This window comes from Pristiophorus japonicus, chromosome 1 (genome assembly GCF_044704955.1).
Source record: "Pristiophorus japonicus isolate sPriJap1 chromosome 1, sPriJap1.hap1, whole genome shotgun sequence".
Taxonomy (NCBI): Eukaryota; Metazoa; Chordata; class Chondrichthyes; family Pristiophoridae; genus Pristiophorus; species Pristiophorus japonicus.
Window position 1 is genome coordinate 330,635,959 of NC_091977.1, and position 144,179 is coordinate 330,780,137.

Consider the following 144,179-nt stretch of genomic DNA (forward strand, 5'->3'; position numbering starts at 1 on the left):
TGGCAAGTGTTAGACTCTAAACACACCGACCTTTGTTATAACCATGCATCAGTTGTGGACACAACCCCTATTAGCATATACATTTGAAACTTTTGTGTATAAATGACATAACCTGGTCAAGTAACATGCCATGCTCTATTCACTTTTTCAGCGGAAGATATCTCATAATCGGGCACAGCAGAGGTGCACCGGGGAAGGCCCTGCTGTAATACAGCCACTGACTGAGGAACATGCTGCAGCACTAGTGGGGGCCCACAGTCGAGCGGTCACCACCCGTGGTGTTGCTGGACCATCGCATGCGCCACGTGAGTAATGTGTCAAGCAGTGTAAGAGCTATGTGACATCATTTCATTATCATATCATAGTCGAATGATGTCATGTTATGCATGCAGCCTCTGTGCGACTCTCTGCCATGCTCAGGTTGACAACATAAGAACATAAGGACATAAGAGCAGGCCATCTGGCCATGTGTCTGCACCCCATAAACCCTCGCTCCCTTATCATTTGGTCTATCTGCGACTGGTCCAGCCTCCACAGTTCTCTGGCGCAGTGAATTCCACATAGATGTACTGCCGTAGATACCACCATATGATGCATTAATATGTAACTTTTCTCGGACACATTTATGGGATTAGTGCTGCTCCTCCTACGTATGCCAGTGCGGCGCAACAATGCTTTCTGCTCCAATAATCTCAATTGTGTTTTGCAGCTTTACCAGCTCCAGAGCTGCAACTGGAAGACAGACGCTCACATGGACCTGACCCACTGCATGTGTCATTCACCACGGGTGTTGAAGAGGAGGAGACCACTGAGCCCGAGGAAGAGGAGGAATACCTGGAGACAGAGGAGGTTGCCCCTTGCATCCCTCTGTCTGGGGAATCTGAGGCCCCCGATGGGGATCCCAACTGAGGAGGTACCGGCACCAAGCGGCATGCAGTTGGTGACGACAAGGCGCACATTGGTGCTGTCTCAGACCCCATGTAGGCCGGGTCAGCGGCTTGAACAAAGGCCTACCCTGGACCATCGCATGGAAAGTCTGGCATGATTGTGCGAGGAGGCTGTCGCGATCCAGCGCGAGCAGCTCCAGGTGTTTGTGGGGTTCACGCTAGAATTCTCCCGGGTGTCTGCTCCCCAAGCGGAGGCGACGCAGCAGATGATCTTGGAGTTGCGTGAAATCTCTGCCTCCAACCACGCCATGTGGCATGCGTCCTTGGCAGCACACAGCGCTGCACCCCGAGCTCCCGTGGCCACAAGCACCGGCACACAGGCGGGTCAGGAGGATGCACCACCTCCAAACTCGGAAGGCGATCCCCCTGTTTTGTCTTCCCCTCCAACAGCCCCCCAACAGGCAATCGTCCCAGCATGTCCCCCGCCATGGCAGGAAGTCTTGCCATCGCCCACAGCACGCCAGCTTCGCAGCAGTACCCGGGGACCAAAATGGATGGGTGAGGTAATGACACGGGGGGGGGTCCAGGATCTGGAGAGAAACCTGGCCGCAGGTAGGGAGGGGGTGCAATCTTTTTTACTATTGTTCCTATTGTTCGCATTTATTGTTGGTGGTGTAGTTTCACTATTGGGGTGTGGGTGGGGGGGGATGGTAGGTGTCATGTATTCAACCAGCATTGTAACCCATGTATAAACTGACCTAAGTTGTACACCGTGAGAACACTGACCACGAGGTGGGAGACACTCCTAACCTGGACCTTCATGTATAAAAGGGGAAGCTCCACCCACCTTCATCACTTGAGTGCTAAGGAATAAAGGACAGGTCACAGACTGACCTTCTCTCAAGGATGGGCCTCGTGTGTATTTATACTTTGTAGTAAGGACGTATCAGTAGGGGTGGGGGGGAGGGGTTGTTTTGGTGGTTTGTAATTGAAAAATAACGTTCAAAAGTTGTCATTTTATTAAAACCATTTTATTTCCCTTTACAATTGTTGTGCAGTGTTTGCTAATAACATACGTTAAAATAGAATATTAGTGCAACTGTTGTTAAACAATGTCCAGGCCAGACCAAGTAAGTATGAAACATCACATTTATATAAATATAATAAAACGTCCAATTGTGAGTGTATCTATCTTTAAAGGCCCTTAAATAATTCACAAACTATCTAAGCCCCTGTTTAAGAGGCCTCCTCTCTTTCTCCGACGTTCAAAATGGCGTTCGTAGTGCCGAGGTCTGTCAGGAAGGCCAGGCAATAGCAACTATTCTCCAGTGATGTTCTTGGCGAGCAATCAGCCCGGCGATGTGCCGATGATATTCCGAAAGTTGGACTGGGCGATGTGTGGGCGATCACCTCAGCGATCACATTGGCAATGTGAGCTGAAAGTTGGGCCGGGCGATCAACTCAGCAATAAGCTCGGCGATGTGTCCAACTTTCCACCTTTGGGCGATTATCAGCCCTTTTTGGGCGATATATGGGCACTAGCCCAACGATGTGAACTGTAAAGTCTAGCCCAAAATCTTTATCTAGACCTGGCCACCATAAGTAACTGTGTGCAAAACTCTTGGTCAAGCACATTCCCAGGTGCTGGTCATGAAGATCTAATAATTTGGACCTGAATTTATTTGATATAAACAGTCTTGCACCCCACATGATACAATCTGTATCGACTGATAATTCATTCCTACAAATGAAGAATGGATGAAGAATGTCTGTTACCTGGTTTGGCCAGCTATTTGCGATGTAATCATACACCTTTGACATAACTGGATCACGTTTGGTTGCTCTACCAATCTCTTCAGCTGTGACTGGCAGTTCATCAATGTATGAAAAATAGAACACTTCTTCCCTATCGGGTGTAACTTGTGATGGGGAAGGCAATCTAGACATAGCATCAGCATTACTGTGATCAGCTGATCATCTGTATTCCATATCATATGTATATGCTGACAAAATCAAAGCCCATCTCTGCATTCGGGCTGCAGCTATGTTGGAACTGGGGACTTTGGATGGAGGATTATTGTCAGGGGCTTATGGTCCGTAACAATGGTAAACTTATGACCATACAAGTATTTATGGAACTTCTTGACCCCAAAAATTAATGCCAAAGTTTCCCTTTCGACTGGCGCATAATTACTCTCACTGGCACTGAGAGTGCGTGAAGCAAAAGCAATTGGTCTCTCCTCCCCACTATGTGATACCTGAGAGATCACTGCCCCAACTCAATACGGAGAGGTGTCACATGCTAGCTTGATCTCCTTAGATACGTCATAGTGAACTAACATGCTGCTCTCTACCAATTTGCTTTTACACTCCTTGAATGCTATGTCGCATTCTTCTGGCCACTTCCAATGGACCTGTTTTTTAATAGTTCATTCAGTGGATATAACACTGTAGCCAAATTTGGTAGGAACATCCCATAATAGTTCAAAAGACCCAAAAATGATCGAAGTTCAGTGACATTCTTGGGAGTGGGTGCATTTCTGATTGCATCCAGCTTTCCCTTGGTTGGATGCAAACCATCTTTGTCTACTCCGTATCCTAAGTACTCCACTGAGTTTTGAAATAACTCGTCCTTGCGAGCAGTCATACGTACTCTGTGCTTCTCCAGCTGTTGAGCACTTAATTCAATATGTTGTTATGAATTTGCCTGTTTGGTGCTGAAATTAGTATGTCATCTAAATAACATACTACCCCTTCAATACCTTGCAAAATCTGGTTCATTACCCCTTGGAATATGGCGGGGTGGAAGACACTCTAAACGGTAGCCTATTAAATTGATATAGGCCTAGATGAGTATTTATAGTCAAGCATGACTTGGACTCCTCATCTAGTTCAAGTTGTAAGTCGGCATTCGTAAGATCCAACTTTGAGAAGATCTGACCACCTGTCAGTGTTGTTAACAAATCTTCTATATTTGGCAATGTATTGGGGCGATTACCCTCGAGAACCTGGTTTACGGTTACTGTTGTGTATAGAAGAACTCCACAAGGCTGAGTACTGTGAGCTAAACTTAGTGTGACCTTAGTCTTCTTTATTACAACTCCAGAGTGCCTAAACATGGCAGCCAACCTTTTATATTGGCCCTGCAAGTGTGTGCAGGTGACCATTAGGACTCCAACAGTCACGCCCTCTGGTGGCAAGTATGACATAGTTACATACATAACATCACTCCGCACCCCCCCAAGTCTTTGGTACAAGTTATTTACAAGTTGAGGCGATCCGGAGCCCTTCGCTCCCTGGTTGATCAGGTCTAAGTTCAAACCCTGGTGTGTGTGAGTTGGTCGAACCATTGCTGCACCGCGGCTGGTCTGACCAGACTGTCAGGAACAGTGGGTTCATCCTCGTGATTGACAGCCAGGTCAATTGCTGGTTGGGTGTGTGTTGGTGGATCGTCGATGGTGACGTCCTCTTCAAGTCGTTCCTGGTTGTCAGTAAATTGTAATTTGGTCTGATCTAAATGCTTTCTGCACGCTTGGCCATTTAACAGTTTGATTATAAACACCCTATTCCCTTCCTTGGCCAAAACAGTGCCAGCAACCCACTTGGGACCATGACCATAAGTCAGGACAAACACAGGGTTGTTAACATCAATGTCACGTGAAACAGCCGCGCGATCGTGGTACATGTTCTGCCGGTGTCGCCGGGTTTCCACGTGGTCATTAAGATCCAGGTGGACTAGGGAGAGCCTGGTTTTGAGGGCTCCCTTCATTAACAATTCTGCCGGGGCAACCCCGGTGAGCGAGTGGGGTCGCGTCCGATAACTGAGCAGAATGCGAGACAAGCGGGTCTGTAGGGAACCATCCGTCAAGCGTTTCATGCTCTGCTTGATTATTTGGACTGCCCGCTCCAATTGACCGTTAGACGCGGGCTTAAACGGAGCAGACCTGACATGCTTGATGCCATTGCAGGTCATAAACTCGTTGAATTCTGAGTTGGTGAAACACGGTCCATTGTCGTTGACAAGGACGTCGGGCAAGTCATGGGTGGCGATCATGGCCCGGAGGCTTTCAATGCTGGCTGTGGACATGCTGGGTGACATGATTATGCATTCAATCCATTTGGAGTAAGCAGCCACAACTACTAAAAACATCTTTCCTAGAAAGGGGCCGGCAAAATCTACGTGGATCCTGGACCACGGTTTGGAGGGCCATGACCACAGATTCAGTGGAGCCGCCCTTGGTGCATTGTTCAGTTGCACCGATGCACGCATGACTCCAAGTCTGAGTCAATGCCGGGCCACCAAACATGCGACCTGGCAATTGCCTTCATCATGACAATGCCTGGGTGGGTACTGTGTAGGTTGCGTATAAATGTTTTGCTGCTTTTTGTTGACAAAACCACGTGATTACCCCATAAGAGACAATCCGACTGGATGAACATTTCATCTTTGCGCTGGTGAAACGGCTTAATTTCATCCTGCATTTCCTTGGGAATGGTCGGCCAGTTCCCATTTAAGATGCAACTCTTTACTAATGATAGCACAGGATCCTGGCTTGTCCAGGTCCTGATCTGGCGAGCTGTGATGGGTGACCCCTCGCTCTCAAAAGCATCCATGACCAGTAGCAAGTCTGCGGGCTGCGCCATTTCAACCCCAGTGGTGGGTAATGGTAGCCGACTGAGAGCATCGGCACAGTTTTCAGTGCCTGGTCTGTGGCGGATAACATAGTCATAAGCGGATAATGTTAGTGCCCATCTTTGGATGCGGGACGAAGCATTGGTGTTTATACCTTTGTTCTCTGAAAACAACGAAATGAGCGGCTTGTGGTCAGTTTCAAGCTCAAACCGAAGTCCAAATAGGTATTGGTGCATTTTCTTAACCCCATATACACATGCTAACACCTCTTTCTCGACCATACTGTAAGCTCTCTCAGCCTTAGACAGACTTCGAGATGCGTATGCAACTGGTTGGAGTTTACCCAATACATTGGCTTGCTGTAATGCACAGCCGACCCCATACGATGAGGCGTCACAAGCTAGCGCTAAACGTTTACATGGGTCATAGTGTACAAGTAACTTATTTGAACATAGAAGGTTCCTGGCCTTCTCAAAGGATGTGTCTTGAGATTTGCCTCAAACCCAGTTATCACCCTTACGTAGCAACATGTGCAAAAGTTCGAACAACGTGCTCAACCCGGGTAGAAAGTTACCGAAATAGTTGAGGATTCCCAGGAGCGAACGCAGCTCCGACACATTCTGTGGTCTGGGTGCATTCTTGATGGCCTCTGTCTTTGAGTCCGTGGGTCTGATGCCGTCTGCTACAATCTTTCTCCCCAAAAATTCGATTTCTGGCACCAGGAAAACACACTGAGAGCATTTCAGCCCGAGTCCCACTCTGTCTAGGCGACTTAGAACCTCTTCCAGGTTGTGCAGATGGTTTTCATGACCAGTGATCAGTATGTCGTCTTGAAACACAACGGTGTGCGGAACAGATTTCAGCAAACTCTCCATGTTTCTCTGGAAAATGGCTGCAGCCGAGCGAAAGATGCGTTGGCAAGTACTGTACACAAAGTAATGTCGTTTTCAGGCAGGAATGCATATGGCAGAACATATACACCTGCAGCTGCACGACCTCATATGACTCAGAGTCCGCCATCAAGTGTGAATGCGAGGCGCTGTGGAGGTCATCATTGAGCCCATCAATGCCGCTTCAAACACTATGCGTGCAAAAGCTGTGAAACAAGGGGACACCTCCAGCGAATGTGCAGACGAGCTGCAAACCCTGCAAACCACCACGTTGCAGAGGAACACCAATCCATGGCAGATCAAACTGAACTAGAGACGCGAACCGAGGAGGCAGAAGTGTACGGGGTACATACCTTCACCACGAAATGTCCACCGATCATGTTAAAAGTTGAACTGAATGGAATTCCAGTCTCCATGGAATTGGGCACGGGTGCAAGTCAGTCGATCATGAGCAAAAAGGCCTTTGCGAGGCTGTGGTGCAACCTTCTCTTCTATATCAGTGAGTAACTTTTAGCATTGTTGTTGCCAATTTAAGTTAATCTAAGGGTTAAATCATGGCAGGACAGCTCGGACACGTGTTATGCTCCTCCTGTACTATATGGGAAATCAGGGACGCCTCCGGTGTCCCTGACGACTACGTGTGCGGGAAGTGTATCCGCCTCCAGCTCCTGACGGACAGCGTTGCGGAATTGGAGCTGAAGGTGGATTCACTCTGGAGCATCCACGATGCTGAGAATGACGTGAATAGCACGTTTAGTGAGTTGGTCTTACCGCAGGTAAAGGGTCCACAGCCAGATAGGGAATGGGTGACCAACAGGAAGAGCAGTGCAAGGAAGGTAGTGCAGGGATCCCCTGCGGTCATCCCCCTGCAAAACAGATACACCGCTTTGAGTACTGTTGAGGGGGTGACTCATCAGGGGAGGGCAGCAGCAGCCAAGTCCATGGCACCGTGGCTGGCTCTGCTGCACAGGAGGGCAGGGAAAAGAGTGGGAGAGCGATAGTGATAGGGGATTCAATTGTAAGGGGAATAGATAGACGTTTCTGCGGCCGCAACCGAGACTCCAGGATGGTATGTTGCCTCCCTAGTGCAAGGGTCAAGGATGTCTCTGAGCGGGTGCAGGACATTCTGAAAAGGGAGGGTGAACAGCCAGTTGTCGTGGTGCACATTGGTACCAACGATATAGGTAAAAAACGGGATGAGGTCCTACGGGACGAATTTAAGGAGCTAGGAGCTAAATTAAAAAGTAGAACCTCAAAAGTAGTAATCTCGGGATTGCTACCAGTGCCACGTGCTAGTCAGAGTAGGAATCGCAGGATAGCTCAGATGAATACGTGGCTTGAGCAGTGGTGCAGCAGGGAGGGATTCAAATTCCTGGGGCATTGGAACCAGTTCTGGGGGAGGTGGGACCAGTACAAACTGAACGGTCTGCACCTGGGCAGGACTGGAACCAATGTCCTCAGGGGAGTGTTTGCTAGTGCTGTTGGGGAGCAGTTAAACTAATATGGCAGGGGAATGGGAACCAATGCAGGGAGACAGAGGGAAACAAAATGGAGACAGAAGCAAAAGACAGAAAAGAGATGAGTAAAAGTGGAGGGCAGAGAAACCCAAGGCAAAAAACAAAAAGGGCCACTTTGCAGCAAAATTCTAAAGGGTCTAAGTGTGTTAAAAAGGCAAGCCTGAAGGCTCTGTGCCTCAATGCGAGAAGTATGCGGAATAAGATGGACGAATTAACTGTGCAGATAGCAGTTAATGGATATGATGTGGTTGGCATCACGGAGACATGGCTCCAGGGTGCCCAAGGCTGGGAACTCAACATCCAGGGGTATTCAACATTTAGGAAGGATAGACAGAAAGGAAAAGGAGGCGGGGTGGCGTTGCTGGTTAAAGAGGAAATTAATGCAATTGTAAGGAAAGACATTAGCTTGGATGATGTGGAATCGGTATGGGTGGAGTTACGGAATACCATGGGGCAGAAAACGCTAGTGGGAGTTGTGTACAGACCTCCAAACAGTAGTAGTGATGTTGGGGAGGGCATCAAACAGGAAATTAGGGGTGCATGCAATAAAGGTGCAGCAGTTATCATGGGTGACTTTAATATGCATATAGATTGGGCTAACCAAACTGGAAACAATACGGTGGAGGAGGATTTCCTGGAGTGCATAAGGAATGGTTTTCTAGACCAATATGTCGAGGAACCAACTAGGGGGGAGGCCATCTTACACTGGGTGTTGTGTAATGAGACAGGATTAATTAGCAATCTCGTTGTGCGAGGCCCCTTGGGGAAGAGTGATCATAATATGGTGGAATTCTACATTAGGATGGAGAATGAAACAGTTAATTCAGAGACCATGGTCCAGAACTTAAAGAAGGGTAACTTTGAAGGTATGAGGCGTGAATTGGCTAGGATAGTTAAGGAGTTGACAGTGGATGGGCAATGGCAGACATTTGGAGACCGCATGGATGAACTACAACAATTGTACATCCCTGTCTGGCGTAAAAAGTAAAAAAGGGAAGGTGGCTCAACCGTGGCTATCAAGGGAAATCAGGGATAGTATTAAAGCCAAGGAAGTGGCATACACATTGGCCAGAAATAGCAGCGAACCCGGGGACTAGGAGAAATTTAGAACTCAGCAGAGGAGGACAAAGGGTTTGATTAGGGCAGGGAAAATAGAGTACGAGAGGAAGCTTGCAGGGAAAATTAAAATGGATTGCAAAAGCTTCTATCGATATGTAAAGAGAAAAAGGTTAGTAAAGACAAACGTAGGTCCCCTGCAGTCAGAATCAGGGGAAGTCATAACTGGGAACAAAGAAATGGCAGACCAATTGAACAAGAGGGGCTAGATGGTCTACTCCTGTTCCTAATTCTTATTATGTTCTTATTAAGTACTTTGGTTCCGTATTCACTAAGGAGGACACAAACAACCTTCCGGATATAAAAGGAGTCAGAGGGTCTAGTAAGAAGGAGGAACTGAGGAAAATCCTTACTAGTCGGGAAATTGTGTTGGGGAAATTGATGGGACTGAAGGCCGATAAATCCCCAGGGCCTGATGGTCTGCATCCCAGAGTACTTAAGGAGGTGGCCTTGGAAATAGCAGATGCATTGACAGTCATTTTCCAACATTCCATAGACTCTGGATTAGTTCCTATGGAGTGGAGGGTAGCCAATGTAACCCCACTTTTTAAAAAAGGAGGGAGAGAGAAAACAGGGAATTATAGACCGGTCAGCCTGACATCAGTAGTGGTTAAAATGATGGAATCAATTATTAAGGATGTCATAGCAGCGCATTTGGAAAGAGGTGACATGATAGGTCCAAGTCAGCATGGATTTGTGAAAGGGAAATCATGCTTGACAAATTTTCTGGAATTTTTTGAGGATGTTTCCAGTAGAGTGGACAAGGGGGAACCAGTTGATGTGGTGTATTTGGACTTTCAGAAGGCTTTCGACAAGGTCCCACACAAGAGATTAATGTGCAAAGTTAAAGCACATGGGATTGGGGGTAGTGTGCTGACGTGGATTGAGAACTGGTTGACAGATAGGAAGCAAAGAGTAGGAGTAAATGGGTACTTTTCAGAATGGCAGGCAGTGACTAATGGGGTACCGCAAGGTTCTGTGCTGGGACCCCAGCTGTTTACATTGTACATTAATGATTTAGACGAGGGGATTAAATGTAGTATCTCCAAATTTGTGGATGACACTAAGTTGGGTGGCAGTGTGAGCTGCGAGGAGGTTGCTATGAGGCTGCAGAGTGACTTGGATAGGTTAGGTGAGTGGGCAAATGCATGGCAGATGAAGTATAATGTGGATAAATGTGAGGTTATCCACTTTGGTGGTAAAAACAGAGCGACAGACTATTATCAGATTAGGAAAAGGGGAGGTGCAACGAGACCTGGGTGTCATGGTACATCAGTCATTGAAGGTTGGCATGCAGGTACAGCAGGCGGTTAAGAAAGCAATGGCATGTTGGCCTTCATAGCAAGGGGATTTGAGTACAGGGGCAGGGAGGTGTTACTACAGTTGTACAGGGCCTTGGTGAGGCCACACCTGGAGTATTGTGTACAGTTTTGGTCTCCTAACTTGAGGAAGGACATTCTTGCTATTGAGGGAGTGCAGCGAAGGTTCACCAGACTGATTCCCGGGATGGCGGGACTGACATATCAAGAAAGACTGGATCAACTGGGCTTGTATTCACTGGAGTTCAGAAGAATGAGAGGGGACCTCATAGAAACGTTTAAAATTCTGATGGGTTCAGACAGGTTAGATGCAGGAAGAATGTTCCCAATGTTGGGGAAGTCCAGAACCAGGGGTCACAGTCTAAGGATAAGGGGTAAGCCATTTAGGACCGAGATGAGGAGAAACTTCTTCACCCAGAGAGTGCTGAACCTGTGGAATTCTCTACCACAGAAAGTTGTTGAGGCCAATTCACTAAATATATTCAAAAAGGAGTTAGATGTAGTCCTCACTATTAGGGGGATAAAGGGGTATGGCGAGAAAGCAGGAATGGGGTACTGAAGTTGCATGTTCAGCCATGAACTCATTGAATGGCGGTGCAGGCTCGAAGGGCCGAATGGCCTACTCCTGCACCTATTTTCTATGTTTCTATGTTTCTCAGGCACGAAGGCCCAAGCTGAGCCCTATTCACACCAAGCTGAGAACTTACACTAAGGAACTGATCCCTGTAATTGGCAGTGCAGCAGTAAAAGTCTCCTCTGATGGAGCGGTGCATGAACTACCACTATGGATAGTACCAGGAGATGGCCCCACACTGTTCAGCAGAAGCTGGCTGGGAAAAATCCGCTGGAACTGGGACGACATCCGAGCGCTTTCGTCTGTCGATGACGCCTCATGTGCCCAGATTCTGAGCAAGTTCCCGTCGTTGTTTGAGCGAGGCATCGGAAATTTCTCCGGGGCGAAGGTGCAGATCCATTTGGTTCCCGGTACACGACCCATCCACCACAAGGCACGTGCGGTGCCATACATGATGTGAGAGAAAGTGGAGATCGAGCTGGACAGGCTGCAATAAAAAGGCATCATCGTGCCGGTTGAGTTCAATGAGTGGGCCAGTCCGATTGTGCTGGTTCTCAAGGGCAATGGCACGGTCAGAATTTGTGGGGACTATAAACTAACGATTAACTGTTTTTTGCTGCAGGACCAGTACCCACTACCCAAGGCAGGCGACGCTGACAGGAGGGAAGACGTTCACCAAGTTGGACCTGAACTCGGCTTACATGACACAGGAGCTGGCTGAATCTTCGAAAGGCCTCATCTGCATCAACACGCAAAGGTCTGTTCATTTACAATAGATGCCCGATCGGCCGCGGATATTTTTCAAAGGAACATGGAGAGTCTGCTAAAGTCGGTTCCGCGCACTGTGGTTTTCCAGGATGACATATTGATCACAGGTCGGGACACCATCGAACACTTGCAGAACGTGGAAGAGGTTCTAAGTCGGCTAGATCGTATGGGACTCAGGTTGAAACACTCAAAGTGTGTTTTCCTGGCGTCAGAGATCGAGTTCTTAGGGAGAAGAATCGCGGCAGATGGCATCAGACCCAAGACGGAGGCCATCAAGAACGCGCCGAGACCACAGAACGTGACGAGCTGCAGTCGTTCCTGGGACTCCTCAATTATTTTGGTAATTTCCTACCCGGGTTAAGCACCTTGCTTGAACCCCTACATGTTGCTACACAAGGGAGATGACTGGGTATGGGGGAATTCACAAAAGATTGCTTTTGAGAAAGCCAGAAATCTGTTATTTTCCAACAAACTGCTTGTTCTGTATGACCCATAGAAATATTTAGTGCTAGCTTGTGATGCGTCTTCGTACGGGGTCGGGTGTGTGTTACAACAAACAAATGAATCGGGAACATTGCAACCGGTCGCTTATGCATCCAGGAGTTTGTCCAAGGCCGAAAGGGCCTACAGCATGATTGAAAAAGAAGCTCTGGCATGCGTTTATGGGGTAAAAAAAATGCACCAGTATCTGTTTGGGCTTAAGTTCGAGTTAGAAACTGACCATAAGCCGCTCATATCGCTATTCTCAGAGAGCAAAGGTATTAATACCAATGCCTCTGCTCGCATCCAAAGATGGGTGCTCACACCGTCTGCATATAACTATGTAATTCGCCACAGGCCAGGCACAGTGAACTGCGCTGATGCCCTCAGTCGGCTACCATTGCCCACCACCGGGGTGGAAATGGCACAGCCTGCAGCCTTGTTCTTGGTGATGGATGCATTTGAAAACAAAAAGTCACCTGTTACGGCCCTCCAGATCAGGACTTGGACCAGCCAGGATCCTTTACTGTCCCTTGTAAAAAACTCTGTCCTCCATGGGAGCTGGTCCAGCGTCCCAGCGGAGATGCATGAAGAGATCAAGCCATTCTGGCAGCGCAAAGATGAAATGTCCATACAGGTGGACTGTCTTTTGTGGGGTAATTGCGTGGTTTTGCCTAAGAAAGGCAGGGAAACGTTCATATGCGACCTACACAGTACCCACCCAGGCATATAATGATGAAAGCTATAGCCAGATCCCATGTGTGGTGGCCCGGCATCGACTCAGATTTGGAGTCTTGCGTGCACCAATGCAACACTTGCTCTCAACTGAGCAATGTACCCAGGGAGGCACCGCTAAGTTTGTGGTCATGGCCCTCCAAACCGTGGTCTAGGATCCACGTTGACTTCGCTGGCCCATTTCTAGGCAAAATGTTTTTAGTTGTTGTGGATGCTTATTCAAAATGAATTGAGTGTGTAATAATGTCTGTAAGTACATCCACTGCCACCATCGAGAGCCTACGAGCCATGTTTGCCACGCACAGCCTGCCTGATGTCCTTGTCAGTGACAATGGGCCGTGCTTCACCTGCGCTGAATTCAAGGAATTCATGACCCGCAATGGGATCAAGCACGTCACATCTGCCCCGTTCAAGCCCGCATCTAATGGCCAGGCAGATCTGGCAGTCCAAACCATCAAGCAAAGCTTGAAATGCGTGTCGGAAGGCTCCCTGCAGACCCGCCTGTCCCGAGTCCTGCTCAACTACCGCACAAGACCCCACTCGCTCACTGGAGGTCCCCCTGCCGAACTGCTCATGAAAAAGGGCACTCAAAACAAGTCTCCTATCAACACCACCTCCAGTGTGCCAGTGCAGCCTTCGGCCGCCTGAGGAAAAGAGTATTTGAAGACCAGGCCCTCAAAACTGTCACCAAGCTCATGGTCTAGAGGGCTGCAGTAATACCTGGTTTCCTGTATGGCTCAGAAACATGGACCATGTACAGTAGGCACCTCAACTCGCTGGAAAAATACGACCAATGATGTCTCGGCAAGATCCTACTAGGACAGATGCACCAACATTAGCGTCCTTGACCAGGCCAACATACCCAGCCTTGAAGCGCTGGCCATACTTGATCAGCTCCGCTGGTCAGGCCACATAGTTCGCATGCCAGACACGAGACTCACAAAGCAAGCGCTCTACTCGGAACTCCTTCACGGCAAACGAGCTAAAGGTGGGCAGCGGAAACATTACAAGGACACCCTCAAAGCCTCCCTGATAAAGTGCAACATCCCCACTGACACCTCGGAGTCCCTGGACAAAGACCACCCTAAGTGGAGGAAGTGCATCCGAGAGGATGCTGCGCACCTCGAGTCTTGTCGCCGAGAGCATACAGAAATCAAGCTGAAACCAATCCCACCCACCCCATCCCTCAACGACTATCACCTGTGACAGAGACTGTGGTTCTCGTATTGGACTGTACAGCCACCTAAGAACTCATGTTAAGAGTAGAAGCAAGTCTTCCTCGATTCCGAGGGACTGCCTATGATGTTCTTTATCAACCTCACGGCCAATTTTTGTATCATCTGCAAACTTCTTAATCATACCTCCTACATTCAAGTCCAAATCATTGATATATACTAGAAAAAGCAAGGGACCGAGCACTTAACAAATCAATGTAACTGTCCTTGATTAATCCGTATCTTCCTAAATGAAGATTTATCCTGTTCCTCAGAATTTTTTCCAAAACATTTCCCACCACCTGACTGACCTGTAATTACTCGGTCTATCCCTTTCTCCCTTTTTAAACAATGATTACAACTGAATGTCTGTGACTGCGCTTTGCACCTATGAAAAGCACGGAGTTAAAAGCTCACACTATTTGACCCTGACAATAAGCTTTTCATTATTTTCGGGGCAGGAGAAAGTGAAAATATCGAAAATCAGGCCTCACAAATAAAGGAATAGGAGGGGATGTTACTGCACAATCCGAGAGAAAATGAAGCATACACAAACTGGTATAGAGCAACGAGTTCATTGAGTGACTTTACAAACATTGTCGTTTACAAATACTCAATTTTAATCTTAGGTTTCAAATATTACATTACATTGATATATCAGTTCCTGCAGAAATAAATATATTGCACTTTTAGAAAACAATTCTTAATAGATGTAACTCCACGATTTCTTTTGAATATAATCTAGTACAGGAGGGAAAACACAGTATGTTTTTTTCTAATACTTTTTTTTAAAACAGAGTGAACATGCTCACAAAAATGGTACGACGTTAAATGATGAATAGAGCAGAGTGCGAGTCATTCTCCTGGCGCACACACTTGTGGTGTATCCGAGGTCTGACCGCTGAGAGTCTGCAGTTTGTCAGGTGCACACTGCAGGGAGCTCACTATCACAGGACACCATGGATGCTGTCGCTGTTGCAGGAGGGTCCTGTAAGAACTGAAGCTGGATCACCGGGGCTTGGTACACGTGTCCGACGGTAAATCAATCTGGTTTAGTGCTCACAAACAGTATAGTGTTTGCGGTTCACTGTGACAGGCCGTGGAATATACTGGGAGGAGAGGGGCAGCTACACCATCGGATTCCACCTGATGATAATACATTGTCGTCGCTGCAACGGTGCATTCTGGGCATTGTAGTCCGGCTGTGGCAAAGCATTCTGGGAGTTGTAGTCCTGTAAACCGCGGTGCATGGTGCGAGTTGTAGGCTTGTTGCGCTGCAATGCATTGTGGGAGTTGTAGGCCTGTCGCGCCGCGATGCGTTATGGGGGTTGAAGTCATGTGGCAATGCATTCTGGGCTTCCCAGGCCTGTTGCGGCAGTGCACCTCTCCGCCATTGTTGAGGGGTTTATCTGTAACCTTCAGGCTGCTGACCGAGGCCCGGCACCGCGCTGTAAATGGCTCTGTTTCTATGTTGAGCTCTGTTTGCTGCAGCTGGTCTGTGCCCTTTGAGTTATTGTTGTTCGGCTTGTCCCAGGTGCTCTGCATCTTTCACATCCCACAGCCCCCTGTGTGAAATGCATTTCTGTTCAGTCAATCATACAAAGTGAGTCATTACAGCGGAGGAGTGTCGCAGTCCCTGAATAGCAGCGTACGGCCCTTGCTGGAAATAGTGGTGGTATCTGGGCATGTGAAATGTGGGGAAGGTGGGCCCACTTGCTTGCATGGAGCTGGCAATCGCCGATGGTGTCAGAGGCATTCCAATGCGACTGTAGGGTGGCAGGGAGCCCGGGATGGGTGGCGCGAGTGACGCCGTGCTCGTAGCAATTGCAGTCAGGGACTGAGGGTGCTGGAAACCCGAGAAACTGGAGGAAGACGCTACCCAGGTGCTCAGCGATAAGTTATCTGAAGTTGTAAATGCCGATCCTGCCGGAGAAAAAACGCAGACACATAAAGCAGTGACGCTGATGGTGTGTGAAGTAGTTCGTTCAAAACAGCAATCTGCTCATTTAGCGGAATATTTAACTCCTTGTGTAAAAGGTAATTTACCAGTGGGAATATTTAATAAAATAATAATGACAAACACATTATTACACGATTAGTTCAGTAACGTGCTATTCTGTGCTTGATGTATAATTATCAGTATTGATTATTAAACATGTCATTTTTGCTGCAATCTTTTGCGCATGTTGAATTTTATAAGGATGCTGCATTGCTCAGCCTGTGCGCTCAATTTCCCATGTGGAGAGTAATTGGGGACTGTAATTAATGCTAAAGCGGAACGAGTAGGAGGATGAGATGGTCCTTCACTCTGGCCAGCGTGCTCCAGTTTTCAGGTCCTTTCTCAGATCTTATGCAGCCATTTTTATCTTTTCCCCACCCTAAGCCTAGACCCCACTGCTCTTTCAGTTTGTTGAATTGGAAGCTGATCCAATTCAATGGAGTCAGTATTTGCTAGGTCAAGAACTCCTACACACAGGATTTATGATTAATTTATAACTTCCTCAGTTTATCATCAGATCTTCCTCTGCCTTCACCTTATCAGCTTCATTAGTTTGGAGACTTGGATCATGTTAGCTTGACTCAATTAGCAGCAGCACTCTCCCAAGTCAGAAAGTTTGAACCTCACTCCAGGATTTGAAGCCAGATCTAGGCTGACCTTTCAGTGCAGTACCGAGGGAAGAACTGCCCTTTGACAAAACTGTCTTTCTTAGATCCATAATGGAGGACCTCATACTTCCCCACGTTGAACTTCATCTGCCACAATTTTTCAAATGGATAGATGGTGTCAGGTGCCCATTTAAAAAAAAATAGTGCTTTCATTGCAGAAGGCATTGATGTTATTGATGTACAGCAACTGAAAGAATGTGCTAAATCAGGAAATGTAAAGAAATACCAAAATCCTAACAGATGGATAGATATGTGATGACCTTGTGATCTTCTGGGATTCCCTCGTTGGACTGAAGACCCTAGTTTGACGCTAGCATTGTAACTGCTAACAATTGCCCTAATTTCTGAGTGCAAATAGACTTTCCATGGTTCCAGAAGAAATACTGCCCCAAGACGGAATGACCAGTAGGACAGAATCATAGGGAAAGAGGCCTATCTGGATAGCTTCAATGGGGAAAATGGCTGCAAATGCAATATCCACCGTCTTTGTTGCCAGGTTTTATGTACTTTATGATTACTGACCTGGTCCATTGGAAGTGGTACAGTGATATAGGTCAGATTGCCAAATCTACTCTATTGGAGTAAATTTTGGAACTGCATGGGTGAGTTTCCAGGTCTTCCCAGGACATTCTCTTCTGTTGGGAAGGTCTGATAACTCAGTATAGGTGGGACAAGACACCAGCCTGACTGCAGCCAGGCCCCAAAATAGGACACAAAGGAGTGGCACAGACTATACTTAACGCAGCCAGTAATTAGATGAAAGACACTCTGAAACGTATATCCCAGGAGGGTTAACATTCGCAACTGTCGGGGCCATCAAGCCTGTGCCAGACCATGATGGCTATAGCATCAGGACAAAACGCTTCCGTACCCGGCCAGTTATCGTTTATTTGAGAGCCATGCAGTACTGTATAAAGGAGAGTATAACAGCACTGTTACTATCATACAAGTTCAATAAATAACTAATCTGACAATATTTTTTAATAATTCATTTGGAATGCAAAAATATTGCAAATCTAAAATGATTATCAACAAAATTAAAGAACTTTCATTCCAGTGGAAGGTTCTGCTAATTATTAGAGAGCAAATTTTGTTATAAATAGCTTTCCTTAAATACTTTCTGGACGCACTGAGGATTTTGATGAAATCTGGAGCCCAATATAGAAAATTGGACAATACATTTTTTATGCCTTAACGAATTGCTGGATTGAAATTCTTCGTGATGTTTGGGCTAATGTAATCACTTCGCTACCTTGCACAAATTCAGTATTATTAATAATGAATCTCTAATTAGAGGGGTTTGACTAGAAACTATGAAAATATTTCTTTAAATGTAACAGCACAAAGTTGGGTATTTTGCTTTGGTGCTGTCATTTGGACACATTTCAATTCTCCCAGTCTGAGACCCGAGGGATTCGAGGGGAATCATTAGACAATGATGTCTGGGGTATCATGTTTCAGCTTTGCAAGCTGTGTAGTGTTATTCAGTAAATGGTGTGACACCTCACACTCGCTATAGTGTAATTGTAACCATGCTAACCATGGATTGCCGGGCAGCTTTTAAAACCTTTTAACATTAGTCTTGTCAATTTTATTAACATTAGAATTTAACCAACATTCAGAAGCCGGTGAGCGGAGCTCTGGATTACACGTATATGAGGGATTCTGTTTTCCATGATCAGAGAACGGTGCGGGACTGGCAGTATAACTGGGATCTGCATGCTCTGCAGCAGGTACCATACTCAAACATGTGCCTGCAGTATAACTGTACCCTCACATGTTGGTCTCTCGGACCTCAAGATTTAAATTATTAACAGATTATTGTAATTATAGCACAGCACTGACAAACTATCGCAAATAGTTAGAACTTAATTGTACGTACTTGCATGTTTCAATTTTCTTTTTGAAAATTCTGCATGTTTAAAGAGCATCAGTTGTGAACCTACATAACCCAATTTTAATTGTCGGTATTTCAGACATAAAACAAAACTGAAACAATCAATGTCTAGATTTTTAAAAGTGTGACTGTGGATATACATAACTGTTCCATTCACACTCACATATCACACCTATCTCACACTGTCTAAAGCAGTAAGCAGCATAATCTGAAAAGTAATGTTGAAAATAGTTGACTACTGAACACAATTCTTTGCTTACAAAAGCAAAATACTGCGGATGCTGGAATCTGAAATAAAAACAGAAAATGCTGGAAATCTCAGTGGGTCAGGCAGCATCTGTGGAGAGAAACAGAGTTAATGGGCCCAAGTTTCCACAAGAAAAAAAACGGGCGCCCCTCCGAGCTGGGCGCCCGTTTTTCGCGCCTAAAACGGCGCCTAAAAAAATCCTCAGTATTCTCCACCGAATTACAGGTCCTGTGGCCCTCGGCGCTGCCAGCATGAGCTGTGGGGGGGGCGGAGCCAGGTCCCTGCGCTGAAAACAGTGCCGGGACCTCTGCACATGCGCGCTACAGTCGGCACGCAAGTGCAGTAGCTCCAGGCGCCGAACTGTGTGGGAGGGGCCCGAAGCACGCAGCCCCTAGCCCTGGCCCAATGGCCTCACTGGGGCTGCGTGAATGAGGCTCCTCCCACGGCCAGCTCCTGCTCCCCGCCCGACCAGACCCGACACTCGCTCCCCACCACCCCCCCCCCCCGCCGACCAGACCTGACCCGACACCCGCTCCCCCCGCCCCGACCCGACACCCGCTCCCCCCCCCCCGCCCCGAGACCCGCTCCCCCCGCCCCACCCGAGACCCGACCCGACACCCGCTCCCCCCCGACCCGACACCCGCTCCCCCCCCGACCCGACACCCGCTCCCCCCCCGACCCGACACCCGCTCCTGTTCCCCGACCCCCCCCTCCTCTTCCCCCCCCCTTTCTCCCCCCCTCCCCTCTCCCCCTCCCCTCTCCCCTCTCCCCCTCCCCTCTCCCCCTCCCCTCTCCCCTCTCCCTCCCTCCCCTCTCCGTCCCTCCCTCTCTCTCTCCCTCCCTCTCTCGCTCAGCGGCACGAACAGCTGCAGAATTCTCCCTGGCTGAAGCACTTTCACACAGGTAGGAGGATGGTTTATTTAATCTTTTCTTGGCTTATAAATGTTTATTCAGGTTGGATTTATTTGTATAATATTTGTAGAAGTATAAATAAGGATTTATTGTCGAATTTAATGAGTTCCCTTCCCCCCCACCTCGTTCTGGACGCCTAATTTGTAACCTGCGCCTGATTTTTTAATGTGTAGAACAGGTTTTTTCAGTTCTACAAAAATCTTCACTCACGCCATTCTACTTTAGTTTGGAGTACATTTTCACTGTGGAAACTTTGAAATCAGGCGTCAGTGGCCGGACACACCCCCTTTTGAAGAAAAAATTCTGTTCTAAACTAGAACTGTTCTACCTGACTAGAACGGCAGAAAAAAAAATGTGGAGAATTGCGATTTCTAAAATAGTCCGTTCTCCACCAGTTGCTCCTAAAAATCAGGCGCGAATCATGTGGAAACTTGGGCCCAATGTTTCAGGTCGATGAACCTTCATCAGAATCCTGAAACGGTTCTGACGAAGGGTCATCGACCTGAAACGTTAACTCTGTTTCTCTCCACAGATGTTGCCTGACCTCCTGAGATTTCCAGCATTTACAATTCTTTGCTGTTTAAGCTTTCTCTCAGTCTGTGACAGATTAACAGAAATTAGCTACAAGTGCCTTCCTAGGTCATTGCACCAAGACTGTTTGCCTCTTAAATGCCGATAGCTATTATTATAATTATATTATCTGCTAAGATACGTTTCAAGAAGTTGAAATCATATTCAAGAAATCAAATTAAAACTGGCCTCACTTAGCATTTTTACAGAAACATTTAGTGACATAATACTCACAGTTGCTAGCCTCTCAAATATAAAAGATATAATACCTTTCACATCCCCAGGACATCCCAAAGCACTTCAACTAATTACTTTTGACGTTGGCCAAGACCTTTCTTCCTGCTCTTCTTCAAATAGTGCCATGGGACTTCTTCCGCCCACCTGAACAAGTAGACAGGACCTCCGTGTAACATCTTGCCCAAGAGACGGCACCTCTGACAGTGCAGCGAAAAGCTTCCTCAATATGGCACTGAAGTGTTGGGCCAGTCCCTGGAGTGGGGCTTGAACCCATGAAGTGCTGAGAGCACTGAGCCAAGCTAACACTGCCATACGTTGGCATGGGATATGGGAAGGCTGTTACTAAAAGCATCCATTGACATCCAGTTCCAGCTCTGAAAGAATGGTACCCCAGGAATTTAAAGCGATGTATTGCTATTTTGATGACTACAATTAATGTATTTATTTTTCAAATTGCACCCAAAAAAAACTGGCATCTGGTGCATTGGAGACAAAAATACATTTCATTATTTGCCTTCTGCTTATATTTGAATGATTTTGCACGAAGTTACCAAAAGTGTTGATTTCCCCAGGTATTCAATGGAGAATGAGAATGCAGGTTGACTGTTCAGGTGTTGTTAGATTAGATCAAATGTTGTATGGTGCATTGTGGTGAGCAATGTTCGCTCTAATTTTTTGGGGGTGCGTGGTCCCTTTAAGTGGCTGTGCGGCCCATTCAAATTTTCATGCATGCGCAATTTCTTTCATTTAAAAGCCGGTGAGCGGCTTGCGCAGGACCTCCAGACCGCTGCGCGGCTGCGCACCATAGCGGGAACTTTGATACTGAGGCACAGTGTAGCGCTGTGGGTTCAACACTGGGACTGGCTTTGGGGTTAAATTGGGCTTTGGCAGTAGAGTTAAGGCGGGGGAAAGCAAATCAGCAGTCAATGGGAAAGACACGCGGGTGGGTGTAAAACAGCCTGACGATTCTTTATCACCCATTTTGTGCTGTCAAAGACCAATTTCACCCCATTAGTATCTAAACTACACTCATGGATGAAAATTTCCACCCTCTGCCTGGTTCTACATGAAATTATTTGAGTCGCCTCATTCCTAGAAGGCTGAGTCTAGAGCACAGGATGCCCCAAGGAGAGCTGGGTGTGGGAAATGGAGGGATTGGTTGTAAAACACATTGGAGCAGAAATTCTTCACTCCATTTATAATTCCATCATGAATGTATTCCTGTAGGTTTCCATTGCTGGGTAATTATAGTGAAATCAGGAACAGGATTGGTGCCATGGTGGGATTTGAACTCATCTCCGGATCATTAGTCCAGGCCTCTGGATTACTAGTCCAGTAACTTCACTACTATTATTTCCTAATAATTGCATTTCTCACTCTGATCTGAGTTCAAAGATTCACCCAAAAATGACATAAGGTAGCACAGAACTTAAAGTAATAGTCCCAGGAATGAGAGCTCCATTTGGTTCACATGCATAGTTCTAAACTCTGTACAGTGGTTCAGTGGGTAGCATGCTTGCCCCTGAGTCAGAAAGTTGTGGGTTCAAGTCACACTCCAGAGACCTCAGCACAAAACCTAGGCTGACACTCCAGTGCAGTACTGGGGGAGTGCTGCACTGTTGGGAGGTATTGTTTTCCAGATGAGATGTTAACCAAGGCCCCATCTACAATCTCAGGTGGAAGTAAAAGATCCCATGGCATATTTCAAAGAAGAGCAAGGGAGTTCTCCCTGACGTCCTGGTCAATATTTATCCCTCAACCAATATCAGTAAAACAGATTATCTGGTCATCACATTGCTGTTTGTGGGAGCTTCCTTTGCAGAAATTGGCTGCTTTGTTTCTTACATTACAACAGTGACTACACTCCAAAAGTACTTCATTGGCTGTGAAGCTCTTTGGGATGTTCTGAGATTGTGAAAGGCGCCATAGAAATGCAAGATTTTCTTTTTACCTCTGGTCTGTGCTGCTTGGCTCTCGTCTCCCAGACCATCATCGTCTCCTCCGTATGTCCGGATTGGTGACCGTGCGTAGGTGTGTTTCTGGATTAAATTCTCCACACTTTCTCTGCGGTACAGGAGATGGTGTTAACGTGTGAAATACGACAGATACCCTGTATCAGTAGATGTCCGATAAATACCTGGCCAACACTGGATTACCTTATCGATTTTCACTTCATGACTGGCGAGATTGTATTACGCATGAGTTGTACGGGCCACACTGAGTTATCCTGCCTTGCTCAGTGAGTAAAAATCAATCAGCAATGTGAAGTCAACTGCTGTACAGTTTGAGCAGAATGTCTGGTGATTTCTACTCACTGTTTTGGTTATTTATTCAACATTCTGTTTTCTCGGTCTATTACTGCTTTGCATTCCTTCCAATGTATATGCAATATTCTACCTGCCACTCTTCACTCCCTTTACATATTTTGTCATTTTGAACTCCCCCAGAGCTGCCTCCTCACAATCGGCTGTTCCCCCTTGTTTGGTATCTTCTGCAAACTTGACCAGTTTCCATTTGGCAAGTTGTCAGTGTAAAGTGAGAGGGAGCAGACATTCCAACACTTTCCCTGAACAGCACTGGCTCAAATAGTTTACAAAACTTTATATTAAAAATAATATTGATGTCTACTTACAGATCAGTGAATTGGTTATGAATATAATAACAATTGAAGATTAAATATCTGTTTTGCTAACCGCAGCAATGATTTCACAGGCAACAAAATTAATATATTCAAGACCTTAGAATAAACAGATTAAAAATAATATATTTTCCCATTTTAAATCCTCTGGTGATAATTCATAGAATCAGCACAGAAGGAGGCCATTCAGTCCATCATGCCTCTTTTGATTTTTTTTTCCTTTTCATGTATATATCCAATTTCTTTTTGAAAGTTACGGCTTGACGGGCCAAATGGCCTTGTGTGCTGTAACCATTCTATGATTCCATGATTCACCGCCCTTTCAGGCAGTGCATTCCAGATCACAACAAATCGCTGCTTAAAAACAATTCTCCTCACCTCCCCTCTAGTTCTTTTGCCAATTACCATACAAATTCACTCAAATTGAACCCTTTTTCTGGGAAATCCACAGTTATTTTTTTTACATTGTTTTTTAGATTTTCAGGCTGAAACCTCACTCTTAAACATACAGTAGTACCTGTATTACAATGTCACCACATCTCTGCACATCTCTAAATACTCCAAACGCTGCAGTATTGGGATTATTAATTAGTATTTAATCACATTTGTTACATATTCTATCAGCCTGACCGACTGTTTAAACCTAGCTCATAATTAAACCCGTGTCGCCGAATACCTTCAGGAAAAAGAAAAACTGAAATACAGACACAAATATCGACAAATATCAAAACACAGACCTCGGGCTAAGATATGGGAATACTTGGGACAAATCTGTTCTGCATCTGGCAATGATTTTTTTGATATGTCCACATTAATGGTGACTATTCTTGTTTTACACCGGAGTTATTCCATTTCTACACCAGTTAGTCCATATTTACACCGGAGTTATTCTGTGTTTACCCCAGAGTTATTCTGTATTTACACCTGTTGTTCCGTATTGACATTGAGTTATTCTGTGTTTACACCGGAGAACAAAAGAACGTAAGAAATAGGAGCAGGAGTAGGCTATTCGGCCCCTCAAGCCTGCTTCGTCATTCAGTAAGATCCTGGCTGATCTTCAACCTTAACTCCACTTTTCCACCCTATCCCCATACCCCTTGATTCCCTTAATATCCAAAAATCTATTGCCCCCTGTCTTGAATATACTCAAAGTCTGAGTCTCCACAGCCCTCTAGGGTAGAGAATTTCAAAGATTTACCACCCTCTGAGTGAAGAAATTTCTCCTCATCTCAGTCCTAAATGGCCGACCCCTTATTCTGAGACTGTGACCCCTGGTTCTAGACTCCCCAATCAGGGGAAACATCCTCCCTGCATCTACCCTGTCAAGCCCTGTAAAAATGTGTGTTTCAATGAGATCACCTCTCATTCTTCTAAACTCTAGAGAATATAGGCCTAGTCTACTCAATCTCTCCTCATAGGACAATCCCCCCAACCTTTGTTGCACTCACCATATGGCAAGGTAAGGAGACCAAAACTGTACACAATACTCCAGGTGTGGTCTCAACAGGGCCCTATATAATTGCAGTAAGATGTCTTTACTCATACTCAAATCCTCTTGTAATAAAGGCCAACATACCATTTGACTTCCTAATTGCTTGCTGTACCTGCATGTTAACTTTCAATGATGTGTGTATAAGGACACCCAGGGCCCTCTGAACACCAACATTTCCCAATCTCTCACCATTTAAAAAAATACTCTGCTTTTCTATTTTTCCTACCAAAGTGGATAATTTCACATTTCTCCACATTATATTCCATTTGCCATTTTCTGGCCCATTCACTTAGCCTGTCTATTTCCCCTTGAAGCCTCTTTGCATCCTCCTCACAACTTACATTCCCACCTAGTTTCGTATCATTAGCAAATTTGGATATATTACACTTGGTCCCCTCATCCAAATCATTGATATAGATTGTGAATAGCTGAGGCCCAAGCACTGATCCGTGTGGCACCCCACTAGTTACAATCTGCCAAACTGAAAATTACCCGTTTATTCCAACTCTCACTTTTCTGTCCGTTAACCAATCCTCAATCCATGCAAGTATATTACCCCTAATCCCATGAGCCCTAATTTTGTTTAATAACCTCTTGAGGGGCACCTTATCAAATGCCTTCTGAAAATCCAAATACACCACATCCACTGGTTCCCCCCCTTATCCATTCTATTAGTTACAACCTCAAAAAACTCAACAGATTTGTCAAACATGATTTCCCTTTCATAAATCCGTGTTGCCACTGACCAATCCTATTATTATTTTCTAAGTGCCCTGTTACCACATCCTTAATAATAGATTCTAGCATTTTCCCTACTACTGATGTCAGGCTAACTGCTCTATAGTTCCCCATTTTCTCTCTTCCTCCTTTCTTAAATAGTGGGGCTATCTTCCAATCCGTTCTAGAATCTATGGAATTTTGGAAGATGACAACCAATGCTTCTTCTCTTAGGCAGTCTCTCGAATCGAGGATGACTTGCTTCCACACCAAAAAGGGATGAGTTCACAGATGTTTCAATGAAGGACCTAATATTCCAGGTCCCGAACTGCATATTGAAGGGTGGAAGATGCCTGTGCTTGGATCTTTTTTAATGTGTGGTGACCGTTGCACACCAGGCACGGGCTTGACAGAGCTAGGCCTTGGCCCAGTGGCAAGGGTTAACCAAGATGACTGGAGACCAGCTCTGCTGCACTGACCTAGTGCGCACACATATCGCAGTGTGGGCTGGCCCGTACTGCCCCTGGGCCCCGAACTCATGCCTCTCCTGGGCCCCGATCACAACCAATGCATCCACTAGCTCTATAGCCACCTCTTTCAAAACCCTAGGATGTAGGCCATCGGGTCCAGGGGATTTTTAGTCTTTCAGTCCCATTAATTTTTCCAGTACTGTTTATTCCCTGTTTGCACCAGAGTTATTCCCTGTTTGCACGCAGTGTCCGATCAATTACAGTCCCGGGAGAACTCTTGAGAAAGCCATATTTAACACCAGCATATGTTGGCATTGATTTAGCAGTGTGCACTTCCCGGTTACATGAGTAGGTCATTATTCGAATGGTGTAAATCAAATGATTGGGGCGCTAATGGGATTGAATGATCATAATTCATCAACTCAAACCTGTGTTTAAAAACATTGGGCTAGACTTTCCATTATTGTACAGATCGTCCAAAAATGGGCGTGATTTCCAGCGTTAGCGTTAATTATGGGTTTCGAGATTGCTGGATTATCGCCTATTTTCAAAACCCCAACTTTCCACTGCGAGCGATGTGAAATGAGCGTTAGCGGTAAATTTTTTGTCCTTCTGCCGTAAAATGTCGGTGTCCATAGCAACGCCATGGCAACGGTCATTTCCGCGTTTCAAGAGGTCAGGGGTCATCACTACATGCGCAGAAGAGGGGGAGAGAAGGACCAGAGAGGAACTGAAAGTATGTGTGGGTGTGTTGTGTGCTTGTTTGGCTGTTGTGGGAGGTAGGAAAGAGATTTAGCAGCAGTAAAAAGAATTGAGAGCACAAATAACATTGTTTGCACAGAGATTTTGGGAAAAAATATATAATTAAAATGGAAGGCATGGAGGAGACGACACAGCACGCTGTGGAGGGTGAGGACGCTGGCGAGAGCAGTGAGGTGGGAGAAGAACTAGAAGTGGGAGGACGAAAACAAGCTCGGAGATTTTCCGATGAGGCAAATGCCTCCCTCCTGCAGGAGGTGGAGTCATGCTGAGGTCAATTGACCCGGGGTGGGCGTGGGAAGCCCACCCCAAAGGTTTACCAGAAGATTTAGGCTGACATAGCCGAGGTGGTCTCATCGGCAACGAATGAGGTGCATGAGGGCAACCAGTGCCGTAAGTGCTGGAACGACCTTGTCGGATCCGCCAGAGTAAATATTACATTTATTTACATGTTTATATAATTTGAATTGTAAGTGTACTGAGTGATTAAAATCAGATGTGATGTCTTGCACTTATACCGGGAATGTTTTACTCAAAGCCTGCATTGACGATGTACATCTTTAGGTAAATAATGATAATTATCATAATAATAATGATTACATCGATCGGTTATGTGTTGTATAAGTATCTGTGATAGTACCGAGCAATGATATCACGCAATGATCTCATGCCATGTCGTGCTGTTGTTACCTTTTGAAGAAGGAGCTTTCGAAGTATAGGGCCGAGCAGTGGCGCACGGGTGACGGGCCACCAGTCATCAGCGAGCTAACAGACCTTGAGGAGCGGGTGCTGGCACTAGTGGGGAGCCACCCCCGGTCGGCCACACGTGCAGCAGCAGAACCTGATGTGATGCCACATAAGTAAAGTATACACCATTGCATGATGTAAAGTCAATAGCTGCCACGCCCACTCTTATGTGAACAGTAATATATGATAGATGATTGATAAAAGTGTTATCTAAATAATGATGGCCTCATGAAAATCATTGTAATGCAGAATTTGATCATGGTCATGAAATGTGATGTTTGTGATGATTTTGATAGTGGTAGTGCTTTTGGTGTGCATATGCTGTGTGTAGTGTTTGAATCACCTTGTGACCCAAGCACCCCCTTCTCCTCTAATAACCTCATTTATGTTTCGTAGCTCAGCCAGCAGCACGGCCCCAGGCGACACCACCGAGCCCAGAAGCTGCGGGTTTGGCGCCGGACTCGCCGGGGGATCATCAATCTGGTGGTGAGGAGCTTCGAATCTCGCCCGTGGAGCTGCAGACTGCCTTCTCCACTGATGACAGTGCCGACTTTGAGGAGCCTACATCGACCAGCTCCATAATCTATGCAACACCGATGACATCTAGTGCTCCTGTGGCCATGTCCTCCTCCACCGTGGAGGTAGTGGATCCAAGCACTTTGCCGCAATGCACCCTGACTGTCTCCATGACGGTGCGGACCCCGCGGAGATAGGTTCGAAGCAGCAGGACTGTTCCACGAGCAGCAGATCTGAGCGGGGACATGGTACACTTGTCCATAAGGAGTGTCGAAATAGGTCAGCAGATCCTCCAGACAATGGGGGGCATATCCCAACAGCTGGCCACCATGTCCATTGTTGTGTATTGCTCTGGTACATTAAATGTATGATAAGTACAATGGTGCATCACAGAGGGTGCTGTGGTGGGAGACCTGAAAGTACCTGCACGAGGCAGTATAAAAGGCTGCCCACCACACCTGTGGGGCACTCTGGAGCTGAACAATAAAGGACGAGGGTCACAGCAGTTAGACTTACACCAGACCATGTGGAGTTAGTGATTTGTGTGCTACATACACCACATTGGCAACGAGGAAGCGGACGAACTCCATGCAACCATGGCTACTCTGGGCTCGCTAAAGGATTTTACCGTGGACAATGATTGGGAGGCCTTTACGGAAAGGCTCGAGTACTACTTCACAGCAAACGACCTGACGGAGAACACATACGCAATGAGAGAGAAGCGTAAGGCGATATTGCTCTCCAGTTGTGGAGATGAGGTTTACTGTCTCGTCAGGGATTTGCTGGCACCTGGGAGCGCCAGGGACAAGTCATACGAGGAGCTGACTGAACTCATTCGTGACCAGTTGAAACCGAAGGAGAGCATCCTCACGGCCAGATACAAATTTTACCATCACTGCAGACCCGAGGACCAGGATATCACCAAATATGCTGCGGACCTCAGGAGACTCGCGGCGCCGTGTGATTTTGGGGCACACCTTGATGAGGCGTTGCAGGACATTTTCGTGCATCGGCCATGAGGGCCTCCTTCACAAGCTGCTAGCCACGGAACCCACAGTCACCCTGACAAAAGCCATCACCATCAGCCGGGCATATATGACCTTGACGTGCAGCACCAAGCAAAATGATCCACAGTCTCGAACCCGGCAGGCACTGTCCACAGGATAGCGCCCACCACGGACAAAACTGCAGAACGTGGCTCTGCCTGGGGCAGAGAGCACGGACCTCGGGATCCTGGAGCTCAGAGTCCGCTGAGGGGGGCCAATCAAGCAGCACCATGCTGGCGTTGTGGAGGAAGCCATGGGGCTCACCGGTGCAGGTTTGTGGAGTACACGTGCAATACCTGCCACATTAAAGGCCATCCTCAGCGTATGTGTAAAAGAAATCAGACTCAACATGTGGCTGAGGAGGTGGGGGATGATCCACTGTTCAGCGAGGAGCAGGCAGAAGAAGATGAGGTGTTTGGACTGTATACGTGCACCGACGATTCGCCCCCAGTGATAATGGAAGTAAAAATTGACGGAGTCCCAGTCAGTATGGCAGTGGACACGGGCTCGGGTCCATCGTTGATGAGTCAGAGAACTTTTGATAAACTGTGCGGTAACCCGGCTGCATGACTCAAGCTGGTCCCGGTCATGGCAAAGCTGCGTACTTACACCAAGGAACTCATACCTGTTCTCGGCAGAGCGGATGTACAGGTATCTCACGGGGGTGAGACGCACGGTTTACCTTTATGGGTCATTGCAGGCGATGGGCCAACGCTCCTCGGCAGAAGATGGATGGGAAAGGTCTGTGGGAGCCGGGAAGACTTCTTCACTCCCCCACAGACTGCTGCTCCCTGGGTTTCCAAAGAGCAGCGGCAACCGAGCTGGAGCTGCAGCAGCAGCCCAGAACTCCTGGCCCCAAGCAATCCTGCAGCCTCAGCCTCCACTCAAGGCTACAGGTGCGGGCCCATTGCTAGGGTGCGGGCAGGCGGGGCGCTGCAGTCCATCAGTGGCCGGGGGACCCATACAGCGGAACAAGCGGGAGGCAGCAGGAGAGGTGGCCACGGAGGGAGCAGGAGAGGTGGCCACGGAGGGAGCAGGAGAGGTGGCCACGGAGGGAGCAGGAGAGGTGGCCATGGAGGGAGCAGGAGAGGTGGCCACGGAGGGAACAGGAGTGGTGGCCACGGAGGGAGCAGGAGAGGTGGCCACGGAGGGAGCAGGAGAGGTGGCCACGGAGGGAGCAGGAGAGGTGGCCATGGAGGGAGCAGGAGAGGTGGCCACGGAGGGAGCAGGAGAGGTGGCCACGGAGGGAGCAGGAGAGGTGGCCACGGAGGGAGCAGGAGAGGTGGCCACGGAGGGAGCAGGAGAGGTGGCCACGGAGGGAGCAGGAGAGGTGGCCACGGAGGGAGCAGGAGAGGTGGCCACGGAGGGAGCAGGAGAGGTGGCCACGGAGGGAACAGGAGTGGTGGCCACGGAGGGAGCAGGAGAGGTGGCCACGGAGGGAGCAGGAGAGGCGGCCACGGAGGGAGCAGGAGTGGTGGCCACGGAGGGAGCAGGAGAGGCGGCCACGGAGGGAGCAGGAGAGGCGGCCACGGAGGGAGCAGGAGAGGCGGCCACGGAGGGAGCAGGGGAGGCGGCCACGGAGGGAGCAGGGGAGGCGGCCACGGAGGGAGCAGGAGAGGCGGCCACGGAGGGAGCAGGGGAGGCGGCCACGGAGGGAGCAGGGGAGGCGGCCACGGAGGGAGCAGGGGAGGCGGCCACGGAGGGAGCAGGGGAGGCGGCCACGGAGGGAGCAGGGGAGGCGGCCACGGAGGGAGCAGGAGAGGCGGCCACGGAGGGAGCAGGAGAGGCGGCCACGGCGGGAGCGGAGGCTGTAATGAAATGCCGCGCTGAGTTTGAGAGCGCCAGCGTCGATTAAGTCCAGCATCAGTGCCAGAGGAAGAGGATCGTGGACAAATGCCTGAAACTTTTCCCCAAAATTCCCTCTCCCCACCTTCTGTGTTTCCCTTTCCCTCCTTCCGTGCTTCTTCTTCTTTCTAGGCCAGCTGGACACCTAAGATGGCGGTGCCCAACGGAAGCCTCGTGGCAGCCACAAGATGGCGTCTTAAAAGGGAAATGCTCCCGGGCGTCTTAAAAGGGCCTCACACCACTGCGGTCCACACATAAAGACTTTTGGACTTTTGCAAGGCTAGAGCGAGCCTAAGTGTGCCATGTGAATGTAGGATGATGGATTTATGACAAGAAAGTGAATTTTAATGCTGGGTGGTCACTGTTTTTAAAATAATGGACATGAATTGCGAATTACGACAAGAGTTAATATTTCAATGCTCAATGGTCACTGTGTTTAAATTCAGGGATGTGGATCCGTGACCAACATTACCAATGGGCTAATGCGTTTCTCAATTTAGGGGATTCTAGCAATGGCTTTTTGAACTGGGGGGTGCAGTGATGCTGTGTATTGCTCTGGTACATTAAATGTATGATAAATACAATGGTGCACCACAGAGGGCGCTGTGGTGGGAGACCTGAAAGTACCTGCATGAGGCAGTATAAAATGCCCACCACACCTGTGGGGCATTCTGGAATTATTCAATAAAGGACCAAGGTCACAGCAGTTAGATCAACACCAGACCGTGTGGAATCAGTGATTTGTGTGCTACATACATCACATTCCACCACCATGACGGAGTACATGCCATGGATTGTGGAGGCCCTGGAGCTGATAGCCAGGAACACTGGTGCCAGGGAGTTCCAGTGGTCCCGGAGCACGGCACTGCACCCCAAGGTGCCACACCCCCATTGCCAACGACACATGTGAGCCAGGAGGAAGGTCTTGCTTCTGGCTCAGAGGACGTTCCCTCATCGGGACCGTCCTCTCCAGTATCCGGCCAACCAGCAGATCTGCCGTAATCCCCCCCAATGAAGCAGCGCCTGAGGAACTCCTCAGCAAGGCGGCTTGGAGTCGGGAGGGGAAGGGGAGGGGGTAGAGTTGGGGAGGAGAAATGGGGGGGGGGGAAGGAAAGTGAGGTGCATGGCTGCAGGAGTTGTATTGGTCACAGTATTTTTATGTTGCTATTTTATTGGGAGATTTGGGGGAAGGGGAGGGGGGTACCTTGTTTTTTTGCATTTGTGTTATATGTTTATGAAGTTTTGTTTGAAATGTGGACACTTTTATGAATGAGTTAAATATTATCAGTTTGTTGTAGGGTGGGGTGGGGTGTTTTTTACAGTTATAGTTATGATTTTATACAAATGTTCTCATTAAATGTTTTTTATTTCGTAGACTCAACACCAGATGTGTCACACAGATCAGCTCTGTCATCTTGCGTTATGTGCTGACCAGTGGAACGTTTCATGACCTTCATAAGCATCACTAGCGACACGGGAGAAACTTGCTTCATACCTACTTGACTTTCTCACTGAGAATGTATTGACTTCAGTCTTTGTCATGGCACATAACCTTCTTGCACATTTTCTCAGATAAGATCGCTTCTCCCTGTAAGTGGGTGGGGTGTACGTTCTCGTCCTCCTCCTCCTCAGTCTGCCCCCTCTTTGATTGGACACACAATGCTCTTCAATATACTTTCTGCCATCTCAAGTCTGCAGCATGTGCGTAGTCATCGAGACAGGCTGAGAAATTACAGGCCCCAGTCTAATAACAATCAGTATTAGACCTATTGTTCACAAACAATAAATTAACCTACTAAAACACCTAAAATAAATTCAAATCGTCCACAGTAGGATAAGATGTTTGTTCAGATTTTCAAATCACCATAAAAGAACTCCACAGAAGTTGAAGCAGCCTTTTATATGAACCAACCTCCGACTTACAAAATGGCGTCCACACCGTTGGATTTAGTTCAGGTGAGAGCAACTTTTTCTCAGGTTTTTTCATCGAGCAATATTGAGGTGCTGAAAGTAACGCTCGGCGATATTAAGGGCGTTAGTTTCGCTCATTCTGATCTTTATGGTTAAAAAAAAAGTGGGCAGGCGGTATTATTAATTCTTGGCGTTAACTACATGCCGAAAGTAATGCTGGGCGATAAGTGAGCGATAAGTGGGTGTTAGTTTCCATTTTGTTGCTAAATGGGCAATATCTGGGCATGATACCTCATCTCAGCGTTAAAATGGACATTAAGTGGGCGGGATCGATGCAAAAATAATGAAAAGTCTAGCCCATTCACTCTGTCAGTTCACATATCATGTCTGTCAAAGTTTACTTGTACTCTTGCTTTACTTATTAACCCCCACTCCCGCAATAAAATCTGAAACCTGGACCTGAATTTGCCAGAGAGACATTCCCAGTGTACAGGTCAAAGTTTGTAATTGAAATTGCAGTTATTAAATGGATGTACTTCTACTGTTTTTCTGGCAATATCTATCTCGGTCGCCTGCTAAAAATCTGCATTTGTCCCGGTTCTAAAGCGGTTCTTAAAAGGAGTCAGCAGGCCGCTCTCGGGTCAAGTGCAGCTGCTGTCGAGTTCCGATTGAAATGTGTTTTATGTGCAGGGCCGGGGCTAAGACGGGTCTGTGTACCGCAGCTTTCAATCAGTTACAGGGGAGAATGGAATTACTGGGCTGTTTGTCCCAGTAACTGGCTCTAAACTAATCACATCTCTACTGGTCCCTGAGGAGCCATCGATCAGATCCAATCCTCCCCTTGAACAGTGTTCAGACAAATGAGACTTTTAAACACTGCCCCACCATTTACAAAGCTGCACTCCCAGTTCCTGCTGTTCACTGCCTTCAACCAAGCATTTCTCGTCTCGCTTTTTAAAGACAACACATTTATTAGAAAACAGAAGGGCAGTAAATGTAATTTCCAGGGTTTCCCCCTCCCCAGTATTGTAAACAGCTCACAATTCACAGTAATAGGATTTCCAGAAGGTTTCAATCCAGCTCTGTTGGGTTTATTGCATAGAATTGCGGGGTGTTTTTTAAAGACAGACTCACATGTTCCGAAAGCCAACAGAGACCACCTGAAATCTGTGATATTGACAAAAAGGTACACTGCTGGAGGAACAGGCTTTGCAGAAAGGGAACGGGGAGACTTGGATCCAGGAGTATGTTTGTGCAGATACCATGTTCACAGATCTCATCTGATTTCACAGGCACACCGGCTGTACAGTGTCCCAATCAGACAGGCCCAATACAGTCTGATAATGTGTCTATATATACCTCTGCGTTTGCACGCCACTGTACGTGCGTACAGAGTTCTGTGTGTTTGTATACAGGGCTGCGTGTGTGTGTGTGTAGGGCTGAGTGTGTGTGTACAGTGCTGCGTGTGTGTGTGCGCGTGTACAGGGCTGTGCGTGTGTGTACAAGGCTGTGCGTGTGTGTACAAGGCTGTGCGTGTGTACAGGGCTGTGTGTATGTGTAGGACTGTGTGTATGTAGGCAGGGCTCTGAGTGTGCGTGTGCAGTGGTGTGTGTGTATATACAGGGATGTGTGCATGCAGGACTGTGACTGTACAGGGCTGAGTGTGTATATACAGGCTGTGTGTGTATGCAGAGCTGTGTGGGTGCACAGGGCAGTATGTGTGTGTGAAGGGCTGTGTGTACAGGACTATGTGGGTGTGTATACAGAGTTGTGTGTGTGCAGGGCTGTGTGCATGTGTGTACAGGACTGTGTATGTTTGGGTGCAGGACTGTGTGTAGGTATGTGTGTATGTACAGGGCTGTGTGTGTGTCCAGGACTGTATCTGTGTACAGGGTTGTGTGCAGGACTTTGTGTGCAGGACTCTGTGTGTGCACAGGCTGTGTGTGTGTATAGGACTGTGTATGTGTGGGTGTACAAGGCTTTGTGTAAGTGTGTGTACAAGGCTGTGTGTATGTGTATGTACAGGACTGTGCCTGCAGGGCTGAGTGTGCATCTACAGGACTGTGTGCGTGTACCGAGCTCCGTGTGTGTGTGTGTGAAGAGCTGTGTGGATGTACAGGGCTATATGTGCGTGTGTGAAGGCTGTGTGTGTGTGTGCTGGGATGTGTGTTTGTGTGTACATGTCTGAGTGTGTGTGAATACAGAGTTGTGTGTGTACAGGGCTGCGTGTGTGTACAGAACTGTGTATGTGTGTGTATAGGGCTGTGTGTGTACACAGGGCTGTGTGTGCATGTGTGTGTATAGGGCTGCGTGTGTGTTTGTACAGGGCTGTGTGCGTGTGTAAGAACATAAGAATTAGGAACAGGATTAGGCCATCTAGCCCCTTGAGCCTACTCCGCCATTCAAAAAGATCATGGCTGATCTGGCCGTGGACTCCGCTCCACTTACCCGCCCGCTCCCCATAACCCATAATTCCCTTATTGGTTAAAAATCTATCTATCTGTGTAGGGCTGAGTGTGTGTGCGCGTACAGGGATGTGTGTGTGTGTGCAGAGCTGTGTGTGTGTGTGTACACAAGGCTGTCGGTGTGTGTGTGTGTGCCAGACTCTGTGTGCGTGTTTGCAGAGCTGTGTGAGTGTGTATACAGAGCTGTATGTGTCTGTGAAGAGCTGAGTATGTGTGTGTGCACAGCGCTGTGTGTGTGTTTGGGTGCAGGACTGTATCTGTGTACAGGGTTGCGTGCATGTGCAGGGCTGTGTGTGTGTGTGCAGGGCTGTGTGTATACGTACAGGGCTGTGTCTGTGTATGCACGCGGCTGTATGTGCGCGCACAGGGCTGTATGTGTGTCTGTGTGTGCAGAACTGTATGTGGGTACAGGGCTGAGTGTGTGTACAGGACAGTGTGTGTACAAGGCTGTGCGTGTGTGTACACAGGGCTGTGTGTTTGTGCATGTGTACAGGGCTGTGTGTGTGTGCAGAAATGTGTGTGCAGAGCTGTATAGGTGTACAGGGCTATATGTGTGTGTGTGTATATGCAGGACTGTGTGTGTGAGTGTATGTGTGTTTGGATGCAGGGTTGTGTGTGTGTGTATAGGGCTGTGTGTGTGTGTGCAGGGCTGTGTATCTGTGTGCAGGACTGTGTGTGTGTGTGTAGAGCTTTGTGTTTGTGTGTATGTAGAGCTATGTGTGTTTGTACAGGGCTGTGTGTGTGTGTGCGCATTGGGGTGTGTGTGTACAGGTATGTGTGTGTGTAGGCGTGTGTGTGTATTTGGGTGCAGGGCTGTGTGGGTATTTGGTATTTGGGTGTAGGGCTGTGTGCGTACAGGGCTGTGTGTGTGTGTGTCCAGGGCTGTGTGCGTGTGTCTGTGTTTGGGTGCAGGGCATGTGTGTATGCAGGACTGTGTATATCTGTGTACAGGGTTGTGTGTGTGTGCACGACTGTGCGAGTGTATGTGAAGGGCTGTGTGTGTGTACAGGACTGTGTGTGTGTGTGTGCTTGTATATGTGTAGGGGTGTGTGTATATACATGGCTGTGTGTATATACAGGGCTGTGTATGCGTACAGAGCTCTGTGTCTGCGTGTGTACAGCTGTGCTTGTGTGTGCAGAGCTGTGTGTGTTTGTACTGGGCTGAGTGTGTGTGTAGAGCTCTGTGTTTGTGCCCGTAGGGCTGTGTGTGTTTGCGTGCAGGGCTGGCTGTGTGTGTGTGTATACAGGGGTGTGTGTGTGCAGGGCTGTGTCTGTGTATGCACGGGGCTGCGTGTGTGTGTGCAGTGGTGTGTGTGTCTACAGGACTGTGTATGTGTGGGTGTACAGGGCTGAGTGTGTGTACAAGGCTGTGTGTGTACACAGGGGCATGTGAGTGCACAGGGCTGTGTGTGTGTACAGGACTGTGTGTCTGTACAGGGCTGAGTGTGTATATACAGGGCTGCTTGTGTGTATAGGGCTGTGTGTATGTGCAGAAACGTGTGTGTGTGCAGAGATGTGTGGGTGTATAGGGCTGTATGTGTGTGTGTGTGTGTGCAGGACTGTGTGTGTTTGCTGCGCTGTGTGTGTGCAGGGCCTTGTGTCTGTGTTTGTGTGTACAGGACTGTGTGCATATACAGGGCTGTGTGTTTGTACAGAGCTGTCTGTGTGTGTACAGGGCTGTGTATGTGTGTGTACAGGGCTGTGTATGTGTGTGTACAGGGCTGTGTTTGTGTGTGTGCAGGGCTGTGTGTGTGAATTTGGGTGAAGGGTTGCATGTGTGTACAGGGCTATGTGTGTGTGTATACAGAGCTGTGTGTGTGTGTTTTCACAGTGGCGTGTGTTTGTGTGTAGAGCTGTGTGTGTGTGTACAGGCGTGTGTGTATGTGTGTAGAGCTATGTGTTTGTGTGTGTGTGTAGAGCTGTGTGTTTGTGGTGCACAGAGCTGTGTGTGTATGTAGAGCTGTGTGTATGTGTGTGTGCAGGGCTGTGTGTATTTGGGTGCAGGGCTGTGTGTGTGTACAGAGCTCTGTGCGTGTGTGTACAGGGCTTGTGTGTTTGGGTGCAGGAGTGTGTGTGTACAGAGCTGTGCGTATGTGTGTGCAGGACTGTGTATCTGTGTACAGGGTTGTGTGTGTGTGAAGGCCTGTGTGTGCATGCAGGGCTATGTGTTTGTGTGTGCAGGACTGTGCGTGTGTGAAGGACTTTGTGTGTTTGTTTGCACTGAGCTGTGTGTGTGTAAAGGGCTGTGTGTGTGTATAGGGCAGTGTATGTGTGTGTACAGGGCTGTGTATCTATGTACAGGACTCTGTGTGTGTGTCTGTGTGTACAGGACTGTGTGTGTGTGTTTATGTGTGTGCGTATACAGGGCTGTCTGTGTGTACACGGCGGTGTATGTGTGCAGGGCTGTGTGTGTAGATGTGTGTGTGTGTGCATATACAGGGCTGTGTGTGTGTACAGGGCAGTGTATGAGTGCAGGGCTGTGTGTGTGTGTGTGTACAGGGCTGTGTGTGTGCGTATACAGGGCTGTGTGTGTGTGTTCAGGGCAGTGTATGTGTGCAGGGCTGTGTGTGTGTATATGTGTGTGTGTGCAGGGCTGTGTGTGTGCACGCAGGGCTGTGTGTGCGCGCGCAGGGCTGTGTGTGTGCACAGGGCTGTGTGTGTGTGCACAGGGCTGTATGTGTGTGCACGTGCACAGGGCTGTATGTGTGTGCATGTGTGCAGGGCTGTGTATGTGTGTACAGGGCTGTATATGCGTTTGTACTGGGCTGTGTATGTGTGCATAGGGGGCTGTGTTTGTGTGTGTGCAGGGCTGTGTGTTTGTGTGTACAGGGCTGCATGTGTGTGTGCAGGGCTGTGCGTGTGTGTGTGTGCAGGGCTGTGTGTGTGTGCAGGACTGTGTGTGAGCACGCGCGCAGGGCTGTATGTGTGTGCATGTGTGCAGGGCTGTGTATGTGTGTACAGGGCTGTATATGTGCTTGTACAGGGCTGTGTATGTGTGCATATGGGGCTGTGTTTGTGTGTGTGCAGGGCTGTGTGTTTGTGTGTACAGGGCTGCATGTGTGTGTGTGCAGGGCTGTGCGTGTGTGTGTGAATTTGCGCGAATGTCTGAATGTGTGTATAGGGCTGTGTGTGTATGCAGGGCTGTGTGTGTGTGCAGGGCTGTGTATGTGTGCGTATAGGGCTGTGTTTGTATGTGTGCAGGGTTGTGTGTTTGTGTGTAGAGGGCTGCATGTGTGTGTGCAGGCCTGTGTTTGTGTGTGTGAATTTGGGTGAAGGTCTGAATGTGTGTACAGGACTGTGTATGTGTGTGTACAGAGCTGCGTGTGTGCGCGCGTAGGGCTGTGTGCATGTGAGGGTGCGTGCACGTGTAGGGCTGTGTGCGTGTGAGAATTTAGGTGAAGGGCTGAGTGTGTGTGTGTGTAGAGCTGTATGTTTGTGTGTGTGTGCGCACGGCTTGTGCATGTGTACAGGACTGTGTGCGTGTGTGTGTGTTTGGGTGCAGGGCTGTGAGTTTGTGTGTACAGGGATGTGTGTGTGTGTGCAGGACTGTGTGTGTATATACAGGGCTGTGTTTTTGTGTGTGTCTGCAGGGCTGTGTGTTTGTGTGTACATGTGTGAGTGTGTGTGTGTGTATATACAGAGTTGTGTGTGTGTGTGTGTGCATGGCTGTGTGTGTGTGTGTACAGGGCTGTATGTGTGTGTGTACAGGGCTGAGTGTGTGTTTACAGGACAGTGTGTGTGTTTATGTGTGTGTGTGCATGGCTGTGTGTGTGTGTACAGGGCTGTGTGTGTGTGTATATACATTACTGCATGTATATATACAGGGCTGTCTGTGTATGTGTGTAGAACTGTGTGTGTGTGTGTGTGTGTGCAGGACTGTGTGTGTCTGTGTTTATGTGTGTGTGTGTGCAGGGCTGTGTGTGTGTGCAGGGCTGTGTGTGTGTGCACGGCTCTGTGTGTGTGCATGGCTGTGTGTGTGTACAGGGCTGTGTGCGTGTGTGTGTGTGTTGGGTGCAGGGCTGTGAGTTTATGTGTACAAGGATGTGTGTGTGCGTGTGTGAAGGGCTGTGTGTGTGTATACAGAGTTGTGTGTTTGTGTGTGCAGGGCTGAATGTGTGTGTGCATGGCTGTGTGTGTGTGTGTGTACAGGACTGAGTGTGTGTGTGTGTGTGCAGGGCTGTGTGTGTACAGGGCTGTGTGCATGTGTGTTCAGGGCTTGTGTGTGTATACAGGACTGTGTGTGTGTGTGTACAGGGGTGTGTGTGTGTGCAGGCCTGTGTATCTGTGTACAGGGTTTTGTGTGTGTGTAAAGGGCTGTGTGTGTGTGTGCGCAGGATTGTGTGTTTGTGTGTACACAGCTGTGTGTGTGTGCAGGAGTGTGTGCCTGTGAAGGGCTGTGTGTGTGTGTTTGTACGGAGCTATGTGTGTGTGTGCAGGGCTGTGTGTTTGTGTGTACAGGGCTGAGTGTGTGTGTACAGGACTGTGTGTGCAGGATAGTGTTTGTGTTTATGTGTGCGTGTGTGTGTGTGTGTACAGTGCTGTGTGTGTATATACATTACTGTGTGTGTATATATACAGGGCTGTCTGTGCGTCTGTGTATGTGTGTAAAGCTGCGTGTGTGTGTTTGTGCACAGCTGTGTGTGTGTGCACGGCTGTGTGTGTGTACAGGGCTCTGTGTGTGTGTGCAGGGCTGTGTGTGCATATATACAGGGCTGTGTGAGTGTATGTATCTGTGTATGTGTGTAGAGCTGTGTGTTTGTGTGTGTGTGTACAGGGCTGAGTGTGTGTGCATGTACAGAGCTGTGTGTGTGTGCAGGGCTGTGTGTGTTTGTGTGTGTGCAGGGTTGTGTGTGTACAAGGCTTGTGCGTGTGTGTGCAGGACTGTGTGTGTGTGAAGGGCTGCGTGTGTGTTTGTAAGGAGCTGTGTTTGTGTGTGTGCAGGACTGTGTGTTTGTGTGCAGAGGGCTGAGTGTGTGCAGGACTGTGTGTGTGTGTAGGGCTGTGTGTGTACAAGGCTTGTGTGCGTGTGTGTGTGCAGAACTGTGTGGTATGTGTGTGTGCAAGGCTGTGTGTGTATACAGGGATGTGTTTGTGTGCCAGGCTGTGTGTGTGTGCGCGCAAGGCTGTGTGGGTGTATGTGCAGGGCTGTGTGTTTGTGTGTACATGACTGAGTGTGTGTATACAGAGTTTTGTGTGTGTGTGTGTGTAGGGCTGAGTATGTGTGTGTGCAAGGCTACGTGTGTATGTGTACAGGACTGTGTGTGTGCAGGGCTATGTGCATGTGTACACAGGGTTTGTGCGCGTATACAGGACCCTGTGTGTGTGTGTGTGTGTGTGCGCAGGAATGTGTATCTGTGTACAGGGTTGTGTGTGTGTGCAGAATTGTGTGTGTGTGTGTGTACTGTGTGGGTGTACAGGACTGTGTGTGTGTGTGTGTGTGACGGGCAGTGTGTGTGTGTGTGTAGAGCAACGTGTGCATGCAGGGCTGTGTGTGTGTAGAGCTATGTGTGCGTGCAGGGCTGTGTGTGTGTACTGTGTGGGTGTACATGGCTGTGTGTGTATGTGTACAGGGCTGTGCATGTGTGTACAGGTCTTGTGTGTGTGTGTGTACAGGACCCTGTGTGTGTGTGTGTGTACAGGACCCTGTGACTGCATGTGTGTGTTTGTTTGGGTGCAGGACTGTGTGTGTGTGTGTGTGTGTGTGTGTGCATGGTTCTGTGTGTGTGCATGGCTGTGTGTGTGTAGGGCTGTGTGTGTGTGTACAGGGCTGTGTGTGTGTGTGCAGGGCTGTGTGTGTATATATACAGGGCTGTGTGTGTGTGTGTGTGTATCTGTGTATGTGTGTAGAGTTGTGTGTGTGTGTACAGGGCTGAGTGTGTGTGTGCATGTACAGAGCTGTGTGTGTGTGCAGGGCTGTGTGTGTTTGTGTGTGTGCAGGGTTGTGTGTGTATAAGGCGTGTGTGCGTGTGTGTGTGTACAGGACTGTGTGTGTGTGTGAAGGGCTGCGTGTGTGTGTGTGTTTGTACGGAGTTGTGTGTGTGTGTGTGTACAGGGCTTTGTATGTGTGCATACAGGGCTGTGTTTGTGTGTGTGCAGGACTGTGTGTTTGTGTGCAGAGGGCTGAGTGTGTGCAGGACTGCGTGTGTGTAGGGCTGTGTGTGTACAAGGCTTGTGTGCATGTGTGTGTGTGTGTACAGGGCTGTGTGTGTGCAGGACTGTGTGTATCTGTGCACAGGGTTGTGTGTGTGCAGGACTCTGTGTGTACAGGGCTGTGTGTGCAGGTGTGTGTGTGTGTGTGCAGGACTGTGTGTGTGTGAAGGGCTGTGTGTGTATGTGTGTGTGTACAGGGCTGTGTGTGTGTACAGGGCTGTGTATGTGTGCGTACAGGGCTGTGTTTGTGTATGCAGAACTGTGTGTTTGTGTGCAGGACTGTGTGTGTGTGTGTGCACGGCACTGGGCGTGTGTGTATATACAGGACTGTGTGTGTATATGTGTGTAGAACTGTGTGTTTATGTGTGAACAGGGCTGTGAGTGTGTGTGCGTGCATATATAAGGCTGTGTGTGTGTGCAGAGCTGTGTGGTATGTGTGTGTGTGCAGGGCTGTTGTGTATGTGCAGGGCTGTATGTGCATACAGGGATGTGTGTGTGTGCCCGGCTGTGTGTGTGTGTGCGTGCAAGGCTGTGTGGGTGTGTGTGCAGGGCTGTGTGTTTGTGTGTACATGTCTGAGTGTGTGTATACAGAGTTTTGTGTGTGTGTGTGTGTGTGTGTGTAGGGCTGAGTATGTGTGTGTGCAAGGCTATGTGTGTATGTGCAGGGCTATGTGCATGTGTGTACAGGGTTTGTGTGTCTATACAGGACCCTGTGTGTGTGTGTGTGTGTGTGTTTGGGTGCAGGGCTGTGTGTGTGTGTGCCTGTGTACAGGGCTGTGTGTATGTGGCTTGTGGGTGTGTACAGGACTGTGTGTGTGTGTGTGTGTGTATGGGTGCATGGCTATGTGTGTGTGTGTGCAGGAGTGTGTATCTGTGTACAGGGTTGTGTGTGTGTGCAGAATTGTGTGTGTGTGTACTGTGTGGGTGTGTGTGACGGGCTGTTTGTATGTGTGTGATGGGCAGTGTGCGTTTGGGTGCAGGGCTGTGTGTATGTGTAAAGGGCTGTGTGCATGTGTGTATAGGGCTTGTGTGTGTGTACAGGACCCTGTGTGTGTGTTTGTTTGGGTGCAGGGCTGCATGTGTGTGTGTGTGTATACAGGACCCTGTGTGTGTGTTTGTTTGGGTGCAGGGCCGTGTGTGTGTGTATACAGGGCTGTGTGCATGTGTGTATGGGGCTTGTGGGTGTGTACAGGACTTTGAGTGTGTGTATGTGTGTGTGTGTATGGGTGCAGGGCTGTGTGTGTACAGGGGTGTGTGTGTGTGTGTGCGCAGGAATGTGTATCTGTGTACAGGGTTGTGTGTGTGCGTGCAGAATTGTGTGTGTGTGTGTACTGTGTGGGTGTACAGGACTGTGTGTGTGACGGGCTGTGTGTGTGTGTGACGGGCAGTGTGTGTGTGTGTGTACAGGGCTGTGTGTGTGTGCAGAGCTATGTGTGCGTGCAGGGCTGTGTGTACTGCATGGGTGTACAGGGCTGTGTGTATGTGTACAGGGCTGTGTGCATGTGTGTACAGGGCTTGTGTGTGTGTACAGGACCCTATGAGTGTGTGTGTGTGTGTTTGGGTGCAGGTTGTATGTGTGTGTGTGTGTACAGGACCCTGTGTCTGCGTGTGTGTGTTTGTTTGGGTGCAGGGCTGTGTGTGTGTACAGGGCTGTGTGCATGTGTATATGGGACTTTTGGGTGTGTACAGGGCTGTGTGTGTGTGTGCAGAGCTGTGTGTGTGTGCAGGTGTGTGTATCTGTGTACATGGTTGTGTGTTTGCAGAATTGTGTGTGTCTGTGTGTGTACTGTGTGGGTGTACAGGACTGTGTGTGTGACGGGCTTTGTGTGTGTGTGTAGAGCTATGTGTGCGTGCAGGGCTGTGTGTGTAGAGCTATGTGTGCGTGCAGGGCTGTGTGTGTGTACTGCGTGGGTGTACAGGGCTGTGTGTGTATGTGTACAGGGCTGTGTGCATGTGTGTACAGGGCTTGTGTGTGTGTACAGGACCCTGTGTGTGTGTGTGTGTGTGTGTTTGGGTGCTGGTTGTATGTGTGTGTGTGTACAAGACCCTGTGTCTGTGTGTGTGTGCGTTTGTTTGGGTGCAGGGCTGTGTGTGTGTGTGTACAGGGCTGTGTGCATGTGTATATGGGACTTTTGTGTGTGTACAGGGCTGTGTGTGTGTGTGTGCAGAATTGTGTGTGCCTGTGTGTGTACTGTGTGGGTGTACAGGACCGTGTGTGTGACGGGCTTTGTGTGTGTGTGTGTACGTACGGAGCTGTGTGTGTGTGTACAGGGCTGTGTATGTGTATGTACAGGGCTGTGTATGTGTGTGTACAGGGCTTTGTATGTGTGCGTACAGGGCTGTGTTTGTGTGTGCAGGACTGTGTGTTTGTGTGCAGAGGTCTGAGTGTGTGCAGGACTGTGTGTGTGTGTGCACAGCTGTTTGTGTGCACGGTGCTGGGTGTGTGTGTATACAGGGCTGTGTGTGTATATGCATGACTGTGTGTATATACAGGACTGTGTGTGTGTATATATCTGTGCAGAGCGGTGTGTTTGTGTGTGAACAGGGCTGTGTGTGTGTGTGTGTGTGTGTGTGTATATATATATATATAAAAGGCTGTGTGTGTGTGCAGAGCTGTGTGGTATGTGTGTGTGTGCAGGGCTGTTGTGTATGTGCAGGGCTGTGTGTGTGTATACAGGGATGTGTGTGTGTGCACGGCTGTGTGTGTGCGTGCAAGGCTGTGTGGGTGTGTGTGCAGGGCTGTGTGTTTGTGTGTACATGTCTGAGTGTATATATACAGAGTTTTGTGTGTGTGTGTGTAGGGCTGAGAATGTGTGTGTGCAAGGCTATGTGTGTGTGTGTATAGGACTGTGTGTGTGCAGAGCTATGTGCATGTGTGTACAGGGTTTGTGTGTGTATACAGGACCCTGTGTGTGTGTGTGTGTTTGGGTGCAGGGGTGTGTGTGTGTGTGTGTGTGTACACAGGTATGTGTGTATGTGGCGTGTGGGTGTGTACAGGACTCTGTGTGTGTACTGTGTGGGTGTGACGGGCTGTGTGTGTGTGACGGCCAGTGTGTGTGTACAGGACTGTGTGGGTGAAGGGCTGTGTGTGTTTGGGTGCAGGGCTGTGTGTATGTGTACAGGGCTCATGTGTGTGTGTGTGTACAGGACCCTGTGTGTGTGTGTGTGTGTGTTTGGGTGCAAGGTTGTATGTGTGTATGTGTACAGGACCCTGTGTCTGCGTGTGTACAGGACCCTGTGTCTGTGTGTGTATGTTTGTTTGGGTGCAGGGCTGTGTGTCTGTGTGTACAGGGCTGTGTGCATGTGTATATGGGACTTGTGGGTGTGTACAGGGCTGTGTGTGTGTGTGTGTGTATATATACAGGGCTCGTGTGTGTGTGTACAGGACCCTGTGTGTGTGTGTGCGGGTGTGACCCGCTTTGTGTGTGTGTGTGAAGGGCAGTGTGTGTGTGTGGAGCTATGTGCGCATGCAGGGCTGTGTGTGTGTACTGTGTGATTGTACAGGGCTGTGTGTGTATGTGTACAGGGTTGTGTGCATGTGTGTACAGGGCTTGTGTGTGTGTACAGGACCCTATGTGTGTGTGTGTGTTTGGGTGCAGGGCTCTGTGTGTGTGTGTACAGGGCTGTGTGCATGTGTATATGGGACTTTTGTGTGTGTACAGGGCTGTGTGTGTGTGTGTGTGCAGAATTGTGTGTGCCTGTGTGTGTACTGTGTGGGTGTACAGGACCGTGTGTGTGACGGGCTTTGTGTGTGTACGTACGGAGCTGTGTGTGTGTGTACAGGGCTGTGTATGTGTATGTACAGGGCTGTGTATGTGTGTGTACAGGGCTTTGTATGTGTGCGTACAGGGCTGTGTTTGTGTGTGCAGGACTGTGTGTTTGTGTGCAGAGGTCTGAGTGTGTGCAGGACTGTGTGTGTGTGTGCACAGCTGTTTGTGTGCACGGTGCTGGGTGTGTGTGTATACAGGGCTGGGTGTGTATATGCATGACTGTGTGTATATACAGGACTGTGTGTGTGTGTGTATATCTGTGCAGAGCGGTGTGTTTGTGTGTGAACAGGGCTGAGTGTGTGTGTGTATATATATATAAAAGGCTGTGTGTGTGTGCAGAGCTGTGTGGTATGTGTGTGTGTGCAGGGCTGTTGTGTATGTGCAGGGCTGTGTGTGTGTATACAGGGATGTGTGTGTGTGCACGGCTGTGTGTGTGCGTGCAAGGCTGTGTGGGTGTGTGTGCAGGGCTGTGTGTTTGTGTGTACATGTCTGAGTGTATATATACAGAGTTTTGTGTGTGTGTGTGTAGGGCTGAGAATGTGTGTGTGCAAGGCTATGTGTGTGTGTGTATAGGACTGTGTGTGTGCAGAGCTATGTGCATGTGTGTACAGGGTTTGTGTGTGTATACAGGACCCTGTGTGTGTGTGTGTTTGGGTGCAGGGGTGTGTGTGTGTGTACACAGGTATGTGTGTATGTGGCGTGTGGGTGTGTACAGGACTCTGTGTGTGTACTGTGTGGGTGTGACGGGCTGTGTGTGTGTGACGGCCAGTGTGTGTGTACAGGACTGTGTGGGTGAAGGGCTGTGTGTGTTTGGGTGCAGGGCTGTGTGTATGTGTACAGGGCTCGTGTGTGTGTGTGTGTACAGGACCCTGTGTCTGCGTGTGTACAGGACCCTGTGTCTGTGTGTGTATGTTTGTTTGGGTGCAGGGCTGTGTGTCTGTGTGTACAGGGCTGTGTGCATGTGTATATGGGACTTGTGGGTGTGTACAGGGCTGTGTGTGTGTGTGTGTGTATATATACAGGGCTCGTGTGTGTGTGTGTGTGTACAGGACCCTGTGTGTGTGTGTGTGTGTGTGTGTGCGCACTGTGCGGGTGTGACCCGCTTTGTGTGTGTGTGTGGAGCTATGCGCATGCAGGGCTGTGTGTGTGTACTGTGTGAGTGTACAGGGCTGTGTGTGTGTGTGTGTGTGCGTTTGTTTGTGTGTGTACAGGACTGTGTGTCTGCACAGGGCTGAGTGTGTATATACAGGGATGTGTGCAGGGCTGTGTTTGTGTGTGTGTGTGTGCAGAGCTGTGTGGGTGTACAAGACTGTGTTTGTGTGTGTGTGTGTGCTGGGCTGTGTGTGTGTGTGCAGAGCTGTGTGGGTGTGTGTACATGTCTGAGTGTGTGTGTATACAGAGTTGTGTGTGTGTGTGTGTAGGGCTGAATGTGTGTGTGTGCGGGGCTGCATGTGTGTGTGCATGGCTGTGTGTGTGTACAGGGCTATGTGTGTGTGTGTATACAGGACTGTGTGTGTGTGTCTTTGTGTGTGCAGGGCTGTGTATCTGTGTACAGGGTTTTGTGTGTGTGTGTGTGTAAAGGGCTGTGTGCAGGATTGTGTGTTTGTGTGTACACAGCTGTGTGTGTGTGCAGGAGTGTGTGTGCCTGTGAAGGGCTGTGTGTGTGTGTTTGTACGGAGCTGTGTGTGTGTGCAGGGCTGTGTGTTTGTGTGTACAGGGCTGAGTGTGTGTGTACAGGACTGTGTGTGTGCAGGACAGTGTGTGTGTGTGCAGGGCTGTGTGTGTGTGTGTGTGTGTACAGGGCTGTGTGTGTATATACATTACTGTGTGTGTATATATACAGGGCTGTCTGTGTATTTGTGTAGAGCTGTGTGTGTGTGCAGGACTATGTGTGTTTGTGTGTAGGGCTGTGTGTGTGTACAGGGCTGTGTGTGTGTGTACAGGGCTGTGTGTGTGTGTACAGGGCTGTGTGTGTGTGTGTATCTGTGTATGTGTGTAGAGCTGTGTGTTTGTGTGTGTGTGTAAAGGGCTGAGTGTGTGTGTGCATGTACAGAACTGTGTGTGTGTGTGCAGGGCTGTGTGTATCTGTGTACAAGGATGTGTGTGTGTGTAGGGCTGTGTATGTGTGTGTGTATGTGTGCAGGACTGTGTGTGTGTGTGAAGGGCTGCGTGTGTGTGTTTGTACGGAGCTGTGTGTGTACAGGGCTTTGTATGTGTGTATACAGGGCTGTGTTTGTGTGTGTGCAGGACTGTGTGTTTATGTGCAGAGGGCAGTGTGTGTGTAGGGCTGTGTGTGTACTGTGCTTGTGTGTGTGTACAGGGCTGTGTGTGTGCAGGACTGTGTGTATCTGTGTACAGGGTTGTGTGTGTATGCAGGACTCTGTGTGTGTGTGTGTGTGCAGGACTGTGTGTGTGAAGGGCCGTGTGTGTTTGTACAGAGCTGTGTGTGTGTGTGTGTGTACAGGGCTGTGTGTGTGTACAGGGCTGTGTATGTGTGTGTACAGGGCTTTGTATGTGTGCGTACAGGGCTGTGTTTGTGTGTGCAGGACTGTGTGTTTGTGTGCAGAGGTCTGAGTGTGTGCAGGACTGTGTGTGTGTGTGCGTGCGCACAGCTGTGTGTGTGCACGGCGCTGCATGTGTGTGTGTATACAGGGTTGTGTGTATATGTGCATGACTGTGTGTATATACAGGACTGTGTGTGTGTGTATATGTGTGTAGAGCTGTGTGTGTGTGTATATAAGGCTGTGTGTGTGCAGAGCTGTGTGATATGTGTGTGTGTGCAGGGCTGTTGTGTGTGTGCAGGGCTGTGTGTGTGTATACAGGGATGTGTGTGTGTGCCCGGTTGTGTGTGTGCACGCGCAAGGCTGTGTGGGTGTGTGTGTGTGCAGGGATGTGTTTGTGTGTACATGTCTGAGTGTGTGTATACAGAGTTTTGTGTGTGTGTAGGGCTGAATATGTGTATGTGCAAGGCTATGTGTGTGTGTGTGTGTACAGGACTGTGTGTGTGCAGGGCTATGTGCATGTGTGTACAGGGTTTGTGTGTGTTTACAGGACTGTGTGTGTGTGTGTGTGTGTGTGTGTGTGTGTTTGGGTGCAGGGCTGTGTGTGTGTATGTGTGTGTGTGTTTGGGTGCAGGGCTGTGTGTGTGTGTACAGGGCTGTGTGCATGTGTGCTTGTGGGTGTGTACAGTGCTGTGTGTGTGTGTGTGTGTGTATGGGTGCAGGGCTGTGTGTGTACAGGACTGTGTGTGTGTGTGTGCAGGAGTGTGTATCTGTGTACAGGGTTGTGCGTGTGTGCAGAATTGTGTGTGTGTGTACTGTGTGTGTGTGACGGGCTGTTTGCGTTTGTGTGACAGGCAGTGTGTGTGTACAGGACTGTGTGTGTGCAGGGCTGTGTGTGTTTGGGTGCGGGGCTGTGTGCATGTGTGTATAGGGCTTGTGTGTGTGTACAGGACCCTGTGTGTGTGTGTGTTTGGGAGCAGGGCTGTGTGTGTGTACAGGACCCTGTGTGTGTGTTTGTTTGGGTGCAGGGCTGTGTGTGTGTGTACAGGGCTGCGTGCATGTGTGTATGGGGCTTGTGGGCGTGTACAGGACTTTGAGTGTGTGTGTGTGGGTGCAGGGCTGTGCGTGTACAGGGGTGTGTGTGTGTGTGCAGGAATGTGTATCTTTGTACAGGGTTGTGTGTGTGTGTACTGTGTGGGTGTACAGGACTGTGTGTGTGATGGGCTGTGTGTGTGTGACGACTGTGTGTGTGTGTACAGGGCTGTGTGTGTGTGTAGAGCTATGTGTGCGTGCAGGGCTGTGTGTGTACTGTATGGGTGTACAGGGCTGTGTGTGTGTGTGTAGAGCTATGTGTGCATGCAGGGCTGTGTGTGTGTACTGTATGGGTGTACAGGGCTGTGTGTGTGTGTATGTGTACAGGGCTGTGTGCATGTGTGTACAGGGCTTGTGTACTGTGTGTGTGACGGGCTGTGTGTGTGTGTACAGGGCTGTGTGCATGTCTGTATGTGTGTACAGGACCCTATGTGTGTGTGTGTGTGTTTGGGTGCAAGGTTGTGTGTGTGTGTGTGTGTGTACAGGACCCTGTGTCTGCGTGTGTGTGTTTGTTTGGGTGCAGGGCTGTGTGTGTGTACAGGGCTGTGTGCATGTGTATATGGGACTTGTGGGTGTGTACAGGACTGTGTGTGTGTATGTGCATATGTATGTATCTGTGTACATGGTTGTGTGTGTGTGCAGAATTGTGTGTGTCTGTGGGTGTACAGGACTGTGTGTGTGTGCACGCAAGGCTGTGTGGGTGTGTGTGCAGGGCTGTGAGTTTGTGTGTACATGTCTGAGTGTGTGTATACAGAGTTTTGTGTGTATGTATGTGTTTGTGTGTGTGTGTAGGGCTGAGTATGTGTTTGGGTGCAGGGCTGCATGTGTGTGTGTGTGTGAGAGTGTGTGTATCTGTGTACAGGGTTGTGTGTGTGTGCAGAATTGTGTGTGTGTGTACTGTGTGGGTGTACAGGACTGTGTGTGTGATGGGCTGTGTGTGTGTGTGTGTTTATGTGTACAGGGCTGTGTGCATGTGTGTGTACAGGGCTGTGTGTGTGTGTAGAGCTATGTGTGCGTGCAGGGCTGTGTGTGTGTACTATGTGGGTGTACAGGGCTGTGTGTGTATGTGTACAGGGCTGTGTGCATGTGTGTACAGGGCTTGTGTATGTGGACAGGACCCTGTGTGTGTTTGGGTGCAGTGTTGTATGTGTGTGTGTGTACAGGACCCTGTGTCTGCGTGTGTGTGTTTGTTTGGGTGCAGGGCTGTGCGTATCTGTGTACAGGGTTGTGTGTGTGTGTGTGTGTGTGTGTGTGTGTACAGGGCTGTGTTTGTGTATGTGCAGGACCGTGTGTTTGTGTGCAGAGGGCTGAGTGTGTGCAGGACTGTGTGTGTGTGTAGGGCTGTGTGTGTGTACAAGGCTTGTGTGCGTGTGTGTGTGTACAGGGCTGTGTGTGTGTGTGTGTGTGCAGGGCTGAGTGTGTGTGTCTGTGTGCATGTACAGATCTGTGTGTGTGTGCAGGGCTGTATGTGTACAACGCTTTGTGTGTGTGCAGTGCTGTGTGTGTGTGTACAGGACTGTGTGTGCACAGGGTTGTGTGTGTGTGTGCAGGACTGTGTGTCTGTGTGTGCAGTTGTGTGTGTGTGTGCAGGGCTGTGTGTGCACAGGGTTGTGTGTGTGTGTGCAGGACTGTGTGTCTGTGTGCAGTGGTGTGTGTGTGTGTGTGTACAGGACTGAGTGTGTGTACAGGACTGTGTGTGCACAGGGTTGTGTGTGTGTGTGCAGGACTGTGTGTCTGTGTGTGCAGTTGTGTGTGTGTGTGCAGGGCTGTGTGTGCACAGGGTTGTGTGTGTGTGTGCAGGACTGTGTGTCTGTGTGCAGTGGTGTGTGTGTGTGTGTGTACAGGACTGAGTGTGTGTACAGGACTGAGTGTGTGTACAGGGCTGTGTGTGTGTACAGGACTGTGTGTCTGTACAGGGAAGAGTGTGTATATACAGGGCTGTGTGTGTGTACAGGGCTTGTGTGTGTGTGAAGGGCTGTGTGTGTGCAGAGCGGTGTGTTTGTGTGTACAGTGCTGTGTGTATGTGTGCAGGTCTTAATGTGTGTGTGTGTACAGGGCTGTGTGCTTATAGGGCTGTGTGTGTTTGGGTGCAAGGCTGTGTGTGTGTACAGGGCTGTGTGTGTGTGTGTATAGGGCTGTGTGCATGTGTATACAGGGCTTGTGTGTGTGTGCGTGCGTGCACGGGGACAGGGCTGTGTGTGCGTTTGTGTGTACAGGGTTGTGTGTGAGTGTGTGTGTGTGTGCAGGACTGTGTATCTGTGTACAGGGTTGTGTGTGTGTGCAGGATTGTGGGCGTATGTACAGGACTGTGTGTGTGTGTAGGGCTGTGTGTATGTGTTTACATGGCTGTGTGTGTGCAGGGATGTGTGTGTGCAGGGCTGTCTGTGTGTGCATGGCTGTGTGTATGTGTGTACACAGGGCACTGTGTGTGTGTGTGTGTGTACAAGGCTGTGTGTGTGTGTGTGTGTGTACACAGGGCTGTGTGTGTGTACAGGACCGTGTATCTACACATGGCTGAGTGTATATACAGGGCTAAATGTGTGTGTGTGGAGCTACGTGTGCATGCTGTGTGTGTGTGTGTCGGGCTCTGTGTGTGTGTGTGCAGGACTGTGTAGGTGTGTGTGCAGAGCTGTGGGTTTGTGTGTACATGTCTGAGTGTGTGTGTGTATCCAGAATTGTGTGTGTATGTGTGTGTGTGTGTAGGGCTGAATGTGTGTGTGCAGGGCTGCATGTGTGTGTGCATGGCTGTGTGTGTGTGTGTACAGGGCTGTGTGTGTGTGTGTGTGTGTATGCAGGGCTGTGTGTGTTTGGGTACAGGACTATGTGTGTGTTTGGCTGCGGGGCTTTGTGTGTGTGCATTCAGGGCTGTGTGCATGTGTGTGTGTACAGGGCTGTGTGTGTGCAAGACTGTGTGTATGTGTGTGCAGCACTGTGTGTGTGTGTGTATATGTTAAGGGCTGTGTGTCTGTGCAGGGCTGTGTGTTTGTGTGTACAGGGCTGTGTGTGTGAAGGGCTGTGTGTTTGTGTTGGTACGGAGCTGTGAGTGTGTGTATACAGGGCTGTGTGTGTACAGGGTTGTGTATGTGTGTGTACAGGGCTGTGTGTGTGTACAGGACTGTGTGTCTGTACAGGGAAGAGTGTGTATATACAGGGCTTGTGTGTGTGTGAAGGGCTGTGTGTGTGTGCAGGGCGGTGTGTTTGTGTGTACAGTGCTGTGTGTATGTGTGCAGGTCTTAATGTGTGTGTGTGTGTACAGGGCTGTGTGCGTATAGGGCTTGTGTGTTTTTGGATGCAAGGCTGTGTGTGTACAGGGCTGTGTGCGTATAGGGCTGTGTGTGTTTGGGTGCAAGGCTGTGTGTGTGTGTACAGGGCTGTGTGCATGTGTATACAGGGCTTGTGGTGTGTGTGTGTGCGTGCGTGCACGGGGACAGGGCAGTGTGTGTGTTTGTGTGTACAGGGTTGTGTGTGTGTGTGTGCAGGACTGTGTATCTGTGTACAGGGTTGTGTGTGCGTGCAGGATTGTGGGCGAATGTGTAGGGCTGTGTGTGTGCAGGGCTGTGTGTATGTGTGTACACGGCACTGTGTGTGTGTACAAGGCTGTCTGTGTGTGTGTGTCCACAGGGCTGTGTGTGAGTACAGGACGGTGTATCTGCACATGGCTGACTGTATATACAGGGCTAAATGTGTGCGTGTGTATGTGTGTAGAGCTACGTGTGCATGCTGTATGTGTGTGTGTCGGGCTCTGTGTGTGTGTGCAGGACTGTGTGGGTGTGTGTGCAGAGCTGTGGGTTTGTGTGTACATGTCTGAGTGTGTGTGTGTATCCAGAATTGTGTGTGTATGTGTGTGTGTATAGGGCTGAATGTGTGTGTGCAGGGCTGCATGTGTGTGTGCATGGCTGTGTGCGTGTGTGTGTACAGGGCTGTGTGTGTGCATGCAAGGCTGTGTGTGTTTGGGTACAGGGCTATGTGTGTGTTTGGATGCGGGGCTGTGTGTGTGTGCATTCAGGGCTGTGTGCATGTGTGTGTGTACAGGGCTGTGTGTGTGCAAGACTGTGTGTATGTGTGTGCAGCACTGTGTGTGTATATGTTAAGGGCTGTGTGTCTGTGCAGGGCTGTGTGTTTGTGTGTACAGGGCTGTGTGTGTGCGTGCAGGACTGTGTGTGTGTGTGAAGGGCTGTGTGTTTGTGTTTGTACGGAGCTGTGAGTGTGTGTATACATGGCTGTGTGTGTACAGGGTTGTGTATGTGTGTGTACAGGACAGTGTGTATCTGTGTACAGGGTTGTGAGAGTGTGCAGGACTGTGTGTGTGCGTGTGTGTGTGAAGGGCTGTGTGTGTGTGCAGGGTGGTGTGTTTGTGTGTACAGGACTGTGTGTGTGTGCATGGCTGTGTGTGTGTGTACAGGGCTGCATGTGTATGTGTAGGGCTGTGCGTGTGCGCAGGAGTGTGTGTGTATGTGTGTACAGGGCTGTGTGCGTGCAGGGCTTGTGTGTGTGTTTGGGTGCGGGGCTGTGTGTGTGTACAGGACTGTGTGCATGTGTGTACAGGGCTTGTGGTGTGTGAGTGTACAGGACTGTGTGTGTGCATGGATGCAGGGCTGTGTGTGTATGTGTGTGTGTACAGGGCTGTGTGTGTGTGCAGGACTGTGTGTATGTGTGTACAGGGCTGTGTGCATACAGGGCTTGTGTGTGTGTTTGGGTGTAGGGCTGTGTGTGTGTGTACAGGGCTGTGTGCATGTGTGTACAGGGCTTGTGGTGTGTGAGTGTACAGGACTGTGTGTGTGTGTGCATGGATGCAGGGCTGTGTTTGTATGTGTGTGTGTACAGGGCTGTGTGTGTGTGCAGGGCAATGTGTTTGTGTGTACAGGGGTGTGTGTGTGTGTGTGTATGTGTGTACAGGGCTGTGTATGTGTGCATAAAGGACTGTGTTTGTGTGTACAGGGCTGAGTGTGTGTGTGCAGGACTGTGTTTGCATGTTTATATGTGTGTGTGCAGGACTATGTGTGTGTGTACGGCTGTGTGTGTGTGTGCATGGCTGTGTGTGTGTGTACAGGGCTGTATGTGTATATACATGACTGTGTGTATATACAGGGCTGAGTGTGTGTATAGAGCTGTGTGTCTGCAGGGCTGTGTGCCTTTGTGTGTGTGCGCATAGGGCTGTGTGTGTGCAGGGCTTTGTGTGCACGTAGGGCTGTGTTTGTGTGTGTGCCGGGCTAAGTGTGTGTATGTGTATGTGTTTGGGTGCAAGACTGTGTGTGTGTATACAAGGTTGTGTGTGTGTGTGTACAGCACTGTGTGTGTGTACAGGGTTGTGTGTGTGCACAGGACTATGTGTCTGTGCATGCAGAGCTATGTGTGTGTACAGGGCTGTGTGCATGTGTGTACAGGGCTTGTGGTGTGTGTGTGTGCAGGACTGTGTGTGTGTACAGGGCTGTGTGTGTGTGTGTGTGTGTGTGAAGGATTGCGTGTGTGTACAGGGCTGTGTATGTGTGCGTACAGGGCTGTGTTTGTGTGTGTGCAGGACTGTGTGTTTGTGTGTACAGGGCTGAGTGTGCTTTGCAGGACTGTGTTTGCATGTTTATGTGTGCGTGTGTGCAGGGCTGTGTGTGTGTGTACAGTGTCGTATGTGTATATACATGACTGTGTGTATATACAGGGCTGAGTATGTGTGTGTGTGTGTACAGAGCTGTGTGTGTGTGCAGGGCTGTGTGCGTTTTTGTGTGTGCACATAGGGCTGCGTGTGTGCAGGACTGTATGTGCGCGTAGGACTGCGTTTGTGTGTGTGCAAGACTGTGTGTGTGTGTGTGTATACAAGGTTGTGTATGTGTGTGTGTACAGGGCTGTGTGTGTGCACAGGACTATGTATGTGTGTGCATGCAGGGCTGTGTGTGTGTGTGTTTGGATGCAGGGCCATGTGTGTGTGCAGGACTGTGTGTGTGTGTGTGCAGTGGTGTGTGTGTGTTTGTATGGAGCTGTGTGCGTGTACATGGCTGTGTATGTGTGTGTACAGGACTGTGTTTGTGTGTGTGCAGGGCTGTGTGTTTGTGTGTGCAGGACTGTGTGTGTGCACGACTGTGAGAAGGGCTGTGTGTATGTGTACAGCGCTGTATGTGTATATACATGACTGTGTGTGTATATACAGGGCTGAGTGTGTGTTTGTGTGTACAGAGCTGTGTGTGTGTGCAGGGCTGTGTGTGTTTGGGTGCAGGGCTGTGTGTGTGTGTGTGCGCACGCACAAGGCTGTGTGTGTGCATGACTGTGTGTGTGCGCAGTGGTGTGTGAGTGTGTGCAGGGCTGTGTGTGTGTGTATACAAGACTGCGTGTGTGTGTGTGTGTTTGCAGAGCTGTATGTGTGCAGGGTTCTGTGTGTATGTATACAAGGCTGTGTGTGACTGCAGGGCTGTGTGTGTGTGTGCAGGGCTGTGCGTGTGGGTGGACAGGGCTGTGTTTGTGTGTGTACACGGGTGTGTGTGTGCACCGGACTGTGTGCCTGCACAGGGCTGAGTGTGTATATACAGGGCTATGTGTGTGTGTGTGCAGGACTCTGTGGGTGTGTGTGTATGTGTGCAGGGCTGTGTGTGTACATGTGCAGGGCTGCATGTGCGTGTGCATGGCTGTGTGTGTGTGTACAGGGCTGTGTGTGCGCGCAAGGCTGTGTGTGTTTGGGTGCAGGACTCTGTGTGTGTCTTTGTGAAGGGTTGTGTGTATGGGGCTGTGTGTGTATGCAGGACTGTGTGCATGTGTGAAGGGCTGTGTGTTTGTGTTTGTACAGAACTGTGAGTGTGTACAGGGCTGTGTATGTGTAGGACTGTGTGTATCTGTGTACAGGACTGTGTGTGTGTGCAGGGCTGTGTGTGTAGGCTGTGTGTGTGCAGGTCTGTGTGTGTGTGTTTGTACGGAGCTGTGTGTGTGTGTGTACAGGACTGTGTATGTGTGCAGGGCTGCGTGTGTATGTGAAGGGCTGTGTGTGTTTGTACGGAGCTGTGTGTGTGTGTGTACAGGGCTGTGTATGTGTGTACAGAGCTGTGTATGTGTGTACAGAGCTGTATATGTGCGCATACAGGGCTGTATTTGTGTGCGTGCAGGACTGTGTGTTTTTGTGTACAGGGCTGTGTGTGTGTGCACAGGACTATGTGTGTGCATGCAGGGCTGTGTGTGTTTGGGTGCAGGGCTGTGTTTGTGTGTGTGTACACAGGGGTGTGTGTGTATGGCTGTGTATCTGTGTACAGGGTTGTGAGTGTGTGCAGGATTGTGTGTGTGTGTGTGTATATGTGTGCGTGTGCATGGCTGTGTGTGTATGGCTGTGTATCTGTGTACAGGGTTGTGAGTGTGTGCAGGTCTGTGTGTGTGTGTGTTTGTACGGAGCTGTGTGTGTGTGTGTGTACAGGACTGTGTATGTGTGCAGGGCTGCGTGTGTATGTGAAGGGCTGTGTGTGTGTTTGTACGAAGCTGTGTGTGTACAGGGCTGTGTGTTTGTGTCTACAGGGCTGTGTGTGTGTGCAGGGCTGTGTGTGTGTGCAGGGCTGTGTGTGTGTGTGCAGGGCTGTGTATGTGTGTGTGCAGGGTTGTGTGTATCTGTGTACAGGATTGTTTGTGTGTACAGGACTGTGTGTGTTGCAGGCTGTGTGTGTTTGTACGGAGCTGTGTGTGTACAGGGCTGTGTGGCTGTGTGTGTGTACATGGCTGTGTATGTGTGCGTACAGAGCTGTGTATGTGTGCATACAGGGCTGTGTTTGTGTGCATGCAGGACTGTGTGTACAGGGCTGTGTGTGTGTGCACAGGACTATGTGTGTGCATGCAGGGCTGTGTGTGTTTGGCTGCAAGGCTGTATGTGTGTGTGCAGGTGTGTGTGTGTGTGTACAGGGGGGTGTGTGTGTATGGCTGTGTATCTGTGTACAGGGCTGTGAGTGTGTGCAGGACTCTGTGTGTGTGTGTATACAGGACTGTGTGTGTGCAAGGCTGTGTGGGTGCAGGGATGTGTGTGTATAGAGGGCTGTGTGCGTACTGGGCTTATATGTATAGGACCGTGTTTGTGTGTGTGTGTGTGTTTGGGTGCAGGGCTGTGTGTATGTGAACAGGGCTGCGTGCATGTGTGTACAGGGCTTGTGTGTGTGTGTGTGCATGGGTGCAGGGGTGTGTGAGTGTGTGTGTGTGTAGGGCTGTGTGTATGTGTTTACAGGGATGTGTGTGTGTGTGTGTGTAGAGCTGTGTCTGCGTGCAGCGCTGTATGTGTGTACAGGGCTGAGTGTGTGCAAGACTGTGCATATCTGTGTACAGGGTTGTGTGTGCGCAGGACTGTGTGTGTGTGTGTGTGTGTGTGTGTGTGTCTACAGGACTGTGTGTGCAGGGCTGTGTGAGTGTGTGTGTACAGGGCTGTGTGCGTACAGGGCTTGTGTGTGTGTGTACAGGACTGTCTTTGTGTGCGTGTGTGTGCGTGTTTGGGTTTAGGGCTGTGTGTGTACAGGGCTGTGTGCATGTGTGTACAGAGCTTGTGGTGTGTGTTTGTACAAGACTGTGTGTGTGTGTGCATGGGTGCAGGGCTGTGTGTGTGTGTGTACAGGGGGGTGTGTGTGTGTGTGTGCATGGCTGTGATTCTGTGTACAGAGCTGTGTGTGTTTGGGTACAGGACTGTGTGTGTGTGCGTGTGTGTGTGTATCGGGCTGTGTGTGTGTGTGCACGCATGGCTGTGTATCTGTGTACAGGGTTGTGTGTGTGCAGGATTGTGTGTGTGTGTGTGTATGTACAGGACTGTATGTGTGAAGAGCTATGTGTTTGTGTAGGGCTGTGTGTATGTGTTTACATGGCTCTGTGTGTGTGTGTGCAGAGCTGTGTGGGTGTACAGGGCTGTGTGTGTGTACACAGGGCAGTGTGTGTGTGTGCAGAGCTGTGTGTGTGTGTGTGCACATGTGTGCACAGGGCTGTGTGTGTGTACAGGACTGTGTGTCTGCAAAGGGCTGAGTGTGTATATACAGGGTTGTGTGTGTGTTCCAGGCTGTGTGTGTGTGTGTGTGCAGGACTGTGTGTGTGCAGGACTGTGTGGGTGTGTGTGCAGAGCTCTGGGTTTGTGTATACATGTCTGAGTGTGTGTGTGTATCCAGAGTTGTGTGTGTGTAGGGCTGAATATGTGTGTGTGCATGGTTGTGTGTGTGTGTGTACAGGGCGGTGTGTGTGTACAGGACTGTGTGTGTGTGTACAAGGCTGTGTGTGTGTACAAGGCTGTGTGTGTGTTTGCAGAGCTGTGTGTGTGCAGGGCTGTGTGTATGTGTGTACACAGGGCTGTGTGTGTGTGTGTGTACACAGGACTGTGTGTAAGTGTATGCAGGGCTGTGTGGATGAGTGTGCAGGGCTGCATGTGTGTGTGTACAGGGCTGTGTGTGTGTACGTACAGGGCTGTGTTTGTGTGTGTGCAGGACTGTGTGTTTGTGTGTACAGGGCTGTGTTTGTGCAAGACTATATGCGTGATTATGTGTGTGTGTGTGTGGAGGGCTGTGTGTGTGTGTTTGTACGGAGTTGTGTGTGTGTACAGAGCTGTGAGTGTATACAGTGCTGTGTATGTGTGTGGACAGGACTGTGTATCTGTGCGTACAGTTCTGTGTTTGTGTGTATGCTGGGCTGTGTGTGTGTGCAGGACTGTGTGTGTGTGTGCGCGCGCGTGCGCATGTGTGTACAGGACTGTGTGTCTGCAAAGAGCTGAGTGTGTATATACAGGGGTGTGTGTGTGTGTGTGCAGGACTGTGCGTGGGTGTGTGCAGAGCTGTGGGTTTGTGTGTGTGTGTGTATCCAGAGTTGTGTGTGTGTGTGTAGGGCTGAATATGTGTGTGTGCATGGCTGTGTGTGTGTGTAGGACTGTGTGTGTGCAGGGCTGTTTGTGTTTGGGTACAGGACTGTGTGTGTGTTTGGGTGCAGGGCTGTGTGTGTGTGTTTGGGTGCAGGGCTGTGTGTGTATGCGTACAGGGCTGTGTGTGTGTACAGGACTGCGTGTGTGTGTGTGTAGAGGGCTGTGTGTGTGTACAGGACTGTGTGTGTACAAGGCTGTGTGTGTGTTTGCAGTGTGTGTGTGCAGGGCTGTGTGTATGTGTGTACACAGGGATGTGTGTGTGTGTATGTGTGTACACAGGGCTGTGTGTAAGTGTGTGCAGGGCTGTGTGGATGAGTATGCAGGGCTGCATGTGTGTGAGTACAGTATTGTGTGTGTGTGCGTGTATGGCTGTGTGTATGTGTGTGTGTACAGGGCTGTGTTTGTGTGTACAGGGCTGAATGTGTGTGTACAGGGCTGTGTGTGTGCAGGACTATGTGTGTGTGTGTGCAGGACTCTGTGTGTTTGTGTGTATGTGTTTAGGGCTGTGTGTGTGTGTGTTTGTACGGAGTTGTGTGTGTATACAGTGCTGTGTATGTGTGTGTACAGGGATGTGTATCTGTGCATACAGGTCTGTGTGTGTATGCAGGGCTGTGTGTGTGTAGGTGTACAGGGCTTGCGTGTGTGTATACAAAGGGCTGTGTGTGTGTTTGTGTTTGTGTGCGCGTGCGCAGGGCTGTGTGTGTGTGCAGGATTGTGTGTGTGCCGGGCTGTGTGTATGTGTGTACAGGATTGTGTGGATGTGTGTGCAGGGCTGCATGTGTATGGGTACAGCGCTCTGTGTGTGCATGCATGGCTGTGTGTGTGTGTGTGTGTGTGTGTGTACAGGACTGTGTGTGTGTGTGAAGGGGAGTGTGTGTGTGCAGGGCTGTGTATTTGTGTGTACAGGGCTGTGTGTGTGTGCAGGACTGTGTGTGTGCGCAGGACTGTGTGCATGTGTGAAGGGCTGTGTGTGTATGTACGGAGCTGTGTTTGTGTGTACAGGGCTGAGTGTGTGTGCACAGGGCTGTGTGTGTGCAGGACTGTGTGTGTGCGTGTGTGCACGTACAGGACTTTGATGTGTGTGTATTTGGGTGCAGGGCTGTGTGTGTGTGTACAGATTTTGTGTGTGTGTGTGTACAGGACTTTGTGTGTGTGTATATACAGATGTGTGTGTGTATATACAGGGCTGTGTGTGTGCAGGACTGTTTGTATCTGTGTACAGGCTTGTGTGTTTGTGTGTAGGACTCTGTGTGTCTGTGTGTGTGAAGGGCTGTGTGTGTGTGTGTGTGTATGCAGGACTGTGTGCATGTGTAAAGGACTGTGTGTGTGTGTTTGGGTACAGGGCTGTGTGTGTGTACAGGGCTGTATGTATGTACAGGACTGTGAGTGTGTGTTTGGGTGCAGGGCTGTGTGTGTGTGTGTGTACAGGGCTCTGTGTGTGTGTGTGTGCAGGGCTGTGTGTTTGTGTGTGTATGCAGGACTGTGTGCATGTGTAAAGGGCTGTGTGTGTGTGTTTGGGTACTGGGCTGTGTGTATGTACAGGACTGAGTGTGTGTGTGTGTGTTTGGGTGCAGGGCTTGTGTGTGTGTATACAGGCTCTGTGTGTGTGTGTGTGCAGGGCTGTGTGTTTGTGTGTACAGGACTCTGTGTGTGTGTAGGACTGTGTGTGAAGGTTGTGTGTACATGTTTGTACGGAGCTGTGTGTGTGCGTACAGGGCTGTGTATGTGTGCATACAGAGCTGTGTTTGTGTGTGTGCAGTGCTGTGTGTTTGTGTGTACAGGGCTGAGTGTGTGTGTGCACAGGGCTATGTGTGTAGGAGTGTGTGTGTGTGTTTGGATGCAGGGCTGTGTGTGTGTGTACAGGTTTTGTTTGTGTAAAGGACTTTGTGTGTGTGTGTGTACAGGGCTGTGTGTGTGCAGGACTGTGTGTATCTGTGTACAGGGTTTTGTGTATGTGCAGGGCTGTGTATGTGTGCATACAGGACTGCGTCTGTGTGTGTGAAGGGCTATGTGTGTGTGTGTGTGTGCAGGACTGTGTGCACGGCTATTTGTGTATGTGTGTAGGGCTGTGTGTGTCATGAGTACAGGGCTGTGTGTGTATATACATGACTGTGTGTGTATGTGTGTAGAGTTGTGTGTGTGTGTATAGGGGCTGAGTGTGTGTGTACAGAGCTGTGTGCAGGGCTCTGTGTGTTTGTGTGTGTGCAGGGCGGTGTGCACGCACAGGGCTGTGTGTGTGTGCAGGGCTGTGTGTGTGTGTATGTGTTTGGGTGCAGGTGTGTGTGTGTGTCTGTCTGTACAAGGCTGTGTGTTTGTGTGTACAAGGCTTTGTGTGTGTGCAGTGCTGTGTGTGTGTGTACAGGACTGTGTGTTCACAAGGTTGTGTGTGTGTGCAGGACTGTGTGTCTGTGTGAGCAGCGGTGTGTGTGTGTGTGTGCAGGGCAGTGTGTGTACAGGACTGAGTGTGTGTGTGTACAGGGCTTGTGTGTGTGTACAGGACTGTGTGTTTGTGTGTATAGGGCTGTGTTTGTGTGCATGTGTGCAGGACTCTGTGTGTGTGAAGGGCTGTGTGTGTATGTTTGTATGGAGCTGTGTGTGTGTGGTGTACAGGGCTGTATGTGTGCACAGGACTGTGTATGTGTGTGTACAGGGCTTTGTGTGCGTTCAGGGCTGTGTTTGTGTGTGTATGTGTACAGAGCTGTGTGTGTGTGTGCAGGGCTGTGTGTGTGCAGGACCGTGTGTGTGCAGGACCGTGTATATCTGTGTACAGGGTTGTGTGTGTGCGCAGAACTCTGTGGGTGTGTGTGTGTGTACAAGATTCTGTGTGTGTGTGTATGTGTGCACAGCTGTGTGTGTATGTGTGCACAGCTGTGTGTGTGTGTGCACGGCTGTTTGTGTATGTGTGTAGGGTCGTGTGTGTTATGAGTACAGGGCTGTGTGTGTGTGTGTACAGGGCTCTGTGTGTATATACAGGGCTGTGTGTGTCTATGTGTGTAGAGCTGTGTGTGTTTGTGTGTGTAGAGCTGTGTGTATAGGGCTGAGCTTGTGTGTGTGCAGGGCTGCATGTGTGTGTTTGTGTGTGTACAAGACTGTGTGTGCATGCAGGGCTGTGTGTGTGCAGAGCTGTGTGGCGCATAGGGCTATGTTTGTGTGTGCAGGGCTGCATGTGTGTGTTTGTGTGTGTACAAGACTGTGTGTGTGTGTGTGTGTGTGTGTGTATACAGGGCTGCGTGCGTGTGTGTGTGTACAGGGCTGTGTGTGTGTGTGTAGAGGGCTGTGTGTGCGTGTTTGTGTGTGTGTGTGCACGGCTGTGTGTGTATATTTGTAGGGCTGGTGTGTATGAAGGACTGTGTGTGTGTGTACAAGGCTGTGTGTGTGTACAGGGCTGTGTATCTGTGCATACAGGTCTGTGTGTGTGTGTACAGGACTGTGTGTGTGTGTGTGCAGGGCTGTGTGTGTGTGTGTGTACACAGGGCTGTGTGTAAGTGTATGTGTGTGTGTGTGTGCAGGGTTGTGTGGGTGTGTGTGCAAGGCAGCATGTGTGCGAGTACAGCGCTGTGTGTGTGCGTGCATGGCTGTGTGTGGGTGTGTAGGACTGCGTGTGTGTGTGTGTACAGGACTGTGTGTGTGTGTGTGTTTGGGTGCAGGGCTGTGTGTGTGTGTACAGGGCTGAGTATGTGTACAGGACTGTGTGTGTGTACAAGGCCGTGTGTGTGTTTGTAGAGCTGTGTGTGTGTGTTTGTAGAGCTGTGTGTGTGTATGTGTGCAAGGCCCTGTTTGTGTATGTGTGTGTGTGCGCAGGGCTGTGTTGCTGTGTGTGTGTGTACAAGGCAGTGTGTGTGTTTGCAGAGTGTGTGTGCAGGGCTGTGTGTGTGTGTGTGTATACACAGGGCTGTGTGTGTGCGCGCGCGCAGGACTTTGTGTGTGTATATTTCGGTGCAGGGCTGTGTGTGAGTTTGTGTGCAGGGCTGTGTGTGTGTACAGGGTTTTTGTGTGTGTGTATAGGACTGTGTCTGTGTGTGTTTTTGGGTGCAAGACTGTGTGTGTGTGTACAGGGTTTGTGTGTGTGTATAGGACTGTGTGTGTGTGTCTCTTGGTGCAGGGCTGTGTGTGTGTCTCTCGGTGCAAGACTGTGTGTGAGTTTGTGTGTACAGGGCTGTGTGTGTGTACAGGGCTGTATATGTGTGTGTGCAGGGCTGTGTGTTTGTGTGTACAAGGCTGAGTGTGTGTGTATCGGGTTTTGTGTGCAGGACTGTGTGTGTGTATGCAGGGCTCTGTTTGTGTGTGTGTGTGTGTGTGTGTACGGCTGTTTGTGTATGTGTGTAGGGCTGTGTGTGTCATGAGTACAGGGCTGTGTGTGTGTGTACAGGGCTGTGTGTGTATATACATGACTGTGTATGTATATACAGGGCTGCATGTGTGTGTATGTATATACAGGGCTGCGTGTGTGCGTATGTGTGTAGAGCTGTGTGTTTGTGGGTGTGTGTACAGGGCTGAGTGTGTGTGCAGGGCGGTGTGTCTGTGTGGGGCTGTGTTTGTGTGTGCAGGACTGCGTGTGTGTGTATGTATTTGGGTGCAGGGCTGTGCGTGTGTGTGTACAGGACTGTGTGTGTGTGTGTGCAGTGCTGTGTGTGTGTGTTTGTACGGAGCTGTGTGTGTGTGTACAGGGCTGTATGTGTGTACAGGGCTGTGTATGTGTATGAATAGGGCTGTGCATGTGTGCGTACAGGGCTGTGTTTATGTGTGTGCAGGACTGTGTGTGTATGTTTGTGCATGCAGGACTGTGTGTGTGTGTGTCTCTCAGTGCAGGACTGTGTGTGAGTTTGGGTGCAGGACTGTGTGTGTGTTTGGGTGCAGGGCTGTGTGTGTGTGTGTGTGCATAGGTCTTGTGTGTGTACGCGGCTGTGTGTGTGTGCATACAGGGCTGTGCATGTGTGTGTACAGGGCTGTGTTTGTGTGTATGCAGGGCTGTGTGTTTGTGTGTACAGGGCTGTGTGTATGCAAGACTGTGTGTGTGTGTTTGTGTGTGCGCGTACAGGATTGTGTGTGTGCGCGTGCAGGATTGTGTGTGTGTCTGTCTCGGTGCAGGGCTGTGTGTGAGTTTGGGTGCAGGGCTGTGTGTGTGTTTGGGTACAGGGCTGTGTGTGTGTGTACAGCACTTGTGTGTGTGCACAGGACTGTGCGTGTGCGTGTCTCGGTGCAGGACTGTGTGTGTGTTTGGATGCAGGGCTGTGTGTGTGTGTGTACAGGGCTTGTCTATGTGTACAGGACTGTGTGCGTGTGTGAAGAGCTGTGTGTGTGTGCGTACAGGGCTGTGTGTTTGTGTGTACAGGGCTGTGTGTGTGTGTGTCCCGGGCTTTGTGTGTGCAGGACTGTGTGTGTGTTTATGTGTGTGTGCAGGACTGTGTGTGTGTGCACGGCTATTTGTGTATGTGTAGGGCTGTGTGTGTCATGAGTACAGGGCTGTGTGTGTGCGTACAGGACTGTGTGTATATACATTACTGTGTGTGTATATACAGGGCTGTGTGTGTGTATGTGTGTAGAGCTGTGTGCGTGCATGTACAGGGCTGTGTGTGTGTGTGTGTACAGAGCTGTGTATGTGTGCAGGGCTATGTGTGTGTCCGTGTAGTGCTGTGTTTGTGTGTGTGCAGGACTGCATGTGTGTGTATGTATTTGGATGCAGGGCTGTGTGTGTGTGTGCTGTGCGTGTGTGTGTCTGTACAGGGCTATGTGTGTGCTTGCAGGGCTGTGTGTGCATGTGCTTGGGTGCAGGGGTGTGTGTGTGTGTGCGGCTGTGTGTGTGTGCGTGTAAATGGCAGTGTCTGTGTGCAGAGCTGTGTGTGTGTACAGGGGGCTGTGTGTATATACAAAACTGTGTATGAGTGCAGAGCTGTGTGTGTGTGTGCAGAGCTGTGTGTGTGCAGGACTGTGAGTGTTTGTGTGCACGGCTGTTTGTGTATGTGTAGGGCTGTGTGTGTCATGAGTACAGGGCTGTGTGTGTGTGTACAGGACTGTGTGTATATACATTACTGTGTGTGTATATACATTACTGTGTGTGTATATACAGGGCTGTGTATGTGTGTAGAGCTGTGTGCGTGCATGTACAGGGCTGTGTGTGTGTGTGCAGAGCTGTCTGTGTGTGCAGGGCTATGTGTGTTTGTGTGTGAGCAGGGCTGTGTGCACGCGCAAGGCTGTGTGTCCGCGTAGTGGTGTGTGTGTGTGTACAGGGCTGTGTGTGTGCATGCAGGGCTGTGTGTGTGTGTGTGCTTGGGTGCAGGGGTGTGTGTGTGTGCGCGCAGGACTCTGTGTGTGTGCGGCTGTGTGTGTGTGTAAACGGCAGTGTCTGTGTGCAGAGCAGTGTGTGTGTGTACAGGGGGCTGTGTGTATATACAAAACTGTGTATGAGTGCAGAGCTGTGTGTGTGTGTGCAGAGCTGTTTGTGTGCACAGGGTTATGTGTGTGTGCAGGACTGTGAGTGTGTGTGCAGGGCTGTGTGTGTGCGCAGGACAGTGTGTGTGAGTAGGGCTATGTTTAGAGCTGTGTGTGTGTATGTGTGTGTGCAGGACTGTGTGTGTGTGTGTGCACGGCTGTTTGTGCATGTGTAGGGCTGTGTGTGTCATGAGTACAGGGCTGTGTGCATATACATTACTGTGTGTGTATATATACAGGGCTGTGTGTGTGTGTGTGTATGTACAGGGCTAAGTGTGTGTGTGTGTGTGCGTGCAGAGCTGTCTGTGTGTGCAGGGCTATGTGTGTTTGTGTGTGTGCAGGACTGTGTGCACGTGCAAGGCTGTGTGTCCGCATAGTGCTGTGTTTGTGTGTGTGCAGGGCTGCATGTGTGTGTATGTATTTGGGTGCAGGGTTGTGTGTGTGTGTGTGTGTGTACAGCGCTGTGTGTGTGTGTGCAGGGCTGTGTGTCTGTACGGGACTATGTGTGTGTGCATGCAGGGCTGTGTGTGTGTGTGTGTGCAGGACTGCGGCTGTGTGTGTGTGTAAACGGCAGTGTCTGTGTGCAGAGCTGTGTGTGTATGTACAGGGGGCTGTGTGTATATACAAAACTGTGTGTGTATGTGCAGAGCTGTGTGTGTATGTGCGTGTGCAGGGCTGTGTGTGTAGAGGGTTGCGTGTGTGTGCACAGGGCTGTGTGTGTGTGCAGGACTGTAAGTGTGTGTGCGCAGGGCTGTGTGTGTGCGCAGGACAGTGTGTGTGTATAGGTGTGTGTGTAGGGCTGTGTTTAGAGCTGTGTGTGTGTGTAAAGGGCAGTGTCTGTGTGCAGAGCTGTGTGTGTACATGGGTCTGTGTGTATATACAAAACTGTGTATGTGTGGAGAGTTGTGTCTGTGTGTGTGTAAAGAGCTGTGTGTGTGCAGGGCTATGTTACATAGGGCTGTGTGTATGCAGGATTGTGCGGCGCGTAGGGCTGTGTTTGTGTGTGTGCATGGCTGTGTGTGTGTGTGTGTGTGTGTGTGTGCGCGCGCGTGCACAGGGCTGTGTGTGTGTGTACAGGGCGGTGTGTGTGTGTGCAGGACTGTATGTATGTGTGCAGTGTTTTGTGTGTGTACAGGACTGTGTGTCTGTGTGCAGGGCCATGTGTTTGTGCAGAGCTGTGTGTGTGTATGTGTACAGGGCTGTGTACTTGTGCGAACAGGGCTGTGTTTATGTGCGTGCAGGTCTGTGTGTTTGTGTGTACAGGGCTGTGTGTGTGTGTGTGCACAGGGCTGTGTGTGTGTGTGTACAGGGCTGTGTGTGTGTGTGTAGAGGGCTGCATCTGTATGTGTGCAGGGCTGCGTGTGTTTGCAGGACAGTGTGTGTGAAGGCTGCATCTATGTATGTGTGCGCAGGGCTGTGTGTGTGTACAGGGCTTTGTGTGTGTGTATACACGGCTGTGTGTATATATACATATATATATATATATATATAGGGTCGTGTATGTGTGTAGCTGTGTGTGTGTGTGTGTAGCTGTGTGTGTGTGTGTAGAGATGTGTGTTGCTGTGTGTGTGTGCACATAGGGTTGTGTGTACAGGGCCATGTGTGTGTGTACAGTGCTGTGTGAGCAGTGCTGTGTGTGTGTACAGGACTGTGTGCATGTGTGCGCAGGGCTGTATGTGTGTGTGTGTTTGGGTGCAGGGCTGGGTGTATGTACAACGCTGTGTGTGTGCATGGCTGTGCGTGTGTGAAAAGTGCTATGTGTGTGTAGGACTGTGTGCGTGTGCACAGGGCTGTGTGTACAAGGGTGTGTGTGTGTATGTACAGGGCTGTGTGTGTCTACAGGACTGTGTGTGTGTATAAAGAATTGTGTGTACTGAGGTCTGTGTGTAAGTATCGGGCTGTGTGTGTGTGTGTGTAGAATTGTGTGTGTGTGTACAGGCTGTGTATGTGTGCGTGTGTGCGCAGGATTGTGTGTGCGTAGGGCTATGTGTATGCAGGACTGCGTGCACGTAGGCTGTGTGTGCAGGACTGTGTGTGTATGCGCAGGGCCTTATGTGTGTGTGTGTGTGTGTGTGTGTGTGTGTGCAGGACTGTGCGTGCGCGTCGGGCTGTGTTTATGTGTGTGGACGGCTCTGTGTGTGTGTGTGCAGGGCTGTGTGTGTGTAGAACTGTGTGTGTATGTGTGTGCAGGGCTGTGTGTATGTGTGTGTGTGTGGACAGTGCTGAGTATGTGTGTACAGGACTGTGTGTGTGTGTGTGTATGCACGGGGCTGTGTGTGTGCAGGACTGTGCTGTGTGTGTGTGCAGTGGTTTGTGTATGTACCGGACTGTGAGTGAGTGTGTGTGCGTGTGCAGAGCTGTGTGTGTGTGTGCAGGGCTGTGTGTTTGTGTGTACACAGGACTGTGTGTGCGTGTGTTTACAGTACTGTGTATTTGTACTGGGCTGAGTGTGTGTATATACAGGGCTTTGTGTGTGTGTGAAAACATGGCTGTGTGTATATATATATAGGGCCGTGTACGTGTGTAGCTGTGTGTGTACATGTGTAGCTGTGTGTATATGTGTGTGTGTGTGTGTGTGTGTGTGTTGAGCTGTGTGTGTGTGTGCAGGGCCATGTGTGCGTGTGTGCAGGGCTGTGTGTGTACAGGACTGTGTGCGTGTATGTGTAGGGCTGTGTGTTTGGGTGCAAGTCTGAGTGTATGTACAACGCTGTGTGTGTGTATGTGCATGGCTGCATGTGTGTGTGTGTGTAGGACTCTGTGTCTGCGTGTGTACAGGGGGTGTAGTGCTCTGTGTGTACAGGGCTGTGTGTGTCTCCAGGACTGTGTGTGTGTGTTTGGGTGCAGGGCTGTGTGTGTATGTGTGTGAAGGGCTGTGTGTGTGCAGGGCTGTGTATGTGTGTTTGTACGGAGCAGTTTGTGTGTGTGCAGGAGCCGTGTATTTGTGTGTACAGGACTGTGCATGTGTGCAAACAGGGCTGTGTTTATGTGTGTGTGGTTCTGTGTGTTTGTTTGTGCAAGGCTGAGTGTGTGTGTACAAGGCTGCGTCTGTGTGTGTGTAGGGCTATGTGTGTGTACAGGGCATTGTGTGTGTGTGTTTATACACAGCTGTGTGTGTGTGTGTGTGTGTGTGTGAAGGGCTGTGTGGGTGTGCAGGGCTGTGTGTTTGTTTGTACAGAACTGTCTGTGTGTATACAGGGATGTGTGTGTGTGCCAGGCTGTGTATGTGTGCGCACAGGGCTGTGTGGGTGTGTATACAGGACTGTGTGTATGTATACAGTGCTGTGTGTGTGTGTGTGTGTGCAGGACTGTGTGCGTGTGTGAAGGTCTGTGTGTGTGTGTACGGAGCAGTTTGTGTGTGTGCAGGGCTGTGTATCTGGGCATACAGGGCTGTGTTTGTTTGTGTGTGCTGATCAGTGTGTGTGTGTACAGTGCTGCATCTGTGTGCGTGCAGGGCTGTGTGTGTTTGCAGGACATGTGTATGCAGGCTGTGTCTGTGTGTGTGCAGGGTTGTGTGTTTGTACAAGGCAGTGTGTGTATATATAGGGCTGTATATGTGTGTAGCTGTGTGTCTGTAGAGCTGTGTGTTTGTGTGTGTGTGTTTGTTGAGCTGTGTGTGTGCGTGTGCAGGGCTGTGTGTATACAGGGCCGTGTGTGTGTACAGTGCTGAGTGTGCAGTGCTGTGTGTGTGTGTACAGGGCTGTGTGTGTGTGTACGTGTGTTTTGGTGCAGGGCTGTGTGTGTGTGTATGTGTGAAGAGCTGTATGTGTGCAGGGCTGTGTGTGTGTGTTTGTACGGAGCAGTTTGTGTGTGTGTGCAGGGCTGTGTATGTGTGCGAACAGGGCTGTGTTTATGTGTGTGCAAGTCTTTGTGTTTGTGTGTACAGGGCTGCGTCTGTGTGTGTGCAGGGCTGTGTGTGTTTGCAGGACAGTGTGTGCAGGCTGTGTCTGTGTGTGCGCGCGTAGGGCTGTGTGTGTGTACAGGGTTTTGTGTGTGTGTGTGTGTATACACGGCTGTGTGTGTATATATAGGGCTGTGTATGTGTGTAGGTGTGTGTGTAGAGATGTGAGTTTGTGTGTGTGCAGAGCTGTGTGTGTATGTGTGTAGAGCTGTGTGTGCACATAGGGCTGTGTGTGTGCTGGGTTTGTGTGTGTGTGTACAGGGCTGAGTATGTGTACAGGACTGTGTGTGTGTGGAGGGCTGTGTGTTTGTGTGTGTAGAGGTGTGTGTGTGTGTACAGGCCTGTGTGTATGTGTGTGTACAGTGCTGTGTGTGTGTGTATCATATCCATTAACAGCTATCTGCGCAGTCAATTCATCCACTTTATTACGAATGCTCCTCGCATTGAGACTCGGAGCCTTCAGGCTTGTTTTTTTTAACACTCTTTGTCCTTTTAGAATTATGCTGTAATGTGGCCCTTTTTGATTTTTGCCCTTGATTTCTCTGCCCTCCACTCTTGCTTTTCTCCTTCCTACCTTTTGCTTTTGCCCCCTTTTAACTTCTCTCTGCCTCCCTACATAGGTTCCCATCCCCCTACCATAGCAGTTTAAACCCTCCCCAACAGCACCAACAAACACTCCACCTAGAACATCTGTTCCGGTCCTGCCCAGGTGCAGTCCGGTTTGTACTGGTCCCACCTCCCCCAGAACCGGTTCAAATGCCCCAGGAATTTGAATCCCTCCCCCTGGCACCTTTCCTCAAGCCACGTATTTAACTGAGCTATCCTGCAATTCCTACTCTGACTAGCACATGGCACTGCTAGCAATCCTGAGATTACTACCTTTAAGGTGCTACTTTTTAATCTAACTCCCTAAATTCAGCTTGTAGGACCTTATCCCATTTTTTACCTATATCGTTGGTACCTATATGCACCACGACAGCTGGCTGTTCCCCCTCCCCCTCCAGAATGCGCTGCAGCCGCTCCGTGACATCCTTGACCCTTGCACCAGGGAGGCAACATACCATCCTGGAGTCTCGTTTGTGGCCGTAGAAACACCTATCTATTCCCCTTACAATAGAATCCCCTATCACTATAGATCTTCCACTCTTTTTCCTGCCTCCTGTGCAGCAGAGCCACCCTTGGTGCCATGGACTGGGCTGCTGCTGCCTTCCTCTGATGAGCCATCTCCCCCAACAGTACCCAAGGTGGTGTATCTGTTTTGGAGGGAGATGACCGCAGAGGACCCCTGCACTACCTTCCTACTGCTCTGCCTGAGGGTCACCCATTCCCTATCTGGCTGTGTAACCTTTACCTGAGGTGTGACCAACTCACTAAACGTGCTATTCATGACATCCTCAGCATCGCGGATGCTCCAGAGTGAATCCATGCGCAGCTCCAGTGCCGCAATGCGGTCTGTCAGGAGCTGCAGCTGGATACACTTCCTGCACATTTGACAAGGTGCCACATAAAAGATTACTGCACGATAAAAGTTCACGGGGTTGGGCTAATATATTAGCATGGATAGAGAATTGGCTAACTAACAGAAAACAGAGAGTCGGGATAAATAGTTTATTCTTGGGTTGGCAATCAGTAACTAGTGGGGTGCCGCAGGGATCAGTGCTGGGACACCAACTATTTACAATCTATATTAATGACTTGGAAGAAGGGACCGAGTGTAACGTAGCCAATTTGCTGACGATACAAAGCTGGGAGGAAAAGCAATGTGTGAGGAGGACACAAAAACCTGCAAAAGGACAGAGACAGGCTAAGTGAGTGGGCAGAAATTTGGCAGATGGAGTATAATTTTGGAAAGTATGAGGTCACTTTGGCAGAAAAAAATCGAAGAGCAAGTTATTATTTAAATGGAGAAAAATTGAATAGTGCTGCAGTGCAGCGGGACCTGGGGGTCATGGTGCATGAAACACAAAAGGTTAGTATGCAGGTACAGCAAGTGATCAGGAAGGCCAATGGAATCTTGGCCTTTATTGCAAAGGGCTGCAGTATAAAAGCAGGGAAGTCTTGATACAGTTATACAGGGTATTGGTGAGGCCACACCTGGAATACTGCGTGCAGTTTTGGTTTCCATATTTACGAAAAGATATACTTGCTTTGGAGACAGTTCAGAGAAGGTTCAATCGATTGATTCCGGAACTGAGGGGATTGACTTATGAGGAAAGGTTGAGTAGGTTGGGCCTCTACTCATTGTAATTCAGAAGAATGAGAGGTGATCTTATTGAAATTTAAAAGATTATGAGGGGGCTTGACAAAGGTGGATGCAGAGAGGATGTTTCCACTGATAGGGGAGACTAGAACTAGAGGGCATAATCTTAGAATAAGGGGCTGCCCATTTAAAACCGAGATGAGGAGGAATTTCTTCTCTGAGGGTAAATCTGTGGAATTCGCTGCCTCAGAGAGCTGTGGAAGCTGGGACATTGAATAAATTTAAAACAGAGATAGACAGTTTCTTAACCGATAAGAGAATAAGGGGTTATGGGGAGCGGGCAGGGAAGTGGACTCGAGTCCATAATCGGATCAGCCATGATCTTATTAAATGGCGGAGCAGGCTCGATGGGCCGTATGGCCTATTCCTGCTCCTATTTCTTATGTTCTTATAGTAGACACACACACAGCCCTGTACACACACACACACACAGCACTGTAGAATCAATCATAAAATCATAGAATGGTTACAGCACGGGAGATGGGCCTTTGGCAAGAGCACCTCAGCTAGTCCCACTACCCCGCCATTTCCCCATAACCCTGCAAAATCCCCGTGATTGAGTCTGCCTCCTTTCAGGCAGTGCATTCCAGATCCTAACCACTCGCTGTGTAAAACATTTTTTTTCTTGTGTCGCCTTTGGTTCTTTTGCCAATCACCTTAAATCTGTGTCCTCTGGTTCTCGGCCCTTCTGATAATGGGAACAGTTTCTCTCTATCTACTCTGTCTAGACCCCTCATGATTTTGAACACCTCTATCAAATCTCCTCTCAACCTTCTCTGCTTCGAGGAGAACAAGCCCAGCTTCTCCACTTTATCCAAGTAACTGAAGTCCCTCATCCCTGGAATCATTCTCATAAATCTTTTCTGCACCCTCTCTAAGGCCTTCACATTCTTCCCTAAGTGCGGTGCCCAGAATTGGTCACAATACGCCAGTTGGGGCCTAACGAGTGCTTTGTCCAGGTTCCTCATAATTTCCATGCTTTTGTACTCTATAATCTCCATTTATGAAGCCCAGGATCCCGTATCTTTTTTTAACTGCTTTCTCAATCTGCCCTGTCACCTTCAACAATTTGTGCACACATACCCCCAGGTCTCTCTGTTCATGCATCCACTTTAGGATCGTACCCTTCAGTTTATATTTCCTCTCCTCTCATTCTTTCTACCAAAATGTATCACTTCACACTTTTCTGCCACGTGTCCGCCCATTCTACCAGCCTGTTTATGTCACTTGAAGTCTATCACTATCTTCCTCACTGTTCACTATACTTCCAAAGTTTTGTGTCATCTTCAAATTTTGAAATTGTGTTCTGTGACCCATATCCAAGTCATTAATATATATCAAGAAAAGCAGTGGTCCTAGTATCGACCCTCTCTGTTACCTCAGCAGAAAGCTCGATCAAGTTGTTTAAACATGATTTACCTTTAACAAATCGTGCTGGGTTTCTTTAATTAAACCATACTTGTCCAAGTGACTTTTAATTTTGTCCCTGATTATTGTTTCTAAAAGCTTCCCCACTACTGAGGCTACATTGACTGGCCTATAGATGCTGGGTCTATCTTTACACCCCTTTTTGAACAAGGGTGTAACGTTTGCAATTCTCCAGTCCTCTGGCACTACCCACGTATCTAAGGAGGATTGGAAGATTATGGCCAGGATCTCCACGATTTCTTCCTTCACTTCCCTCAGCGTCCTAGGGTGCAACCCAACCGGTCCTGGTGATTTATCTACTTTAAAGTAGAGCAAGCCTTTCTAGTACCCATCTTTATCAATTCTGATCCCATCACCTATCTCCTCTATCTCCTGTATACACACACAGCCCTGTACACACACATAGCCCTGCACATACGCATACACAGCCCTGTACAGACACAAGCCTATACACACACAAGCCTATACACACACATACACACACATACAGCCCTATACACACACATAGCCCTGCACATACACATACACAGCCCTGTACACGCATACACACAGCCCTGCACACACACAGCTCTGCACACACACAGCTCTGCACACACATAGCTCTGCACACACACAGCCCGGCAAACACACACACACAGCCCTGTACACACATGCACACGCAACCTTGTACACACACACACACACACACACACTGCCCTGTTTTCACACACACGTACAGCCCTGTATACACGCGCACACACACACACACACACACACACACACACACACATGCAGCCCTGTACACACAAAGACACAGCCCTGTACACACACACACAGCCCTGTATACACACAGACACACAGACACACACAGCCCTGCACACACACACACACACACACATAGTTCTGCACATGCACACAGCCCTGTACGCACACACACACATCTGCACACACACAGAGCTCTGTACACACACAGCCATGTTCACACACTGCCCTGTACACGCACACAGCCCTGTATACACACACACACTCACACACACAACCCTGTACACACAGACACACATATAGCTCTGTACATGCACACACACACATCCCTGCACACACACACACACACACACACCTCTGTACACACACACACACACACACACACCCTTGTACACACACACAGCTCTGTACACACACACATAGCCCTGTATACACACACACATACACACACAGCTCTACACACACACACACATACACACACAGCTCTGCACACACACACAGTCCTGTACACATACACACACACAGCCCTGTACACACACAGAGCTGCACACACAGCCCTACACACACACACACACACACACACATCTGCACACACACAGAGCTCTGTACACACACAGCCATGTTCACACACTGCCCTGTACATGCACACAGCCCTGTATACACACACACACACACACACACACACACACACACACACACACACAGAGCTCTGTACACTCACACACACAACCCTGTACACACAGACACACACATAGCTCTGTACATGCACACACACACATCCCTGCACACACACACACACACACACACACACCCTTGTACACACACACAGCTCTTTACACACACACACAGCCCTGTATACACACACACAGCTCTACACACACACAGCTCTGCACACACACACACAGTCCTGTACACTTACACACACAGCCCTGTATTCACAAAAAGCCCGACACACACATACATTCCTGCACTACACACACACATACACACACATACAGCCCTGCACATGCACACACACATACAGCCCTGCACATGCACACACACACAGTCCTGTACACACACACACATACGCAGCCCTGTGTATACACACACAAAGCCCTGCGCGCATGCACACATACAGCCCTGTACACATACATGCACACACACACAGCCCTGTACACAAACACAGCCCTGCACACACACATACACACAGTCCTGTACACACATACACACACACACACAGCCCTGCACACACACACTGCGCTACACACACACACAACCCTGTACACACAGACACACATATAGCTCTGTACACGGGCACACACACCCGCACACATACACACACACACACACACTCAGATCTGTACATACACACACAGCCTTGTACACATACACACAGCTCTTCACACACACACACAGTCCTGTACACATATACACACAGCCCTGTATTCATAAAAAGCCCTACACTCACAAAAAGCCCTACACACACACACTTACATTCCTGCACACACACACTGTGCTACACATAAACACACATACAGCCCTGCACCTGCACACACACATGCAGCTCTGTACACACACACACACACACATGCGCAGCCCTGTGCGCACACACACAGAGCCCTGTGCGCATGCAGACATACAGCCCTGTACACAAATACAGCCCTGCACACACGCACACACACAGCCCTGCACACACACATACACACATACACACACGCACACACAATCATGCACACACAGCTCTACACATGCACGCACACACACACACACAGCCATGTACACGCACAAAGCCCTGTACACGCACATAGCCCTACACACGCACACACACAGCCCTGCGCACACTCACACACAGCCCTGTCCACACACAACCCTGTACACATACACAGCCCTACACACACACACACACACACACACACACACACACACACAGCCCTGCGTGTGTACACAGCCCTGTACACACACACACAGCCCTGCATAAACACAGACACAGCCCTACACATTCACACACACACAGCCCTGCACACAAACATAGCCCTGTACACACACACAGTCCTGTACACACACAGTCCTGCACATACACACATAGCCCCACACACACACACAGCCCTGCACATACACACATAGCCCTGCACACATACACACACACATGCACACAAACACCGCCCTACACATGCATGCACGCATGCACACACACACATTAACACACACACCGCTCTACACATGCAAGCACACACACAGCCCTGCACACATATGCACTGCCTTACACATGCACGCACACACACAAAGCCCTGTACACACACACAGCCCTACACACACACACACGCATAGCCCTACACACGCACACACATCCCTGCACACTCCCACACACACGCAGCCCTGCACACACATACACACAGCGCTACACACACATACACACACACACACAGCCCTACACACAAACATAGCCCTGTATAAACACACATAGTCCTGCACACACAGACACAGCTCTGCACACACATACACACAGCGCTACACACACACCCCTACACACAAACATAGCCCTGTACAAGCACACATAGTCCTGTACACACATACACAGACCTGCACACACACAAGCAGCGCTACACACACAGTCCAGTACACACAAACAGTCCTGTGCACAGGCACATCCCTGCACACACACAAACCTGAACACAAGCACGCAGCCCTGTACACACACACATAGCCCTGTACACACACACACACACGCAGCCCTGCACACACACACATACAGCCGTGCACACACACACAACACTGTACACAAACACAACTGCCATACACACACACACACACAGCCCTGCACACACACACACACACACACACACACACACACACACACACAGCCCTATACACACATACACAGCCCTGTACACACACACAGAGCTCTGTGTACACACACACACGCACCCACACAGCCCTGTACACACACATGGCCCTGCGCACACAAACAGCCCTGTACACACACACACACATCGATACACACGTACACAGCCCTGCACACACACACAGCCCTGTACACACACACACAGAGCTATGCACACACACACACACACACACACACAGCCCTGTACACACACACACACACACACTGCCCTGTGCACACACACAGCCTTGTACAAACAAACAGATCTCTGTATATACACGCACACACACATACACACAGCCCTGTACACACACACACACACACACTGCCCTGTGCACACACACACTGCCCTGTGCACACACACAGCCTTGTACAAACAAACAGATCTCTGTATATACACACACACACCCACACACAGAGCCCTGCACACACACACAGCCCTGTACAAACAAACAGATCTCTGTATACACACACAGCCCTGCACACACACACAGCCCTGCACACACACACAGCCCTGTACACACACACACACACTCTGTCCTACACATGCATGCACACACACACACACATGAACACACACTGCCCTACGCATACACGTGCACAAACACAGGCCTACACTCACACACACACACACACACACACAGAATCCTGCACACAAAAGCAGTGCCCTACACATGCATGTACACACACACAGCCATGAACACACACAAAGCCCTGTACACATACGCAGCCCTGCACACAGACAAACACAGCTCTACGCATGCACACAGCCCTGCACACACACAGCCCTACTTGCACACACAGCCCTGCGCACACACACTGCTCTACACACACACACACACACACACACACAAACACACAGCTCTGCACACACACACACACACACACACACACACACACACACACACACACACACAGCTCTGCGCGCACACACACACACACACACACACACAGGTCTGCAAACACTCACACAGCCTTGTACACACATACACAGTCCTGTACACACGCTCAGCCTTGTACACACACACACAGCCCTGTACACACACACTGACCTGCACACACACAGCCCTGTACGTACACACACACACACACACACACACACACACACACAGTCCTACACACACACACACACACACAAACACACACACAGCACTGTGCACACAGATCACTGTACACATACACACACAGCCATGCACTCACACACATAACGCTGTGCACTCACACACATAACGCTTTACACATACACATACACACACAGCCATGCACATACACACAGCACTGTACACACAAACACACAGCCGTGCACACACACACAGCACTGTACACACACACACACACACTCAGCCCTACACACACACACACCACTCTTTAGACACACACACACTCAGACATGTACACACAAACACACAGCCCTGCACACACACAAACACAGCCCTATGCGTGCACAGCCCTGCGCACGCACACACACACTGCTCTACACACACAAACACACAGCCCTGTGCACATACAGACAGCCCCGTGCACACACACGCAGCCCTGTACACACACACACACTCATAGCACTGCAGACACACATACAATGCTGTACACACACATAGCCCTGTACACACACACACACACTCACACACAGCTCTACACACACAAATACACAGCCCTATACACACACAGACGAACACATGCAAAGCTCTGCACACACACACAGCCTTGTACACACATACAATCCTGTACACACACACAGCCCTATACACACACACAGCCCTGTGCACACACACTGACCTGCACACACACTGACCTGCACACACACACTGACCTGTACACACACACACACACACAGCACTGTACACACACATCACTGTACACATACACACACAGCCATGCACTCACACATACAACGCTGTACACACACACACACACACACACACACACAGCCATGCACATACACACAGCACTATACACACAAACACACAGCACTGCACACACACACACACTCAGCCCTACAAACACACACATAACTCTTTAGACACACACACACTCAGACATGTACTCACAAACGCACAGCCCTGCACACACACAAACACTGCTCTACACACACACAAACACGTCCTGTGCACACACACAAACAGCCCCGTGCACACACATGCAGCCCTGTACACACACACACACACACACACACACACACGCACACTGCACTGCAGGCACACATACAACGCTGTACACACACACAGCCCTGTACACACACAGCTCTACACACACAAACACACAGCCCTCTACACACACAGGCGAACACATGCACAGCTCTGCACACACAGACACAGCCTTGTACACACACACAGTGCTGTACACACACACAGCCCTGTACACACACACAGCCCTGCACACACACACACACAGCTCTACACACACACACACATACACACACACAGCTCTACACACACACACACATACACACACACACATAGCTCTGCACACACACAAACTCACAGCACTACACACACACGCACACACACACACGGCCATGCACACATGGACAAAGCCCTACACACGCACACACAAACAAACATACACACACCCCTGCACACAAACATAGCCCTGCACAGACACACACACAGCCTTGTACACACACACACACACAGCCCTGCACACACACACATATTCCTGTACACACACACACACACCGCCCTACACACGCATGCACACACACACACACACACGAACACACACACTGCTCTACACATGCACACGCACACACACAGCCATACACTCACACACACCCCTACACTCACACACACACACACACACACACACAGAACCCTGCACACAAAAGCAGTGCCCTACACATGCATGCACATACACACAGCTATGTACACACACAAACTCACAGCACTACACACACACACACACACACACACCCCTATATATATATATATATGCACACACAGCCATATATACACACACACACAGCCCTGTACACACATACAGACGTGGCCTGCACACACATTCTCCTGCAAACACAGATGCAGCCCTGTACACACACACAGCCCTACACACAGACCTGCACACACATAAACACAGCCCTATTTTCACATGTACACAGCCTTGTACACACATATACACAGCCCTGCACACAAACACACACACAGCACTGTATATACACTCAGCCCTACACACACACACACACACACACACACACACACACACAGCACTGCACAGACACACAGTCCTGTACACAGACATAGCCCTGTACACACACACACACAGCACTGCACACACAGCATTGTACACATACATAGCCCTGTACAACATACAGCCCTGCACACGCGCACACACAGCCCTGCACACACACAGCCCTATGCGCACACACACACAGCTCAACACACACACACAGACACGCACACAACTACACACACACAGCCCTATATATACACACACTGCCTTGTACACACACAGCCCTGCACACACACAGACGCAGCCCTGTACACACACATACAGCCCTGTACACACAAATACAGCCCTGTATGCCCAGATACATAGCCCTGCACGCGCACACACTGCTCCGTGGACACACACACACAGATCCCTTCACACCCGCACACAGTCCTGCACACACACACAGCCCTGAGCGCACACATGCATAGCATGGCACACACACATCCCTGTATACACACACACACAGCCCTGCACACATACAAACAGCACTGTATACACACACACAGTCCTGTACAAACACACAACCCTTCTCTCTCACACACTCACACACACAGTGCTGTACACAAACACAGCCCTGTACACACACACACACACATGCACACACACACACACACACACACACACAGCACTGTACACACACACACTCAGCCCTACACATACACGCATAACTCTGTAGACACACACACATACACACACACACTCAGACATATACACACAAACACACAGCCCTGCACACACAGCCACACTGTCCTGTACACACAAACACACAGCCCTGCGCACACACACACACAGTCTTCACACACACACACAGCCCTGTACACCCACACAGCTCTGTGCATATAAACAAACACAGCCCTGCACACACACACACACACACACACACAGCTCTGTATGTACATGCAAACACACAGCCCTGCACACAAACACACCCATTCACTCACACACACAGCTCTGCACTCACACACACACACAGCACTGCACATACACACACAGCCCTACACACACACAAACACACACACAGCTCTGCATACACACACACAGACACACACACACACAGCACTGCACACACACAGCACTGCACACACACAGCACTGCACACACACAGTCCTGTACACACACAGTCCTGTACACACACACACAGCCCTGCACACACAGCTACACACATACACAGCCCTATATATATATACAAACACACACAAAGCCCTGTATACACAGCCCTACACACAAACACACACACACCTGCGCACACACACAGATGCAGCCTGCACACACGCTGTTCTGCAAACACACACAGCACTGTACACACACCATGCCCTGTACACACAAACACACAGACCTGCACATAAGCACAGCCTTGTACACACACATACACAGCCCTGCACACACACAAACTGCTCCGTACAAACACACACTCAGCCCTGCACACGCACAGCCCTTCACACACACACACACACAGCCCTGCACCCAAACACACACACACACACACACACAGCCCTGCACCCAAACACACACACACACCCCTGTACACACACACACACACACACACGTAGAGTCCTACACACACACAGCATTGTTCACACACACACCACCATGCACACACACAGCGCTGTACATACACACACACAGCCATGCACACACACACACAGCCCTGCACCAAAACATACACACTGTCCTGTACACACACATAGCCCTGTACACACACACAGCACTGCACACACACACAGCACTGCACACACACACGGCCTTGTACACACGCACAGCCCTACAAATGCGCACATACAGCCCAGCCCTGTATACACACAGCCCTATGCGCACACACACACAGCTCAACACACATGCACATGCATACAGCTACACACAGACACATCCTTATCTACACACACACAGCCTTGTACACACACACAGCCCTACACACACATACAAACAGCCCTGCGCGTGCGCACACAGACGCAGCCTGCACACACACTGTCCTGCAAACACACACAGCCCTGCACACACACAGACACAGCCCTATACATACACACAGCCCTGTACACACACACACAGACCTGCACACACAGAAACACAGCCCAGTATGCCTAGATACACAGCCCTGTATGGCCAGATACACAGCACTGCACACACTGCTCCGTATACACACACACACACACACACACACACACAGACCTACACACACAGCACTGTATACATACACACAGCCCTGTGCGCACACATACAGCCTGGCACACACACACATTCCTGTATACAACTCTCAGCCCTGCACACACACACACACACACACCACTGTATACACACACACTGTCCTGTACAGACAAACAAACAGCCCTGCATATACACACACACATACACACACACACACACACACACACACAGTCCTTCGCACACGCACACAGTCCTACACACACAGCACTGTATACATACACACAGCCCTGTGCGCACACATACAGCCTGGCACACACACACATTCCTGTATACAACTCACAGCACTGCACAGACACAGCCCTACACACACACACACACACACACACACACACACACCACTGTATACACACACACTGTCCTGTACAGACAAACAAACAGCCCTGCATATACATACATACACACACACACACACACAGTCCTGTACATAAACACAGTCCTGTACATACACACACACACACACACACACACAGCCCTGTACACACACAGCTCTGTATATACACACTCAGCCCAGTACAGACACACAGTCCTGTACACACACAGACGCAGTCCTGTACACACATATACAGCCCTGTACACACAAACACACAGACCAGCACACACACAAACACAGCCCTGTATGCCCAGATACATAGCCCTGCAGACACACAAACTGCTCCGTACACACACACACACATCCCTTCACACCCGCACACAGTCCTGCACACACACACACACACAGCACTGTATTCATACACACAGTCCTGTACACACACCACACAGCCCTGAGCGTGCACATACATAGCCTGGCACACACACATCCCTGTATACATACACACAGCCCTGCACACACACACACACAGCCCTGCACACACACAGCATTGTATACATACACACAGTCCTGTACACACACCACACAGCCCTGAGCGTGCACATACATAGACTGGCACACACACATCCCTGTATACACACACACAGTCCTGTACAAACAAACACACAGCCCTGTACACACACACAACCCTTCTCTCACACACAACCCTTCTCTCACACACGCACGCACATACACACTCACACACACAGTCCTGTACACAAACACAGCCCTGTACACACACATGCACACACATACAGCCCTGTATACACATACACACACTCAGCCCTACACACACACACACACACACACACAGCCATGCACACACACATGCAGCACTTTACATACACACACTCAGCCCTACACACACACACATAACTCTGTATACACAATCAGACATATACACACAAACACACAGCCCTGCACACACAGCCACACTGTCCTGGACACACAAACACACAACCCTGCGCGCGCACGCGCGCACACACACACACACAGCCTTCACACACACACACAGCCCTGTACATCCACACAGCTCTACACACATACACAAACACAGTCCTGCGCACACACACACACACACACACACACACACATAGCCTTGTGCACACACACAGCCCTGTATATACACACTCAGCCCAGTACAGACACACAGTCCTGTGCGCACACACGCACACACAGCCGTGTGTGTACACACAAACACACAGCCCTGCACACAAACACACCCATTGACTCACACACACAGCTCTGCACTCACACACACACAGCTCTACACACACACACACACACAGCTCTACACACACACACACCTCATCACACACACAAATACACAGCCCTCCACACACACAAACACACACACACACACAGCCCTGTACACACACAGCACTGCACACACAGCCCTGCACTTACACAGCTTTACACACACACACACACAGCTACATACATACACAGCTCTATATATATATATATATATATATATATATACACACACAGCCGTGTATATACACACACACACAAAGCCCTGTACACACAGCCCTACACACAAACACACACGCACACCTGTGCACACACACAGATGCAGCCTGCACACACGCTGTTCTGCAAACAAACACAGCCCTGCACACACACAGTAGCAGCCCTGTACACACACCATGCCCTGTACACACAAACACACAGATCTGCACACACATAAGCACAGCCCTGTACACACAGAAACACAGCCCTGCACACACACAAACTGCTCCATACAAACACACACACAGCCCTGCACATGCACAGCCCTTCACACACACACAGCCCTGCACCCAAACACACACACACACACACAGCCTGTACACACACACACGTAGAGTCCTACACACACAGCGCTGTTCACACACACACACCACCATTACATACACTCAGCCCAGCACACACACACACAGCCATGCACACACACAGCCCTGCACCGAAACACACACACGCACACAGTCCTGTACACACAAATATCCCTGTACACACACACAGCCCTAAAAATGCGCACATACAGCCCTGTACACACAAAGCCCTACGTGCACACACACACAGCTCAACACATGCACATGCATACAGCTACACACAGACACAGACTTATCTACACACACACAGCCCTGTACACACACACAACCCTACACACACTCCACACAAACAGCCCTGTGCGTACACACAGCCCTGCACACATGCAGACACAGCCCTGTACACACACACACACAGCCCTGTACACACAAACACAGCCCTGTATGCCCAGATACACAGCCCTGTATGCCCAGATACACAGCCCTGCACATTGCTCTGTATACACACACACACACACATCCCTTCACACATGCACACAGTCCTACACACACAGCACTGTATACAGACACACAGCCCTGTTGCAAACATACAGCCTGGCACACACACACATTCCTGTATACAACTCACAGCTCTGCACACACACACACACACACACACACACACACACACACCACTGTATACACACACACTGTCCTGTACAGACAAACAAACAGCCCTGCATACACACACAGCCCTTCACACATACACACACACACACAGTCCTGTACACAAACACAGTCCTATACACACACACACACACAGCCCTGTACACACACACAGCCCTACACATGCACACACACACAAAACTCTGTATACACACACACACACTCAGATATGTACACACAAACACACAGCCCTGCACACACACCCACACTGTCCTGTACACACACGCACAGCCCTACACACACACACACACACACAGCCCTGTATACACACACACAGTGCTGCACACACACACACACCACTGTATACACACACACTGTCCTGTACAGACAAACAAACAGCCCTGCATACACACACAGCCCTTCACACATACACACACACACACACATAGTCCTGTACACAAACACAGTCCTATATACACACACACACACACACACACACAGCCCTGTACACATACACAGCCCTACACATGCACACACACACAAAACTCTGTATACACACACACACTCAGATATGTACACACAAACACACAGCCCTGCACACACCCACACTGTCCTGTACACACACGCACAGCCCTACACACACACACACACACACACACACAAACACAGCCCTGTATACACACACACAGTGCTGCACACACACACACACACACACACACACACACAGAGTCCTACACACACACGCAAACACGCACACAAACACAGCCTTCACATGCACACACACAGTCCTGCACATGCAAACACACAGACCAGCACAACACAGCCTTGTATGCCCAGATGCACAGCCCTGTACACACACATACACAGCCCTGCACACACAAACTGCTCCACCCACACACACACAGCCCTTCACACATGCACACAGTCCTACACATACACACACACACACAGCACTGTATACATACACACAGCACTGTATACATACACACAGTCCTGTACACACACCCACACAGTCCTGTGCGCACACATACACAGCCTGGCACACACACACATCCCTGCACGCACACACACACACAGCACTGTAGACACACACACAGCACTGTACAAACAAACACACAGCCCTGCACAAACAAACACACAGCCCTGCACACACACTGTCCTGTGCACAGACAGAGCCCTGCACATACACACACACACACACAACAGCCTGCACACACACACTCACAGTCCTGCACACACACACACAGTGCTGCACATGCACACACAACCCTGTACACACACACACACAGCACTGTACACACACACACATGGAGTCCTGCGCACATAAGCACACACATACAGCCTTCATACACACATTCCTGTACACCCACACAGCTCTGCGCGTGCACACAAACACAGCCCTGCACACACACACAGCCCTGTATATACACACTCAGCCCAATACAGACACACAGTCCTGTACACGCACACAGCCCTGTGTACATACACAAATACACAGCCCTGCACACACAAACACCCATTCACTCACACACACAGCTCTGCACACACACACATCCATACACACAACTCTACACACACACAGTCCTCCACACACACGCGCGCACACACACACACACAGCCTGCACACACATACTCACCATCCTGCGCGCGCACACACACGCACACACACACACACACACACACGTACACACATGCAGTCCTTCAGCCAAATTCACAGACACAGCCCTAAGCATACACACACAGTCCTGCATACACACATGCAACCCTGTACACACAAAAACACAGCCCTGCGCGCGTGCGCGCACACACACACAGCCCTGCAACCTAAACACACACACTCAGTCCTGTACACACAAATACAAGCCCTGCACACCCACACACACACACACACACACCACTGCACACACACACACACACACTCCTGTTTGCACACACACACACACCCCTTCACCAAACACACACACAGCCTTGTACACACACACGCGCAGTCCTGCACACACACACACACACACACACACACACACACACAGCCCTACGTGCACATACAGCCCTGCACACACACACACACACACACACAGCCTTGCACACACACACAGCTCTGTACATGCACGCACACACACACAGCTCTGTACATGCACACACACACTCAGCCTGTACACACTCACACAGCCCTATACACACACACACCTGCACCCACTCACGTAGTCCTGTAGACACACAGCCCTGCACACACCAACATACACACACAGCCTACACACACACACTCACAGCCCTGCACACACACACACACACAGCCCTGTATACACACACACAGTGCTGTACACACACACTGAGTCCTGTGCACACACGCACACAAACACAGCCTTCACACACACATACGGCTCTGTACACCCACACAGCTCTGTGCACAAACACAGCCCTGCACACACACACAGCTCTATTCACACACACACACACACACACACACACACACACACACACACACACACACACACACACACACACACAGCCCTGTACACACACACAGCTCTGTATATACACACTCAGCCCAATACAGACACACAGTCCTGTACACATACACATGCACACACAACCCTGTGTACAACACAAACACACAGCCCTGCACACATACACACCCATTCACTCACACACACAGCTCTGCACACACACACAGCTCTGCACACACACACACACTTAGCCCTGTACACATACACAGTCCTCTACACACACAAACCACTGCGCATACATAGTCCTGCACACACACTCAAATACACACACACACACACACAGCCCTGTGCGCACACACCCAGCTCTATACACACACACGCAGCTCTGCACACATACACAGTTTTGTATATACACACAGACTCCTGTATACACACACACACACACAAGCCCTGTACACACACACACATACACAGCCCTGCACCCAAACACACACACAGCCTTGTACCAAAACACACACCAACACACACACACAGCTCTACACACACACACACACACACACACACCACTTTACACACACATAGCCCTGCACACACACACAGCCCTGTACACACACACAGAGCCCTGCACACATACACACACACGCACACACACAGCTCTGCAAACACACTCACAGCCTTGTGCACACACACACGCAGTCCTGTACAAACACACACACACACACACACACACACACACACACAGCCCTGCAGACACACACCCAGCTCTGCACACACACAAACACACATGGCCCTGTACACACACACAGCTCTGTACATGCACACACACTTACACTCAGCCCTGCACACACACACAAACACACACACACCTGCACCCACTCACGTAGTCCCGTACACACACACAGCCCTGTAGACACACACACACAGCCTTGTACACACACACGCGCAGACCTGTATACACACACACACACACACACACACACAGCCCTGCACACACAAACAGCTCTGTACATGCACGCACACACACACTCAGCCTGTACACACACACACACTGCCTTGCACACACACACACACACACACACACACACACACACACACACACCTGCACCCACTCACGTAGTCCCGTACACACACACAGCCCTGTACACACACAGCCCTGTACACACACACACACACACACACACACACACACACAGCCTTGTACACACACACACACACACACACACACACACACACACACGCAGCCATGCACACATACACACACAGTCCTGTACACACAAACAGCCCTGCACACAGCACTGCACACACACACAACCTTGTACACACACAAACACAGCCCTACGCACGCACACACACAGCCCTACCACACACACAAACACTCACAGTCCTGCACACACAGACAGCCCTACACACATACACGCAACCATGTACACACACACAGCCCTGTACATACATGCAGTCATTCAGCCAAATTCACACAGGCACAACCCTACGCACACACACACACACACACAGCCATGCACACACACATGTAACCCTGTACACACAAACACACAGCCCTGCGCGCGCGCACACATACACACACACACACACATATACACAGCCCTGCACACAACTACACACACAGCCCTGTATCAAAACACACACACACATATACACAGTCCTGTGCACACACACAGCCCTGCACACACACACACAGCTCTGCACACACACACATAGCACTTTACTCACACATAGCCCTGCACACACACACAGAGCCCTGCACACATACACACACACACAAACGTGCACACACAGCTCTGCAAACACACTAACAGCCTTGTACACACACACGCGCAATCTTCTACACACACACACACAGCCCTGCACATACACAGCCCTATGCGTGCACACAATCCTGCAAACACACACAGCCCTGCACACACACACAGCTCTGTACAAGCACACACACACACTCAGCCCTGTACACACACACACAGCCCTGCACACACATACACACACACACACACACACACACACACAAACAACCCTGCACCCAAACACACACACACACAACTCTGCATGCACACTCACATAGTCCTGTACACACACACAACTCTGTAGACACACACACACAGCACAGCACCGCACACACACACACAGCTTTCATGCTTACCTTTTTATTACACTTTGACCCTTTAGAATTTTGCTGTACAGTGGCCCTTTTTGTTTTTTGCCTTGGGTTTCTCTGCCCTCCAATTTTACTCATCTCATTTCTGTCTTTTGCTTTTGTCTCCTTTTTGTTTCCCTCTGTCTCCCTGCATTGGTTCCCATCCCCCTGCCATATTATTTTAACTCCTCCCCAACAGCACTAGCAAACACTCCCCCTAGGACATTGGTTCCAGTCCTGCCTAGGTGCAGACCATCCGGTTTGTACTGGTCCCACCTCCCCCAGAACTGGTGCCAATGCCCCAGGAATTTGAATCCCTCCCTGCTGCACCACTCCTCAAGCCACGTATTCATCTGAGCTATCCTGCAATTCCTACTCTGACTAGCACGTGGCACTGGTAGCAATCCCGAGATTACTACTTTTGAGGTCCTACGTTTTAATTTCGCTCCTTGCTCCTTAAATTTGTCTCGTAGGACTTCATCCCTTTTTTTACCTATATTGTTGGTACCAATGTGCACCACAACAACTGGCTGTTCACCCTCTCTTTTCAGAATGTCCTGCACCCGATCCGAAACATCCTTGACCCTTGCACCAGGGAGGCAACATACCATCCTGGAGTCTCGGTTGCGGCTGCAGAAACGCCTATCTGTTCCCCTTACAATTGAATCCCCTATCACTATCGCTCTCCCACTCTTTTTCCTGCCCTCCTAAGCAGCAGAGCCAGCCACGGTGCCATGAACTTGGCTGCTGCTGCCCTCCCCTGAAGAGTCATCCCCCTCAACCGTACTCAAAGTGGTGTATCTGTTTTGCAGGGGGATGACCGCAGGGGACCTCTGCACTACTTTCCTTGCACTGCTCTTCCTGCTGGTCTTCCATTCCCTAGCTGGCTGTGGACCCTTCACCTGTGGTAAGACCAACTCGCTACTCACGTCATTCTCAGCATCGTGGATGCTCCAGAGTAAATCCACCCTCAGCTCCAATTCCGCAACATGGACCGTCAGGAGCTGCAAGTGGATACACTTCCCATGCACGTAGTCGTCAGGGACACCAGAAGTGTCCCTGAGTTTCCACATGGTACAGGAGGAGCATATCACGTGACCGAGCTCTCCTGCCATGACTTAACCCTTAGATACACTTAAATTGGCAACAACAATGCTAAAGTTTACTCACTGTTATAGAAGATAAAAAAGAAAAACTACTCACCAATCACCAGCCAATCACTTATCCCCTGGGCTGAGACATCACCTTTCTGTTTCTTTCTACTTCTTTTTTGCCTTCTCTCTGTAGCTGCACAAGCCTCTCGCCGAACTCACGCTGCTCCTGGTCTCACTGACCTTTTGTAGGCCTCTCCGATCCCCGGAACTCCCGCTTCTCACCGAACTCGCGCTGTTCCTGGTCTCGCTGGCCTTTTGTTGGCCTCTCCAATCCCCAGAACTCCTGCCTCTCGCCGAACTCGCGCTGCTCCTGATCTCACTGGCCTTTTGTAGGCTCTCCGATCCCCAGAACTCCCGCCTCTTGCCGAACTTGCGCTGCTCGTGGTCTCGCTGGCCTTTTGTAGGCCTCTCCAATCCCCAGAACTCCTGCCTCTCGCCGAACTTGCGCTGCTCCTGGTCTCACTGGCCTTTTGTAGGCCTCTCCGATCCGCGGAACTCCAGCCTCTCATCGAACTCGCAGTATGGTTGAATTTGTAATACAGATCGAGGGTGAGGAAGTAGTGTCTCAAACAAGCGTACTATGCTTAAACAAAGGGGACTATAGTGGGATGAGGGCAGAGTTGGCTAAAGTAGACTGGGAATGCAGACTAAACGGTGGCACAACTGAGGAACAGTGGAGGACTTTTAAGGAGCTCTTTCATAGTGCTCAACAAAAATATATTCCAGTGAAAAAGAAGGGCGGTAAGAGAAGGAATAACCAGCCGTGGATAACCAAGGAAATAAAGGAGAGTATCAAATTAAAAACCAATGCGTATAAGGTGGCCAAGGTTAGTGGGAAACTAGAAGATTGGGAAAATTTTAAATGACAGCAAAGAATGACTAAGAAAGCAATAAAGAAAGGAAAGATAGATTACGAAAGTAAACTTGCGCAAAACATAGAAACAGATAGTAAAAGCTTTTACCGATATATAAAACGGAAAAGTGTGACTAAAGTAAATGTTGGTCCCTTCGAAGATGAGAAGGGGGATTTAATAATGGGAAATGTGGAAATGGCTGAGACCTTAAACAATTATTTTGCTTCGGTCTTCACAGTGGAAGACACAAAAACCATGCCAAAAATTGCTGGTCACAGGAATGTGGGAAGGGAGGACCTTGAGACAATCACTATCACTAGGGGGGTAGTGCTGGACAGGCTAATGGATCTCAAGGTAGACAGGTCCCCTGGTCCTGATGAAATGCATCCCAGGGTATTAAAAGAGATGGCAGAAGTTATAGCAGATGCATTCGTTTTAATCTACCAAAATTCTCTGGACTCTGGGGAGGTATCAGCGGATTGGAAAGCAGCTAATGTAACGCCTCTGTTTAAAAAAGGGGGCAGACAAAAGGCAGGTAACTATAGGCCGGTTAGTTTAACATCTGTAGTGGGGAAAATGCTTGAAGCTATCATTAAGGAAGAAATAGCGGGACATCTCGATAGGAATAGTGCAATCAAGCAGATGCAACATGGATTCATGAAGGGGAAATCATGTTTAACTAATTTACTGGAATTCTTTAAGGATATAACAAGCATGGTGGATAGAGGTGTACCGATGGATGTGGTGTATTTAGATTTCCAAAAGGCATTCCATATGGTGCCACACAAAAGATTACTGCAGAAGATAGAGGTACGCGGAGTCAGAGGAAATGTATTAGCATGGATAGAGAATTGGCTGGCTAACAGAAAGCAGAGAGTCAGGATAAATGGGTCCTTTTCGGGTTGGAAATCAATGGTTAGTGGTGTGCCACAGGGATCGGTGCTGGGACCACAACTGTTTACAATATACATAGATGACCTGGAAGAGGGGACAGAGTGTAGTGTAACAACATTTGCAGCTGACACAAAGATTAGTGGGAAAGCTGGTTGTGTAGAGGACACAGAGAGGCTGCAAAGGGATTTAGATAGGTTAAGCGAATGGGCTAAGGTTTGGCAGATGGAGTACAATGTCGGAAAATGTGAGGTCATCCACCTTGGAAAAAAAACAGTAAAAGGGAATATTTTTTGAATGGGGAGAAATTACAACATGCTGCGGTGCAGAGGGACCTGGGGGTCCTTGTGCATGAATCCCAAAAAGTTAGTTTGCAGGTGCAGCAGGTAATCAGGAAGGCGAATGGAATGTTGGCCTTCATTGCGAGAGGATGGAGTACAAAAGCAGGGAGGTCCTGCTGCAACTGTATAGGGTATTGGTGAGGCCGCACCTGGAGTACTGCATGCAGTTTTGGTCACCTTACTTAAGGATATACTAGCTTTGGAGGGGGTACAGAAACGATTCACTAGGTTGATTCCAGAGATGAGGGGGTTACCTTACGATGATAGATTGAGTAGACTGGGTCTTTACTCGCTGGAGTTCAGAAGGATGAGGGGTGATCTTATAGAAACATTTAAAATAATGAAAGGGATAGACAAGATAAAGGCAGAGAGGTTGTTTCCACTGGTCTGGGAGACTAGAACTAGGGGGCACAGCCTCAAAATACGGGGGAGCCAATTTAAAACTGAGTTGAGAAGGAATTTCTTCTCCAAGAGGGTTGTGAATCTGTGGAATTCTCTGCCCAGGGGAGCAGTTGAGGCTAGCTCATTGAATGTATTCAAATCACAGATAGATAGATTTTTAACCAATAAGGGAATTAAAGGTTATGGGGAGCGGGCGGGTAAGTGCAGCTGAGTCCACGGCCAGATCAGCCATGATCTTGTTGAATGGCGGAGCAGGCTCGAGGGTCTAGATGGCCTACTCCTGTTTCTTTTTCTTATGTTCTTATGTTCTTATGATCTTATGTTCTTGCTATTGAGGGAATGCAGCAAAAGTTCACCAGACTGATTCCCGGGATGGCAGGACTGACATATGAAGAAAGACTGGATCGACTAGGCTTATATTCACTGGAATTTAGAAGAATGAGAGGGGATCTCATAGAAACATATAAAATTCTGACGAGATTGGACAGGGTAAATGCAGGAAGAATGTTCCCGATGTTGGGGAAGTCCAGAACCAGGAGTCACAGTCTAAGGATAAAGGTTAAACCATTTAGGACAGAGATGAAGAGAAACCTCTTCACTCAGAGAATTGTGAACCTGTGGAATTCTCTACCACAGAAAGTTGTGAGGCAAGTTCATTAGATATATACAAAAGGGAGTTAGATGTGGCCCTTACGGCTAAAGGGATCAAGGGGTATGGAGAAAAAACAGGAATGGGGTACTGAAATTGCATGATCAGCCATGATCATATAGAATGGTGGTGCAGGCTCAAAGGGCCGAATGGCCTACTCCTGCACCTATTTTCTATGTTTTTATGTTTTCTGGAAGTCCAAATACACCACATCCACTGGTTCCCCTTTATCCACCCTGTTCGTTACATCCTCAAAGAATTCCAGCAAATTTGTCAAACATGACTTCCCCTTCATAAATCCATGCTGACTCTGCCTGACCAAATTTTGTTTTTCCAAATGTCCTGCTACTGCTTCTTTAATAATGGACTCAAACATTTTCCCAACTACAGATGTTAGACTAACTGGTCTATAGTTTCCTGCTTTTTGTCTGCCTCCTTTTTTAAATAGGGGCGTTACATTTACAGTTTTCCAATCTGCTGAGACCTCCCCAGAATCCAGGGAATTTTAGTAAATTATAACCAATGCATCCACTATCCCTGCCGCTCCCTCTCTTAAGACCCGAGGATGCAAGCCATCGGGTCCAGGGGATTTATCTGCCTTTAGTCCCATTATCTTACTGAGTACCACCTCCTTAGTGATTGTGATTGTGTTAACTTTCTTCCCCCCTCATCATAAGCAGTCCCTCGAAATCAAGGAAGACTTGCTTCCACTCTAAAAGTGAGTTCTTAGGTGACTGAACAGTCCAATATGGGAATTACAGTCTGTGTCACAGGTGGGACAGACAGTTGTTGAAGGAAAGGGTGGGTGGGGAGTCTCCTTCTGCTGTCTGCGCTTGTTTCCTGCATGCTTTCAGCCACGAGACTCGGGGTTCTCAGCACCCTCATGGATACTCTGTTGTGTGTGTGTGTGTGTGTACAGGGCTCTGTGTATGTGTGTGTACACGGCTGTGTGTGTGTACAATTTTGTCTGTGTGTGTCTATACAGGGCTGTGAGTGTGTGTGTGTCTCCTATGTTGTGTTTGTGTGTGTTTATACAGGGCTGTGTGTGTTTGTGTGTACAGGGCTGTGTGTGTGTGCATGCAGGCCTGTGGTGTGTGTATACAAGGCTGTGTGTGTGTGTGTGTGTGTGTGTGTGTGTACAGGGCTGTATGTGTGTATACAGGGCTGTGTGTGTGTGTACAGGGCTGTGTGTGTGTCTACTATGTTATGTGTGTGTTTACAGGGCTGTGTGTGTGTACAGGGCTGTGTGTGTTGTCTACTGAGCTGTGTGTGTCTACTATGTTGTGTGTGTATATATAGGGCTCTGTTTGTGTATACAGGGCTGTGTGTGTGTACAGAGTTGTATTTGTGTATACAGGGCTGCGTGTGTGTATGTGTATGGGGCTGTGTGTGTGTACAGGGCTGTGTGTACAGGGCTGTGTGTATATATAGGGCTGTATGTGTGTATACAGGGCTGTGTGTGTGTGTGTGTGTATACAGGGTTGTATGTGTGTCTACTATGTGTTGTGTGTGTTTATACAGGGCTGTGTGTGTGTATACAGGGCTGTGTGTGTATACAGGGCAGTGAGTGTGTGTGTGTATACAGGGCTGTGTGTTTGTGTGCACAGGGCTGTGTGTGTGTTTACTATGTTTGTGTGTGTGTGTGTACTGGCCTGTTTGTGTGTACAGGGCTGTGTGTGTGTATACAGGGCTGTGTGTGTGTATATACAGGGCTGTGTGTGTGTATACAGGGCTGTATTTGTGTATACGGGGCTCTGTATGTGTATACAGGACATGTGTGTGTGGATAGCACTGTATGTGTGTATACAGGACTGTTCATATCAATAAAATAGAATGAAATATTTAAAGAAATCCCCAACACAAATGGTTAAAAATAGACCCCTGTTTTTGCGAAATGGTTTCATGGTGTTGGAAGTCTCACCTGATCTTTTGAATAGATGGTCTGCTGACGGGGGAAGCACACACTGGTTCACCATTGCTGCAGTTACATGATTATTTTCAGCTAGTGTCCCAGTATCACATTAAAAGTGACCTGGGGGTGGGGGAGCCAAGCCCTGATCCGACAGCAAGGATGTTTTACACACACGCTTTAAAGCTTCAGTCTGCATGTGACAGGGACTTAGCCAAAATATGTCACTAGGTGTGGTATTGTAGCAGGAAATGAAAGCCTTCCCCATAACCCAGAATTTCCGACCCTACCTGCACATCCCAGCAACACAACCGACTGCAGTTGCGGTCAAAACTTCCCAGTAATAATTGGAGTTAACAACTTCTATTAAACATTAGCTACATACCTTTTATTAAGGAATTGACAAACCGATTTGCTTTTTGGAATTAATTACAACAAATCTGGTGACCCCCGTGAGGTCAGAAAGTCAAAAGGCTTTAAACACTGGGAAGTAAAGAAGGGATTTGGAAGAGCCAGTGTAAATCTCTTTTCCAAACCCCAACCAGACTTGGCTGTCAGTTCCTTTTCAATCATAGAATCATCGAAGTTTACAGCACGGAAGGAGGCCATTTTTGGTCCATCGTGTCCAGCCCGGCCAACAAGAGGCTATCCAGCCTAATCCCACTTTCTAGCTCTAGGTCCGTAGCCCTGCAAGTTACGGCACTTCAGGTGCACATCCAAGTACTTTATAAATGTGGTGCGGGTTTCTGCCTCTACCACCCTTTCAGGCAGTGAGTTCCAGACCCCCACAACTATCTGCGTGAATAAATTTCCCCTCAAATCCCCTCTAAACCTTCAACCAAACACTTTTTAATTTATACCCCCTGGTTGTTGACCCCTTTGCTAAGGGAAATAGGCCCTTTCTATCCACTATATCGAGGCCCCTCATAATTTTATACATCTCAATGAGGTCTCCCCTCAGCCTCCTCTGCTCCAAGGCAAACAAACCCAGCCTATCCAATTTGTCCTCATAGCTAAGATTCTCCACTCCCAGCACATCCTCACATCCTCGTAAATCTCCTCTGTACCCTCTCCAGTGCAATCACATCCTTCCTGTAATGCAGTGACCAGAACTGCACGCAGTACTCCAGCTGTGGCCTAACCAGTGTTTTATACAGTTCAAGCATAACTCCCCCTGCTCTTATATTCTAAGTCTCAGCTAATAAAGGCAAGCATTCCGTATGTCTTCTTAACCACCTTATCCACCTGGCCTGCTACTTTTGTGGAGAATGAAGGCGCCAGAAAGCAAATGGTTGAGACCAATTGGAGCAGGTAATTGCTCAGTGCATGGACATCCCCTAGGAAGCCCAGTGCCCAAAGTTACACATTTTAACATACTCAAAAATAAGATTCACATTCTTATAAACTTCAATGCTTTTAATATTAACAGGATATCACTATTCCTGCAGATAACAGAGCTGCATTTTGTTAATCGAGGGTATCAAGGGATATAGATCAAAGGCGGGTAAATGGAGTTGGGGTCCAGATCAGCCAGGATCTCACTGAATGGTGGAACAGGGTCGAAGGGCTGAATGGCCTCCTCTGTTCCTAATGTGTGTATTTCTGCAAACGCACCCGGCAGAGCTCTCTCTGGCTGGGGGAAATGTGATTTGCAGTATAACTTCGGTCTGTGACTGAGTACCACAAGATACAGACATGGACTGGATCGACAGCATAATGGCAGCCCTAGAAAGCATTCATCCTTCAACAAGTTCCTCTAGAATGCAGCCGAGTCTGTGTGTATACTGGAGCATCACATACTTAGTTAGCTCACGGGTCACGGGTCTGGGAGTGACTTTACTTTCATACCGTCTCACTTTAACTCCCACCTGCACACAGATAACCCTGCCCCTGATGTTCCACCACTTGCACAACTCTCTGGGCTGCTGCGCACTTTCAGTAAGGCAGTTTGTTTCGAGACTGTTCATCCTGCTCCATGTATCGGGCTCCCTAGATATAAACACGCTCACACGTTCAGGGAGTCCTTTGGATTCGACATTGCAGCATTGGAACTCAGTTGTGTCGGGGTTAGAAGATAAACAACAAGCCGGGTATTAAAAAGTGTAAATGTGCAAGGAAATTAAGACCCGGAGTAAATTCCAGTCCTGAAAGCCGTTTTTTTTTGGCATTTTAACAACCGCGCTATTTACATCTTAAACTTATCGAACTGAGAAAAACGAGCCTTACTCCTGAAAACAGTACCTCTCCATGTCAGTCAGCCGGGAGGAATCCCGGAATCCTTTAGCGAAAGGATTGCTGTCGATTTTGAGTTTGGTGATCTGGAGAGAGAAACCTTGGAGAATAACAAACATCCCGCGGGTGCTGATAATCTGTCGCTTCTTTCCAGAGAAAGCCCCGCGCGCAGACTAATAACATATTTTATTATTTATATCTCATGGGATTCCTCAGCCAAGCATCCGATTGCCCGGCGAGTGCATGCTTCATTCACTGAGCTAACAATCATTCCCAGACCGCCACTTCAAATCTCAGCAGGGCAGCGCGTCCATTTCAATTCAGTTTTGTTAAAATCCGGAGCTAAAAATATGAGATCAGACAAAGTGACCATGAAGCTGTCGGATTATGATTAAAAAAAAACGAATTCTCTTAACTTGGTTGAGTCTTAACTGCCCTCAAAAAAACACTACCCAGCGGTTGAGAGAAGGCCCACTACCACCTTCTCAAGGGGCAACTAGGGATGGGCAATAAATGCTGGCCTTGCCAGCGACGCCCGCATCCCGAGAATGAATAAGGATGCCAGCTGAAATTGAAGCTCTGCCCCGCTCCCCATGACGGGGGTGCCGGGGGTGCTGTGGAGTTGACAAGCCGGGTGCCCGGCGCGACCCAGTTAATTCCGGTGAAACTGACCGTGACCCGAGCCACTCCCGGGGTTGGCCTCAGCCCGCCCTCAATATCGCCGGAAATGGCTCAATATACATTCGCATTAAATTAACTATAAATTACAAGTTCTAAACATACCAATGACAGTCTCAATGGGGGAAAGGAACGGCGAGATTTAGAATATTTTCAATGAAGCAGTGAGTGTGACTTCAGTCACTCAAACTCGGATTCCCGTTCATGTGCCACTTATTATTTAGACAAGACGTATTTATATGGACACAATCTGGTAAACGAATATCAGGTGCATCTGCAGTGATTTGCCGTACCCCTGTTAATTGCGCCAGTCTCTTACAGTGTCGGAGGATCAGGTCTCGCAATTCAGTTACAGATTTGGCCCTGGTCTCGCTGGGCGTTTGTTGAAATAAATAGCAGGGACTCACCAATTGGTTCTGGTAGGCGGTGACTGCAGTAAAAACTGTCTCTGGAAAGATGAAGGTTCGGAACTCCTCAGACTTGAGGTTCACCAGAGAAGCGGTATGATCTTTCTTTTTAATGATGTGCACTCGGGGCTGGTACTTGTGCATAGAGTTTAGAATTATCTGTGGAATTAATTTATCACAATTACAGCCCGGGCGCAAGTGTTTCTCTAACTAGATTGACGGTGTCTCCCAACGCTTCCACTAACTGCGCCAGGTCTCGGGACACAATGGCCCACAGTCTACAGTCTGACACCACATGGTCTGCAGCTATCGACAATGCAGGGATTACGATCTTCAAAACGTCGGGAAAATCGCTACAATCCCATGTAATAAAACGAGAATTTGATTTATCAAACACCAGTCTTCATTGGTCCTGGGAATACATTTAACTCCGGATAGACGGACGTTGTTACTGTTAGTTTACCGCTATCCGTATAACTGGCAGGTTAATTTCGGTTTATCACCATTAAAGGAGGGACATGCATTCGTTTCCGATTTACAGCGAACAATATCTTTACACAGGGTAACCTGTATATAACACACCTGTACTTTACACAGGATAACCTGTATATAACACACCTGTACTTTACACAGGATAACCTGTATATAACACACCTGTACTTTACACAGGGTAACTTGTATATAACACACATATACAATGTCACAACATGACTGACAGGGGAGGTAGCGCTAAAATTTATTTCCAAATACATTTGAAATCAAACATCATGAACAAAAGTGGAGATAATTCTAAGTAGCGGGTACATTTTAACGGAACTATTGATTGTTCTATATAAATGTTAACAGTAAGTGAGTGCTCATTACTGAATATAATTTTCACCTGATTCAGGTATTCTACAGTAAATTAAGAACAGGCAAATAAATAACGGACAGTGAGTGTGGATTGTAGTTTGATCGGTTGGAGTTGGGAGTCAGATACCTTCTGATCTGGGAGAGGACACGGTTGGAGAGTCCCCTCACTGGAACAGTATTGGTACATTCGCGGTCCTGGCACCGCACGGGGACCGCAATCTCACCGCGCAGTTTGCAGATTGCATTTATTTGGCGGTAGGACTGAACCCGAGTTCCCAAAGTTTAAAAGGAATGAGACACAAGGTGGAAATCGGAGCCCCTGCTCTGGAATATTGTCCCGGGAAGGAAAGCAAGATTCCCAAATAACCTCATGGACAGAATCCCGATTTTGTACCGACTCCCACTGACAACTGGGCTATTTCCCTTCGCTATATTCAGATTGGTTTTGCACGGTTAGTTGTCAGGTTTGTTTGCAAGGTGCTGGTTAAAAATGTTGGTATTTAAGACATGTGCGAGCCTTTAACTCTTTGGTTCTGCCGGTTGAGTTCTGTTTGAGATGAGATTTAGCGAATAAAACCCAGCTACAACTCACGTGGCCATGCTGGTCCAGCTCGTTGTTGGTGAGTTTCACTTTTTCGAAGGAGACCATTTGCTTCAGAAGCTGTTCCCCCGTGAACGGGCAGTCGGGGTGCACGTAAAGCCTGGAAAATCAAGAAAAGGGACGAGTGAGATCGGGCCAGAGAGAGATCGGGGCACCATGAGATCGGGGGTGAGATCGGGGCACCGTGAGATCGGGGCACCATGAGATCGGGGCAGAGTGAGATTGGGGCACCGTGAGATCGGGCCAGAGTGAGATCGGGAGTGAGATCAGGGCAGAGTGAGATCGGGGCACCGTGAGATTGGGCCAGAGTGAGATCGGGAGTGAGATCAGGGCAGAGTGAGATCGGGGCAGAGTGAGATCAGGGCAGAGTGAGAACGGGGCAAGGTGAGATCGGGGCATCGTGAGATCGGGGCATCGTGAGATCGGGGGTGAGATCGGGGCACCGTGAGATCGGGGCACCATGAGATCGGGGCAGAGTGAGATTGGGGCACCGTGAGATCGGGCCAGAGTGAGATCGGGAGTGAGATCAGGGCAGAGTGAGATCGGGGCACCGTGAGATTGGGCCAGAGTGAGATCGGGAGTGAGATCAGGGCAGAGTGAGATCGGGGCAGAGTGAGATCAGGGCAGAGTGAGATCGGGGCATCGTGAGATCGGGGCATCGTGAGATCGGGGCATCGTGAGATCGGGGCAGAGTGAGATTGGGGCACCGTGAGATTGGGGCACCGTGAGATCGGGGCACCGATCGGGGCAGAGTGAGATCGGGGCAGAGTGAGATCGGGGCAGAGTGAGATCGGGCCAGAGTGAGATCGGGGCAGAGTGAGATCGGGCCAGAGTGAGATCGGGGCAGAATGAGATCGGGGCACCGTGAGATGGGGGCACCGTGAGATGGGGGCACCGTGAGATGGGGGCAGAGTGAGATCGGGCCAGAGTGAGATCAGGGCAGAGTGAGATCGGGCCAGAGTGAGATCGGGCCAGAGTGAGATCGGGGCAGAATGAGATCGGGGCACCGTGAGATGGGGGCAAAGTGAGATCGGGGCAGAGTGAGATCGGGGCAGAGTGAGATCGGGGCAGAGTGAGATCGGGGCAGAGCGAGATCGGGGCAGATTGAGATCCGGGCACCGTGAGATCGGGAGTGAGATCGGGGCAGAGTGGGATCAGGGCACCATGAGATTGGGGCAGAGTGAGAACGGGGCAGATTGAGATCCGGGCACCGTGAGATCGGGGCACCATGAGATCGGGAGTGAGATCGGGGCCGAGTGAGATCGGGGCCGAGTGAGATCGGGGCAAATTGAGATCCGGGCACCGTGAGATCGGGGCCGAGTGAGATCGGGGCAGAGTGAGATCGGGGCCGAGTGAGATCGGGGCCGAGTGAGATCGGGGCCGAGTGAGATCGGGGCAGAGTGAGATCGGGACAGAGTGGGATCGGGGCAGAGTGGGATCGGGGCAGAGTGAGATCGGGACAGAGTGGGATCGGGGCAGAGTGGGATCGGGGCAGAGTGGGATCGGGGCAGAGTGAGATCGGGGCAGAGTGAGATCGGGGCAGAGTGAGATCGGGACAGAGTGAGATCGGGGCACCGTGATTATGGAGGATCGTGAGATCAGGACAGAGTGAGATCGGGACAGAGTGAGATCGGGGCACCGTGAGATCGGGGCACCGTGAGATTGGGGCAGAGTGAGATCGGGGCAGAGTGAGATCGGGGCAGAGTGAGATCGGGGCAGAGTGAGATCGGGACAGAGTGAGATCGGGGCAGAATGAGATCGGTGCACCGTGAGATTGGGGTAGAGTGAGATCGGGGCACCGTGAGATTGGGGCAGAGTGAGATCGGGGCAGAGTGAGATGGGGGCACCATGAGATCGGGCCACCGTGAGATCGGGAGTAAGATCAGGGCAGAGTGAGATCAGGGCACCGTGAGATCGGGGCAGAGTGAGATCGGGAGTGATCGGGGCAGAGTGAGATCGGGAGTGAGATCGAGGCAGAGTGAGATTGGGGCAGAGTGAGATTGGGGCAGAGTGAGATCGGGACAGAGTGAGATCGGGGCACAGTGAGATCGGGGCACCGTGTGATCGGGGCAGAGTGAGATCGGGGCAGAGTGAGAACGGGGCAGAGTGAGATGGGGCAGAGTGAGATCAGGGCACCGTGAGATCGGGGCAGAGTGAGATCGGGGCAGAGCAAGATCGGGGCAGAGTGAGATCGGGGCACAGTGAGATCGGGGCACAGTGAGATTGGTGCAGAGTGAGATCAGGACAGAGTGAGATCGGGGCAGAGTGAGATGGGGCAGAGTGAGACCGGGGCAGAGTGAGACCGGGGCAGAGTGAGATCGGGGCAGAGTGAGATCGGGACAGAGTGAGATCGGGGCAGAGTGAGATCGGGGCAGAGTGAGATCGGGGCAGAGTGAGATCGGGGCAGAGTGAGATCGGGACAGAGTGAGATCGGGACAGAGTGAGATAGGGGCAGAGTGGGATTGGGGCAGAGTGGGATTGGGGCAGAGTGAGATCGGGGCAGAGTGAGATCCGGGCACCATGAGATCCGGGCACCATGAGATCGGGAGTGAGATCGGGGCAGAGTGGGCTCGGGGCACCGTGAGATTGGGGCAGAGCGAGATCGGGGCAGAGCGAGATCGGGGCACCGTGAGATCGGGGCAGAGTGAGATCGGGGCAGAGTGAGATCGGTGCAGAGTGAGATGGGGCAGAGTGAGATCGGGGCAGAGTGAGATCGGGAGTGAGATCGGGGCAGAGTGAGATCGGGGCAGAGTGAGATCGGGGCAGAGTGAAATCAGGGCAGAGTGAAATCAGGGCAGAGTGAGATCGGGGCAGAGTGGGATCAGGACAGAGTGGGATTGGGGCACCGTGAGATCGGGGCAGAGTGAGATCGGGGCAGAGTGAGATCGGGGCAGATTGAGATCTGGGCACCGTGAGATCCGGGCACCGTGAGATCGGGACTGAGATCGGGGCAGAGTGGGATCGGGGCACCGTGAGATTGGGGCAGAGTGAGATGGGGGCAGAGTGAGATGGGGGCAGAGTGAGATGGGGGCAGAGTGAGATGGGGACAGAGTGAGATAGGGGCAGAGTGAGATAGGGGCAGAGTGAGATCGGGGCACCGTGAGATTGTGGCAGAGTGAGATCGGGGCACCGTGAGATCGGGGCACCGTGAGATCGGGGCAGAGTGAGATGGGGGCACCGTGAGATCGGGGCAGAGTGAGATCGGGGCACCGTGAGATCGGGGCACCGTGACATCGGGGCAGAGTGAGATGGGGGCACCGTGAGATCGGGCCACCGTGAGATCGGGAGTAAGATCGGGGCAGAGTGAGAGCGGGGCAGAGTGAGATCGGGGCACCGTGAGATTGGGGCAGAGTGAGATCGGGGCAGAGTGAGATCGGTAGTGATCGGGGCAGAGTGAGATCGGGAGTGAGATCGAGGCAGAGTGAGATCGGGAGTGAGATCGGGGCAGAGTGAGATCGGGACAGAGTGAGATCGGGGCACCGTGAGATCGGGGCAGAGTGAGATCGGGAGTGCTCGGGGCAGAGTGAGATCGGGAGTGAGATCGGGGCAGTGAGATTGGGGCAGAGTGAGATGGGGGCACCATGAGATCGGGCCACCGTGAGATCAGGAGTGAGATCGGGGCACCGTGAGATCGGGGCAGAGTGAGATCGGGACAGAGTGAGATCGGGGCACCGTGAGATCGGTGCAGAGTGAGTACGGAGGACCGTGAGATAGGTGTGAGTGAACAGCCGAAACCCGAGTCTGTGAGAACCGTTCCCACTGCCAGCCACTTCGCAGCGCTCACCCGGTCTTTGCAGTTTTAATTTTACTAAACTGAGATCAAAAATCTCAACAGTGTGTTAGTTCTAATCTAGGATTTCACAAGGAGCATTGGACAGCCCAGCCCACTCTGCCATGTCCTCGAGGTCCCGCTCGTGTTTCTCCCGTTACTCTGCAGCAACGCGGCTCCTTGAGAATCCAGATGTGGATAATGGTGTTTCTGTTCAGTAAACTTAAAATAAATAAATCACAGACACAATCATTGGACGTGTGATCTCGACACATGTATTCGCACGGTATTTGAATGTGAACTTTAACTTTTTGTGCGTTTGTTGATAAAATGGTGAGATGAAAAGCTGAGTGTGCGAGTGTTACTGATCCACGAATGCTTTACTCTGGTTCCTGAATGGTGGGAGATGTTCGTTAAGGAAATAAACATGTGCAGTTCATTTAGCTGTATTGTGAGTAAGGCGTTTTCTACTAAAATTAGTGTATGCGGATAAAACAATGTCACATTTGTGGCTAGTAGGCGATTTCTTTTGGACCACACCGATCTACAGAACTGGAGGATGATAATTCCGCGAGCAAATACGGTCTGGAGAAGGTGTGTATATAGAAAAAACAAGGGTTGTGAGGGAGTGATTCCAGCATAAATCCTGACGAATAAAGTCAATAGTCGCACCTTGCGGGAAGGGGCGGGTCTGCTTTCCCAGCGACCAGCCAGGAGGAGCGGTGATAGGCATAGCGATATCTTTTATTGTCCACCGGTACTATGTCCATCAGTACGATGTACTTCGCTTCAGGGTCCACTTCAGACAGCGAGACTCGGATAGTAGGGAACATTCTCCTAAAACAGGACAAAGGAAGAAAACAAGCCCTTTAAACTCAACCATTCCCCCTCACAAACTCCCACACATTTGTCCCAAAAATCAGAAACTGCTGCGAACTCGCAGCAAGCCAGACACAGCAGAGAAATGGCAAGTTAACGTTTCAGGAATAACCCCAAACTGTCACTTCAGTCGATGCATTATCTTCACCCCCGAGATAGCCAACTACAACACAGAATTAAGAATACAGGGACCCCCCCCCCCCCTCCCCTCCCCCCAAAAAAGGTTCAGGATTGAAGGTCATTATTCTGGCCAGTTACAAGTTTGGCGGATTGTGGAGTTGAGAGTGCGAGCCTGCAAACATCACAGGTGAGCCGGAGAAGCGCATCCCACCGGACCGGTTGGCATGCTATGTATTCCTTCCGGTTTTATTTCAGATTTCCAGCGTTTTCTAGTATAAGGCGGGCATTCGGCCTATCGTGTCTGTACCGGCTTTTTGAAAGAGCTATCCAATTAGTCACATTCCCCTGCTCTTTCCCATAGACCTGCATTTTTTTCTTTCAAATATTTATCCAATTCCCTTTTAAAAGTTAATAATGAATCTACTTCCACCGTCCTTGCAAGCAATGCATTCCAGATCACAACATGTATTTCAGATTTCCAGGGCCTTCTGTATTTTATGAATGCTGCAACCGATCTGAAATCATTCAGATGCAGAGAAACATTTATAAACATTTGTTGAAATAGAATCGGATGTAATAATATGGATTTTGCATGAGACCCAATGTTATGATAACAATATCGTTATTCTGTATCAATTACCCTTTTAACAGAATTACCATGTCTATATAATATAACAAGGATTGTATAATTATGATTATAAAATATTGTTACAACACAATTATTTCGTTTAACATAACCGCATTGAAAAAATAACGATTACTGCATTGTAAATAATTATAATTTGAATCAACACTGATGCGCGCTTTTTGTTCATTCATAAATTATCTTGAGTTTCCGGTATTGTTTACAATGGTGTTATTAACTGCACGGAATTAAACTCTTATTTTTGTCCGTGTCACGGGGGTTCTGGTCTAACACAGAACACCATCACCCTGAAAATAGAAGCTCGTGTACAATAGCATCTAATTCAGCCGCTTACGTATTTATACTTCAACAAGTTGTACTTTTTAAAACGCAGTAAGGGGAGAACAGGTCGCAGAATCACGTTGTACAAATCTAGTGTCCCATCTGATCATTGCTTCATTGCAAAACAAAACTCATTTCGTCTCGCTTATCATAGAACATCCGATTAGAATCGGTGGGATTATGAATGACTCTTTAGTTGAAAAGACCGAGCGAGGAGTTCCATATTCCCCGACAGTGGTGAGTGATGAAATATAAAGCGAAGCAGCAGAAAAAACGAAATGACCGATAGTTAATATCTCAAACCCCCTTTTCAACATAATTATCTCATCTCTCAACATACGCGTTTCTTTAAAATGAATTCGGTGCCTAATCTCGATAGGTAATTTGACCCACTTTCACCGTCGGGTTCCGATGACTTTTTTATAAATGAATTGTCAACAGGGCCCAGATTGAAATTAAAATGCAACAATTTCATTAAGCCCAAACTCTACGCCGTTAATAAGATTGATTGTTTCGCTGTAGAAATCAAAAGAATCACTGTACCTGCCAGATTTGGTGATGATCATTTCGGTGCCCAGCTCGTGGAATTTGTCCCACAACTCTTTGGTTTCCAGGTTGCAGGTGATCTTGGCCATTTCGGCGCTCGGGACGGTCGGGGTGGTAGGGATGAGGGGCTCCGTACAGACCGGGGATGCACTGCCGCTGTAATCCCCGAGCTCCAGGCTGCTCAGATCACCCAGCGGCTGAGAGCAAGAGGATTTTTCCACAAATTGTTCTGTGTAAGGGCAGGAAAGAAAAGCGTGTGTACACGTTAGTCAATTTAACAACACTTCGACATCAATCACATCGTGCCTGAAGATCCGAGTTCGGGTTTACTAACCTGTAGTTAGACTTAATACAGCAGGAGTATTAACCCAACTGAGGCAAGCAATCGATTCAAACACCAAGCACTTTAGACCAACTTTATAACGTGAACCGTGTTTGCTTTACTCTGCCTTCATTAAATATGTTCATATAACCCTTTATTCTTCAAAACATTTTATAGAAGTGGTATTTTCCTCAATAGATTCAGTCCAATTGCTCCAAATTAAAACACATGTAACAGAGAGCCCGATTTAGCCAGCGTTATTCTTACTCTTCAGCACACATGCCCCTCCTGTAGATTAGTCGTTCCATTTCTCCAACATGCAACAATTTTAACCTTTACCATCACCAGTGAACATTCTCATCTGGGCTGCGAGACTGCCATGGGCGCCTGGCTCCAAGGGTTGACTTACCAAGGGGTTTGATGGTGTTCTCTTGGGTTTCTTTCTCCTTGGGGTTTCCAGTTGACATGAGGGCGGCGATGGAGAAGGCATTGGCCCGGGACGAGAGCTGTGGTTTGGGAGTGCTGTACTCCATGGTTGGAACAGGACTCTGCTCCCAGAAGGGCCGGGACTCTTCCCAGAGCCCGCCTGGTGCTGGAGCCACGACTCGCCGCCCTCACTCCTCCTGGCCTTTGGGGAGGGAGGCTGAGCCGGGAGGGGTCTGCAGTCACACCGGGAGTTGCTTCTCTCTGCCTCTCCCGATCGCTTCTCGACTGTTTCCAAATCGCCTCCCGCACCGTCAATTAATTTGGTGCCTCCCGCACCCCGTATCCCAGACCATGGTGGTGGGTGGGGGGGGGGGGGAGCCAATCAGTGGCCTTTGACGTCACTCACTCTCGGTTCCCTCCCGATAAGGGGGACTGAGCGTCGTGCGCCTGCGTGGTGCTGACCGGCCGGCAGGCTGCGCTGGGACCGCGCATGCGCCGCGGTCTGCTCGGGGGTGAGGCACACAGGGAATGCCGACTGTGCGCAGGCGCTGCCGGAGCCTTGCTGCCTCGGAGGACGTCTGTGTTGCTGTGATGGGCAGCAGGCTCCCTCGCTGGGATTAATCCACTCCAGGACACAGACCATTGCACCCAGCTCTCTGCAGGAGCCCGATACGAAATCTGAGACAAATTTACTGCTAAAATCTCATATTGCCAGTTGCAAAGATAGAGCATGGTGCCTGCACGTTATATGTTTGTTTGAACTGTTGCATGAAATTACCATTGCAACGGATTTGGGTATCCGCCTGTTTATTAGCCCCAAGAATGCCTTCAAACTCCGCACGATCCTGCATGCTTCACATTCCTATTGCGTTATTTACAGTCATATTTCTCCCAGATACCTTGGTGTCGTGTTAAAATTAGAACACGTTTAGACTTTGGAAGAAAAAGTTATCATGTTCTTTTCTAAAAGTAGGGAACAAAAACGGCCCAGTTCCTTCAAGTGTCATCTTTATGTTGCTATTATACCATGCCAGTTTATTATATATATTCATTTTAATGCCTTTTAAACTCAACGATGAGTGCCGGTGTGAAGTGAGTGTCAGAGCTACACTGATTTCAGTTAAGTCTCACAGACAGAGAAACTGCTGTTATTGTCTGATGTTTCTTTTAAATCATCTGTCGTTTATTTTTTTATCCTACGAGAATCTTTATTTCTGTTTTTCTCTCCGCTCAGATTAAGAAATGAGACTTGTCTAGACGAACAAGGGTCTGTAGGCAGTGCCGTTGTTTGTGTAATTAATTACTCTGAAGTCGGGCTCTGATTTTTCCCATTCGCTTCACAGACGCTTCTCTCACACTCCAAACAGATAAAATTGTTGACCTAATAGCGATTTTTTTTGGAACGGATTCTCTCCCAATACTGTATTCGGTGCGCGTTTTTGGTGAACATCTGGAGTTGTAATTTCAGTTCCGTGGAAGTGCAAGTTTTATCAAGTGTAACAATTATTGCAAACAGATCGCTTTCCTGTGCGTCTCCTTACCCTGTAATAGGTTCGTTTTAATTTGTTTCCAAGACAAGATTCTCATCCCACAAAGAAAAAACACACGGAGAATGGAAATCTGTCTTGAAATAATGTGGAAAAACATGATATTATCAATACCATAATTCGGGCCCCGAACCCAATCTGGTTGCACCTGTCATTGGTCCTAAAACAAAGCAACGTTATAAAATCTAGCAAACAATTTTACAGGTTTTACTCTCCGAATGCAGCATGAACTTTCCCGACGCTGACTGCATTTTAGTGAAATCTTGCCTTTAGAATACGAATGTGCAACAGGGGTACACCTGGGCCGAACACCCGCTTGTGTACTCGTTTGTATCCTTGGGTGTAGATTGTCCCGACTGGTTGTTGAGGATTTCTATTTACAATCCGTTTGAATGTTGCGTTTTACAGTCCTCGCGTTTTCCTGATAATTTTTCGCAACCAACATTTTTTTTTGAACAAGCCAGGCCTTTCGGTTCAAGAGCTCACACAGGGATGAAATGCGACCTCGGGCACAAAAACAATTGCAGAACCATTTGTGTCTCAACACTGCATTGTAACACAAATTGTCATTTTAACTCACACACGATGCGCGTGTTTATATAAATCTTATAGTTTATCCAATTTACTTTATAGCATTTGCAGTTTGATTGGTTTTATAATGTATGAACTGTATTGCTGTAAGTATTTACACTTTACGTAGTTCACTGTCCTGTTCAATTATCCGTATTTGTATCTGATTCGATAGCAGTTTAATTATATGGAATTGTATGTACATTAAATCGCTCCATTCCACAGGTAAAATGACGACTTAGATTGATTGCACATCACAAATGTACATCCAATCGAGTGTTAATGCAAATACGACACCGGCACACTTGGCTAAATGTAGTTTGATTTATAAGGTTGATATTCTGCTTGAGGCGAAATTATTTATAAATGCAACCTCTCCCATTCAGTTCCAGTCCTGTATGCCAGTATCCAGGGGCAGGGCCGGCGCTCAACATTAACGTTGCTTTTCTATTTTTTTAAGAGCAATTTTACAGGTGTTTTAAAATAAATAAAACTTATTCCTGTGCCGTTAAAATAGAAATACAGTAGGTTTAATTGCGGTACAAGTATTGGCTGCTTTTCTGCATTTAAGTGCCAGGAAATTGCAGGAGGGATGTACATGGGATACAATTTAAATATGTTAACCTGCATACAAGATCTAAGCTGCAGACTGATAAACACATATATAGATATTTCCATTGAGGGAGAGATTTGAGGATAGCTGTGATACATGGACAAATATAGGGAAAAAAATCTAGATTAAAAATAAAAAGACAAAAAAAAGACAAGGATAAATACGGGGGATTACGGCGGGGCTCGATAGAAAATATACGCGCGGACATGGGAGATATTCTCAAACCGGAGACAGATAAATAGCTATGGGAGTTGATAGAATATGCAGGAGATTTCATGTTCCTTATATACCCGCGCATGTTGGTTGCAAATATTATATAATTATTATACTTTTGAGGAACATTGTCATATAATTGACAGGTTGCTTGGGATTCTCTCAGAAACGGGCTCACCGAACAAAACCCTTTCTCCCCGAATATCAATCCTATAATCCGGGAGATACTGGCGAAGATACCCAACCCACACCAAGGGCGGCCGGAGAGAAATGGATTACTGGGCGGGTTTACTGCGAATATTTTTGCAGTGAATTGGATTTTATTTATTAGGTTATTTATGTATGTATTGTACCCCGGGGCCCGCAAGGTAACCGCAGAGCTCAAAAACACTTGTATTCACCTTCAAGTGACGAAGACTGCAGCAGGAAGGCTGGTTGCGCACCGAGCATTCAATGTCACATAAAGTGAAAGCCATGCAGTTTACACAGTTACAGCTCGACTCAGCAGCTTGTTAATTCCATTAGACACCCCGCACCCACCGAACGTAAATACAGTGCAGGAGGTTTAATCAGGCACACTTGACAATTAGATTATCATCAAATTGCCAGCGGATAATGTGCTAAAAGCTTTCTCAGTTACTGTAACTCCTGACTGAGAATTATTCGCACATTTGGGCCCCTCTAGTCCCCTGACAACTGCGCTCGGCCCTTAAAACGGCAACACCCGACCTAGCCGAGCCGTGCCTATCGATCTGTTTTCTGATAAACTTATTTTATAAACTTAAATACATTCTAATAACTGCTCGTGTTCGTTTAAGCCCCCAGACACCACTCGCAGTCAATTGATGTTTAACTCGGTGGGACCCACACGAACAAGAAAAAAGGTTTTAAGAAAATCGCCGAGAATGATCTGTTTTGGTGACCAGTTTTAGTTTGAACCGAAGAAGTTCAATTAATGAACACTTTTCTCGTCGAGTTTAAGTCGCCCGCCTTAAATAACCGCACAGAAGCCAATGCTGCTTCTTTCTGTGTCTAAAATGTATGAAAGAGACGAGAGGAGGTTACAGAGGAGACAGGCGACACATTGAGATTTAAGATGCTGATATTCTTCGAGAGCGAAGAGCGGGGAGGAGATGGGAACAGGCAGAAGTCAAAGACTCGAGTTGTCTCTCCTCACTAACCGGCCTGCTCTTCATTCCCAGCATCTCCTCTTGTTTTAAGCCCAGTGAATATTCTTATGATCACACCAGCATCGGAATAGCAATGAAATGTTACTTTAAAATCAATCGAAATAGAGCCGAGTAATTGAGATTTTAATTCAGAGGCGCTGTGTGAATAAATACCATTTTAAGCAGGACTTTATTCTAAACGCCATTTAAAGTTCATCTTAACCCTGTCCTTGCTGGGAGATGAACTGATGTTTCCACTCCTTGAAGGCGGCTGCAGCGCCAGCTATTTGGCTCTTTCTGTGCACGAGTGGAGATGCGATGTTTTAGTTGGGTTTGTGGTGTTAATCGGCATTTTACTACCTGCTGCTGGCGCCACCTCAACTCACCCCATCAGCCCGATCATAGGAGCAGTTTTTCCATGAAACCAACCGACTTCAGACACAGTCCTCCCGAATCCCAGCCCAAACCCAAACCTCCGCCCGAACCCGAACCCAAGCCCGAATCTCAGGCGCAGATTCCGTTTCCATTAGTTAAGGCCGGTTGGAGTGTGACTGATAATTGTTCGTTTGTCCAGGAACCAACTCCCTGAAACCAAGCAACGGGGGAGACGAATTCACTCTGGCTGCACGATAACAAGTTCATTATTTAATATTTCTGTTTCTATTAATACTCGGTGCACACACGGACCTAGAGAGAGAATGATTCCCAAGGCGTGAAAAATACACACGAGAAACAAAACTCCCCAGTGAAACATGTTTAATTTGTTAATGAAAGGGTTTGAGCGGATATTTGATCGGAGTGCCCTTAAATAACTGCAGATAACAGAAACGGATTGTCCCAGTTGAAGGAATGACCTTCCCGGTCAATGGTCCGGTAACCAGACTTTCCTGGGCTGTCCCCGGCGCGACTTTATTCTGAATGGTTCCCAATATTTTAATACACGGCGAGGCCTCAGCGCAAGAAAATAGTCGCAGTGAGAGTTGGGAATAGGAGGAGGCCATTCAGCCCCTCAGGATAGATTGAATAACACAATTCACTGTCGGCCGAGTTACTCAATTGTACCAGGAGTGACCTGTGCCTGAAGGATCCTGAAGTCTGTTTTTATGCTCTCTATATAAATTGATACCTATATTAAACAAAATTCCGCCTTTCTAAGTCACAATTCAGCCGCCCGAACTAGTGATTCCAACCGCTTATTTCAATCCCTGTATTAGATTGTCCTTAAATTATTTGGCAGCTGCAGAGGTCAGTTTAAATGTAAATTAATAATGTACAACTTTCAACGCGTCACTCTGCTTTGCATTTGAGCCCAGTGTCTGGTAATAATGACTGGTAATTAGAAACACACGCCCCAAATAGTAGGCTGGCTGGGTGTAATCTTTTCAAACTACTGAGGGATAGTCAGTGAAAACATATTTAAAAGTGGATGAGTGATATCTTGAGTGCAGTGTGTTCGCTAATGCCTCTCCTTTTGTCTCAATAAATCAGAGTACAAGACCTTGATTTAATTGGAGCCCTGCTAATGAAATGGCTGCAATATCATCGCGACGCCCGCTCACCTTTCAAAGCCAGACTTTATCGAATTATGGTGAATCGAGAACTCAGATCGTCTTATTGGATTAGCTGCTTTCAATTTTTTTAAAAACGGCATTCTGAGACATGTCTGCTCCCAGGTCCATCTATCCCTCCTACAAAGTGAGGCTGCAAATCTGACTACCTGTTACCTCCTCAAATACCTCACGAATAGTTACCTTCTCAAATAATATACACACACACTGTGCTTATTGTGTGATGTCAGGTTCCATGCGTACACTGAGGACACCCAGCTCTACCTCACCACCACATCCCTCCACTGCCTCTGATTTGTCACGCTACTTGTCGGGCATCAATCCTGGATGAGCAGAAATTTCCCTGGCCACTGTCTAAGGTTGAACAAGACCGTTCACAACCTTAGCCTCCTACTTACTCCTGAGCTGAGCTTCCGACCATATATCCGCTCCAACACCAAGACTGCCAACTTCCACCTCACTAACATCATCCATATCCACCCCTGCTTCAGCTGATCTGCTGCTGGAACTCTCATCCATGCTTTTGTTACTTCCAAACTCAACTATTCCAACGCTCTCCTGTCAGGCCTCTCACCTCGTACCCTCCCTAAACCTTAGCTCACCTAAAATTTTGCTGCCCGTGTCCTAACTCGCACCAAGTCAGAGTTTTGGATGAGCTCAAGTTTATTGAGGGTGCAAGGTGGGAAGCCGGCCAGGAGAGCATTGGAATGGTTCAGGCTCAAAGAGTGGCCAGAGAGAGGGATGGAGTCGGTTGCTAGGCAACGGAGTTTGTGAAGGGGACCAAAGATTGGAGGGGGCGAGCCTTGGTCAGACCCAATCTAGAGTACTGCATTCTGGTTTGGGCACCTCACTGAGGATACATTAGCCTTGTATAGCACCTTGTACTAGAGGTAATGTATCCTGTAACATAGATGAGGACCAGTGTGATCACTTGGACTAGTTTCGATCACCAAACAGGGAACTACAGAGGAATGTTCCATTTTTTTCCCCATCTAATTGGCTTGTTTAAAAAAAAATCTGTTTATCTTATCTATCTCAGGGGATTGCATGGTTCTGGGTGGGGTGATGAGGTAGAGCTGAGTGTCGTTATGTAAGAACATGTCATCATCATCATCATCATAGGCAGTCCCTCGTAATTGGGTTTGGCTTGCTTCCATGCCAAAAAGAGATGAGTTCACAGGTGTTTCAATAAGGGACCTAATATTCCAGGTCCCGAACTACATGTTGAAGGGTGGAAGATGCCTTTGCGTAGATTTTTTTTTAATGTGTGGTGGCCGTTGCACACCAACCACCACATGGGCTTGACAGAGCTTGGTCTTGGTCCAGTGGCAAGGAATAACCAAGACGACTGGAGACCAGCTCTGCTGCACAGACCGAGTGCATACACAATTGCAGTGTGGGCTGACCCATGCTGCCCCTGGGCCCTCGGCTCTTCTGGGCCCCGAACTCATGCCTCTCCTGGGCCTTGATCACATCACTTGTAATGTGCTATCAGTGACTGAAGTTACTGAATTCTAACATCCATGTTTACAGGTATTTATTCAGTTTGGGAAATGGAAAACAGTTCCCCCATTATTAGAAGTCATCAGGATCTGAAGGATTGTAGTGATGATGGAGAGATGAAAATGAAATGAAGATGAATGAAAGATATTTGGATGCGAGTGCTTCATTTACTTTGTGTACAGGTACAAAAAGTAATCAAAAAGGCTAATGGAACATTGGCCTTTATCTTAAGGGGGCTGCAATACAAAGGAGGGGGAAGTAATGCTCTTGTAAAAAGCCTTGGTCAGACCCAATCTAGAGTACTGCATTCTGTGTGGGCACCTCAGGGAGGATACACTGGCCTTGTATAGCACCTAATACTAGAGGTAATGTATTCTGTAACATAGATGAGGACCAATGTGATCACATGGACTAGTTTCGATCACCAAAGGGAGAATTACAGAAAAATGTTCCCTTTTTTTTCCCATCTAATTGGCCTGTTTTTAAAAAAATCTGTTTTTTTTTATCTATCTCAAGGGATTGCATGGTTCTGGGTGGGGCGGGGAGTGTAGATATTTTGATGCATAAGGCACCAGAACTGTATGGGACAGGCAGGATGGACCAGTTGGTCGTTTCTTGTCCATCATAGTGCATTTATTGAAGGGGATACAATAGAGATTCAGCAGAATGGTACCATGGCTTAAAGGGTTAAATTATGAGGGCAGATTACATAAACTTGGTTTGTATTCTTTTGAGTGTAGAAGGTTGAGGGGTGATCTGATCGAGGTGTTTGAAATGATAAAGAGATGTGATCAGATAGATACTAGTTTGATCTGGTGGGGGAATCCAGAACAAGAGGGCATAATCTTAAAATTAGACCTTGTCAGGACTGAAATCAGGAAGTACTTCTTCACACAAAGGATAGTGGAAATCTGGAACTGGCTCCCCAAAAGGTTGTGGATGCTGGGGTTCAACTGGATCTTTCAAAACTGAGATTGATAGATTTATGTTAGGTAAGGATATTAAGGGATATCAAAAAAAGGCAGCTAAATGGAGTTGTGGTACAGATCAGTCAAGAGCTAATAGAATGGCAGAACAGGCTCGAGGGGACAAATGATCTCCTCATGTTCCTGTGTCCCCAAGAACGTAGCAGAGAGTATGGGATTCTGCTGGCCAATGACGATTTTAAACATTGTTGGAACAGTGTTCAGGAAATGGCCCCACCTCTTTTCAAGTTTTCACAATGCATTTTTTCTCATGTAGCCTGTCAAATCAGTGCAAAGGCAAATAATATTTTCTAAACATTTTTCGAAAATGTTCTCCAAGTATCTTCAAGAATGCAGCAACAGAGGCAGCAAAGCATGTTACTATCATTCCCAGCTCTATTATTACTGCACCTTCATTAAGTGATAGACAGACAAGATGGTGGAAGCTGGGTTATCACCGGGGTCTGCTGCTTCACCACTCAGCATACAACATTCACAGGCTTTACTAACTCGTCAGTGAGCAAGATCAATCTTGATTCAGGGAGATACTTCTCACACATTGGCTATATACTTGAAAAGGAACAATTTGCAGGGCTATGGGGAAAGAGCAGGGGAGTGGGACGAGTTGGATAGCTCTTTCAAAGAGCTGGCATGGACATGATGGGTTGAATAACCTCCTTCTGTGCTGCAAGATTCTATCTCATGTAGCACAGAAGGAGCTTTGTTAGCTATACAAAGCCCTGGTTTGACCACACCTGGAGTACTGTGAGCAGTTCTGGGCACCACACATAGGGAAGGATATATTGGCCTTGGAGGAAGTGCAGCAGAGATTTACTAGAATGATACCCAGACTTCAAGGGTTAAATTATAAGGAGAGATTACACAACCTAGGGGTGTATTCCCTGGAATTTAGAAGGTTCAGGGATGATTTAATTGATGTTTTCAAGATATTAAGGGGAACTGATAGGGTAAATAGAGAGACACTCCCTGCACACTTAAAAAAAACTTTTAACGTTTATTGCACCAAGCCATTACCTCAATAAAATGTTTTAAAACGCCAGTCCTGAAGCTTAAATGCAAACTTGCCTGAAAGATGTATGTGTCCCTTTAAGAAGTGCTGACTGACTCTGTCAGTCTGCTGAACGCTCACTTTTCAGAGCGAGTTTAAGGCCCAGTGCTGAACTCAGCGCTAAGGTTGAAGTTTGCAGAGCGTGGTATTAAGTCAGCATTGCACGCTGGCTGATGTCACTCTCTGCATGCATGCATCTCCAGGGCCTTCCATCTGCTATCGGCAGCGGAAGGCCCTCACCAAAAATGGTGGCCGCCGAGTCCCGCGCCAGAGAAGGGCGTTAGAGTGGTGGCTGCCATTTTTTTCCAGCACAGCGATGCAAAAGGGTGGAGCTAAGATAGGGAATTTCGAGGCCTACGTTCCTATGTTTCCGTGCAGAGTTTTATTGGCTAACGCCCTGTTCTGAAATAGCTCTCCTATTGGAGCCTTCATTTGGTTCAGATTGCACCATTGATGGAGTGCAGCACCGGTTTCCATTACGTTCGTCTCTTTGGATGACTTGGTACGGCAGAACCTTAGTTCTGGGATTCCTTCGCTTGTGCTATATCGTGTAGCTAAGTGATTGGAAACTTAGTGAGTTTCTGTCCTTCCGTGGGGAATAGGTATTGTTACATGATTTACAAATTTTCAACAAAATGATCAGGAAAGTGCTGTCCACAAAAGTCATCTCCAGATCTATGTTTGGATTTACATTCCGACCGTAGTCACGTTGGAGTGTATCCAGAGCCAGCTAGGCAACCTGACCCCTGATTCACTAAAAAAAACAGATGATCTGGTCATTACCACATTACTGCTCGTGGGATCTTGCTGCACACAAATTAGCTGCCGTGTTTCCTACATTATAACAGTGACTACATTTCAAAAAGTATTAAATTAACTGTAAAGCGATTTGGGATGTCATGAGGTCATGAAAAATGCTACATAAATGCAAGTCTTTCTTTTATAACACTTGGAACTGGAAAGTAAAGCAGCGACCTTTCAAACTCAAGGCACAGATTCCCAACCCCAATTCAAACAAGGTCTTCAGCAATTTGGGTTTCAAGCTCTTCTTTCCTATCATGGGCAGGATGTACATCTCGATCTCTTACAGCCCTCGGCTCTCTTTATAGTGGAGAAGATCCCCATACTCTAAGTCCTAAGGTAAGCTGTAACAGTCCAGAGCCGAGCACTCCTTGGCTTTCCAAGGAGCGTTTCTAGATCTTTGAAAGACAGGCTCCAAGTGCCCCAGGTGTTCTGCAGGACCGGTGGACCCTGGCCACGTATATTTTTAGTGCTAACCTGGATTTGAAAGGTGCTGAAAGGGGATTTGTTGGTTCCCGTGGAAACTTCATAAAGTGAAGCAAGAAGCTTTTAAGACCCAGATTTATTTGGAAAAGGCATCTCGCGGCCTGCCCCATTATGTTAGACTGTTTCCTTCAGCTCGAACATGTTTTGCCTGTAACTTGCTGGAAGTACAAGTTGATACCGGCGCAGCGAGGGCAACGGGGTATCTGGGACCTTAGTGAATGACAAGATCAACAGTCTATCTTCTTAACCAATGCGATTTAAGGCTTGAGAAAGAAACAGAGGAATGATGGGGAATGAAATAGGGTGAATTAGAGTTAAATCAGGTACAGAAAGAGGAATAAAGAGAGGGAAATAAAGATTGGATTATGAGAGAGAGAGAAAAGAGACAGAAAGGAAAAGTAAGAAAAACATTTTAAAATCTAAAATTTTAAATTTTAAAAATCTCTAGGAACAATTTACGACCTGCAGGAATGAGACTCCACAGTTTCAGTTGTTCACTTTCTGGGCAGGAGAGGTTGAGTGGAATTGCAGGAACATAAATCTCCTCATTAAAAGGGTACTTACACTGTTCAGTACCAGCTCTAACTTTTGGTGGTGAGTTTAATGAGGAATTAATGTGCGAATGCAGCAGTTTCTTGAAACTCACGGGGAGGTTGAGGGCGAGCTGCTGTTTTCATGAGGCTGACTGCAGAGCGGCACAAATCTTCCAGTAACTTGTGACAATTCTAAACTCATGGGGAATCTCTTCCTCTCCACAAGTTGCTGGATGATTTATACATTAATAATGCCAAGTGCCATTAAACTCACGTGATTTTCCCAGCAAAAGCTGGGTCATTATGTTTTGAGAGCATGAGAACTGCCTCGCACTCACTATAAACACCCAGAATCTATCAATTGGAAGGAAGCTTTGTGCCAGCATGGATTTTGATTCAATATTCTCTACTGGGCAAAGAGCATGGCTTGTAGCCAAGCATAGCTTCAATGGATCAGGGGTGTTGTTGGTCCGTAATTGTATAATGCAGCTCAGTGTGGTTGACACTGAAGTGGCCACTCAGTCAGGGTAACTAGGAATGGGAATTAAATTTTGGCCTTGCCGGTGACACCCACATCCTGAGATAATAAAGAGAGTCTGGTACCACAATATAAATAAAGCCAGTGGTTCACAATAACACGGTAGGAAAGAGTCAGAATGGAGGATATGGAAATAGAATCCCAGTGATGTTGGTGTTCTATTTTTAGACCTGAATGAATGTGGCTGCGAGTCTGTTTAGAGAAAAGTGAGTTTCAATCCTGATGTACTGACAAATCTTGTCGAAATTTCGGGGGGAACGCTCATTTGATATGACTAATTAGACGGACTCCATGCTGGGGTTTTCTTTTGATGCCGGTCTGCCCACTAATTGCTTGGCTGTTGGTGAAGAGCACAAGGTTAAGTTCAAATCCAGCAGTGGCTGGGTGCGTTTTATCCCTGTACTGTTGGTGCTGATGTGAAATGACACGCAGCAGACGGGAGGTGTGTTAATTTAACTGATTAGGACTTTAACATTTAGCCAGCATTTGGGAGCTCGTCAATCCTTTCAAACACATTGTGAAACACACGAGGCATTAGCTTTAAAAACAGTGGTGCTGGTTTGTATGGAATTAAAATGAAATGCAGTAAGTAGTGGTTCTTTGTGGCTCACTGGAGGCAAGCAAAACATATTGGTTACGATAAAGTAGAGCATTGATGCAGAAGAACGTTCCTGCAGTGATCACACTTTGTCCTTTATGTTCTGTCCTGTAATTTCCTTGATACACGAGATAAAAGCTTACCCTCCCACATTCAGGATTTTCTTTTAAAGATAGAAATACTTGCATCTCTACAATGACTTACACAACCTCATGGCGTCCCGAAGTGCTTTATGGCCAATGAAGTATTTTTTGAAGTGTAGTCACTGTTGTGATGTAGGACGTGCACAGATAATGTGTGCACAGCAAGCTCCCACATGAGATACATGAACATATAATCTGTTTTAGTGATGTTGGTTGAGGGATAAATATTAGCCCCAGGACACCGGAGAGAATTCCCCAGCTCTTCTTCAAAATGGTGCCATAGGATCATTTACATCCACCTGAGAGGGTTTAAGTTGTTTTTATTTTCAAATCTCTCCATGGCCTCAACCCCCCCCCCATCCCTGTAACCTCCTCCAGACCTAAAACCTTCCAAGATCTCTGCATTCCTCCAAATCTGGCCTCTTGGGCATCCCCAATTTTCATCGCTCCACCATTGGTGGCTGTGCCGTCAGCTGCCTTGGCCCTAAGCTCTGGAATTCCCTCCCTAAAACTTTCCGCCTCTCTGTCTCTCTATAAGATGCTCTTTAAAACCTACCACTGTGACCAAACTGTTCCAATATCTCTTTATGTGGCTCGGTGTCAAATTTTGTTTGTTAATAGCTCCTGTGAAGCACCTTGGGACGCTTTACTGTGTTAAAGGTGCTATATAAATGCAAGTTGTTGTTGTAAACACAGCCCTCATTTTACAAACAGCAAAGTCCCACAGACAGCAAATCAGATGAGTGGCCAGTCAATGTTTCTTTTGCTGGTTGAGGGAGAAATTTTGGCCAGGACACTGGGAGAACTCCCTGCTTTCTTTTGAAATAGGGCCGCAGGAGCTTCTAAATCAAACTGAATAGTGATTCAGTGAATCTTGGTTGGACCGCATTTAGAGCAGTGTGCACAGTTCAGGTCTCCATATTATAAAAAGGATATAGAAGCAGTGGAAAAAGTGCAAAAAAGATTTAATAGGCTGTTACCAGAACTGAGAGGGTACAACTGTCAGGAAAGACTGAGCAGGCTCGGACACATTTCTGTAGAAAAGAGAAAGCTAAGGGGTGACCGAATAGAGATCTTTAAGATTACAAAGAGGTTTGATAAGGTAGAGATAGGGAAGATGTTTCTAATTGCGTGGAGTTCAAAACTGGGGGCCATAAATATAAGATAGTCACGAATAAATCCAATAGGGAAATCAGGAGAAACTTCTTTACCCAGAGAGTGGTGAGAATGTGGAACTCACTACCACAGGAAGTGGAATAGCATAGATGCATTTAAGTGAAAGCTCAGTAAGTATATGAGGGAGAAAGAATAGAAGGATATGCTGATAGGGTGAGATGAAGTAGGTTGGGAGGAGGCTCGTGTGGAGCATCAACACGGCATGGACTAGTTGGGTTGAATGACCTATTTCTGTGCTGTAAATTCTATGTAATTGTACAAGCAGAATAGAACTGGAGTTAAGCTGGCTTTCCAACCTTTCCTCATGCCTATTACTCAATGATGTCATGACCAAAGTACTCAGCAGCAGGAGATTTACCAGTCCCTGTAATACCAGAGCCAGTCAGGGGGACCCAGTGTCATCTTTATGGGTCAATTAAAAAAGGCCTGCTTCCAAAGGCTTAGAAATCCGTTTCCATTTTCTGTGTGGGCTGCTCCTGCACACTCTCCATTCCATCGCTCCTTGTTTGTGCCCCTTTAAAAAGGGAATACTTCTGTTAGATTATTTTTGATTTGGGTTGATAACACTGGGGCGACCCAATCATCCTGAATGGTTGTTTAAGAAGAGTAGAGAAAGAAGAGGAGAAGAAGAATTTCCATTCAAGATAAAAGACAAGCAACTATAATAAATTACATCAAGTGTGCAGCACAGAAACAGGCCAATAGGCCCAACAGGCCAGTGCAGGTGTTTATGCTCCACACCAGCCTCCTCCCATCCCTCTTCATCTAACCCCATCAGCATATTCTTCTATTTCTTTCTCCCTCATATACTAATCTAGCTTCCCCTTAAATGTATCTATGCTAGTCACCTCAATCACTCCCTGTTGGAGCGAGTTCCACATTCTCACCACTCTCTGGGTAAAGAAGTTTCTCCTGAATATCCTCTTGAATTTATTAATGGCTATCTTATAGTTCTGGTCTCCCCCGCAAGTGGAAACATCTTCTCTACATCTATCCTAACAAACCTTTTCATATTCTTTAAGACCTCTACCAGGTAACCCCTCAGCCTTCGCTTTTCTAGAGTAAAGAGCCCCAGCCTGTTTAGCCTTTCCTGATACAGACCTAAAACCACAGACAGGCACTATGAGAGCTTCCAGCTGAAGGCAATAGAAAGGAAGCTTTTAAGAATCTGACTTGAAATCCACTTCCCAATGGATATGAACACAACACAAAACTGCCTGTAATTAAGCACGAACTGGGCAATATCAGTCAGAGGCCGTGAGGGGGTGCTTAAAATGGCACTGCTTCACTGGGCAGTACGAGTGCTGTGCCCAAGGTACGGACCAGTGCAGCAGAAGACTATACTTTGGTTAATGGAGCACAGTTTATGTGGTTGTGAAGTGTTTCAGCTCCACAGTGATGCAAAATGTGTCATGTGATCCCTGCTGTGAGTTGAGATTTTGGTACCAGGTGTGAAGATTGTTCTGAGGAGTTCGTCTCTCACTGTTTCAGATTTTCACTGACTGCAACTTAACAGCCATACAACTGCAAAGTCAACTTTATAAAACTAAAACCTAGGTTCTCATCATTCAGAAATGGAAATACTGGATGGATGAAAGTTGAAAAGGCATCAAAAAAGGTAAGAAACCCTTTGAAATTCTTCCAGATATTAACAGATTCCAGGATAATGTAGAAGGCTACAAGGGCACAGAAGAAGTGATAGCTAGAAACTCCGAGAAGACAGCTTGGACAAGTTACTTGGAGACTCTAGGTGTACGGGACTCTGCTCAGGAAAGTGGATAACAAAGTGTGTGTAAAGACATGGTGTGTCTATCTGGAGCTAGAACAGTAAAAGAAAAATTACATTTCTGTCACGCCTTTCACAACCTCAAGACGAGTATTTACAGCCAATAAAGTACTTTTGAAGTGTTGTCAGTGTTCATCAGTGGACATTGCAGCCACTGACCATGTCCCTTTTAAAAGTTATTACAAGTCTGTTTGTGAGTTTCTCGTTTGAGTCTTCAAAAGGTCTCCCTCCCCCCCCAAAAAAAACATTTGGTGGAACAGAAAAAAGGACACGTCTGGGCATTCACGGCACTCGGGCTATTGAGCTTTTATCTCTTTTTTTTTTCTTGGATGAAGTTTTTCTCCTGGGGTTTTTTGTTTCTGCCTCTTTGGTTGAATGCTGTGAAAATTCATGAATACATTTATAACAACTAAAATCTCGATAAATATTTAATCACAGCGTCAAACACTGAGAATTGCTGAAGTTCCAATTTGGAATGAGATCTTTAGTTTTTAAGGATTTCTCCCCCAGGTGAACACAAGGGTACCTTACCTATACCAAGCAGATGTACATACCAGAGGTTACAACCATCAGGAAAGACTGGCTAGGCTGGGGCTCCATTCTCTAGTAAACAGGAGCCTGAGGTCTTTACAGTTATGAAGGGGTTTGGCCCTTGGAATCTTGGCCTTTATTGCAAAGGAGATGGAGTATAAAAGCAGGGAAGTCTTGCTACAGCTATACAGGGTATTGGTGAGGCCACACCTGGAATACTGCGTGCAGTTTTGCTTTCCATATTTAAGAAAGGATATACTTGCTTTGGAGGCAGTTCAGAGAAGGTTCACTAGGTTGATTCCGGAGGTGAGGGGGTTGACTTACGAGGAAAGGTTGAGTAGGTTGGGCCTCCACTCATTGGAATTCAGAAGAATGAGGGATGATCTTATCGAAACGTATAAGATTATGAGGAGGCTTGACAAGGTGGATGCAGAGAGGATGTTTCCACTGATGTGGGAGACTAGAATAGGGGGCATGATCTTAGAATAAGGGGCCGTTCATTTAAAACTGAGATGAGGAGAAATTTATTTTCTCAGAGGGTTGTAAATCTGTGGAATTCGCTGCCTCAGAGAGCTGTAGAAGCCGGGACATTGAATCAATTCAAGACATAAATAGACAGTTTTTTTAAATGATAAGGGAATAAAGGGTTATGGGGAACAGGCAGGGTAATGGAGCCGAGTCCATGATCGGATCAGCCATGATCGTATTAAATGGCGGAGCAGGCTCGAGGGGCTGTATGACCTATTTCTGCTTCTATTTCTTATGTTCTTACGTTCTTATGATAGGATGGACGTAGAGAAGATGTTTCAACTTGTGGGGGAGACCAAAACTGGGGTCCATAAATACAATATAGTCACTAATAAACCCAATAGGAAATTCAGGAAAAATGTATTTATCCAGAGAGTGGTGAGAATGTGGAACTCGCTACCACATGGAGTAGTTGAGGTGAATAGCATAGGTGCATTTACGGGAAAGATAGACAAGCACATGAGGGAGAAAGGAATAGAAGGAAATGCTGATAGGGTGAGATGAAGAAGAGTGGGAGGAAGCTCGTGTGGAGCATCAACACAGCAGTTGGGCCGAATGGACCAGTTGGGCCTAATGGTCTGTTTCTAAGCCATAAACTCCACAGCTGTGTGTGCTGCTTGGGAAAATATGGTCAAGTGATTCATCTCACATGATGGGAATGACACTGGCACTGCCTCACCTGAACCCCGAACAGAAAGTCACTGGCTGCCACCTGGTATTATGTGTATTAAGGTAATCCATTGGCTGTGACGCACTTTGTCCTGTGGGTGAGAGGCTCCACAGCAGTGGTGGGCAAAATACGGCCTGCCAATTTATTCTATTCAGCCCACTGGACGGGATAGAAATAGAAAGTGAGCCATAGCTCGAGCTGCACATTAGTTTGAGTCGAGTCATGACTGCTCATCTGAATGACTCTTTTACCGAGGAAAGAGAGCGGCGCTGAGTCTTTCTCTCCCGGTACCTAGAGTATGATGGCAGGGAGCTCTCACCACCATCTTAGATACAGGAATGGATCCTGGAGCACCAGAACTCCAGGTAATGGCACGTGATTGTAGTTCAGGCCTTGCAGAGCCTCGAGCTCCCGTAGTCAACACACTAAAAAGAGAACACCTCTCGTGTCGGAGGCCCAGCAGACTCGAGCCGCTCTGCCAAGCAGCCACGTAGACTTTCAGTACAACATATAAATCGATCGATCATTCATTTAATTCATTTAGTAATGGAAGATTTTAGATTTTACACTACATTTTGTGTATTTAAGATAGCATCCGTCTACTATCTGAATTTATGTAAAATTATTGGGAGAGTAGAAGTGGGAGTGATGATCAACTATGAGTTGGCCCGTTTCAAATTTACCAGTTTAACACTTTGCTTTCACCAATGACTGTTAGTGGGGTTATTAATTCTTGCAAAATTATTCACTCGTTTTAATATTATCCCACTTAATTAGCATAGTGGAGGCATGTCTAAATGGACCCGGATATATTGGACATTGCATTCATTGTTTTTAATTTAAGCCCTTTTTCCCCATACCAGTTTATTGTCATGACTGGAAGAGGGTTGTAGAGATTTATGTTGTTGGCCAGTCACAGTAATAAATAGCACTCGGGGAAGAAAAGTGTATTATAATGCAGCATTACTTGTGCCCATCCTCAAGTGAAAGTCAACAAACTCTATAGGCATCTTGGCTTTTCTCAGGAGTGATAGGACACTGACAATAAACAAGCCCAATTCGATGGCTGATCTGCGGTGCAAATTGCGGTATAATTCATTTTCCAAGTCACCTAATTATTTCTTAGCGAGGTTTCAAAAGCATCAAAGTAGCACTTTCATGTGCATATGTTAAAGGCTGTATACATGATTTTATCCTTGATTATGCTGTATACCTTGTTTATAATTGCCAGTGGTTGTGGCAGGACTGCAGCGTTTGATCTGATCCGTTGGTTGTGGGATCACTTAGCCCTGTCTATAGCATGCTGCTTCTGCTTTTTAGCATGCATGTAGTCCTGTGCTGCAGCATCTGAAAGTGCGATAATAATGAAGCCAACAAAATCTGGGAAGTGTGATGACTGTCACACTGTCTACTATTTCTGGCAATTAATAAAACAACTTTTTAATAGTGCAGTTATCAACTTTTATTCTGGCCCACATCCCACGTGGTGAAATGCTTGAGTGCCAATCGCAGATCTCAAATCATCTCCATTTGTTTGTCACTCTCTCTCTGCCACTCTCGCTCTGTCACTTTCTCTCGGCCACTCTCTCTCGCTCTCTCTCTCTCTGCCTCTCTCTCTGCCATTCACTCTCTCTGTCTCTCTCTCTGCATTTCTCTTTCTGCCACTCTCTGCTACTTTCTCTCTCTGCCACTCTCTCCCTCGCTGTACTCTCTCTCTGCCTTTCTCTCTCTCTGCCACCTTCTTTATCTCTGCCACTCACTCTCTCTCTGCCACTCACTCTCTCCACCACTCTCTCTGCCACTCTCTTTCTGTCACTCTCTCTGTCACTCTCTTTCTTCTCTCTCTCTATCACTTTCTTTCTCTCTGCCGCTCTCTCTGCCATTCTCTCTGTCACTTTCTCTCTCTGTCTGCCACTCTCTCTCTGTCACTCTCTTTCTCTCTGCTGTCTCTCTCTGTCACTCTCTCTCTGTCACTGTCTCTCTCTGCCACTTTCTCCCTCTCTGCCGCTGTCTCTCTGTCACTCTCTGCCACTCTCTCCCTCTCTGCCGCTATCTCTCTGCCACATTCTTGTGATATATTCCTTACGACATCACAAACACACACATACACAAGATGGCTCGACAGGAACTGGTCATGTGACCTTGTCACTTGATCCTTTTATTATATACATTAGAAGTTGCATTACCACAGTAGTCCACTAGGTGGAGCAGTAGTCCACTAGGGGGAGCTCTATATTACAACTCTCTCTGCCACTCTCTCTCTGCAGCTCTCTCTCTTGGCCACTCTCTCTCTGCCTCGTTCTCTGTCACGTTCTCTTCCTGCCACTTTCTCTTTGCCACTCTCTGTCACTCTCTTTTTCTCTGACACTCGCTCTCACCCTGCCATTCTCTCTCTGTCACTCACTCTCTCTATCCACCCATCATAGTCACAGATGTTTCAATGAAGGACCCGATGTTCCAGTCCTAAACTCCAATTGAGGGGGTGGAAGATGCCTATGTGAGAATTTTTTTAATGTATGGTGACCATTGCACATCAGCCACCACACGGGCTTGACAGAGCTAGGCCTTTATCCAGTGGCAAGGGTTAACCAGGACGATTGGAGACCTGCTCTGCTGCTCGGACATAGTGTGCACACAAGTCGCAGTGTGAGCAGGCCTGTGCTGCCCCTGGACTCTCGGCTCTTCTGGGCCTCATACCTTCACCCACCTTCACCCACGATCTCTCGCAGTTCCTCCGCCACAAACATTCGCCGCACCTCCGCCACGATCCATCACCGCTCTCTATCTCTCTTCCTATGTCACTCTCTCTTGGTCACTCTCTCGCTGCCATTCTTTCTCTGCCGCCATTCTTTCTCTGCCGCTCTCTCTATGTCACTCGCTCTCTGCCACTCTCTCTGTCACTCTCTCTCTGTGTCACTCTCTCTTTGTGTCACTCTCTGTCATTCTCTCTCTCTCTCTCTATCACTTTCAGCCACTCTCTCTCTGCCACTCTTTCTCTCTCACTTTCTCTGTCATTCTCTCTCTCTGCCACTCTCCCTATGTCACTCTCTCGCACTGTCACTCCCTCTCTCTGTCACTCTCTCTCTGCCACACTCTCTGTCACACTCTCTGTCACTCTCTTTCTCTATGTTACTTTCTCTCTGCCATTCTCTGTCACTCTCTTTCTGTCACTCTCACTCCCTGCTACTCTCTTTCTGTCTGTCACTCTCTCTCTTTTTGCCACTTTTACTAGTCTCCACTTTCTCTGACACTTTCTCTCTGCCACTCTCTTTCTTTCACTCTGTCACTCTCTCTCTCTTTCACTCTCTCTCTGTCACTCTCTCTCTGTCACTCTCTCTGTGTCACTCTCTCTCTGTCACTCTCTCTCTCTTTGCCATTCCCTCTCTGTCTCTATCACCCTCTCTCAGCCACTCTCTCTCTGTCACTCTCTCTCTTTCTCTCTCTGTCACTTTTGTAAGTGGTTTTGCCCTTGGTGGTTTCGAATCAGCCCCTAACAACAGTTCTAGACACTGGAATTATAGTAGTGAACAGAAATACACAGTTATAGCCAGATCTTTTGGTCTCAACTATCACAATGCTTTTATTCAAGTTAAAGCACACATCTGCACCCAGTAAAACATACCCTGGTGGTGTAAAACAAACAAACACAGGACAACACACAACCCTGACCCATCTGAACAGGCCCCTAACGTGAAGTACCTACGACTAAAACACCCCTGCTTGGTTCGATAGGGCACCACCGAATCTGTCCAACAGATTGTGCGTACACCTATGACCCGTGCAGAAAAAAACCTCCCCACTAAACCCCAATGCTTGGTTGGGACACATGACACCCCTTCACACTATGCGGTGGTCTTAAAGATATGTGGGCTGGGATAAATGCTCACCAATTACCTCTTTGACTTACTCGCTGCTTCTCCCGATGAGGTGTATCTTCTGGTTCTGTCCCAATCTGTGGTATTCAAGTCCAGTCTCAAGGTCAGCTTCCCAGTCGAAGTAGCGAGGCTCTGTTTGCTCGTAGGTGCTGTTTCTTCTCTCCGTCCCAGACGGAGTGCTCGATCTTTGAGTGTGTTGAACGAAGCAAGCAAATGTAGAAGAGGAGAGAGAGAGAGAGAGATGGCAGCCGAAACTGCCTCTCTTATAACTGCAAAAATGCTTCTTCTCGCGCCAAAAAGTTAATCTTTCGCCTGAGGCAGTCCAACTGAAAGAACAAATGAAACACCTTTTCGGACGGTATCTTTATCAACTGTCCTGTTCCTGGGGATAAGGCTCCAACAAGTCTGGGTGCTCGAATAGCTTCCTTTGTGTCTTGCGCACCGACCAACCTTCCTGATGGGTTCCCATTACATGACAAAGGAACCCCCATCAACCATCTTCCTGCGATGCTTTCCTTCATTCAGCCATCGGCCCAGTCCTGATGTGTATTCCTGTGGAACATGTTTGGACCTGTCCTTCTGTAGTAACAGCCAAGTTAAAAACAATGTCCAAAACTTAAAGTTCAATAAGTTTAAGTCCAAAAGTTTATGCTTTTGCTGTCGATGTTTTCGCCAACTCCTTACAGTCTCTATGTGACTCTCTCTGCCACTGTCTCTCTCTGTCACTCTCTCTGTTACCCTCTCTCTCGGTCACACTCTCTCTCCATCATTCTCTTTCTCTCTGTCACTCTCTCTCTGTCCCTCTCTATCTGTCACTCACTTGGTCACACTCTCTCTCTGTCACACTCTCTCGGTCACACTCTCCCCATCACTCTCTCTCTCTGTCACTCTCTGTCTCTGTCATTCTCTCCTTCTGCCACTCTCTCTGCCACTCTCTCTGTCACCCTCTCGCTGTTACTCTTTTTCCGTCACTCTCTCCCTCTCTGCCACTCTCTGCCACTCTCATTGTCTGTCACTCTCTCTGCCACTCTCTCTCCCTGCCGTTCACTCTCTATCCCTCGTTCTCTGCCATTCTCTTTCTCTATGTCACTTTCTCTCTGCCAATCTCTGTCACTCTCTTTCTCTCTATCACTCTCTCTCTCTACCACTCACTTTCTCTCTACCACTCTCTCTCTCTCTCTCTCTCTGTCAATCTCTCGGTCACTCTCTCCCACTTTCTCTCCCTTCCACTCTCTCTATGTCACTCTCTCTCTGCCATTCTCTCTTTTAGTCTCTCGGTCACTGTCACTTTCCTCCTGTCACTCTCTCTCTCTGTCACTCTCCCTCTCTCTCTCTCTCCCTGCCACTCTCTCTCTGTCACTTTCTCTCTATGCCACTCTCTCTTTCTGTCACTCTCTCTTTGCCACTCTCTCTCTCCTGTCACTCTCTCTCTGCCACTCTCTCTCTCCTGTCACTCTCTCTTTCTGCCACTCTCTCTCTTTGCTACTCTCTCTCTCCCCCTGTCACTCTCTGTCAATTTTTCTCTCATGGCCATTCTCTCTCTGTCACTTGCTCTCTCTCTGCCACTCACTCTCTCTCTCTCTGCCACTCTCTGTCACTTTCTTTCTCTCTGCTGCTCGCTCTCTCTCAGCCATTTTCTCTCTACCACTTTCTCTCTGCCACTCTGTCTCTGTCACTCACTGTCACTCATTCTCTTCCATTCGCTCTCCAACACTCTCTGTCACCCTCTCTTCATCACTCTTTCTGCCACTGTATCTCACTCCCTCTCTCTGTCATTCTCTCATTCTCTCTCTCTCTCACTGTCACTCTCTCGCTCTGTCACTTGCTCGCTCACGCTCTCACTCTCTCTCTCAAACTCTCTCTGCCACTTTCTCTCTCTGCCACTCTCTCTCTGCTACTCTCTCTCTCTCACTCTCTCTTCTGTCACTCTCTCTGTCACTTTCTCTCTGCCACCCTCTCTCTGTCACTCTCTCTCTCTGTCATTCTCTCTCTCTCACTCTCTCATTCTCTCTCTCTCTCAGTCACTCTCTTGTAATGGTGTAGCTCCACACTATGGATGTGGATGTATTGTGTTATTGAACTAAAGGTGAATAAATGAGTCAGCTGACCAGAAAATTACGGAACTTCTGAGATGCTGTCAGCCATTATAGAAAGCTGTGTGTGCTGTGCTCTGTAAATATACCACATTTGGTGACGAGATGGGATTTTTCAGATGATATAAAGCTGAAATTTTGTTGGTGAAGGATTCAGCCAGCCGACAGAGAGTCTTTGGAAGCTCCTCTGTCTTTGGAAAGAGCTACAAAATCCGAGGGAAAAAAAACGAGCACACTAGTTTAAACTGCAAAGTCAAAATGGCAGCATCCATAGGAGTAATGGGACACTTAGGTGAATATAAATGTGACCAGGAAAGGTTTAAGGAGTATGTGGACTGGCTAGAAATGTATTTCATTGCAAATAATATAATCAAAATTCCAGGGAATGTTGATCAGGACCGGGCTGTGTTGAACATAGTCTGAAGCGGGTTCGGAATCGTATGAAACCCTGATAAATCTGCTTGTGCCTGACGAGCCAAAGGACACAACGCTTAAAGAGGTTTTAACAAAGCTGGAGCATCACTACAACCCAGTACTGTTATAAATTGCTGAAAGCTATCGTTTCAGTATACGAAATCAAAAGGCTGATGAAATTATCAGTGAGTACATTGTAGCAATAAAAAAGCTATCTATTCACTGTAATTTTGGAAACTTTCAAAACCGAGCAATGCAGGACCGTTTTGTTTGTGGGATGAAAAATGATGCGATCAGAAGAAAGTTATTGACGACGGATGACTTGACTTTTGATATAGCTTGTCAGACAGCTAGATCGATGGACATGGCTGACCAATATTCCCGAGAATTTCATAATAATTACAGTCGTCAGACAACCGAGGTGAATCGCCTGCAGATTCAAAGTAAAAGATGGTGGGGGCCCAAAGTCTCAGAAACTGGAAATTCTATCAGAGCGTCGAAGTCATGCTATAGGTGCCTGGGACAACACATTGCTCAAAGTTGTCCATATGAGAAGGCAGAGTGTTTTTTCTGCAGAATGACTGGGCATCTTGTGAAGGCATGCCGACTGAAGGGTAAACCAGCTATGAATCCAGCTTTAAAAGCTATGAGTAGAAATCCCCAGAGACTACATAGCATGGAAGAAGAACAACAGGACGAGGAGTTACATGTCATCAGGAGCACGAGGTTAATGGACAGCGATTCAAAAAGTATCAATATCCACATAGAGGTTGCGGGATTCAAGATACCAATGGAAATCAACACGGGTGCATCTGTGAGTGTCGTACTGGAATCACTATACCTCGACAAATTGTGTGATTTCCCATTGGAGAAATCCAAGATGGAGCTGCAAGGCAACTCGGGAGAGAACATTCCTGTGGTAGGTCGCATCACCGTACCGGTGAAATACAAGGATCAATTTCAGAGCTTGCCTCTAATAGTAATGAAAGGAGACAAGCCTGCCTTACTAGGAAGAAATTGGTTGAGATCACTGAAGCTGGATTGGAGTGAGATTTTCCATGTTGAAACAAGATTTGCATTAACGGATGATGTTATCAAGAGTTATCCGAAGGTGTTCTGCGAAACGGGCAGTCCGATCCAAGGCTTCAAGGCGAGTGTCAGGGTACAGAAGGACGCTAGATCAGTTTACTGCAAGCCACGTTCCATACCATATGCACTCGAGGAGAAAGTTGAGGAAGAACTCAAAAGACTAGAGACTGAGAACATTATCTCTAAGATAGATCGATGTAATTGGGCTACACCCATTGTTGTTGTACCTAAGTCCGATGGTAAGGTAAGATTGTGTGGTGATTATAAAGTAACCGTAAACCAGGTTCTAGAGGGTAATGTCCCCAATACATTGCCGAATATAGAAGATTTGTTCACAACATTGACAGGTTGTCAGATCTTCTCAAAACTGGATCTTATGAATGACTACTTACAGCTTGAACTAGATGAGGAGTCCAAGTCATGTTTGACTATAAATACTCCTCGAGGCCTCTATCAATTTGGAGTGTCTTTCTACCGTTTGGAGTGTCTTTCGCCCCTGCCGTATTCCAAGGGGTGATGAGCCAGATTTTGCAAGGTATTGAAGGGGTAGTATGTTATTTAGATGACATACTAATTTCAGCACCAAATAGGTGAATTCATAATAACATATTGAATGAAGCCCTCAAACAGGTAGAGAAGCACAAAGTACGAATGTCTGCTTGTAAGTGTGAGTTATTTCAAAACTCAGTGGAGTACTTAGGGTACAGAGTTGACAAAGATGGTTTACATCCAACCATGGGAAAACTGGATGCAATTAGAAATGCACCCACTCCCAGAAATGTCACTGAACTTCGTTCATTCTTGGGTCTTTTGAACTATTATGGGAAGTTCCTACCAAATTTGGCTACAGTATTACATCCACTGAATGAACTTTTGAAAAAAAAGGTCCATTGGTCAAAATAATGCAATACAACATTCAAGGAGTGTAAAAGCAAATTGGTAGAGAGCACCATGTTAGTTCACTATGACATATCTAAAGAGATTAAGCTAGCATGTGATGCCTCTCCGTATGGAGTTGGGGCAGTGATCTCTCATGTATTATGTAGTGGGGAGGAGAAACCAATTGCTTTTGCTTCACGCACTCTCAGTGCCAGTGAGAGTAATTATGTGCAAATCGAAAGGGAAGCTTTGGCATTAATTTTTGGGGTCAAGAAGTTTTACAAATACTTGTATGGTCATAAGTTTACCATTGTTACGGATCATAAGCCCCTGACAGTAATCCTCCATCCAAAGTCCCTAGTTCCAACATTAGCTGCAGCCCGAATGCAGAGATGGGCTTTGATTTTGTCAGCATATACATATGCTATTGAATACAGATGATCAGCTGATCACAGTAATGCTGATGCTATGTCTAGATTGCCTTCCCCATCACAAGTTACACCCGATAGGGAAGAAGTGTTTTATTTTTCATACATTGATGAACTGCCAGTCACAGCTGACGAGATTGGTAGAGCAACCAAACGTGACCCAGTGATGTCAAAGGTGTATGATTATATTGCAAATGGATGGCCAAACCAGGTAATAGACAAAGATACACATCCATTCTTCATTCGTAGGAATGAATTATCAGTCAATAAAGATTGTATCATGTGGGTTGCAAGAGTGGTTATACCAAATAAATTCAGGTCCAAATTATTAGGAGACCTCCATGACCAGCACCTGGGAATGTGCTTGACCAAGAATTTTGCATGCAGTTATTTATGGTGGCCAGGTCTTGATAAAGATATAGAGTACATCATGAGCCAGTGTACGACATGTCAATCGGTAAGCAAGCAACCACCATTAGTACCATTACAGCCATGGAAATGGCCTCCCAAGGTGTGGCAAAGGCTACATATTGATTTTGCTGAGCTAGAAGGACAACAATTGTTCATTGTGATTGATAGCCATTTGAAGTGGGGCGCGGTGTTTCCAATGTGGAAAATAACAGCAAGTAAAACATTGGACATTTTGCGAAGTTTATTTTCTTAATTTGGCCTCCCAGAAGAAGTTGTTTCGGATAATGGATCACAATTTCGTTCAGAAGAATTTGCACAGTTCACGAGCATAAATGGTGTGAATACGAAGGTTCCACCATACCACCCTGCTCCGAATGGTGCAGCAGAGCGCAATTTACAAATTGTAAAACGTGCCCTCATAAAACAAATGTTAGATACAAATCCAAAGAAACGACAGTTGTCATTGGATCACAAATTGGCTAATTTTCTAATTACGTATCGTAATACTCCTCATACAACTACTGGTAGAACACCAGCAGAGTTGTTCCTAAAACGACAGCCACGAACCAGATTCTCGTTGTTAAAACCAAATTTGGCACAGTCCGTAGAAGAGACACAATTAAGACAGAAAGAGAATCATGATAAAGGTAGAGTAAAAGAGAGAAGTGTGAAATTAAACCAGAAGGTGAGAGTGAAGAACCATCACCATAAATGGGTAAAGTGGTTACTAGGAAGAGTGGTGAAGATATATGGTCCTCGCACATATTTGGTCAAGATGTTTGATAATGGACAGGTTAGGTTTGTTCACATTGATCATATTTTACCTACAGACATGGAAGGAGTTGAAGGTGAAAATGATTCAATTATTTCTGACTCATCAGATAGTTTTTATACACCAGTAGCAAATCCTACATCTAATGTACTGAAAAGAAATCCAAGAGAAAATCAGAATTTAAGTCTGAGTCTGAGTCAGGGAAACAAACAATCTGAAGTCAGTGAGTTCAAATGAAAATCAAGAGCATCCCTTGGAGGAAAACTTTCCTCAGGATCAGCCTCGATTGAGTTTAAATTTGACACCATGTTTGGAAGGTTCTGTTCGAGAGCGAAGGTATTCTCTTTGGGACTGAAAACAAGTGGTTAAGCTTAATTTGTAAATATGGCAAAATAAGTCCATATCCTTTATTATATAAACATGTAAGTTATGTATGATATTTGTTATAATAACTTCTTCATTAAGGAGGGAGAAGTGTAATGTCTGTAAGCTTATAATGTTGTAGCTCCACACTGTGGATGTGGACGTATTGTGTGACTACAACTAAAGGTGAATAAATGAATCAGCTGACCAGAAGCTTCCGGAACTTCTGAGATGCTGTCTGCCATTATAGAAAGCTGTGTGTGCTGTGCTCTTTGAATATACCACAGTCACTCTCTCTTTCATTCTCTCACTCTGTCACTCTCTCTTTCTCGGCCACTCTCTCTCTCTTTCACTCTCTCTGTCACTCTTTCTCTCTGTCACTCTCTCTGCCACTTTCTCTCAATGCCATTCTCTCTCTGTCACTCTCTCCCTGTCACTCTCTCTCTGTCACTCTTTCTCTCTGCCACTCTCTCTCTGCCACTCTCTCTCTGCCACTTTCTATCAATGCCACTCTCGCTCTGTCACTCTCTCACTTTCTCTCAATGCCACTCTCGCTCTGTCATTCTCTCTGTCATTCTCTGTCACTTTGTCACTTTCTGCCACTTTCTCTCAATGCCACTCTCGCTCTGTCATGCTCTCTCTGTCACTCTCTCTCTCTGCCACTCTCTCTCTGTCACTCACTCTCTCTGTCACTCTCATTCTGTGACTCTGTGCTACTCTCTCTCTCTGCCACTCTCATATCTCACTCTTGCTCTGTCATTCTCTCTCTCACTCTCTCTCTTGTCACTCTCTTGCTCTGTTATTCTCTCTCTCTCTCACTCTCTCTCTCACTCTCTCAGCCACTTTCTCTCTCTGGCACTCTCTCTCTGCCACTCTCTCTCTCAGTCTGTCACTCTCTCTCGCTCTGTCAGTCTTTCTCGCTGTTACTCTCTCTGCCACTCTCTCTCTGCCACTCCCTCTCACTGTCACACTCTTGCTCTGTCACTCTCTCAAACTCTCTGCCACTTTCTATCTGCCACTCACTCTCTCTCTGTCCCTCTCTCTCAGTCACTCTCTCTCTCTCTCTCTGTCACTTTCTCTCTGTCGCCCTCTCTCTATCACTCTCTCTCTGTCACTCTGAATCACTCTGAGACTCTCACTCTGCCACTCTCTCTCTCTGTCACTCTCTCTCTCAGTCACTCTCTCTGCCACGCCCTCTTTGTGCCACTCTCTCTCTCTCTCTCTCAGTCTCTCTGTCACCCTCGCCCTGTCACTCTCTCTGTCACTTTCGTCACTGTCACTCTCTGTCAGTCTCTCTAAGATTCTCTCTGGCACTCTCTTTCTCTGTGTCTCTCTCTCTGCCACTCTATCTGTCACTCTCTCTCACTGCTACTCTCTCTCTCTGTCACTCACTCGCTCTCTGTCTCTCTTTCTCTATGTCACTTTCTCTTTGCCATTCTCTGGCACTATTTCTCTCTATTACTCTCTCTCTCTCTGTGCCACTCTCTTTCTCTCTGTCACTCTCTCTGCCACACTCTCTCTGGGACTCTTTCTGCCACTCTCCCTACCACTCTCGCTCTGTCACTCTCTCTGCCACTCTCTCTCTCTCTCTCTCACTCTCACTCTCTCTCTCTCTCTCTCTCTCTCTCACTCGCTGTCACTTTCTCTCTCTCTCTCTCTCTCTCTGCCACTTGCTCTCTCTGCCATTCTCTCTCTTTCTCTCTCTCTCTCTCCCCCTCTCTCTCTCGCTCTCTGCCACTCTCTCTCTTACTCTCTCTCTGTCACTCTCTCATGCCTTCTATTCTCTCTGCCTCGCTAGTGACCCACTGTCCCAGTCACAAATATGCTGTAACAAGACTAGGAGGCTCCTCACTGATGAAGCAATGTTGTTGACATCTAATCATTGTGGTTAGTGTCCTGGCTATAAATACTGAAAAACATTCAAAGAAGTAACATTGTAATAATGTTTATATTTTAAATAGTAGGTGCAGGAAACTTATAGGTACAGGTTCCTGTCAAAAATGAGGAGGTGAACTATTCTCAAAAATGCCACATGGAGCTAAATTTTGATGTGAGGCCTATTTAGCTTTCTAAGGCCAGTTGCTCTATGGTAATTGATTGCAGGCAGTTTTGGTTGAGCAAGTTGGGTGTTTGAGTGTTTGAGTTGAGTGAGTTGGGGGTTTGAGTGTTTGGGTTGAGTGAGTTGGGGGTTTGAGTGTTTGGTTTGAATGAGTTGGGGGGTTGGGTTGAGTGAGTTGGGGGGTTGGGTTGAATAAGTTGGGTGTTTGGGTTGAGTGAGTTGGAGGTTTGAGTGTTTGGGTTGAGATAGTTAGGGGTTTGAGTGTTTGGGTTGAGTGAGTTGGGGGTTTGGGTGTTTGGGTTGAGTGAGTTGGGGGTTTGGGTTGAGTGAGTTGGGAGGTTTGGGTGTTTGGGTTGAGTGAGTTGGGGGTTTGGGTTGAGTGAGTTGGGTGTGTAGAGTGAGTTGGGGGTTTGGGTTGAGTGAGTTGGGGGTTTGGGTTGAGTGAGTTGGGGGTTTGGGTTGAGTGAGTTGGGGGTTTGGGTTGAGTGAGTTGGGGGTTTGGGTTGAACGAGTTGGGGGTTTGGGTAGAGTGAGTTGGGGTTTGGGTTGAGCGAGTTGGGGGTTTGGGTTGAGCGAGTTGGGGGTTTGGGTAGAGTGAGTTGAGTGAGTTGGGTGTTTAGATAGAGTGAGTTGGGTGTTTGGGTTGAGTGAGTTGGGGGTTTGGGTAGAGTGAGTTGAGTGAGTTGGGGGTTTGGGTAGAGTGAGTTGGTGGTTTGGGTTGAGTGTGTTGGGGGTTTGGGTTGAGTGAGTTGAGTGAGTTGGGTGTTTAGATAGAGTGAGTTGGGTGTTTGGGTAGAGTGAGTTGAGTGAGTTGGGGGTTTGGGTAGAGTGAGTTGGTGGTTTGGGTAGAGTGAGTTGAGTGAGTTGGGGGTTTGGGTTGAGTGTGTTGGGGGTTTGGGTTGAGTGAGTTGGTGGTTTGGGTTGAGTGTGTTGGGGGTTTGGGTTGAGTGAGTTGAGTGAGTTGGGTGTTTAGATAGAGTGAGTTGGGTGTTTGGGTTGAGCGAGTTGGGTGTTTGGGTAGAGTGAGTTGGGGGTTTGGGTTGAGTAAGTTGGGGGTTTGGCTTGAACAAGTTGGGGGTTTGGGTTGAGTGATTGGGTCTTTGGGTTGAGTGAGTTGGGTCTTTGGGTTGAGTGAGTTGGGGGTTTGGGTTGAGTGAGTTGGGGGTTTGGGTTGAGTGAGTTGGGGGTTTGGGTTGATTGAGTTGGGGGTTTGGGTTGAGTGAGTTGGGGGTTTGGGTTGAGTGAGTTGGGGGTTTGGGTTGAGTGAGTTGGGGGTTTGGGTTGAGTGAGTTGGGGGTTTGGGTTGAGTGAGTTGGGGGTTTGGGTTGAGTGAGTTGGGGGTTTGGGTTGAGTGAGTTGGACACCGAGAGAGCTGAGCTGAATTGCTCATATTTCCTTTTCTGGTCCTTGATCTTTTCCCATTATGCTATAAAGCGCTATACCCACACACTCACTGATGTCTCCGTTATCTCCTGGTCAGTGTTCTGTGCTTAATAACTACTGGATTGCTGGGAGTGGAGTTTTATGCAGGATCGTAGTTCTTTGGTGCTCAGAGCCGCTCAGGGTAGTTCGTTACCACAATGCTGCTCATTAGAGGGATCCTGTTGACTGCATCGTGGGTAGATTCTGTTCTGCAGCAACATCCACCAGCCCCCCCACCCCTCCACCCGCACCCACTGCTGCCCCCCCCCCCCCAACTCTTTGGTTCTCAGCCCCGAGCACTGAACCCCAATACAGGGGGGATTTAAGATAGCGTCTCTATTAAACCACATCCTCGCATGTGACCTGACTGCTGATTGGCACCATCTCAAACAATAGGAAAGGTAGGCAGGGTAAAGCTGTTCCTCCTGAATGCCAGACCAGTGACAAACTAACAATTGTTTCTGTGCTTGACTCGGTCCAATGCAAATAGCAGGATCTCACTGCATTTTTGTTTAGCCTTTTAATTATTTAAGCGAAGTGTCTCCCATTTTCACGGATATCGCTGATCTGTCTTTGCTTGTGGCGCTGTCACATCACTTGTGCTCAGATTGACTGCTCTCCTAGCTCACGTAAACTCTTATTGTAGGTTCCCCTGAGGATTCGAGGACAAAGAGGAGAAACGTTTTGTGTCTAAAGCTTGTTAAGTTGGAAGTTTTGTGACTTCACTTGCATTTGAAATTCATTAACATGGAGCTGTGAAGATTATTACGTTAAGAACAGTTTCCCTTAATAAAACATGAAAACTAATCAATGTCTGATTTTTGAAACATCACTTCTTGAGAAGTTTGTTTATCTATTAAGCTCGACATTTAGTTCTCCCCAAAAGCACTACTTCACTGCTGTCATGTTCCTGGAACAATCTGTTTATTCTCTTTGGCTTCTGTTGAAAACCCAGTTGATCTTTTACCAAGCCCCACATCACATCAGCAGCACTGCACAACCCTGCCTCCTGTGTGCCTCATTTATCAAACCAAATAATACAATACATATCGGAACAAGTATCTGATGCTGGTACAAGACTGAGAGCCTGGGGGACAATCTCTCTGTGTCTGACGTGTGCTGGACTGCCTGGTTTAGTGGGCTCCAGGAAACTGGACCAGTTGGAGTATACCACTCCCTCATAGGAACTTACCCTGTTGTTACGAGTTTGCTGCATCCAGGAGATCAGGACAAATCTCCCTCACCAGTTCTCAGCCGTTGAAAGAATGAACTTGCATTTATATAGCACCTGTCATGACCTCAGGATGTCCCAAGGTGCTATAGAGCCAATGAAGCCTTTTGAAGTGAAGTCATTGTTGCAATGTAGGAAACGAGGCAGCCAATTTGGGCACAACAATCTCCCAAAAGCAGCAGTGTGATAATGATCAAATAATCTGATGTTGATTGATGGATAAATATTGGCCAGAGGAGAACGCCCCTGCACTTCTTTGAATATTGCCATGGGATTTTTTACTCCACCTGAGAAGGCCTCGGTTGAACATCTCATCTGAAACTGAGTGGTTCGCTAGGCTAATTGAGACGGCACCTCTTACAGTGCAACTCTCCTTCAGCACTGCGAGTGTCAGCTGAGATTATGTGCTTAAGTCTCTGGAGTTTTCTGACTCAGAGGTGAGAGTGCTACCCATTGAGCTGTGGTAAACCAATTTTAATCTACATATTGATTGGGCTAACCAAACTGGTAACAATACGGTGGAGGAGGATTTCCTGGAGTGTATTAGGGATGGTTTTCTGAACCAATATGTCGAGGAGCCAACTAGAGGGCTGGCCATTCTAGACTGGGTGATGTGTAATGAGAAAGAACTAATTAGCAATCTTGTTGTGTGAGGCCCCTTGGGGAAGAGTGACCATAATATAGTAGAATTCTTTATTAGGATGGAGAGTGACACAGTTAATTCAGAGACTAGGGTCCTGAATTTAAGGAAAGCTAACTTCAATTGTTGAGACGTGAATTGGCTAGAATAGACTGGCAAATGATGCTTAAAGAATTGACGGTGGATAGGCAATGGCAAACATTTAAAGATCTCATGGATGAACTTCAAGAATTGTACATCCCTGTCTGGAGTAAAACTAAAACGGGGAAGGTGGCTCAACCGTGGCTAACAAGGGAAATTAAGGATAGTGTTAAAACCAAGGAAGAGGCATATAAATTGGCCAGAAAAAGCAGAAAACCTGAAGACTGGAAGAAATTTAGAAATCAGCAGAGGAGGTCAAAGGGTTTAATTAGAAGGGGGAAAATAGAGTATGAGAGGAAGCTTGCCAGGAACATAAAAACTGATTGCAAAAGCTTCTACAGATATGTGAAGAGAAAAAGCTTAGTGAAGATGAAGTTGGTCCCTTGCATTCAGATTCAGGTGAATTTATAATGGGGAACAAAGAAATGGCAGACCAATTGAACAAATACTTTGGTTCTGTCTTCATGAAGGAAGACACAAATAACCTTCCAGAAGTACTAGGGGACCGAGGGTCTAGTGAGAAGGAGGAACTGAAGGATATCCTTATTAGTCAGGAAATTGTCTTAGGGAAATTGAAGGCCGATAAATCCCTGGGGCCTGATAGTCTGCATCCCAGAGTATTTAGGGAAGTGGCCCTAGAAATACTGGATGCATTGGTGATCACTTTCCAACAGTCTATTGACTCTGGATCAGTTCCCATGGACTGGAGGGTAGCTAATGTAACATCACTTTTTAAAGAAGGAGGGAGAGAGAAAACGTGTAATTATAGACCAGTTAGCCTGACATCAGTAGTGGGGAAAATGTTGGAATCAATTATTAAAAATGAAATAACAGCGCATTTGGAAAGCAGTGACAGGATCGGTCCAAGTCAGCATGGATTTATGAAAGGGAAATCATGCTTGACAAATCTTCTGGAATATTTTGAGGATGTAACTAGTAGAGTGGACAAGGGAGAACCAGTGGATGTGGTGTATTTGGACTTTCAAAAGGCTTTTGACAAGGTTACACACATGAGATTGGTATGCAAAATTAAAGCACATGGTATTGGGGGTAATGTACTGATGTGGATAGAGAACTGGTTGGCAGACAGAAAGCAGAGAGTCGGGATAAACGGGTCCTTTTCAGAATAGCAAGCATTGACTAGTGGGGCGCCACAGGGCTCAGTGCTGGGACCCCAGCTATTTACAATATACATTAATGATTTGGATGAAGGAATTGAGTGTAATATCTCCAAGTTTGCAGATGACACTAAACTGGGTGGTGGTGTGAGCTGTGAGGAGGACATTAAGAGGCTGCAGAGTGACTTGGACAGGTTAGGTGAATGGGCAAATACATGGCAGATGCAGAAAAATTGGATAAATATGAGGTTATCCACTTTGGGGGCAAAAACATGAAGGCAGAATATTATCTGAATGGCGGCAGATTAGGAAAAGGTGGGGTGCAACGAGACCTGGGTGTCATGGTACATCAGTCATTGAAAGTTGACATGCAGGTACAGCAGGCGGTGAAGAAGGCAAATGGCATGTTGGCCTTCATAGCTAGGGGATTTGCGTATAGATGCAGGGAGGTCTTACTGCATTTGTACAGGGCCTTGGTGAGGCCTCACCTGGAATATTGTGTACAGTTTTGGTCTCCTAATCTGAGGTAGGACATTCTTGCTATTGAGGGAGTGCAGCGAAGGTTCACCAGACTGATTCCTGGGAAGGCTGGACCGACATATGAGGAGAGACTGGATTGACTAGCCCTTTATTCACTGGAGTTTAGAAGGATGAGAGGGGATCTCATAGAAACATATAAAATTCTGACGGGTTTAGACAGGTTAGATGCAGGAAGAATGTTCCCAATGTTGGGGAAGTCCAGAACCAGGGGACACAGTCTAAGGATAAGGGATAAGCCATTTAGGACTGAGATGAGGAGAAACCTCTTCACCCAGAGAGTTGTTAACCTGTGGAATTCCCTGCTGCAGAGTTGTTGATGCCAGTTCATTGGATATATTCAAGAGGGAGTTAGATATGGCCCTTACGGCTAAAGGGATCAAGGGGTATGGAGAGAAAGCAGGAAAGGGGTACTGAGGGAATGATCAGCCATGATCTTATTGAATGGTGGTGCAGGCTCAAAGGGTCGAATGGCCTACTCCTGCACCTATTTTCTATGTTTCTATGGCCCCAAGTTTCCACATGATTTGCTCCTGATTTTTAGGAGCAACTGGTGGAGAACGGAGTATCTTAGAAATCGCAATTGTCCACATTTAAGTTTTCTGCAGTTCTAGTCATGTAGAACAGTTTCACTTTTGAACAGAATTTTTTTTTCAAAAGGGGGCGTGTCCGGCCACTGACGCCTGATTTTAAAGTTTTCACAGTGAAAACGTACTCCAAACTAACTTAGAATGGAGCAAGTGAAGATTTTTGTAGGCCTGAAAAAACCTTGTCTACACATTAGAAAATCAGGCACAGGTTACAAATTAAGCGTCGGGAACGAGGTGGGGGGGGGCGGGGGAAGTGAAGTCATTACATTCTACAATAAATCCTTAGTTATAATTATACAAATATTATACAAATAATTCCAACCTGAATAAAAATTTATAAGCAAAGAAAAGATTAAATAAACCATCTTCCTACCTGTGTGAAAGTGCTTCAGGCAGGGAGAAGGTTGCAGGAAGCCTCACAAGTTGAGGCAGCCGTTCCCGACGGCAGGGGCGGGGGGAGGAGGCAGTGAGGGCCCGACCGACGGCAGCGGGGGGGAGGCAGGGAGGAGGCAGCCGTTCCCGACGGCAGGGGGGGGGTGAGGAGGCAGTGAGGGCCCAACTGACGGCAGCAGCCGTTCCCGATGGCAGTGGGGGGGGAGGCAGTGAGGAGGCAGCCGTTCCCGACGGCAGCGGGGGAGGAGGCAGTGAGGAGGCAGCCGTTCCCGACGGCAGCGGGGGGGGAGGCAGTGAGGAGGCAGCCGTTCCCGACGGCAGGGGCGGGGGGGAGAGGAGGCAGTGAGGGCCCGACCGACGGCAGCGGGGGGGAGGCAGGGAGGAGGCAGCCGTTCCCGACGGCAGGGGGGGGGTGAGGAGGCAGTGAGGGCCTAACTGACGGCAGCAGCCGTTCCCGACGGAAGGGGGGGGGGGAGGCAGTGAGAAGGCTGCAGGAAGCCTCAGAAGTTGAGGCAGCCATTCCCGATGGCAGGTGGGGGGGGGGGAGGAGGCCCCCCTGCCGTCGGTCGGGCCCGTCGGGAAACGGCTGCCTCAACTTCTGAGGCTTCCTGCAGCCTTCTCACTGCTGCAAGAAGCCTCAGTGCTGATCATGGGAGGGCAATGTGGTTTTATTAAAAAATGTTAAAAATTGAACAGCTACAAAGAACTACAAAAGTGGCCGAGTGCCAATGTTTCCTTCACACTGCGCGTGCGCGAACGCTCCAACGCGCACGCGCAGGGTTGCCGGCACGAAAAAAACTCATTTAAATGGTACCCGCCCCCTCCCACTTACAAAATCGGCGCGAGTGGTAGGCTCCGCCCCCTGGGCACCGCGCCAAGCAGACATGGAGCTGCAAAGCGCTCGAGAATAGCGTGTTTTTTTTCAGGTGCCGTTTTCGGCGCGAAAAACGGACGCCCAGCTCGGAGGGGCGCCTGGTTTGCTGCGTGTGGAAACTTGGGGCCATAGTTTCCAATGTCCACTGTCCCCAGGTGCAGACACAGGGAAATTTCCCCTTTCACTTTGTTCCTTTCTGCACTGTGGTTAGCTCCTCTAAACTACACATGCAGTCCTTTCGGATCTGCTTCTGTGCAGTGTCTCCACTCCTCGCATTCAAAGCGCTCCCAGGTACAGGACCAATACAGGCTGGGATCCTGCTGTAAATATGAAGTGAAGCCAAGTCCAGAATCCCGGGCTGGGATCAGCTGCTTCAACATTGTGTGAAACTGAGGCTTGAGGTGCTCTCAGAGACAGGCTGCACTTGAAGATGCCTGTTATCTGTTTTGAATTTGAGAATTATAAATTGATTTTCTTCTTCATTCGCAGGATGTGGCCGTCGCTGGCAAGGCTGGCATTTATTGCCCTTCCTCAGTTCCCAAATTGAGTGACTTGCTAGGCCAGTTCAGAGGGCAGTTAAGAGTCAACCACATTGGTGTGGGACTGGAGTCAAGGGTAAGGACAGCAGGTTTTCTTCTCTGTAGGACATTCGTGAACCAGTTGGGTTTTTATGACAATCCGACAGCTTCAAAGAATAATTCAGGAGAAACATATTTACCCAGAGTGGTGAGAATGTGGAACTTGCTACCACAGGGAGTAGTTAAGGTGAATAGCATAGATGCATTTAAGGGGAAGCGAGATAAA

The 144,179-nt window shown here is 48.2% G+C and overlaps 1 protein-coding gene and 1 long non-coding RNA gene across 3 annotated transcripts; one reads left to right on the forward strand and one right to left on the reverse strand.

The window, feature by feature from the left end:
- Positions 1 to 14,742: 14,742 nt before the first annotated feature.
- On the reverse strand, positions 14,743 to 107,239 carry tbx20 (T-box transcription factor 20). Of its 2 annotated transcripts, none has more exons than XM_070889151.1 (8): positions 107,023 to 107,239; positions 106,289 to 106,520; positions 104,452 to 104,616; positions 100,002 to 100,110; positions 98,558 to 98,716; positions 97,482 to 97,558; positions 22,615 to 22,727; positions 14,743 to 16,056 (listed from the first exon to the last, which is right to left on the reverse strand). In XM_070889151.1, exons 1-8 carry the CDS (start codon positions 107,144 to 107,146, stop codon positions 15,728 to 15,730), a joined length of 1,308 nt encoding a protein of 435 aa, XP_070745252.1. In that variant the 5' UTR covers positions 107,147 to 107,239; the 3' UTR covers positions 14,743 to 15,727. The 2 variants fall into 2 exon arrangements, with proteins under 2 accessions (XP_070745252.1, XP_070745243.1); XM_070889142.1 differs by having other exon boundaries at positions 97,467 to 97,558.
- Positions 15,484 to 33,326, forward strand: LOC139272968 (uncharacterized). Its single transcript, XR_011594981.1, has 3 exons — positions 15,484 to 16,170; positions 27,439 to 29,699; positions 32,269 to 33,326. It is a non-coding gene; the product is annotated as an uncharacterized lncRNA (long non-coding RNA).
- Positions 107,240 to 144,179: the final 36,940 nt, after the last annotated feature.

Coding starts and splice junctions, on each gene's coding strand:
- tbx20 (XM_070889142.1), bottom strand. CDS start 107,146: ATGGAGTACAGCACTCCCAAACCACAGCTCTCGTCCCGGGCCAATGCC. Junction 104,617..106,288: donor ATCATCACCAAATCTGGCAG/GTACAGTGATTC, acceptor GTCCTGTTTTAG/GAGAATGTTCCCTACTATCC. Junction 97,559..98,557: donor CCGCCTACCAGAACCAATTG/GTGAGTCCCTGC, acceptor TTCTCTCTCCAG/ATCACCAAACTCAAAATCGA.